At 43.2% G+C, this 139,329-nt stretch overlaps 1 protein-coding gene across 2 annotated transcripts; it reads left to right on the top strand.

Annotated features, from left to right (window-relative positions):
- The first annotated feature begins 66,863 nt into the window (after positions 1 to 66,863).
- On the top strand, positions 66,864 to 127,426 carry LOC126427226 (poly [ADP-ribose] polymerase tankyrase-1-like). Of its 2 annotated transcripts, XM_050089464.1 has the most exons (4): positions 66,866 to 67,011; positions 68,831 to 68,929; positions 108,331 to 108,904; positions 126,778 to 127,426. In XM_050089464.1, the coding sequence occupies exons 2-4, from the start codon at positions 68,863 to 68,865 to the stop codon at positions 127,319 to 127,321; spliced, it is 1,185 nt and encodes a 394-aa protein (XP_049945421.1). In that variant the 5' UTR covers positions 66,866 to 67,011; positions 68,831 to 68,862; the 3' UTR covers positions 127,322 to 127,426. The 2 variants fall into 2 exon arrangements, with proteins under 2 accessions (XP_049945422.1, XP_049945421.1); XM_050089465.1 differs by lacking the exon at positions 68,831 to 68,929 and having other exon boundaries at positions 66,864 to 67,011.
- The last annotated feature ends 11,903 nt before the right edge of the window (positions 127,427 to 139,329 follow it).

Below are 139,329 nucleotides of genomic sequence, written 5' to 3'. Positions count from 1 at the left end.
TAAATGTATGTATGTGTGTATGAATGTATGTTCTATGTCTCCTAAACTGCTGGACTGTTTCCAATCAAACTCGGTATGCATATCGTACTGTCTGGAAAGAATCACTGTGGGGTAAGAACGACCCACTTATCAAGCGGGTGGGGGTGAGGGTGAAACAGCAGTGTATCCCATGATGCGAGAATACCCATACTTTAGTCATCCGGTGTCTGTGAATGAGAGCATTTTGATTTGCAACGAACTTCACACACAATTCTCGCTGGTGACCCCTTTACAAAATTGTGAAAGGAAGAAAGTTTGTCACTTATTAAGTTTTCGCCGTTCGTGCGTAAAACTGCCTCGTGAAGCATGATGTTTGAATTTATTACTTCTAACTGTATTCATTTCACATTCTGCAGGCAGTATTCATTTACCCCACTAAATGTACCAGAAAAATACATCATCGCACAAAACTTAGTGCAGGAGATACAGCATCATAAACACTGAATGGATGAAAAACTACTGTATCATGCTAGACATTTTAATTTATTACTTCATTGCAGTCAAGTCAATTGCAACACATTTTGCAGACAGTATTCACATATGCCATTGGATGTACCTACAAAAATGTTTCATTGTATGGCACACTTAAGGAGACGCAGCGTCGTAAACATGAGCGTGAGGAAGTGTCGCATCGTGCATGACATTTTAACGTATTATTTATTTACTACTAAATCTATTCACAATACATTGCAGACAGTAGTCACATATATTACTGGATGTACCTGGACAGTTGGTCGTTGTACATAACATAGATTAGGGGATGTGATGTCATAAATATTAATCTGCTTGAAAATAAAACTTCCAGGGTGAAATTTGCTAGACATACAGGTGTAATACAAGGTGTGTTGGGAAAGTAGTGATGCTGAGTTCTCAGAATTCTATACAACAATTCAAGCAAATAACACAAGTAGTTTTATTTCAATAAAGCAGATTGACAATACTTAGTGTTGCAAGCGATGGGCGACAGGCAATATAATCAGTCCTGTGCTATATGCACTGTTGAGGCAAGTTTGTGGATCACTACTAATTGGTCTCGTAGCACTGTCTGCTAGGCCGTGCTAATACCCTGCGATTACTTTCCAGTAATGTCTGTATACTGAGCGGATCTCAGCAGCAGAGGCTGGCAGGAGCGGCACTCTTATTCATTTCGGCTTGAGGGCGCGCCTGTTGTGGTGAGGTCCTATTCGTGCACCATTGGCAGACGTCATTTCGCTGCCTTCTCTGGTCTTGCATTCTTAGTCTTTGTTCCGGCACTTGTGATTACACCAGAACATTTTTATCCACTGAAGTTTTTATATTTGTTTATTTTTTTTTTTTTTTGGTAATATTGTCCCTTGTGCAAGTGGTTCCCTTTGACAGCTACACACCCACTGAGTCGTCGTACGTAGTCAGTGCTGCTTAAAGGCTTCAACTGGTTGGCATTTAACATGTCAGTAACACTCTTTTGAATGCTCTTCAGAGTCCCAAAATGTCCTTTAGGGCTTTTTCAATTTAATAAGGACTCCGATCAGGTAAATAGGGGATGTGTAGCAACTGGAATGCTCTTTGAGGTCAAAAGTGGCAGTCTAATATGGGATGTTGTTACGGAGCACCCACTTGTCTGAAATTGTCACTCAATTCACCCTCTTCCTGAAACTTCAGAGGATATACTTGTAAAACACTTGATTGTCAATTTGTTCTGGAGGAACAAATTCTTTATGTACAATATCCCAACCGTCAAAAGAAGCAAATCCGCTTTGTTTTCATCTTTGATTTGCTCGTATGAGCTACTTTTGGTCAAGATGTCTCTGTGTGCTACTCCTCACCCTGTCGCTTTCTCAGAACCGTACTCGCAAATCCAGAATTCGTCACCTGTGATCGCACGACTGATCCATTCTTGGTCTTTGGAAATCCTTTCAAGAATGAGTGTGCACACATTTTTTCGACTGTCTTTCTGCTCGGTCACGAGGTTCTTCGTCACCGTGTTGGCACAAACATTTCGTATGTGCAAATCTTTGGTCAAAATTCCTTATTGTTAAATGTCGGTGTGATCTCACAATAGCGTGCACATCCTCAGTGTTTTCATCTGGTTTTGAAGTGGAAGGTCTTCCTGAGTGAGGTTCATCTTCAATGTGTTCTCGACCTTCTAAAAATGATTTGTGCCAGCGAAAAACTTCTGCTCTTATTCTCCGTAGTGCATAGGTCCACTTAATTCTGCTATTCCATTTTTGTAACACACAACAAAAACAAAACTTCACTGATAGCGCTTTCAAAAATCACTTGATGACTATATGGAGCTGAAATTGGGACAGAGTATTTGGAAGGGGATAAACACACTGGTCTGCACAAGCAGAGCAACACAGCATTGCCAGATCAATATTTTCAGCCTCATTACTTTTCTCACATCTCGTGTATGCGTGAAGTGTGTTCCATAATGTGAATGCAAACAAAGCCGTGGGTAAAGAGCTGATCCTAAACAGCTGGAATGATTTTGATCAAATTTATTACATACGTTATTTACAATCTGGAAAGATACTGTGAGGTTAAGAACCGCCAGTCTTGTACTGGTGTCAGTGTGATAATGTGGAGAGAGAAGGAAGGACAGGGAGATGGACTAACAGAAGCCTGCCATACATAAAAATCCAGGCAATTTTCAGCTAGTTCCAACAAATGATACACTTACACTATAGAAGGAGTCACGAGTGACGGTAGTAGAGTTTAGGCTTGTTCTGCACTTACATCACGCATATGTTGACAGTCAACGAGCACTCAGAAGTGTTCCGAGTGCTCTGGTCTGAATGCCGTTGCTAATGCGTGCATTAAATGTGATAGTAGCGAGTTGTTTAGTGATTTTATATTTCATTTGTTGCGAGTCATCATTGCTGATGGTGGTGATAAGTGATAAATCCTGCATAAACAAGTGAGAGACATAATTTGTAGGATATACACTTCCTTCAACTGGAAAGCATCCACATTCACTTACCGTAACTGTCGCTCGGAATCGTCAACAGTGCCATTCTCGTCAGTGCGTCGAGATCTCGACACGCACGAAGCGCCATCATTCGTGGATTGGACAATACAGATCTAAACAAACTCAGTATACTGCAGAGTATTCTGAGATATGTCTCATAATAGCAACAAGTACAAGTAAAGGTATATAAACATGAGGAATTTATACAGGTCTGAAATTAAAAATTGCTAACAGCAAAGCAAATGAATGTATTTTAAACTCTGCAAGTATATGCAGAGCAGTCTGGAATCCCATTACAAGATCTGAATAATTGCAGTCATGAAAATATAATACAAGTTGACTAATGATCTCGACGAATATTTGGTAAATTGCACTTATCTGTATACACTCCTCAATAATTGTGCATTGGGTGCAGAAATCTACTTAAGCAACAGCCAAGAAATGTTAATTTCCTTGCTCACAAATCACTTTATATTAATAAGCCTATAAATGAACATAACAAGTGCAAGCCAGACTATTTACTGTAATTATAAGGTGTCCAACATCTGAGATGAAAATGACACTGCTTTTACAGTGTTACACACACACACACACACACACACACACACACACACTTACTTTTCCCATATTTCTCAAGTTTACAGTTCACTGTCAGTGCACAAAAAGTGACAAAATGCTATAGGCCCCTCCCTGTTGTATTCAAAACAGAAAACTACATGCATAATATATATACTTCAGCAGTAACAAGATCTCAAGTGAACAACTGTTTCATTTTACGTCTTATCTGTCAGTTATAGTGCTAGTTCCAACAGGTGTCTGGAGGAAGAATCCAGATGGTGCATGTGGTGAAACGAGCACCAAGGTCATGACGTCGTGTTGTAGAGCATGCTCTGCAACAGGATACTTTGTGTTGACTGTATACACCTTTTGCCTGTGCCCATTCATCCTGACCATAACTGGAAGGTAGTCATGCCGATGTAAAAGGTCGAATAGCATTTACATAACAGCACGTATATGACGTGGCATTTCGGAGGTGGCTCTCCCTTTGATAGCAATGTTTTCATAGCTACAGGACTGGAATAGGTGGTGGTAAGAGGGTGCATAGGGCAAGTCTTGCAGTGGGGATGGTCACAGCGGTAGGAGCCATAGGTTAGGGAGATGGGTGCAGAAGGAGCCTAGGGTCTGACAAGGATGTTGCGGAGATTGGGAGGGTGACGACAAGCTATTGTAGGTGTGATGGGCAAAATCTCAGACAGAACTGATCTCACTTCAGGGCATTATTTTAGGAAGCATGGCCTTGTCTAAATAGCTGATTGATACATTCTTGACCAGGATAATGCTGGGTGACAAGTGGTATGCTCCAAAGTTGTTTTTTGCAGGAATCACCAGTTCCAGGATAGGATGTGATTGCTTGGGAAATCTGCTTTTGAACTAGGCTATTGGGATACTTACATCCAGTGAAGGCTGAAGTGAGAGTGGTGGTGCACTGGTGTAAAGAGTCTGCATCTCAACGAATATGTTTGCCTCAAATGCCAAGTCGGTATGGGAGGGAATGTTTGATATGGAATGCATCCTTTCCATCTCAAAATTAACACGTTCACTGTGGCTGACACTTATAAGCGCTTCTGCGGTCAACAAGCCAGTGCAAGTAACGCTTATAAGTGGCACGTTCGCTAGCTGAGTACTCAGTTTAGTTTGTTAGGCTGTGCACTCCTGTTAGTACGTGCAACAAACCAAATGTCACATAATGTTTTCCTGCCTGCAGTTGTGTTTTTTCATCTTTAGTCGTCTGTGTTGTGCATTGTTTGCAATGGCAGCAAATCGACCGACACAGGGCCTTCTAACCCGAAAATGTTGTTGCATTGATTGCTCAGAACATGAGGTTTCTGTACAGTATGTGGACTTATTTGTGGTTTGCTATAAAAACACCACCTCTACACCTTGCAAACTTATTTGTTATACAGGATTGGGTTTCCATAGCACCACATTGCAGATGAGTCCTCTCTCTTTTTTCTGCATTTGATAAATCTTTTGGTGTTTTCAGACTAATTCTTTCTCAATTGAGTGGATTTATTGCTTGTTTGAATTGCATTGTCTTTCCAGTTTGCAATAAAATCAATAAATCATAGGTGTTGTTACAATTGTTGCAATAAATGCATATGACACTTATAAGCATCAGACAGCATGCAGATTTATCACATGGTCATCATGCAGCTAAACCGTACTTGTATTTCTATATCTAGCACCGCCTCTTGCACAGACGTTATATTCACTGTCAATATTATGTATGTGCACAACACGAACTTACAGGTTTCGCAGGGGTACGATTTCAGCTCACGTGCGCTTACAAGTGTCCGCCTAGAGCTTTAGTGGCCTGCACTGGTGTCCGCAATGAACATGTTAAGTACTGTTGTTTGTTAATAGGTTAGATTTGGACGGAAGTGTGTTGCTAACCTTTGGGTAGGATGAGATCAACATGAAGGAAAGTCCCATGCGATCCGGAATAGGACCGTATGAAATTTAATTGGGAGAAGGTATTTAGAGATTCCAGGAATTTTAACAGGTCAGAGTACATATGACAAAGATGTCATCAATGTATCTGAACCAAACCAGGGGCTGAAGACTTATGGATCCCAGGAAAGCCTCCTGCAAGTGACCCATGAAAAAGGTCAGCATAGCAAGGAGCCATCCTGGTTCCCATGACCATAGCCCTGATCTGTTTGTATGTCTGTCCGTCAAAGGTGAAGTAATGGTTGGTAAGTATAAAGTTGATTGAGGTGAGCAAGAAGGATATCATAGGCTTGGAATCATTGGAATCAGGTGGGCATTGACAGGTAATGTTCATCAGCAGAGAGATCATGTATGTGGGGGATGTCGGTATACAGGGAGACGGCATCAGTAATAACAAGCAAGGTGTGTGATGAGAGTGTGACAAGCATGGATTTCAGACAATCTAGGAAAGGGTGGGTATCCTCAATATATGAGGGAAGTCTCTGTACTATGAATTGGAGGTGTTCATCATCTAAGGCAGATATATGTTCGGTGGGTGCTTTGAAGCCAGCAACTGTAGGATGGCCAGAGTGATTGGGTTTGTGGATCTTGGGAAGAAGGTATAAGATGGGGCTGCATGTTTTGGGTGGGGTGAGAAGTTCTATGGATTGAGGTATAAGTTAATGTGATGAGCCTGAGGCTCTTAGGAGGGACTGCAGGGTCACTTGGAGGGGGCTGTCCCGTCATCCATAAGCCTTTAACCCCTCGTTTGGTTCAGATTCATTGATGACATCTTTGCCATATGGACTCATGGTGATGTTGACCTGTTAAAATTCCTGGAACACCTTCTCCCAATTAAATTTAACATGGTCATGTTCTAAATCCCATGCCACTTTCCTCAATGTTGATCTCATTCTCATCGAAGGCCAGCTACGCACCGTGTACATCTAACCTACTAAGAAACAACAGTGCTTACATTTTGATAGTTACCATCCTTTCCTTGTCAAACATTTGCTCCCATACCGACTTGGCATTCGAGGCAAACATATTTGTTGAGATGCAGACTCTGTACACCAGTACACCACCACTCTCACTTCAGCCTTCACTGGACATAATTGTCCCAATAGCCTAGTTCAAAAGCAGATTTCCTGGGTCATCACTTCCAATCGTGGTACTGCTGATCCCTCAAAAAAACAACTTCGGGGCATACCGCTCGTCACCCAGTATTTTCTTAGTCTTTAATGTATCAATCAGCTACTTTGACAAGGCCGTGACTTCCTAAAATAATGCCCTGAAATGATATCCGTTCTGTCAGAGATTTTGCCCACGACATCTAGAATAGCTTTTTGTTGCCCTCCCAAACTCCGCAACATTCTTTTCAGACACTATGCTCCTTCTGCACTCACCTCCTTACCCTATAGATCCTATCCCTGTGACCATCCCTACTGCAAGACTTGCCCTATGAACCCTCCTACCACCCCCTATTCCAGCCCTGTAAGTAGTGAACCATATGCTATAAAATGGATAGGCACCTGCGAAACCACACGTCATATACCAGCTGTTATGTAAACACTGTTCGATTTTGGTTCCACAAAAAGTTTGGACACAAAGCTAGAAACTGTGTGGTGCTGATCAGTTTTCCTAGTGGGAACCTTAATAAGAATGCAAACATTTGTAGTGTACAGTGCTCTCAATGCTACAGTAGCAGTGTGCAGGTGTTCCAATAGAATGAAGAAAGAAATTAAATGAAATAGAATGAAAGAAAGAAATTCAGAATGCAGTTTTTTGGTCTATTTGGGTTCTGAGCCAATGTCAGCTACTTATCGTATCTGAACGGTGGCAGACAATACACACGTCAATTCGTAGAGTGAATGGGAGATTTTGTTACACTTCTGTCCTAATTTTTCACCTACTTACGGTTTTTTTGTCAGTGCCTCTATCTTAGGAGACTCGCATTCCAGAGGACGACGGTTCAATCCCGTCTCCGGCCATCCTGATGTAGGTTTTCCGTGATTTCCCTAAATTGCTTCAGGCAAATGCCGGGATGGTTCCTTTGAAAGGGCACGGCCGATTTCCTTCCCCATCCTTCCCTCACTCGAGCTTGCGCTCCGTCTCTAATGACCTCGTTGTCGACGGGACGTTAAACACTAATATCCTCCTCCTCCTCTATCTTAGGAGTTGATTTTCTGGAACATTTTGAAGTGATGGCATATCTAGTGAAATGCTGTTTCATCAGTACTAAAGGTGACAACAATTTACCTTTTGCAGATCCTGTACTGGTTTGCAATGAGTGTGTGAGACGCGGTGTGGTCTGTACAAAGATTTCTGTGGTGCATACTTCGAATCCACGAGACTCGTGCTGTCGTGTCCCAAGCGTGGGTTTTGCAAGGGACTGAGCGACACAGTTTGTGAAGGGATTTAGCCGGTTGACCTTAGTGAGAGAGAGAGAGACTTTTCATCTGGCTAAGATGTTGAAATCCCTGGTGTGAAGGTACAAGGCTAGGAAGTGGGTAGAAGTAAATTTTCCCGAATGTTACACCAGTTCTGTTTTATTCAGAATTAGTACAGATTGCACTAACTGCTTAGTGATTGTACCTACACGATGGCCAAGTCTATTACAGAGACTGTGGCTAACTTGCACCGCTCTGCCTGACTGAAGCTCTTCATTACCTTCTGTCCACGCTAGCACCCTACGTCACGAGTCCCGTGCCACTGCCTAAACATTCGGCGACTATCTCCAGATGCCTGCCCACAGCCCGCTCCTCAGCCCGAGTCGGCTGCTGCTATCCACACTGACTACCCCACCCCTCCCTGCCCCAGACTCCTCCTTACACCCATCCAGCTGCCACTCCCATCATGGACTGGTACCACTGAGCATCTCTGCTATTTTGAGAAAAGTTTTTCTTGCATTATTTTATAGACCAGATACTATTTGTATGAAGGCCTCCCTAAACCAAATTAAATAAATAAATAAATATACAAGGGTAAGTCTTATAATCCGCAAAGTAGTTAAAAAATTTTATTATAATCAAATAGGAAACTTCAACTTTCAACATAGTCTCCCTGCGTTTCAACACGCTTGGTCCATTGTTGTACAAGCTTCCTGATGCCCTCATAAAAGAAGGTTCTCAGTTGAGCTGCGAGCCAGGAATGCACCGCTTCTTTCGCTGCTTCGTCCGAGGCAAATTTACGGGTCCTTAATGCCTGTTTGAGTGGACCAAACGAGTGATAGTCTGAAGGGACAATATGGAGACTATATGGAGGATGATCCAGTTCTTCAAATTTGTGGTTCTGGATCGTTTCTGCAGTGTCGGCAGCAGTATGCGGACAGGCATTGTCGTGCAACAACACCATATGACAGCAATCCTCGGCATTTGCTTCGAATTGCAGGCTTTGGCCTGCAGTAAGCATCTCACTGTAATATACACTGTTTATTGTTGTGCCCCTTTCCCCATAATGTTCCAGTACTGGACCTTGTGTGTCCCAAAAAACTGTAAGCATCAGTTTTCCTGTGGACGGTTGGGTCTTGAACTTTTTCTTGCACGGCGAACTTGGATGTTTCCATTCTGTACTCTGCCATTTACTCTCCGGCTCGTAATGATGGATCCATATTTTGTCACCAGTTACGATCCTGTCTAAGAAGTTGTCCCCTTCGTTACCATAGCGATCCAAATTTTTTTTGCAGGTGTCCAAGTGTGTTTGTTTATGCAACTGTGTGAGTTGTTTTGGGACCCATCTGCACAAACTTTATGAAACCCAAGTCTGTTGTGGATGATTTCGTAGGCACAATCGTGACTAATTTGCAGACAGGCTTTGTCAATAGTTAATCGTCTGTCTAAGAGAATCATTTCACGTGAACGCTCAATGGTTTCTTCATTTGTGGCAGTAAATGGTTGTCCGCCTCCTTCATCATGCATAACAATCGATTCGTAGACACTCCGTTACGGCGAAACAGTGTTACCTACTGTACCGAAAGACTTTGATGAATTCCACTCCTGATAAGGCTTCGGAACACAAAAAATGGATCACTGAACATTGCTCTTCTTTGGTGCAAATAGACAACAGAGCAGCCATGATTAAGAGCACGGCAGCGATAATGAAACTAACCTATCAGCTTGAAAATTGCAAAGACATAACAACAAATAAAAAAAAGCATGCGTCATCAACATAAAATAACAACACTACCAAAATAAACAAAAATATAACTAAAACTTCCTGGCAGATTAAAACTGTGTGCCCGACCGAGACTCCCACTCGGGACCTTTGCCTTTCGCAGGCAAGTGCTCTACCATCTGAGCTACCGAAGCACGACTCACGCCCGGTACTCACAGCTTTACTTCTGCCAGTATCTCGTCTCCTACCTTCCAAACTTTACAGACGTTCTCCTGCGAACCTTGCAGAACTAGCTCTCCTGAAAGAAGCGATATAGCGGAGACATGGCTTAGCCACAGCCTGGGGGATGTTTCCAGAATGAGATTTTCACTCTGCAGCGGAGTGTGCGCTGATATGAAACTTCCTGGCAGATTAAAACTGTGTGCCCGACCGAGACTCGAACTCGGGACCTTTGCATTTAGCAGGCAAGTGCTCTACCATCTGAGCTACTAAAGCACGACTCATGCCCGGTACTCACAGCTTTACTTCTGCCAGTATCTCGCCTCCTACCTTCCAGACTTTACAGAAGTTCTCCTGCAAACCTTGCAGAACCAGCACTCCTGAAAGAAAGGATATAGCGGAGACAAGGCTTAGCCACAACCAGGGGGATGTTTCCAGAATGAGATTTTCACTCTGCAGCGGAGTGTGCGCTGATATGAAACTTGCCCGCGAAAGGCAAAGGTCCCGAGTTCGAGTCTCGGTCGGGCACACAGTTTTAATCTGCCAGGAAGTTTTGTATCAGCGCACACGCCGCTGCAGAGTGAAAATCTCATTCTGGAAACATCCCCCAGGCTGTGGCTAAGCCTTGTCTCCGCTTATCCTTTCTTCCAGAGTGCTAGTTCTGCAAGGTTCGCAGGAGAACTTCTGTAAAGTTTGGAAGGTAGGAGGTGAGGTACTGGCAGAAGCAAAGCTGTGAGTACCGGGCGTGAGTCGTGCTTCGGTAGCTCAGAGGGTAGAGCACTTGCCCGCGAAAAGCAAAGGTCCCGAGTTCGAGTCTCGGTCAGGCACACAGTTTTAATCTTCCAGGAAGTTTCATATCAGCGCACGCTCCGCTGCAGAGTGAAAATCTCATTCTGGAAAAAATATAATTAAATTGTGGATAATAATTGACTTACCCTCATATATGCTTTCAGCATAAAATTAAAAACATAAGCCTCTTTAAGTCTCTATTAAGGCTACACTCAACCCGTTCCAGTATTACTATGTGAATTCTTTAAGGAACGCATTACATACCATACCTACATTATGTTTTTACAACAGAGATGTAACATTACCATTATTTTTTTATAGGCCAGGCTTCAAGAAAAACAAACTAAATAATACCAACCAGTTAACTCTTTCGGTAAATATCGACTTGTACCTGAGTAAGACACTTTGGTTTGATAGTCTCCTTAGTAAATGGAAGAAAACAGTTGTGCACACATTCACGATATCTACACTGCTCACTGCTGCATGCAACAATGATGGAGGTAAAAAAAGATACTGGTATCATTTTATTCATTCAATATTAGTTTTCTTTCTTGTGGGAAACCTCTTTTTTTTTTACACTCTACACTGTGGTCAGAATTAGCACTGCACCCATAAACGACGCAAGCTGGCACTTTGATCAAACAACTTTCATGATTGGAAACATTCAAAGAACATGAAGGTAATTTTTTGGGGCAGGTAAGATGGCAGATGTGAGCTTCAAGTTTTTGGAATTGTGACAACTGTCCTTCCTGCAGAGATTTCTTTTTGTTTTTATTTAATCGAATTTTTATGTTGTTCATGAATTGCAACACGTTCCTAAGCTTTCACACTAATCAGAGCCATATAAGCACGGTCTTTTCCGACTGTACTTCTGACCAAAAAAGTGATTCTCACAGCTGGAGTCCAAAATTTTTGTTAATCATGTCTTTTATGTTCTTGTCGAGGTATTTCCTTAGCAGTTTCATTCCCTAAAAAATATTTATTTATATTTAGTTGAGATGTGGAATACCAATATCATGAATTTATGTTTAAAAATTTTTTTAATGTAACAAACTATTTTCTTAATATATTAGAGGGAAACATTCCACGTGGGAAAAATATATCTAAAAACAAAGATGATGTGACTTACCAAACAAAAGCGCTGGCAGGTCGATAGACACACAAACAAACACAAACATACACACAAAATTCAAGCTTTCGCAACAAACTGTTGCCTCATCAGGAAAGAGGGAAAGACGAAAGGATGTGGGTTTTAAGGGAGAGGGTAAGGAGTCATTCCAGTCCCGGGAGCGGAAAGACTTACCTTAGGGGGAAAAAAGGACGGGTATACACTCGCACACACACACATAGCCATCCACACATATACAGACACAAGCAGACATATTTAAAGACAAAGAGTTTGTCTTTAAATATGTCTGCTTGTGTCTGTATATGTGTGGATGGATATGTGTGTGTGTGTGTGTGCGAGTGTATACCCGTCCTTTTTTCCCCCCTAAGGTAAGTCTTTCCGCTCCCGGGACTGGAATGACTCCTTACCCTCTCCCTTAAAACCCACTTCCTTTCGTCTTTCCCTCTCCTTCCCTCTTTCCTGATGAGGCAACAGTCTGTTGTGAAAGCTTGAATTTTGTGTGTATGTTTGTGTTTGTTTGTGTGTCTATCGACCTGCCAGCGCTTTCGTTTGGTAAGTCACATCATCTTTGTTTTTAGATATATAAACTATTTTCTTAAAAATTTTCATCCCCTATTGTACTTCCTTAGGGGCTGAATTTTCAGAAACACTGAAATACATATTTCCTTTATTTCTAACTGAGATGTCAAATATCAGTTCTCATAGATGTACCCTTAAAAATCCTTAAGTAATTATATATTTAAAAAAAAAAAAATCACTCATTATTTTACCCCTTCGTTGTTGAATTTCCAAAAATGCTAAAACACATTTTTTTTTTTTTTTTCTGACTGAGAAACCGAATACCACTATAGAGGGTCAAATGATCAAGGCAATTAAGCTAGTTGAAGATAGGAGTTTTACACAAATGAAGTTAGTTAACATGTGAAGAAATGTTTGGAGCCAGAAGTCGTATGTGTGTTACATTCTGCTGTACAGCTGATTGGTATATTACCGTGATGCAAGTGGATCAACAGAGTGTCGAGTTAAGCAACACGAGGAAGAACACTGAGTCACCAACCAGTGAAGGATGTGACAAGAAGCAGCCGTCCACACACAAGAGTGTCAACATTGAGGGCGACCGAACGACACCAGAATATTCTACCGACCTACTGGTGCTGGAGAATTGCAAAATTCTGCAGCAGAAAGCTGTATTTAAGGACCGGCAGCCAGCTCGTCATCATCGACCTTTGTGAGGCGTCGGAGTGACACGGAGCTCGAGTCACTCGGCGCTGCCACCAGTTCGTAGTCGTCACTGTCATCGCAGTCATAAAAGTCACTATTGTAATGCAGTGCCACAGTGACGCTGTAGTCATCAGTATCACTATTCTTGGACGCCGTCACCAGGCAGCAACCTGTTGTGTGAGTCATCGCTTAAGGTATTGAGGTGTCTTGTCAGAGGGGCGTTCTGAACACAATTTCGACACAAAGCAGCTCAATAGGCTGTGGAGTGGAAGGCGTAGGCTAGCAATAGAACAGTGCATCACCTTTGACTAGACACTCATTTATTGAACACACAAGTCAGGTATTACCCAAAAGGAACAATCAGTACAAATTACAAAATAATATTCTTTTCCTTGAAGTCACTCAAACATTTAAACAGGCAAATAGCAATCATTTAACTGAAAGCCTTTTAAGAAAGCAAGACTAGAAAATTTGAATGACGAGTTTAAATCATATTTAAATAGGCTTTGACCGAGCACATATTTTAAAACGAAATACTTCCTTTAAGGAACCAGCGATCAAAATTAATTACATAATCCTCAACAACCATATTACATCCAAGACATTTAAGATTAAACAGTAATATATAACATCAGAGAGCTGCAGTCCCAAGTTTTAAGCAGCACGTTTCAGATGGACTGCACTGCACCAGTACAGTACAAGTCTCTCAGAGGATCTCCCCACACAGGAAGTTACTGCCGCAATTGACAAAATATCAACATCATTCCATGTACAGACCTAAAACAAACTAAAAGCTCTCTTAAGTTTGGTACAGTTAATTCCCTTTCAACATAACATACATCACAAGTCTAGCCCTAGGACGGCACCGACACCCCGCAATTTAGCACGCGAAAAACTACAGCGATGCACTCGTCACGTATTCTTACAAAATCCGAGAACAGAGAGCCGGCTCCCCAATAGCGGAACATTTAACCATGCGCAGCATGCGGGTTTGCGGGATGCTGATCTCGCCCTTAACCTCAACACCAGTTCAAATACTAGTCAGCCTACAATCTTGAACCACCATACACATTCCTTCAGTTACTGCATAGAAAGCCAATGTGATAGGCAAACAGACCAGCATATGATTAAAGCTTAAGCAATTTCCTTACTAGAGAACTCTTCTGAATAGTAGCCGTAATTTTTTTTTAATGTGAGCACACCCACAATCAAAAGACAAACAACGCCAATCATAAGGACAGTAGCACATAAGCATGTAGCAATGGTAACTTCTGCTTGGATTGGCTACAAATCAGCGTGTGATTTAACACACCAGACAACAGTCTTTACAACATAACCATCAATACAGTAGCAAATTACTCACACGTGTACTCCCCCACAATTTTGAGTCGCAAAGCCATAGACAAAACGTGGAGAACGTATCGCTTAGACCAACATAATGGTGCTCCCTCAGTTACCCCAAATAACTGACTCCTTAGTTGCACAGCAAAGAACCAGACCTAATGAAACCACCACAGTTTTCGCCTTTAAATTGTCACAGTACAAGTGAGACTCAATCACAAATGTAATTTTACATCACCAGTTCCCGTACAGTCAATACGAGCGCCTGATTTTCACCCGTTTATAACGGCAGGCAGCAACATCGTACAGAAAAGAGCGTAGACACGAGCTCTCACCAATTCTCTTCTCCGAAAGCAGCCACCGCAACTCTCGGGAACCACTGGGACATCCAATGCAAAAATCGTTACTCCTTCACACAAATTACAGGACACCCACTTCCCGCTGCTCGCTACGGCGCCTTCCGTTCGGAGCCAACTCGTATATCTCCGTGCGATAGGTCCGGTACCACACTCGCTGCGTCAACCCGACAACCGTCTTCCACCACGTCCCGGAGCACACACCCCCCACAGGACCTCGCCTCGTTACTCCTCGCGTAGGCCCCAGAGGGCGCCGCTTACCGCCCTGACCGTGACAGGAAAGATAAACCGCCAGAGTGGCGCTATCGATATGAGCAGCCACGGCTCAGGTACGTCAGGGTAACACACTGTCACCACTGTCTTGCAATGCTGCCTCCACAAACACTGTGACCGAGGGGCGGAGCCGGGGACACTGGGCTGCCGATGCTAAAGAACCACTCGCCAGGATCGGTCGCTGAGACGGGGCACTGACCTGTCCCACTGTGTCACCACCTCACACCTCCAGCTGCGATCGCAACAGAGGCCCGCGCGGTTCTGTCTGCCACGGTACGACTCGGTGAGGCCGTAGTGCCACTGCCGAGGCAACAGATTCCAGTCATGCCAGAGCATCTACAGTCGCAGCAGTGGGCACATGTGTGAGCATCCACCGGCCACCATTGACGTTGTCAAGAATATTACGAGAGGAAGCAGACCTCACCCAGAAATCCGACGTATTGCAGTTGATCGATGAATGTTGTTATTCTGCCATCAGGAGCCATCTGTGCACACATCCCCACCGTCCTCTTCCTCGTATCCAGCAAAGAACCCACGTTCAAATCTGGAGATGGGCAGTGGATTCTGTGCCTTCTTACATTTACATCTACATCTACATCCATACTCCGCAAGCCACCTGACGGTGTGTGGCGGAGGGTACCTTGAGTACCTCTATCGGTTCTTCTTTCTATTCCAGTCTCGTATTGTTTGTGGAAAGAAGGATTGTCGGTATGCCTCTGTGTGGGCTCTAATCTCTCTGATTTTATCCTCACGGTCTCTTTGCGAGTAATACATAGGAGGGAGCAATATACTGCTTCATTGTTCGGTGAAGGTATGTTCTCGAAACTTCAACAAAAGCCTATACCGAGCTACTGAGCGTCTCTCCTGCAGAGTCTTCTACTGGAGTTTATCTATTATCTCCGTAATGCTTTCGCGATTACTAAATGCTCCTGTAACGAAGCGCGCTGCTCTCCGTTGGATCTTCTCTATCTCTTCTATCAATCCTATCTGGTACGGATCCCACACTGCTGAGCAGTATTCGAGCAGTGGGCGAACAAACATACTGTAACCTTCCTCTGTTTTCGGATTGCATTTCCTTAGGATTCTTCCAATGAATCTCAGTCTGGCATCTGCTTTACAGACGATCAACTTTATATGATCATTCCATTTTAAATCACTCCTTATGCGTACTCCCAGATAATTTATGGAATTAACTGCTTCCAAATGCTGACCTGCTATATTGTAGCTAAATGATAAGGGATCTATCTTTCTATGTATTCGCAGCACATTACACTTGTGTACATTGAGATTCAATTGCCATTCCCTGCACCATGCGTCAATTCGCTGCAGATCCTCCTGCATTCAGTACAATTTTCCACTGTTAAAACCTCTCAATATACCACAGCATCATCCGCAAAAAGCCTCAGTGAACCAATGTCATCCACAAGGTCATTTATGTATACTGTGAATAGCAACGGTCCTACGACACCCCCCTGCGGCACACCTGAAATCACTCTTACTTCGGAAGACTTCTCTCCATTGAGAATGACATGCTGCGTTCTGTTATCTAGGAACTCTTCAATCCAATCACACTATTGGTCTGATAGTCCATATGCTCTTACTTTGTTCATTAGACGACTGTGGGGAACTGTATCGAACGCCTTGCGGGAGTCAAGAAACACGGCATCTACCTGAGAACCCGTGTCTATGGCTCTCTGAGTCTCGTGGGCGAAAAGCGCGAGCTGGGTTTCAGATGATCGTCTTTTTCGAAACCCATGCTGATTCCTACAGAGTAGATTTCTAGTTTCCAGAAAAGTCATTACACTCGAACATAATACGTGTTCCAAAATTCTACAACTGATCGACGTTAGAGATATAGGTCTATAGTTCTGCACATCTGTTCGACATCCCTTCTTGAAAACGGGGATGACCTTTGCCCTTTTCCAATCCTTTGGAATGCTACGCTCTTCTAGAGACCTACGGTACACCGCTGCAAGAAGGGGGCAAGTTCCTTTGCGTACTCTGTGTAAAATCGAACTGGTATCCCATCAGGTCCAGCGGCCTTTCCTCTTTTGAGCGATTTTAATTGTTTCTCTATCCCTCTGTCGTCTATTTCTATATCTACCATTTTGTCATATGTGCGACAATCTAGAGAAGGAACTACAGTGCAGTCTTTCTCTGTGAAACAGCTTTCGAAAAAGACATTTAGTATTTTGGCCTTTAGTCTGTCATCCTCTGTTTCAGTACCATTTTGGTCACAGAGTGTCTGGACATCTTGTTTTGATCCACCTACTGCTTTGACATAAGACCAAAATTTCTTAGGATTTTCTGCCAAGTCAGTACATAGAACTTTACTTTTGAATTCATTGAACACATCTCGCATGGCCCTCCTCACATTACATTTCGCTTTGTGTAATTTTTGTTTGTCTGAAAGGCGTTGGCTATGTTTATGTTTGCTGTGAAGTTCCCTTTGCTTCCGCAGCAGTTTTATAACTCGTTTGTTGTACCACGGTGGCTCTTTTCCATCACTTATGTTCTTGCTTGGCACATACTCATCTAACGCATATTGTACGATGGTTTTGAACTTTGTCCACTGATCCTCAACACTATCTGTACTTGAGACAAAACTTTTGTGTTGAGCCGTCAGGTACTCTGAAATCTGCTTTTTGTCACTTTTGCTAAACAGAAAAATCTTCCTACCGTTTTTTAATATTTTTATTTATGGCTATCAGGGAGACTGCTGAGGCATCACGGAGGATGGACCTTGTGGAGTTTGGAGTCAGCAGTATGGAGCACTCACTATGACAGTGGGCCACACAGGAAAGGAAGCAATTGCTGATTTCAGTTATTTTGGTTTCGAGACTGTCAGGTTGTCCCTTTTCCTGTCTTTTGCCTGGATTATTTTTGTATTGTTTGGGTATACTTTTCTCTCAATTAAATTGTACTCGTGGCAGAGGAGCTTTCAGTAACTGAAGTTATTGAACAACTTAGGGATCAAGTAGGTAAATTACAGATAGAAGTAAATGGGCTCGAAACAGCAGAGAGGGAACAGTCACATCCCAACCCGTCCACCCTGGATGGCACTGCTGCAGGATTGGTTACCCCGTTTTCAGGGAAAGAGGGGGAAGGTGTTTTTGTCTGTTTTGACAATTTGGCTACAGCCACCAAATTGAGGGGATGGAATGAGGAGCATTTATTATTGTTGCTAGATTGGAGTGAATCTCAGTTAGGCTAAAACATCTGAGGATTTTCAGGAAGGGTTAATAAAGAGATAACAGAAGAAGAGCATGGAAAGATATTGGTGGGAACAACTTACTAGTGTTTTTCATAAGCGGGATGAATAAATTGAAAGTTTTACTGACCATATTTGTGAAATCAATTTAGGTGCCTATGAGCTCACGGATGATGATATGGTTAACAAAGTAATTTTGAGGGGAGCAGAACAGAGGGCTCTTGGCCCATTAAAAGTGGAAATGTCAAGAAAGGTTCACATGATATTTCCTAAGTATCCGAGTGAAGCAGTGGATAATGCATTACCATCAGAGGAAACTGACTCATTATTTAGGTCACTGAACATTGGACAGTGTTTAGTACATACATAAATTGTTTTCTTACATGGACAAAAGGGTCACTTACAGCAAGACTGCAGACATTAACATTGTAAGCAATGTGGACATTCATATTGGTAGTGCCGTATCAAAGGAAGTTTCAAATTCAGGGTAGATCTTACGGGCAGTAGTTAAACAGCCGAGGGGGCAGGTTGTCCACTGTGCCGTGCTCCTTGTGAGAGTTAGAACATGTAAGAAAGCAGTTGCAGACATTTTTCTGACCGGTTATGTGGGGGTTAAATTATGTAAAATGTCGTTGGATACTGGTTCTCAGCTATCGGTTGCTAGTAAGTGAGTATCTGGAGAAAATAGGTTAAGTGCACTACACTGAATGTTAAGTGGCATAGATGGAGGGCGTGGGAATTCACTTGGTACTGGAGTGTTGAAGTTCAAAGTGGGCGACATTAACTTCCAAATGGATGCATAAGTTCTTCCTGTTTTAGCAGTAGGTACGACATTATTCTCGGACAATTTCCTGATAGCACATCGTGCCGTAATTGACCTGGTATGGCATATGGTAAAACTGAATGGAAGTTTGTTTCAGCTAGGCTCTGCAGTAGGAATACCTTCACGGTTGCAAGGTCTGCCCTGTGGCCGTGGGTAGCCGATTCGGCTGCGTACAGTGTGCCTTAAAGTCAGATCGTAGGATCACATACGGAAAGGTAAAGGGAAGGCAGTCTGGGCTGATATTGGTGAACTCGTGTGTCATTGAACCATTGGCAGGTAATGAAGAACTAGATGCAGTTAGCTGTTTAATACGACGTAGCGTGTCCTGTGTTTGAGAGGTAGATGGAATGAGCTTAGAGTGTATCAGTATTGATATTTTTGACCCTGAGAAAGTAAAAGTTGTCACAGGCCACCTTGTTTGTGAATTTAGACGTGTTAGATGAAAATGAAATAGACTACGATTTTGCGGCAAACGATGCCGGAAGGATCTGTTGACTGGTCAGTGCTGAGGGGTAAGGTAGCACACCTGGAAGCACAGGACAGAGCATTAGTGGAAAAACCATTGAGTGAGCACATGGAATTATCTAATCTGTTGGGTCCATCACCTGCAACACCACTTGTTCAGCATCGGATTCCTTCTGGAAATGAAGCAACCATCTGCAAATGACTGTATTGTGTACCGGGGCATTTACAGCGGATTACGGAAGACTTTATAGGTCAGCACTTAGAGATGGCGTCGTAGAACCTGATTGTAGTTCCCGGTCTGCTGCCATTGTAATTGTAAGCAAAAAATCACCATATGGTGGCAAAACTTATAGTTTCCGTCACGATTATCAGTTACTCGACTAGAAAATGTTGTCAGATGTGTATCCTACACCTAATATAATAGAGACATTGCACAACTTGGGTCAGTGTTGGTACTCCACAATATTGGATTTGTGTAATGGTGAAGCCAGAGGGCCAATTGAAAACCGCATTTTCAATGCCAACTGGACATTTTCACTTTTGCCACATGCCCTTTGGACTCATAACATGCTGGCAACTTTTCAGGGTTTGCTGGATAGTGTGTTGCACGGATTAAAACCAAAACAGTGCATGGCATACCAGGATGACATAACCATGTATTCAAAGGATATTCCAGAACGTTTAAGAGTGCATGCATGAAGTGCATCATCTGTGTGCAGCACGGTTAATGTTGAATTTAGAGAAATGTCATTTTGTATTGCAAGAAGTTTGGTATTTGTGTCACATTATACAGCAGGGTGTAATTTGTACTAATCCAAAGCTACTTGAGGCTGTTCAGAATTTTCCAACACCCACCAAGGTAAACGTTATAACTTCCAAGTTGAACAAATATATTTCAAGGACGGCACAATACATCTAAGTCACAGATCAAGTAAGACGTGCGTACACTTTAACAGTCAAATCAGAACTGAGTCCGAGTCTAGCGGCCGCTGGCTGGCTGGCCGCTTAGGTGGCGCTGCTGCTGCACGGCTGGCAGACAGCGCCGCATGTAGAGGACGCGCGTAACTGCGTGGCAGCACTTTGAAAGATCGCCGAGTCACAGTACTTTTCCCCCCTGTGAATTTATTGCACAGGTCTCGATGGAGGTGGCCTGTAGATTGCTAACGTCCATAGGTGTTGTTTGACTGGCCGTAAAGTCTCGAAGAGGAGGCTTCCCGTACGGATGGAAGTGTCGCCGACGATAACGGGTCGAGATGACAGGAGACGTGGGGGTCGCATCTGCTGGGACTCCGTGCACCAGTCTGCCCGTTGCGGCAAGTCTGGTTGTTATAACAGGAGACACGGGCGACGTGTCCGCATCCGTAGCAGAAGGAGGCGAGTAGAGTTGTTCTCACAGATGGTGGTCATCTGGTTCTTGCACGGGCACGTCTCCTGTTGGCATCAGTTCTTGTGCGGGCACCGAGATGAAGGTGAGAGGACTGTGTTGTGAGTAATGAGAGAGTCCAGGATCCCGAGCGTCAGGTAGAGTCGAAGGTGGTGTAGTGGCATCCGGAACAGGTGTTGCCGGCACACGAGGCCGAAGCTGGTCCGAATGACGCACTGCACCACCCGTGTCTGTCTGGATTTCGTGCAAGCGTCGGCCGAGGTGTCGTAAGATGTGGCCAGACTCCATTTTGGCTGCCTGCCGTATCCCCGTACCCACACGAGGTCGCCGGCGGTGAACCGGCCCGGCGAAGGCACCCGTGGCCGTGAGGTGGAAGGCTGCAGATGATGAAGTAGCGTGCGGGGCTGTCGGCCGTGTAAGAGCTCGGCCGGGCTGTGGTCGCCTGTGGGGGTGAAACGGTAAGAAGCCGGAAATTGGAGAAGCGCATCAGCAGCAGCAGAACAAGTCAGGAGTTTCCTCATCTTAGCCTTAAATGTGCAGACCAGATGTTCAGCCTCACCATTTGACTGTGGATGGAACGGAGGGGCCGTGACGTGCATGACGCTGTGACAGGCACAAAAATCTGCAAAATTGAAAGAGGCAAATTGCGGTCCATTATCAGTAACAAGAGTAGAGGGAAGGCCTTCCAAAGAGAAAATGCGAGCGATAGCATTTGAGGTTGCCACGGTGGTAGGCGACGTGCAACGACAATGAAAGGAAAGTTAGAGTAGGCGTCAATAACGAGAAGCCAATAAGTACCTAAAAAAGGTCCCGCAAAGTCACCATGAATACGCTCCCAGGTCTTCTCAGGCGAAGGCCACGGTGACAAAGATGACTCTGGGGTGGCAGCCTGTGATGCACAAGGGCCGCAGGCAGCAACCGTGTGTGCGATTTCAGAGTCGATGCTGGCCAGTACACGTGACGGCGCGCCAGAGATTTTGTGCGAGAGACAGCCCAGTGCCCTCGGTGAAGGAGGCGCGAGACCGAAGCACGCAAAGACGCAGGTACCACAACACGCGGCGAAGCATTTTCGGTGGAAAGGAGGATAACACCATCCCTAGCCATGAGGCGGTAATGCAAAGTGTAGTAGTTCTGCAACGGATCAGTAGTCTTAGCAGACGGACGATCTGAACAACCCTTCTGAACACAGCGTAAAACCCGGGAGAGGGTAGGATCAGAACCCATAGCAGCCCCCAGCCGGTCCCCGGTGATGGGGAACCCGTCCGCAACCCGCTGCTTGGCAACATCCAGATGGAAACACAAAAGTTCGTCCCTATCGAATGCCAGATCAGGACCCATGAGAAGGCGAGACAGTGCATCAGCATTCGCACATTGAGCCGTCGGTTGGAAATGAATCTCATAATTGAAACGAGACAAGTAAAGAGCCCAACGCTGGAGGCAGTGTGCAGCCTTGTCGGGAAGTGGCGTTGATGGATGAAACAAGGAAACAAGTAGTTTGTGATCCGTAACTAGATGAAATTTGGATCCATAGAGAAAAACACCAAACTCATGAAGAGCAGAAATAATGGCCAAAGCTTCTTTCTCAATTTGAGAATACTTTCGGTGGGCATCCGTGAGCGTTTTGGAGGCATAAGCAATGGGTTGTTCAGAAACGTCAGAAAAACGGTGCGCAAGGACTGCACCGACCCCGTATTGAGAGGCGTCCGTGGCAAGAACGAGATGTTGGCCAAGTCGATAAGTAGCCAGGCACGGGGCCTATTTCAGCATAGTCTTCAATCTCTGGGAAGCTTCATTGCATGACGCGGACCAGTGAAAAGGCACTTTTTTATGCATCAGGTGATGGAACGGCTGAGCCAGCGAAGCAGCAGACGGTAAAAACCTGTGATAGTATGCTATTTTCCCCAAGAGGGCCTGCAGTTCCTTAACAGATGTAGGGCGAGGAAGGGCATCGATCGCAGCGACAGTTTGCTGAATCGGACGAATACCATCCTGAGAGAGTTGAAACCCCAAGTACGTGATAGATGCCTGAAAAACTTTTCATTTCTGAAGATTACACTTAAGACCGGCAGTCTGTAAGACATGAAAAAGTGTGCGGAGATTCTGAAGATGCTCTGCAGTGGTGGAGGCAGTGAAAACAATGTCGTCCATGTAATTTATACACCCAGGGACAGGGAGCAATAATTGTTCCAAGAATCGCTGAAGGAGAGCAGGGGCGCTGGCAACCCCGAATGGCAATCATTTGTATTGATAGAGGCCGAAAGGCGTGTTAAGGACCAGAAACTGCCGGGAAGCAGCGTTGAGAGGAAGTTGATGGTAAGCTTCTGACAGGTCAAATTTAGAAAAATACTGGCCTCCAGCAAGTTTAGTGAACAATTCTTCAGATCGAGGCATAGGGTAAGTGTCGATGAGGCATTGAGCATTTACAGTAGCTTTGAAATTGCCACAGAGACGAATATCACCATTGGGCTTAGCAACGACAATGACAGGACAGGATCGCTCACTGGAAGTGACAGGAAGCAAGACCCCTGAAGCAGTGAGACGATCCAGCTTCCATTTGACCCGATCACAAAAGGCCCCAGGAATGGGCCGAGCCCGAAAAAATTTAGGCCGAGCAGTGGGTTTGAGCGTGATATGAGCTTCAAAGTCGTTTGCACGGTCTAACCCAGGAGAAAAAAGGGACAAAAATGTCGTTGACAAGGAATCCAATTGAGCATAAGGAATAGAATCAGAGACGATATTGACGGAGTCATCTATTGAGAACTCAAAAACGCGAAAGGCATCGAAACCAAAAAGATTCTCCGCGTTACTATGGTCGACCAAAAATATGGGAACAGTGCGAACGACAGATTTGTAAGATACCTCAGCATCAAATTGTCCCAAGAGAGAAATCTTCTGTTTATTGTAAGTCCGTAATTGCCTAGCGACAGGTGACAGGATTGGAGAACCCCATGCCTCTATTTGCACTCCAGTGGCACGAGAAATTTCAAAAGACTGAGCGATGGATATGACTTCATCTAGAGTCGGATTTGCCAACTGAAGGGCACGTTGCTAAACTTCTTTGTCGGGCGCCGACCGGATAATAGCATCCCGTACCATGGAATCGGCATAGGATTCTTTGTGACCTTCAGTAACAAATTGACACTTTTGACTGAGGCCGTGAAGTTCAGCAGCCCAAGCGTGATAGGATTGATTCGGTTGTTTTTGACAACAATAAAAGGCAACAAGAGAGGCTACCACATGCGTTTGCTTTTGAAAGTAGACAGACAGAACTGAGCACATTTCAGCAAAGGACAAAGACAAAGATGCAGGATCTTTCAAAGGAGCCAATTGCGGCAACAACTGATACATTTGAGGTGAAATCCATAAAAGGAACAGAGACTTACATGTTTGGTCATCCGCGACATGAAATGCCAAGAAGTGCTGTCGAAGACGTTTTTCGTAATCAGACCAGTGTTCCGCCGTCTCGTCGTAAGGAGGGAGAGACAACGACGAGAGACGCCCCGCATTTGATGCCGCAACGAAATCACGAATGGCATTTGTGAGAAGTGTTTGCTGTTCTATGAGACCTTGCAGTAGTTGCTCTAAAGTAGCCACGGAAACCTGTGGGTCAACGATGAAAGAGAAAAATTCACTACCTCGTCGCCAATTGTTATAACTTCAAGTTGAACAAATATATTTCAAGGACGACACAATACATGTAAGTCACAGATCTAGTAAACAAGGTAAGATGTGTGTACACTTTAACAGTCAAATCAGAACTGAGTCCGAGTATAGCAGCCGCTGGCTGGCTGACCGCTTAGGTGGCGCTGCTGCTGCAGGGCTGGCAGACAGCACCGCATGTATAGGACGTGTGTAACTGCGCAGTGGTACTTTGAAAGATTGGCGAGTCACAACAGTAAAGGAATTGCAATCTTATTCGGAACACACAAATTTTTACTGTAGGTATGTTTCAAAATTTGCAGAAATTGTAAGACCTCTCACGTAATAGCTACAGAAAGGTGTGTAGTTCCATTGGACAGCTGAGTGTGAGGCAGGGTTCCAGAAGTTTAAAGATCTGTTGACATCTAGTCCCATTTTGTTCTATCAAGATTTTGAATAACTGTTTATACTTTCAGTGATTTAAGCAATTTTGTGCTAGGGGTTATTTTGAGTCAGGAAGATGATGGACAGGTGCACCCAACTGCATGCATTTCATGGCAGCACAATAATGGTGACTGAAACTATTCCACTACAGAAAAAGAAATGCTTGCAGTGATTTTTGGTATTGGGTACTTTCATTATTACCTGTACGGTAGACGATTTAGAGTGGTGACTGATCGTGCAGCGCTTGAATGGCTTTTAGGATGTAAAGATCCAATGAGTAGATTGAAGAGATGGATTGTGCGGTTAAGTGAGTTTGATTACAAAGTAGTACATCAGCTGGGAATGTTGCACAGTAATGCAGATGGACTCAGCTGTAATGTAAGCACTGTGGAATGCACAGACATTGACGTAAGTGAATGGAGGGCAGGACAAAGTGCTGACCCAGACTGTCAGATGTTTGCTAAACGAAGCAGTTCTGCACGGAGGAGAGATTATTGCATCAAACAACACAAAATGTGCCACAGTTACTGTTACTGCAGAGCTCACATAACTAAGTATTGAGCCAAGTACATGATTTGATTTTAGAGGGACATATGGGTTGAAGAGCAATGGAGAGGATGGTAGTTCAGAATTATTGGTAGATCACACGTAGGCAGGATGTGGACCGTTACGTGAAAAATTGTGTTCCGTGTGCTCAAAGAGCGGAACTTACCGGAAAATTAAACTACAGATGTTACTGGAAGCTAATAAAGCCTTCCAAATGGTAGGACTGGACATCCAAGGACTCCTAGCACAAACACAAGCAGGGAATCATTACATATTAACCATAATTGACTATTTTTCCAATTACATTTCCACGGTAGCTTTACCAGACCAGCAATTCATGGCAGTAGCTGAGGCACTAGTCATCCAGTGGATACTTTGGTTTGGAATGCCTGAAAGCCTGATCATGGATCAGGGTGCAAATTTTATATCAGAATTAATGCAGCAGCTGTGCAGGCTGTTGTGCATTAAGACGTTATGGATGAGCTGTCTGCATTCTCAAGCTAACGGTTGAACACAACAAGTCCACAGGACAACTGCAAAAATGTTGCGTTATTACATAAATTCCCAGCATAAAAATTGAGATGTTCTATTGGCCTATGTCTTCGCTGCATACAACTCGAAAGTTCACCAGATCACAGGGTTATTCTTCTTCTTCTTGCGATACGGCCTCTGTACGACCACGGGTAGCCCCTTCGTGGACTGTATTTTCCTCTTCTTCTCCCAGAACCTCTTCATTCTTTCTCTTCTCCTCTCCCGCCCTTCTTCCGAGATCTTCAGTTTCCGTTTCTCCTGTCGGCTCCACTGGTGACACTCTAATCTTTTCCTGTATTCTTCTCTGTCATCGATCTCCGGCATATTTGTCGGTGTATATTTGTTCCTCCAATTTTCCTTTCCTTCAACCTTGATCCCCAATTCCAACCAGTCCTTCCGAAGTTCAACAACCTACTTGGTTCCTGTCTTTCCCCTTGTCCTCCCTATTGTTTCCCACACTCTCTTCGTCATTCTCTCCGTACTCATCCTAACTACATGCCCAGCAAACCTTGCCCTTTTCAGTCTGACTTCCTCGGATATTGTTCTCATGTTCCGGTACAATTCTTCCCTAGGTCTTCTCATCCACCCCTCTCCACCTCTTTTGGGACCTAGTATTTCTCTCAGTATTTTCCTCTCTCTTTCTCTAGTTGCTCTGCCCCATTTCTTCCTAGTGTCATCGTCTCGGCAGCATATAATACTGCATTCCTCACCGTTGCCTCGTAGTGGCTTATCTTTGCCTCTGGGGATATATTCTTTTTATTGTATACCTCTCTCGTCATGCAGAAGGCTGACCTCATCTTCTTTATCCTCTCTCTTATTCCCTCCTTGCTCCTGTTCCTTCCTGTTATAAATTTCCCAGGTATTCAAATTTGTCCACCATTTGCACAGTGCCTTCTGGCGTTTCCCAGTCTGCAGTGGTGTTTAATGTCTTTGCCTTGTTATAGGCGATCCTCAGTCCCACCTTTCTGGCTACCTTACTTAAGTTGTCGAGTTGTGTCTTTGCGTCTTCTTCCATCTCACTTACTATTGCTATGTCATCTGCAAAGGCTAGGCAGCCCACTTGAGCCCTGTTGTCCTTTTTGTCCCCCACATGGGTCTTTGATATTACCATTTCCTCGTTTATTGCTCTCCACTGCCTTATCACTTCGTCCAGTGCTATATTGAACAACAATGGTGACAATCCATCTCCCTGTTTAACACCAGTCTTGATCTGAAATTCTTCTGACAGTGCTCCTCTGAATCTCACCCTTGCTTTTATGTTTGTCAGAATTTCTTTTATCCCCATAAGAAGTAATTTTTGGGTGCAAGATGTTGTTGCCCTTTGAGTTTTGCATGGCTCCACCACAAGAAAACACCTAGTCAGGGAAAGATTTTACTAGGAGAGTGAAACTTATGTGGAGGCAAGTACAAAAAATGAATATGAAGGTTTTAGTGAAACAGGAAAATATGCATGATGTGAAAGTAGTGTTAGCTAAGTACCACTTGGGTCAATGTGTTATGTTAGCATATCCTTACGTGCCAAAGGGGAAAATGAAGAAGTTTGTGTCAGGTATAATGGACCTTACCGGGTAATAGAGATGACGTCACCGGTTAAACTTAAATTGCAGCGCCCCATCCACGAAATGGGCCGTTTAAGGGGGTTATGGACAATTTGCCTTGTGTGACCCCAGTTTCTGTAGAAGGGGTGGGGGGAAGATGATGGACAAGAAGGAGAAAAAGGAAAAAGCAAAGCAAAGAAAACAGGATAATATGGCAAATCATCAGTGTACGCTAAGACCTAGAGAATTTTCTTTCCCCACAGGACGCACGTTCCCACCGGGGGACAGGAGAAGATGGTAGCAGCATCTGTGAGCATGTTCATTCCATAGAGGAGAGCTGGAGCAGAGTCTTGTTGTATTGTTGCACTAGGGGTGTGTGACCGAAGCAGTTAAGGTACGTCTGTACTGGTAGGTGTTGCATTTTCCAGGCAGACGCAGATTATTATATTGGATCACCAGTGGACATTAAGGATAAACTGCAACATTTGTTCACTCAGGAATGACATGTGGAGACTGGAAGAAAAGTTTGGGAAATTGTACAGCATAATGAGTCATCAGTCGGGGTATAACGGTACACATGGAGAGTATCGTCTGTTGCAATCAGAGTTTTTAAAGCTACAGGTGCAACTACAACTGGCTATGGAGTTGATCCCATGGCCTAGACAGAAAAGGAGGATGGCTGGACACATGTTGTAGGATCTGAAAGACAGTCCCAATTAATAAAATATTCCGTGCTATTATTGTGTGGTCGAAGGGATTTAAAACCCGACGTTCCATCCACATCTGTGGAGGACGTTTTCGAGTGGGATCGTAACTTGTTGAACATCTGATTGACACCTACGCTCGCTACCAACTACAGCAAAATTCCACTTCTGTGTGATCCTGCTCAGGGGCTTGATGTCACATGTTTTGAATACGTGACCGCAATTGTCCGTTGTCGACTGCCGTCGTCTGCTCTTAATATCGCGCCGTGGTGGAAGACTGGTACACATCTTCAGCACAGGAATCCAAATTTCATTCAGTTTCGTGCCCTCTTCCTTTCTATTGAAATTCCTGGGGTGTTTCACAATCTCTGTGGCCTCTTTGTATAGCCTTTCATGGTATCCGCATGTGGCTGCCAGAACTTGAGTCCCATCAAAATGAATGTGGTGGTCTGCAGACTGTAAAGCATGTTTCTCAGCAGCTGATCTGACAATCTCCCCTCTTCTGCAATTGCCCTTATGCACTTCGAGTCTTTTTTTGACAGTTCTTTTTGTAGTACCCACATACACCTCCCCACCACCACCATCATCATCATCATGCCCTATGCCTTTCATCAGTCTGGAGCATAGCCCCCTTATAAAATTCCTCCATGATCCCCTATTCACTGCTAACATTGGTGCCTCTTCTGATGTTAAACCTATTACTTCAAAATCATTCTTAACCGAATCCAGGTACCTTCTCCTTGGTCTGCCCCGACTCCTCCTACCCTCTACTGCTGAACCCATGAGTCTCTTGGGTAACCTTGCTTCTCCCATGCGTGTAACGTGACCCCACCATCTAAGCCTGTTTGCCCTGACTGCTACATCTATAGAGTTCATTCCCAGTTTTTCTTTGATTTCCTCATTGTGGACACCCTCCTGCCATTGTTCCCATCTACTAGTACCTGCAATCATCCTAGCTACTTTCATATCCGTAACCTCAACCTTATTGATAAGGTAACCTGAATCCACCCAGCTTTCGCTCCCATACAACAAAGTTGGTCGAAAGATTGAACGGTGCACAGATAACTTGGTCTCGGTACTGACTTCCTTCTTGCAGAAGAGAGTAGATTGTAGCTGAGCGCTCACTGCAGTAGCTTTGCTACACCTCGCTTCCAGTTCTTTCACTATGTTGCCACCCTGTGAAAATATGCATCCTAAGTACTTGAAACCGTCCACCTGTTGTAACTTTGTTCCTCCTATTTGGCACTCAATCCGTTTATATTTCTTTCCCACTGACATTGCTTTCATTTTGGAGATGCTAATCTTCATACCATAGTCCATACATTTCTGATCTAGCTCTGAAATATTACTTTGCAAACTTTCAATTGAATCTGCCATCACAACTAAGCCATCTGCTGTGATGACCTCCCCACAACTATATGAAATCACATACATTCCAACTTTTTCTAGTGGTTGGCAAGCATCTTTGGCCGATTTTATGTGATCATGTATCTTCTGTGTGGGTGTGTAAATTACCGTGATGTTCCACTTTTTCAAGATTTTTCATATGAGGTCAGTCACCTCCTTAATAAATGGCAGGAAAACTTTTGATTTCACCGGCACTTGAGCATCACTGTGATTTCTACGCAGTGGTGTTAATGCTCTTTTCACCTCATTAAATGAATAACCATTCTTGAGCTATGCATTGCTGAGATGTTTTAATTCTGAATCGAGCAGATCTGGTTCACAGCCTTGCTCCATAAGCCAACGTTTTTATGATGCCACACATTTGTTGTGGGTAGTGGTTCAAATTCCAATGTAGGTAACAGTCTGTGTTCGTGGGTTTTTGGTAAACAGTGTTGCCTAAGCTACCATCTTCTTTCCTGAAAACTGGCACATCAAGAAAATTTAATCTTCCTCCTACCTCCTTCTCCGTGGTAAACAGAATCTTCGGATTGATCCGTTCAGATGTATGTGGGAACGATTCAGTTCCTGCCTGTCATGGAACCACAAAACAAACGTACCATCCATGTAACGAAAACAAATATTCGGTTTCTTGTTTGCAGTTTTCCATGCCTGCTCCTCAAATTTTTCCATAAAGAAGTTCACTATAATTAGACTTAAGGGATCCCACAGTGATGCTATCCATCTACTCATAGAACTCTTTGTTCCATTTGAGATATTCGGTTGTAAGGCAATATTTAAACAGTTCTGAAACATCGGGAGGAAAAATCTGATTCATTCATTCATTCATTTCTGTGTCCGGTCAGCATTTCTGGAGGGTAACAACTCTGATGGCCTTGTTGTTTCCCTTAATCAGGTCTTGTGTTGTGCCACGTTGTTCAAGTTGAGGACAAATTAGCAGGTGGGCCAGGTCTTACGTTCTTGCGCACTTGCAGGATGTATCTCTATCAGCTGGAAGAACGCCCCATTTTCGCATGTCGGTCTTGCAAAGAGAACACCCACCCTGAGACAATTGAGCGATCTGCAAATAGGGCAGGGCAAGTCATTTCCTGGAGCTAGCTATTCCTTTACAGGGATATCAGGTGGTTGCTTGCTCTTCCACCTGGTGATGCAGTTAGACTCTGGTGTTCCCTCTAGCGGTCGAGTCCTGGCAATGGAGCTCTTTCTCGACTTCAGTCGACCGACTACAGCCTGATGATAGTGCAGTGGATGTCGGGGATCATAAGTTTGCTTAGCCCTCTCTACATCAGCAGCCACAGCCCTTCTAATAGTGGGGGGAGCTGTTCCATCAATCGGGTAGATTTTATCGACTGGAGGTGGCTCCGTAGGTCCGTGACAAGATTCGGACGGTCTCATTGATTGCAATATCAACCTGTTTGGTATGAGTGGATGCACTCCACATAGGTGAAGCATACTCTGCTGCGGACACACACAAAGCAAGAGCCGAAATTCTCAGGACGGGATGACTTGCTCCCCAGGTGGTGGATGTGAGCTTTCTCAAGCTGGCAATGGCAATGTTTCTTGAAGGACAGAGTTTGGTCGAGGGTAACTGGTGTTGAACAATCATCCAGTTGTTTGCCTTGCCATGTAACGTCCAGCTGTAGCAACACTTCATTGATCTGAACCGATACCACATTAAAACTAACTAATATGTCCTTCAGCTGTACCACTATGCCATTTAATTTACTGATAAATTCTTCATACACGAATCCGATTGGCCCTCATATGGTCATAATAATGCTGTCAAGAACTTGGCAATCGCATAGATGGGCAAACCAATAGCACTCACTATAGGCCTTAGAGGAACATGTTCTTCGTGCACCTTTGGCAATCCATAAGGCCTTGGTGCTAGTACAATTGAATTGAACAGACTTTTCTGAAAGATCTGTTCGATAGAGGACTTCTTTATCAACCCCGTCACAGTTCTAGGAACTTTTTCATTGGGATCTTTACTTAGATTCCTATATGTTTGTGGATCTTATAAGTCTTTACTCTTACTATAATAGTTGGTCACATTCAAAACAACCATTGCATTTCCCCTGTCATCAGGGAGAATGATAACACTATCATCCTCATTCAGGCCCTTTGAGGCATTCCTCTCACCCGCAGTTAAATTGCTTTTTCGAGGCTTTGTACGAGGCATTACTCTCACAGCTTTTATACTGATTTCTTCATCCATAAACTTGTCTACACTATGAATGCCTGCTTCTACACTAATTGTGACAATTCCGGTCGTGGAAGCTTACATTTTACAATCTTAAAGACAGTGTTTGTTAGAACCGATGCAGATGACATAGCTAACGTCTATAATGCACTCACAACAGGAAGTTGGGAAGGGGGCATAAAGCAGTGAGGAAGCAGTGACTTTCCACAGCACCCAGCTTGACAGTCTGGAAAGTATTGTGCTGAACAACACTCACCAGCTTTGTGATTTGACTGCTATGTTAATGACACATATTAGGTTATCTGCCAACACCAATAATCGAGACTTGCGTTTATTGGTAATCAGTTGGACAATATTGATGCACTGTTAATGATTGTCACATGACTGCACAATCTTGCTGACAGCTTGATAGATGCTTGTATTGAAACTGTGGAGTTGCAGGAAGCACTGTTGCACGCTACACGTGGGCAACTTACACCAGTTTCGTCCATCGGAACGGTTGTTGATGTGTTTGAAAAAAATCCAGAATGTTGATCCAGTGCTTAGGGACTTGTTAAACTGGTGAAGGAGGAGTACTTGACTGTGTGCTATCGCTTAGCTACCGTTATGAGCTAGCAGAGAGGGACTCACCTTGAAGATGGCATACAAATATCACTAACTTATAAACACTGCCATTTGGAGTGCTATGTGGTACACACATACCCAGTAGCATAGGAAGCTTTGCAGAAGTACGTCAGACTAAAGGTGCAGGAGATCTTAGTGATGGCACGTGATAGACACAGCCACGCGTTAATGTCTACAGAAGGATTGTTAAGCTGTCGCATCAGACAAGTTAACACCTGCCATTCAAAGTTAGTGCATACAGTGCCGAAGTCTTGCAAGTTCGCATTGTTTAATTCTGAGAAGGGGGTTGTGGAACGCCCTAAGGAAGTATTGTCAGAGGAGGGGAAATGTTTCCAGTGGGTAGGACAGCACTGGTTATATTCGGTGGCTGAGCCGACAGTCTTTTCTACATGTTGCGAGCAGGGCAAGTTAGGTGGCACAAAAAATATGTTGGTTCAGCATGGTCAAGGATTAAGATCAATGGAAATCACTGTGAATACCTGGACCCACTTCCTGCTTACCAGCTATGATAATGGGAATCATAGTTGTCAGTATGATCCATTCCTTAATTTATGTATCTGACCTACCTTCCTAGCTTTTGTCCCCCCCCCCCCTCCCCCCCAAAATACTTTTTGTTTCTTAACAGTACCATTGATGGAGATCTGCTCACCGCTCTGGATCAGATGAATGATCACCACCCAACATGGTTGTGTTAGCATGGAAGATCTCTTAGAACATGTGAAAAGCTACAGAAGTAAGCAGCAGCAATTGCTAGTCATTGGTTCATCATCAGCCACTTGTGTATTCCTTGTAGTGATTGGAGATACACATTTCTTGTTCAAGAGACGAGTTACTCGAATTCCACCCGACCTTCAGCCTATGGGTTTAAAATGATCAGAACGGCATCCCGATGACAAGACAATGTAAGGAGTGAAGAGTCTTGAAGGCAGAGACCAAGCGTGCTCAGGATCATAATGAACAGTGATGAATAAGAGAGAGAACTGTGGTGTAATGAGTAGTGACAAGCTACAATGTATAGTTCCAAAGGAAGTGAACTGGTAGAGGTTTTAGAACCATGTAGAGTTGAGTATAAACAGATGTAGAGGCACAATGTGGGTACACATTCTTTCTGTAGAAGGAGGGAATGTAGAGGGTCAAACGATTAGAGCAATTAAGTTAGTTAAAGGTAAGGGTTTTACAGTAATAAAGTGAGTTAAAATGTGAAGGAATACTGGGAGCCAGAAGTCGTATGTGTGTTACATCCTGTTGTGTAACTCAGCGGTTTGGTAATGCGACTGAAGTGGGTTGGTGGAGGCCGAGTTGAGCAATACGAAGGAGAACACTGTATCACTGACCAGTGGAGGATGTGACAAGAAGCAACTCGCCACATGCCAGGGTGTCAACATGAAGGACGGTAATTGGGTCAGTTACACTAGCAGAACAACACCAGAATATTTCGCCGACCTACTGGGAAGGAAGAACCGCAAACATCAGAGGCAGAAAGCCATATTTAAGGATCGGCAGCTAGCTCATCATCATTGATCATCTTGAGCTGTTGGGGTGATTCAGAGCCCGTGTCAGTCAGCTCCACCACCAGTTCAGTGTTGTCAACTGCCATTGCAGTCCTTGTGACGCTTTTAAGGCGGGCCGCAAGATGAGACGCAGGCCCGTGAGGTGACGCAGGGGGGCTCACACCAAATTCCTCACGACAGCGTGAGTCACGGCGACAATCATCGCAAGTTGGATCGCAGTTTTAATATGCAGTTTGCTGAGGAACTTTGGCTCTGGCAGAGATGGCGGCTACGTCTGCTATGTTAATAGATATAAGTTCAGAATCGGATTCCGATTCTGAGTTTGAGTTCAAAACGGTGTGTTACATCGCTTTGATGAAACTGGCTACGGGTTCTCACGCCGAAGAAGGTACGAGGAGGACCATATGGCGTGAGTCAGAAGGGGCAGAGTAGCTGGTGAGGAAAGCCCTTGCTGTCGCCAGGGCTACTGTATATATAGCGAGAAGTGGGCAAATTTCATTATTATCAATTAACAGAAACCATATTTTCGTAGCAGAAACAGAATCCTATTAGTCATCAGGACTATCCAACAACAAATCAAATTTAAACAGTGCTCATAGAACTTTGTGTCATTCTATATACTCGGACGACAGTTTCGATTCTATATTGATATCAAAGACGTGGTTAAATCCATCTATTCCGTTATCACTGGTAGATATGGAGGGCTACACGCTAGTAAGGAATGATATTGTAAGGAACCTAGGCATCTTTTTCGATAAACATTTAACCAGGTCAGAGCACATCACGAAAATTTGCTACAGAGTTTTAATAATGTCAACGTAGAATGTTAACAACGAATTACAATGCAACTTTCCATTTTGTACATCCATTTCCTTGGGCACTTCCTCCCACTTCTCAGCTTTCGGCTTCGTTTTCAAGTAATCTTCGTGGCTTGTATCATACAGAACTCTGGTAACACGTACGGCTTCAACTAGCTTTTCCTCCATTTCGAACTACCAACAGCCAGAACCACCGTGAGCCTCGCAGTAAACTGCGTACAGGAGACTGCACCACGCAGGGTCACCGAGCACAGGAACCGCGTCACGTCATGCTGCGCTCTAACGTGCGCAGGACCATTCAGTTGTGCGGTTCCCAAAAACTCACCGTGAGTCACCCTGCGTCACCTCACGGACCTGCGTCTCATCTTGCGGCCAGGCTAATGCAGTTCATTGCCTAGCAGGAGGCAGAGAGATGCCACCACTGTACTCATCACAGTCACTATCATTGGACGTCATCAGCAGGCAGACACCTATAATGAGAGTCATCGACTGGGGTGTGTCGTAGTAACGCACTGTCGTCACTGTCCTGGGACGCCGCCTCCACAAACACCGTGACCGGGGGCAGAGCTGGGGACCCCGGCTCACCGATGCCAGACAGCCGCCACTGGGGACGGTCGCTGAGACGGGACACCGACCTGTTCCGGTGCTGCCGCCGCCTCACCCCCCAGCTGCTATCACGACGCGGCCCGTGGCGCGTGGTTCCGACCACCACGATATGACCTGGCAAGGCTGTAGTGCCGCTGCTGAAACAGAGTTATGCCAGCGTAGCTATAGTCACAGCAGCAGGTGCACATGTGAGCATCTGCTGGCCACTTTTGGCGCCACTGATAAGGGAACCTCCCCATCGCACCCCCTCAGATTTAGTTATAAGTTGGCACAGTGGATAGGCCTTGAAAAACTGAACACAGATCAATTGAGAAAACAGGAAGAAGTTGTGTGGAACTGCGAAAAAATAAGCAAAATATACAAACTGAGTAGTCCATGTGCCACATAGGCAACATCAAGGAGAACGTGAGCGCAGGAGTGCCGTGGTCCCGTCGTAGCGTGAGCAGCTGCAGGACGAGAGGTCCTTGGTTCAAGTCTTCCCTCGACTGAAAATTTTACTTTCTCTATTTTTGCATAGTTATTATCTGTCCATTCGTTCATTGACGTCTCTGTTCACTGTTATAAGTTTAGTGTCTGTGTTTTGCGACCACATTGCAAAACCGTGCGATTAGTAGACGAAAGGACGTGCCTCTCCAATCGGAACCGAAAACATTTGATCGCAAGGTCATAGGTCAACCGATTCCTCCACAGGAAAACACATCTGATATATTATATACAACACTGGTGACGGCATGTGAGTCACAATACAGGAATATGTTGTCGACCCACCTAACTTGTACACTTGGCGAATGGGTAAAAAGATTCTTCTACCTTGCCCGATTTAGGTTTTCTTGTGGATGTGATAATCACTCCCAAAAAAGTGATGAAAACATAAGTGTTTGTCACATAAACTGAAAATAAAAAATTAAACTTTTCACTCAATGGAAGATTTGAACCTAGGACCTTTCGTTCCACAGCTGCTCACGTTACCACGAGACCACGGCGCTCCTGCATTCCCAATGTCCTAGATGTTGCCTGTCTTCCCATGAACTACTCAGTTTGTATATTTTGCTCATTTTTTCACAGTTCCACACAACTTCTTCCTGTTTTCTCAGTTGATCTGTGTTCAGTTTTTCAAGGCCTATCCACTGTGCCAACTTATAACTAAATCTGAGGGGGGTGCGATGGGGAGGTTCCCTTGTGAGAATATGCGAGTGGAAGCAGACCTCACCCAGAGGACCAACAACTCATGTATTGCAGTTGGTCAATGAATGTTGTTATTCTGTCTTAAGGAGCCATCTGCGGTCCCCACGCCCCCCCCCCCCCCTCTCCCCCATCCTCTTCCTCGTGCCACATTCAAATCTGGTAATGGGCAGTGGAACCCGTGCCTGTTTACATCAGTTTTCGTAGTTCTAGCTTCAAAATTTCCTTAATAGTGACATACGAGGGGGGACCCAAAAGATACCAGATTGTTGTCAAAAAAAACTTATTGATGAACCTTTTTACAAAATTACTTCAGTCACCTTCAAAATACTCTCCATTACATGCGATGCACTTGTCGAGTCTCTTTTCCCACTGTTGGAAGCACGTTTGGCACTCTTCAGGTTTGTTGTTGTCCAGTGCCCTTTGTGAAGCTGTTTTTACCGCCTCCACATCGTCATAACGCTCCCCTTTTAGTGTTTTTTTCATTCATGGAAATAGGAAAAAGTCGCACGGGGCTAGGTCCGGCGAATGCGGAGCGTGGGGAATGACAGACCACATCTGAGATGCTAAATAGTGGGTCTTTCGCAAGGCCGTGTGTGCTGGAGCGTTGTCGTGATGCAGAAACCAGTCACCTGATCGCCAAAGTTCCGGCCGTTTCCTCCTCACATCCTCTTGCAGACGCCTTAAAATAACCAAGTAAAAGTGCCGGTTAACAGTCTGGCCAGGGGGTATGAATTCCTGATGCACAATTCCACGAACATAAAAAAAGACAATGATCATCGTCATCACATTTGACCTCACTTGCCTCGCTTTATTTGGTCTGAGAGAGTTGGGAGTCCTCCACTGCCTTGACGCTTACTTGGTTTCTGGGTCATACACGTAACACCAACTCTCATCTCCTGTAATGACTTTGTTCAAGAAGTTTGGATCATGTGCAATCTCTGTTTTCAAGTCCTGACACACATTCATATAGATGGTTTTCTGCTCCTGTGTCAGAAGGCGCGGAACAAATTTAGCAGCAACACGTCTCGTGTGCAAATCCTCACTCAAAATCTGCTGGCACGAGCTCCAACTTTATTCCTGTCTCTGCTGAAATTTGGTCGATCGTTTGGCGACGATCCGCGTTGATCTTTTGGCAGACCTTTTTAATGTTCTCCTCATTTCTTGATGTTGAAGGGCGTCCAAAACAAGCTCGGTCATCGACACACATCTCTCCACGTTTAAAGCACCCAAACCACTCGAAAACCTGTGTGCAGCTCATAGCGTCCTCATGGCAAGCTTTCTGAGGTATTTGGTGTGTCTCCGTTGCAGTTTTTTTTAAGCAGGAAACAAAATTTCACACACATTATTTGTTCTTTTAAAGTTGTCATAACGACTTCGCAGAGGTAATGCGCCAACAGTCAGAGAAACACAATACCACACTTGCGCGTCCAGCTCTACACTGATGCTGTCTGCACAGCTGTTTCATGAAGGTCTCTAATAACACCATCTAGCGTGAGAACCCTGCGCTACGTCTACGAGTGGCAGCGCCCTCGGAGTCCGGTTTCTTTTGGGTCCCCCCTCGTATTTCCAAAAGACCTTTCATCCCCAGTTTCACCCTCTTAGGGGAAGTTCGGACAATTTCTTCAAAATGATGCCTACGGTATAATATCCACACCCTCTCCAAACTTCAAGTTTCTATCCTTAGCAGTTTGGGCTGGGTGATGAGTCAGTGAATCAGTCCAACCCTATTTCAGCCCCTTAGGGGTTGAATATCCAATTTATTCATCTCTAACCAAAAAGTCAAACAACACTCTTCAAAGATTTAGCTTTAAAAATGCTTTCGCAATGAAATATCTTCATAAGACATTTCACACACTATTTCACACCCTATTTCACCCCTTAGGTGTTGAATTTCCAAAAACAGTGACATGCTTATGTTTCATTTCTAACAGAGAAGCCAAATACAAATTTTCATAGATGTAGCTTCAAAAATGCTTGCCCAATGAAATATTTCCCTAAAAGCTTTCATCCCCCGTTTCAACCCCATAAGGGTTGAATTTCCAAAAACAGTGCAACCCATTTTTTTTTTAATTTCTAACTGAGAAGCCAAATTTAAATTGTCATAGATTTAGCTTTAAAATTCTTTCTTAATAAGATATTTTCATAAAAAATCTCATCCCTTATTTCACCCCCTTAGGTGTTCAGTTTCCAAAAACCCTGAAACACATTTTTTTTTTTATTATTTATAACTGGGAAGTCAAATACCTTTGTTTCTTAGATGTAGCTTTAAAAATACTTCAGTAGTTTTTCAATAAAAGCTATCACTCACTATTTCACCTCCACAAGGCTAAATTTTCAAAAATGCTGAAACCTGGATTTCTTCATTTCTGACGGAGAAACCAAATACGTTTTCATAGGCCTGACTCCAAAACTGCCATAATAGTGACATTTTTCAAAAAAACCCTTCATCCTGTATTTCACACACTTGGGATTGGAATTTCAAAAAATCCCTTCTTGAACAATGCCTACAGTATAAGAACAACACCGTTTCCACACTTCAAGATTCTATCCTTAGCGGTTTGGCCAGGGTGATGATGAGACAGTCAGTCATCCTCTATTTCACCATATTAGAGTTTGAATTTCTAAAAACAGTGATGTGTATGTTTTATTTCTAACAGAGAAGCCAAATACAAATTTTCATAGATTTACATTAAAAAAATGCTTGAACAATGAAATATTTTTGTAAAAACGTTCATCCCTTCTTTCACCTCTATATGGGCTGAATTTCCAAAAACAGTGAAACACTTATTTTTTTATTTCTGACTAAGAAGCCAAATTTTAATGTTCATAGTTATAGCTTTAAAAAATGCTTTCATAATGAAATATTTTCATAAAAATATCATCCTCTATTTCACCCCTTAGGGGCGCAATTTCCAAAAATACTGAAACACAATTTTTTTAAATTTGTAACCAAGAAGTTTAATACCAGTGGTCATAGATGTAGCTTTAAAAATACATTAGTAGTTCTTTAATACTATATTTTGAAGAAAAGCTTTTGCCCACTATTTCATTCACATAGGGTTAAATTTCTAAAAAATACTGATACATGTATTTCTTTACTTCTGACTGAGAAACCAAATAACTAGGTCTAGTTTCAAAAGAGCCTTAACAGCGACATTTTTGAAAAAGCCCCTCATCCTCTATTTCGCCCCCTTAGTGTTGGAATTTTGAAAAAACCTTTCTTAAACGATGTCTACAGTACAAGCTCAGTCAGTCAGTCAGGACGTAGTCTTTTTATGAGGTGTGATTGGAAAGTTTTATGAATGGGCTTGTAATTGTACAATGGTTGTACTTACATGGTACTGTGATGCATCTCCTTCAAAATAGTCCCCTTCTGACTGAACACACTGACTCCAACAGTGTTTCCACTTTTGGAAACCCTCCTGGAAATTTTTTCCAGAAGAGTGTTAAGGACACACTCTGTATTTACCTGGATGCCTTCAATCGAGTCAAATCGCTTCACTTTCAGTGAAAATTTCAGGGGCCAAATCAGGAGAATATGGCAGTTGTGGAAGCACGGGAATTTTGAATTTGGTCAAAAATTCAACAATGGAGAAGGCTCGATGAGCTGGAGCATTGTCACGGTGTAGCACCCAACTCCTGTCTTTCCACAATGCAGGCCTTTTCCTCTGCACCTTTTTGTGCAAATGCTCAAGGACACATTTATAGTATTCCTGGTTAATTGTCTGTCCTCCAGGGGTAAATTCATGATGCACAATACCAGTAGAACCGAAAAAAAAAAAAAATCAGCAACATTGTCTTCACCTTCGACCAACCTTGCTGTGCTTCTTTTGGTCGTGGTGAACCTGGAGTCTTCCACTGTGAAGAATGCACTTTGGTTTCAGGATCATATCCATATACCCGCAGTACGTCAAGAAATCTGGGTCATTTTCAGTCCAATTAATCAGTTCTTGGCACACTTCAAGTCAGTATTCTCTCTTGTCACTTGCAACACTTTTGGAATGAATTTTGCAGACACTTAACACATGTTCAAATCTACAGTTAAAATTGACTGAACTGCATAGAAACTTAAATTAAGTTCATCAGCTATCTCGCTAATTGTAAGTCTACTATCAGAATGCACTAAGTCGCGATATTTCACATTTTAATTCGGTTTGAGATGGAGGACAGCCGGACTGTGCTTCATCTTCAAATGATTCATGGCCAGTTTTAAATCTGTTGAACAGGACAAAAACATTTAACTGGCTCATACAACTATCTCCAAAAGCTGCTTTTAATAGTCCGTAAGTCTCAGAAGCTGATTTCCTGGTTTTAAAACAAAATTTCACACACACTCATTGCTCCGTTTTTACGTCCATTTTCACACAGACTGAATTCAGCAACAAGCCCTAACAGACCCACATTCAACCAGCTGCCACAACAAACTGAATAAAGGAAATGCAGTTTCCTGTCAGAAGTTGTTCAAGGACAAGGCAATGACTCACTCCCCACCCTCCGTGTACCTGCCCGCCAAACCAGTAAGCAGTAATGGCTCCATTCTTAAAACTTTCCGATCACACCTCACATATATAGAGGAGATTGGTATGTTCATTGCAAGTTTGAAAGCTATTGGTGTCTTTATTTTCTTTGAAAGTGTGAACCTGCCAACTTTTGGAAGAAATGAGCTCACAATAAGACTTGTAAATAGTGAATTTGGCAGTCAGAGTAGCAACATCATGGTGGATCAATCAGATAAATGCAGTTATGTGGTGACTAACAAATAAATCTACCCAACAGATACAATTTGATTTCAATCAGCTTTGTATGTGTTGTAGTGTAGAACAAAGTGAGAGAAACCTATTTTTTTTATACATGCCCATATAGCCCTTTGAAAACAGTTGAGATTAATGTTTCTGAATGAATGCCCTCTAAATGGTAACAGATATAATAAAAAACTTCAAATAACAGTTCTGTGGTTTTTAATGTATGCTCTAATGGTTCACTCAGGTTTGGCAAAAAAGTTATTTTTTTTTCTTAACGTGTGTCCCCCCCCCCCCCCCCCGCCCCCCCCCCCACTTCCCCTACTACTTTGATTTTCATTTTGACATGTGACTAACAGCAAAACATACAGTGCCGTTGAAAGCAAATTCAATCTTACATGATGAAATGGTATTCCAAAGATGCATTTGTCAGAAATAGTTAGAAATATCTCTATACCACTGTATGTGTGCCAGATATGTGTTGGTTTCAATGCCAGTTGTCCTGTTGGGTTATTTAATAAGTCTTTCACAAATAAATATACACTATACATATATATTCTCTTTTAATTTTATGAAATACAAAATATCTTGTGTTGTATTTACGTTTCCTTTTTACATTTGGTGTTTTTTTTCAGATTCTAACCTTTTCACAGTTAGTCATGTTATATTTGAAATTGTTTGCACATTATTTTGGAACATAATGGAAATTTTTACAATAATGAGAAAGATGCAGAATTGTTTGGGATAAAAAAAAATGCTGAATGCACTTTCACCTTGTCTTTATGAAAGCACCATTTCTGTTTATTTCATAGTCTCTTTCTTTCATTACCTTCTGTACTATACTCAACTAGTTATTTCTGTGTAGGGGTCCATCGAGCTATGTTACTTGGGAGGGACACACAATGCAAAAGTTACTTTTGCCCTTACGTTTCTCACACCTGTGTATTATGTATGTATGTATGTATGTATGTATGTATGGGCCTGTGAATGCTTCTGGGGCATTTTTGTTGTTTACTATGGTATGAAACTAATGTCTGTTATACAATCCATAGTATGTACAGCATGATCGCCATTGTGAGATCCTGAAGAGTATGCAGAACCGTGTTCCTATTGCCATATCCATTCTGACAACAACTTGTCGCTGTTACTGACCCACTGCTGTTATCAACCTGCTGTAATTGTCAACCTACTGTAGTTATCAAACTGAAGATATTGAACTGCACTGTAAATCAGATGCAAGAGATTTGCCGGAAGTCGTCCTGTAGTCGGTTTTTGAAAAGGGAGGTTCACCCGACAACCTGTGGGTGAATGTCAGGGTGAAGCAGTGTAAATGTTTGTCCCTCTCATTCCACCAAAAACCAGCTCTAAAAAAAACTGGCGTTCTCCAAGAAAAACAGCTTGTATCAAAATTTGTATTAAATTAAAATGGTACACCTATATGTATTGTATAACTCAAGCCATTATGAACACTAAAGTTATTTAATACTATGAAATATTAATGTGTTTTTTTTTAAAGATAACTGGAGATTATTTTATGTTGGAATTGCTCCTGGTATCAAACTATAGATGATTAGACTTGTTAGAAGCATTGGCAATGTTCAAACTATCATGTTTCATGTTTTAATAATGTAATTGATAGAAGCAAGGCAATGTCTCATGTAGAAATAAAGTAATAATTGGATTTATTAAAAATTGAAATGGAAAAATGTTGATACTTTCAGGCAGAGTGTATGTTTCATCAGTTTTCTTGTTAAAATTATATATTGTAATTTAATTGTTGTATATACAATTATTGGTACAATAAATGTGATAAGTCTTCTCAATTTTTGTTGTGTGATAAAGAAGCTTTCAAGCTATTAATCAACTACTCTATTTGTGCTAAATAAACATTATGCACCTCCTTACTACGTTCAGATAAAAAGGAATAATCATTTGACTCTTCAAGCTTCAAGGAATAATCATAATACAGGTAAAAATCAGAAGTTGTGCCTTAGTGAAAGCTGATTTGAGTATTGTAGTAAACATGGGGAATAATGTTCCACTGATAACATGTATCTACTGAAAACATTTGCAACAAAGAATAATCCATTTATAGAAGTGAATGGTGCTTGTCAGTCTCCATAAGCTTGTAGCATATTGAAATATAAATCTAATGATGCCATCAAGTCCTAATAAAGTATTAGAGATGCCTTATGACTCTTGCTAAAAGTACTATGTTTCACTGCAGAACTAGTTATGAAAAATGGACATATACACTTGAAAAACTCAACTACAGTTCTCACTATTGTTTAGTACACAGTATGTTTTACATGTTCCCATAGTAGAAGGTTAGAAGTGAGTTCTGGGAAACAGGTGTGTGGAACTAGAATCTATTTCTGTTTGCCAATTGAAAGCAATACAGTATTTGAACTGGGCGCTGTGAATGAACAAATATCTTGCATGAAGTATCTACAAGTATGGTTACATAGTAATTTAGGATCGGGAAAACATGAACTATTTAATAAAAGGATGAGTGGTGGTGGTAAGTTCCTATGGGCCAAACTGCTGAGGTGATCGGTTGCTAGGCTTACACACTACTTACACTAACTTACGCTAAGGACAACACACACACACCCATGCCCGAGGGGGGACTGGAACCTCCAACCAAGGGAGCCACGCGAACCATGGCAAGGTGCCCTAGACTGCGTGGCTAAAAGGATGAGTAAATGCTGTTACATATAAAGAATGTTTCAGAACTGCTGATACATTTAAACAGTGTAAGTGTTGGTACACAAAGCATATTGCTATTTGACAAACTGAGTACTGAAAATATTGTGTCTTAAAAAGACTATTACGCCAGACAGTGATTGTATTTGGTACTGTGTCATAGGAGAATGAGGCTGTCATAGAAGTGTTCTGATGTGCAGGAAAATTTGGTCATCATAATGGTTTTTCGTGGTAATAAATACAGAAAAAAGCAAAGTTTCTTGGAAATTGTATAGTATACATCATTTGCACAATTCCTATAAATCAGCTTACAGTCATTCTATGAGACTTTGATCATAAATAGTCCGAGGGCTTAACAGATAATGCAGGTAGGCACCACCACAATGCAGTCATATCTATGGAGCACTTTGGGGTATTTCAGTCAGATATATCGCTTCCTATTTGGAAAAATATCAAGAGCTCAGATGGGAACCCAGTTCTAAGCAATGAAGGGAAAGCAGAAAGGTGGAAGGAGTATATAGGTGGGAGGAGTATATAGAGGGTCTATACAAGGGCGATGTACTTAAGGGCAATGTTATAGAAATGAAAGAGGAGGTAGATGAAGATGAAATGGGAGATATGATACTGCGTGAAGAGTTTGATAGAGCACTGAAAGACGTCAGTCAAAACAAGGTCCCAGGAGTAGACAACATTCCATTAGAACTACTGACAGCCTTGGGAGAGCCAGTCCTGACAAAACTCTTCCATCTGGTGAGTAAAATGTATCAGACAGGCGAAATACCCTCAGACTTCAAGAAGAATATAATAATTCCAATCCCAAAGAAAGCAGGCGTTGACAAACGTGAAAATTACCAAACTATCAGTTTAATAAGTCACGGCTGCAAAATACTAACGTGAATTCTTTACAGACGAATGGAAAAACTGGTAGAAGCCGACCTCGGGGAAAATCAATTTGGATTCCGTAGAAATATGGGAACACGTGAGGCAATACTGACCCTACAGCTAATTTTGCAAGCTAGATTAAGAAAAGGCAAACCTACGTTTCTAGCATTTGTAGACTTACAGAAAGCTTTTGACAATGTTGACTGGAATACTCTCTTTCAAATTCTGAAGATGGCAGGGGTAAAATACAGGGAGCGAAAGGCTATTTACAATTTGTACAGAAACCAGATGGCAGTTATAAGAGTCGAGGGACACGAAAGGGAACCAGTGGTTGGGAAGGGAGTGAGACAGGGTTGTAGCCTCTTCCAAATGTTGTTCAATCTGTATATTGAGCAAGCAGTAAAGGAAACAAAAGAAAAATTTGGAGTAGGTATTAAAATCCATGGACAAGAAATAAAAACTTTGAGGTTCGCCAATGACATTGTAACTCTGTCAGAAACAGCAAAGGACTTGGAAGAGCAGTTGAACTGAATAGACAGTGTCTTGAAAGGAGGGTATAAGATGAACATCAACAAAAGCAAAACAAGGATAATGGAATGTAGTCGAATTAAGTCGGGTGATGCTGAGGGAATTAAATTAGGAAATGAGACACTTAAAATAGTAAAGGAGTTTTGCTATTTGGGGAGCAAAATAACTGATGATGGTCGAAGTAGAGAGGATATAAAATGTAGACTGGCAATGGCAAGGAAAGCGTTTCTGAAGAAGAGAAATTTGTTAACATCGAGTATAGATTTAAGTGTCAGGAAGTCGTTTCTGAAAGTATATGTGTGGAGAGTAGCCACGTATGGAAGTGAAACATGGACGATAAATAGTTTAGACAAGAAGAGAATAGAAGCTTTCGAAATGTGGAACCACAGAAGAATGCTGAAGATTAGACGGGTAGATCACATAAGTAATGAGGAGGTAATGAACAGGATTGGGGAGAAGAGGAGTTTGTGGCACAACTTGATTAGAAGAAGGGACAGGTTGGTAGGACATGTTCTGAGGCATCAAGGGATCACCAATTTAGTATTGGAGGGCAGCGTGGAGGGTAAAAATTGTAGAGGGAGACCAAGAGATGAATACACTAAGCAGATTCAGAAGGATGTAGGTTGCAGTAGGTACTGGGAGATGAAGCAGCTTGCACAAGATAGAGTAGCATGGAGAGCTGCATCAAACCAGTCTCAGGACTGAAGACCACAACAACAACAATTTGGAAAAACAGTCAGTGGGGTAAGACACCCTTAGGAATGCAGTTGTGAAAGGAACAATATATAAGCACATCTCTGGAAATCCAAAGAAATTTCTGGCACATATCCTAACATACTGTTAGGATATGATGGGTACAACTCCATACAATCTTGTAGAAGGAACTGGTTACACAAGACATTATCCCATGCCTTATTCTCCTGAAAAAATCATTCATCTTCCTAAAACTCTCTCTCTGTCTCTCTCTCTCTCTCTCTCTCTCTCTCTGTGTGTGTGTGTGTGTGTGTGTGTGTGTGTGTGTGTGTGTGTGTGTGTGTGTTATTTGGCTATGTGAAAGGCTAAAAAGGTGCAAAATATGCACAAGACACTGTTTTCGTGGTTGGAAGGGAGGATGGTTGTGGGGGAGTGGGGGGGGGGGGGGGGGGGAGGTGGAGAAAGTATAGGCGCGCGTGGACGGACAGACAGACAGACACACACACACACACACACACACACACACACACACACACACACACACACACACACACAATTACATATAGGTTTATTCCTGTGATCTGTTTCCTCAGTGTATTTATAATTTATAGAATTCTTGGGTGTCCGGCCGGCCATATCGTAATTCCTCTACGATATTTCAGCAAACAGACAGATGGCAATGTGTCTGTTTGCCGAAATATCATGGAGGAATTACAATGTGACCTGGCCAGACACCCAAAAACTCCATAAATTGGAAATACACTGGGAAAGCTTCAGATTGCATATCAAGTACCTTTATGGGGACGAAACACTTCAACAGATAAAGATGCTGGACACATTATGGAACAAGAAGGAGTGGCTTGCTCCACTCAAGTTGATTTCCAACTTAGAGGTCTAGATGGCACTGTGATACCACCTTTCACCAAGACATCTCACCACATAAGGGATGCAGCGGCCTTTTGCACCACAAGATGAACCAGCTCGGTGCTGGTGAGAGAGAGAGAGAATCCTCTATACTCGCAGTTGTCTGGCCCCCACCTTGAAGAAGCTGTAGGAGACTACCTCAAGGTAGCTGCAGTTCTTTCTTCCATATGTACATCTACATCTACATCTACATTTATACTCCGCAAGCCACCCAACGGTGTGTGGCGGAGGGCACTTTACGTGCCACTGTCATTACCTCCCTTTCCTGTTCCAGTCGCGTATGGTTCGCGGGAAGAACGACTGTCTGAAAGCCTCCGTGCGCGCTCTAATGTCTCTAATTTTACATTCGTGATCTCCTCGGGAGGTATAAGTAGGGGGAAGCAATATATTCGATACCTCATCCAGAAATGCACCCTCTCGAAACCTGGCGAGCAAGCTACACCGCGATGCAGAGCGCCTCTCTTGCAGAGTCTGCCACTTGAGTTTATTAAACATCTCCGTAACGCTATCACGGTTACCAAATAACCCTGTGACGAAACGTGCCGCTCTTCTTTGGATCTTCTCTATCTCCTCCGTCAACCCGACCTGGTACGGACCCCACACTGATGAGCAGTACTCAAGTATAGGTCGAACGAGTGTTTTGTAAACCACCTCCTCTGTTGATGGACGACATTTTCTAAGGGCTCTCCCAATGAATCTGAACCTGGCACCTGCCTTACCAACAATTAATTTTATATGATCATTCCACTTCAAATCATTCCGCACGCATACTCCCAGATATTTTACAGAAGTAACTGCTACCAGTGTTTGTTCCGCTATCATATAATCATATAATAAAGGATCCTTCTTTCTATCATGGGTAGACGCTGTCACACGGGCACGGGTGGACAGCATATGAAGAAATGCCACCACTAAACAGATGTCGAAGTTCGGATGTCTTCCAGCGTGACAGAAAAGCGTGCAAGAACCACCTAAGCTTACTGTTACTGTCCTTACGAGAAGAACCGTCGACGACGCAGCAACGTCAGTGCACAAAGGAGGACTCAACTTCACACTGTCTCGGACACCACTACCACTCGTAGACATCGTGGGCGGTGTAGTGCAGGCCACCTGTGCTCTATTGGCTAATGAGGCTGAGGAAATGTGTTGTGTGCTCATGAGGGCCACACCACTGAGGGATAACCTCTCAAAGAGTGGCTATCCGTGAGCTACGTAACAATCCTGCCTGCCTGCTGACAAAGGAAACTGGTATGGCTCCTGTTCTCAGAACAGAAACAGAAAATGTATAAACTTCTCGACGGTGCAACATACAGGAAGATACGAGGAGGCCTGACAAGTCACCCCAGAAAAGAACCACAGAACTTCTTCGCAGTACCTTTGCTGCGAAAATTGTCAAAAAGTTTCGACCGTGAGCTGCTGCACTGCCATGACTATATGGGCTGCCAAAGGTTCTCAAAGAGAATACCCAATAATTAGTAACACAGAGCAGCAACATATGCACTGTCCCAACGCCTTACTGTTCTTCTGAGTGAATCTGGGGGAAAATGCAAATTTCACATTCACAATTCCACTCACTTTGTGAAACATCTGCAAGAACTTTGCCTCCGTGATTGTGACCTGTTGGTGAGTTTCGACGTAGTGTCCCTCTTTGCCAGGGTACCATTGAAGGGCTCCACGGATCTGATAAGCGAGAAATTCGACACCAACCTGACAAGGCTCTTTGATTTTGTACCCACTTCAACGTATTTCCTGTTCAGTAGAAACTGCTACGGACAGACAGATGGTGTTGCGACGGGATGTCCCCTGCCGTCAGTTGTCGTGAATTTGTTGATGAAGAACTGCAAGGAGAAGGCTCTGGAAAAAGCTGACCTAAATCCCGACTCATTTCTATCACTACACGGATACCGCGTTTGCCATTGGGTCACAGCTTTAGTGAATTTCTCCATCTCGACTCACTGTGTCCGAACGTACAGTTTATAATGGAGGTGTAACAGGGCAGTGCCCTTCCATTTCTTGATGTCCCATTAAAACAGAAACTGGATGGCAACCTGGGACACAGTGTGTACAGGAAGCCTACACACAGATCTGTATCTGCACTCTTCCAACAGCCACGACAACTCCCAATGTGATGGCATTTTATGCACACTCGTTCACAGGACACAATTGACCAAGAGTGCCTTCCAGCTGAGCTGAAGCACCTTGAGATGACATTCGGGAGAAATGGGTACAGCAATAAGATGATAAGACGTGCATTCAGAGAGACTGTTCCAAGGCAACAGCAGGATGAAGAAAAAGAAAAGTGCAAATCAGTGGCGCACATACTATTCGTCGGGAATTCTTCCAGAAAAATCGGCAGGATCATAAAGCGACACATTGTAAAATGTGTATTTTGACCTCCTGCAAAATCCTTGACTCTACTAGGCATAGCCAAAGACGATCTAGGCCTCTGCAAACCAGATGTTTACCAAATTCCCTGCCAGTGCGGCAAAACATACGATAGGGAAACCGTTTGCACAGTAGAAGAGAGGTGCCACAAAAGTAAACGCCATACTGAACGACGCGAGACCACCAAATCAGCCGTGGCTCGTCATAGTATAAATACTGGCCGCACTATGGATTACGGAAACACCAAAATACTTAGGCAATCCTCCTCCTGGAATTGCTTAATTAAAGAGACCATCAAAATAAAACTGCAAGATGGTCTAATTAATAAAGATAGTAGCCTACAACGGAGTCAGACTTGGAACCTTGCCCTGGACTTGGAAAGGAAGAAGTGTTCCTGGACGGTGGTGTCTGCAAACGGTGGCGGTAGCACGGACGCTATAGGCCAGAGCGCCAACCGAGGCGCCGCTTCTCCCACCACTGCCACTGTCCACCGCAGAGTGAAGTGGCGGAGGGGGTGGTGGACAGCGTAAGCGTGATGCCAAAGAGGAGCAGCACAACATTCATCAGGGACCACCCGAAGATGATAACGTGTCTGTTTCCTGAAATACTGTGGAGGTATTACGACGTCACCCTGCCAGACACCCAAGAATTCTATAAATTAGTTTTATTCCTGTAGTGCATAAGGTGGCACAACGTAATATACCAACATGCCATTGCTCAGTCCTCTGCATAGAGAGAATCACTTCCTCACTTCAGCTATCTCATGGTTTTACAATGAATGTTCTGTAAATACATTCCTTAGTGGTCTATATCATAACTGAATTGTGTCCATTTGTTCACCTATATACTTCTGTAGCTTCCACATGGAAAGCTCACTCCCGAGAACAAAATACAGGGCTATTACAAATGATTGAAGCGATTTCATAATTTCACTGTAGCTCCATTCATTGACATATGGTCACGACACACTACAGGTACGTAGAAAAACTCATAAAGTTTTGTTTGGCTGAAGCCGCACTTCAGTTTTCTGCCGCCAGAGCGCTCGAGAGTGCAGTGAGACAAAATGGCGACAGGAGCCGAGAAAGCGTATGTCGTGCTTGAAATGCACTCACATCAGTCAGTCATAACAGTGCAACGACACTTCAGGACAAAGTTCAACAAAGATCCACCAACTGCTAACTCCATTCGGTGACGTATGCGCAGTTTAAAGCTTCTGGATGCCTCTGTAAGGGGAAATCAACGGGTCGGCCTGCAGTGAGCGAAGAAATGCTTGAAGCGTGCGGCCAAGTTTCACGCATAGTGATGTGAAAGATTCAGTGTTTAAACCTCCTCTACCAAGAAACGTGCCAGAACTGCGAGCTCGCATCAACAATGCTTTCGAACTCATCGATGGGGACATGCTGCGCCGAGTGTGGGAGGAATTTGATTACCGGCTTGATGTCTGCTGAATCACAAAAGGGGCACATATCGAACATTTGTGAATGCCTAAAAAAACTTTTTGAGTTTTTGTATGTGTGTGCAAAGCATTGTGAAAATATCTCAAATAATAAAGTTATTGTAGAGCTGTGAAATTGCTTCAATCATTTGTAATAACCCTGTACTTACTCTCGTCATACTTTGAACTAGAGTGCTGCAGCGCTCAGTGTTAGACCGGTCACGGCTCGCCTGTTGATGGGGGGGACCGAGCCACTCGTGTCCGGCCTCACACGACTCGGCTCTGTGACGTACTCGTCCCACGTCTGTTGTCCGGATTCTGGACACGCAGATAACCGAGCATGACCGGTCACCACTGGCATCTCACCTCACCTCGCCCCTGCTTGCTGCACTGTACTGTACAAATCCAACGACTCTCTCTCTCTCTCTCTCTCTCTCTCTCTCTCTCTCTCTCTCTCTCTCTCACACACACACTCACACACACACACACACACACACACACACACACACAATGTATTTATCTCTGTCTCTCTCTCTTTTAATACAAAAGTAACGTTTCCATGAATGGGTACGTGACACAACTAAATTCATAATGCACTTGGAAAGCAAATGATATTTCAATACAATCGTGGCTAGAAGACAAGTCTCATTTCCAAACAGAAGATTTATTTTTCGTTTCATTAATAGGAAATATTAAATAAGTGCTGTCCCCGTAATCTAGAAGCCAACCATAATCTAGAAGACAACCGTCTTCATAAAGAAAGCATGCAAAGAACATTAAACATTTACAGACGTAACTTGTCATACTTTTCACTTGTTTGTAACAGAAACAATATTATAGTTATTGTTGATCAGCAGTAAATCACTAATGCATTCCAGATTTAATTTGTCTGCGGTGATTTGTTAGTAACATGCCGGCTTTACCTCAGAAGTTATGTCCCATAGTGCTCAGAGCCATTTGAACCATGCCGGCTTTACTAAAGCATCTTTCAGTAGATGCGCTTGCTGCTGGGATACATAAAATACGTCTTGCAACTGCAGCCAGGCCTAGCAGATCTTTTTAATGTTTACTCCACCACTTAAACATGTCACCATCATCTCCATGGTGCATTAAAATGTAGATATCTACTTCATCTCCTGCGCATGATCTGTTGTTCCTCCATTCCTTGAAACAATCTCTCTTTCTGGGTGGTGATGACACAGTACTTGAAGGATCTACGATAATAAACAAAAAGGACAAGAAATACAGAACTGATGTGGAAATCATCGAAACGTTCTCGTAAAAGCGAAGTGTTTTACGTCAATGAAATGTTATACGAATTATAACATTCCCATTTGTCTATAATACACTATCCACTAACCGTGCAAAAATGATTATGTTAATGATTGCATGTTGTACCTGCATAAGTAGCACATATTTGTCACACATTGCTAAGAATTTCCTGCTTTTCATTTATTTCAAGCATATTAAGATCAAGGAAAGACGGTCAAGGAAACGTAGTAATTTTATGTTTGGAAGTGATCACAATCTTCTCACAAACGAAATTCAAGGCTCGATTTTTAATCTTTTGTACCTCCTGTTAAAAAATACATATATGTTAGCACACATCAATTACGCTGGTTAATTATAACTCTATCGCATATCATAATGAAACAGTGCTTTTATTTGTAGTAATTACTCACCTGACAGTCAGTGTCATTGACACTGCAAATTTGTTGCAGTTTGTGAAAATAAAGACGAACTAATTGGGATGTCAGTTCTTTTTCGCCTTCTAATTCATCTGTGGCCTCTTTAAATGGACTCAGAAAATGTGCAATTTTCCCTGCAAGCTCATTATCATATACTTGCAATCTGTAAGCGGAGTCCTTTTCAAATTGGTTCAAATGGCTCTGAGCACTATGGGACTTAACATATGAGGTCATCAGTCCCCTAGAACATAGAACTACTTAAACCTAACTAACCTAAGGACATACGCATCCAAGCCAGAGGCAGGACGAACCTGCGACCGTAGCAGTCGCGCGGTTCCAGACTGAAGCGCCTAGAACCGCTCGGCCACGCTGGCCGGCCAGAGTCCTTTTCCTTTAGCAAAGCAGCAACTTTGTTATACTGAGTGTGTAAGGATTCCAGCATAGTGTACAAGATGTTCCAGTGTGTAGAGACCTCTTGTTTCAACGATGATTTCAAAGACGAGCAGAGGCCACTTTTCTTAATGTACCTTACAATTCATTTTGCAGTATTTATTGTTATTGCGATGTTCGGGGCATGATTTAACAAAAAGTTATCTTCATCAAAAGTATGGCTAAGCGCTGTGATTATACAATGAGCAGCATAGCACTAGGACCCTTTCGTGATGCCGGCCACCGTGGCCTAGTGGTTCTAGGCGCTTCAGTACGGAACCGCGTGACTGCTACGGTCGCAGGTTCGAATCCTGCCTCGGCCATGGATGTGTGTGATGTCCTTAGGTTAGTTAGGTTTGAGTAGTTCTAAGTTCTAGGGGACTGATGACCTCAGATGTTAAGCCCATAGTGCTCAGAGCCATTTTGAACCCTTTCATGATTTTCCAAAGCCTTTATTACATTGGCACCCTGGTCGGAGACAAAAACAAAACTGTGCAACATGTCCGGCGAAATGTCCCAAATCAGCCATCCTCTCTTCAATTTCTTTCATAATATTTACTCCCGTCTTCTTAACGTCCGGGAATTTTGTTGTAAATAAAACATTGTTGACAAGAGACCAATCTGTGTTAATGTAATGTGTTGTAAGCGTCAAATAGTGCACCTGATTATGCGAATCAGTCCACATATCAACAGTTGCAGGACATGTTTTATTAATAACTCCCACAATAACATAAGGCATTATGTTATTTCGTATTGCATCAGCTTGTTCTTTGACATGTCTGCTTATAGTAGAGGAATGCGGCATGACATCTGCCACGTTAAATTCTCCATAATGGCACCTATGTTTATTAATTCTTGGCCTAGTTCTCTGAAACCTTCACCGGAAACAGCATTAAAAGGTTTCATATCTTTAGCACACATTGCAACTCACTTTGCTGTAATACTATTTTTTATTACTGCCCGTATCCCTGAAGGAGCTTTATCTTTGTGAGATTACTTGCAACTGTGTTTCTTTAAATGATTGGTTCCTGGCTGGAAACGCAATAATGTGGAGCAGTTTATGCATGATACCCAGTAGATGCTCTGTTTTCGTCTACAACCAAGAGAAATGTGCTCCATTCTTGGCTTTTTAGACCTTACCGTTTTTTCAATGTGTAAACATTGGTTTCAATCTTATGTCTTACTGCACTGGATTCCTCGCACCGCTTAAATACAGAGAGAGACACACACCGCAAATGAGAAGCCCGTACTGGCTGCAGACTCACCCGGATAATGACACATGTAATGTGGTTGAAGTTACGTGCTACGTATTCGGTCACGCCTTCTATGCTTGGTCACAAGACCTGGTGAGGGCAGCCTATCCAGTTAGGGTGTGCTCGCCCCATCTCGTTCTTTGTGCTCGCTTACTCAGTCATGCAGGACTCTACTTTGAACCTCTGGAGACACATTCCCCGTTCTCATGTGTAGTCCTTCTTGTACATGTTTGTCTATATTGATTTGACATGCAGTGAGAGCATCTATACTATCATCGTGGGTAGTTCCACTTACTTTGCCGTTGCCAACCCACACAATTTCACATTTATTTTGTGAACAGTAACATATAATGGCCTGTCTGATTGTAGAATAGACTAAGAAGTGTAGTACGTAAAAGATACATTTTCACAGGCTTTTTTAAGGTAAAATAATTTTTTGAAACTGGACATTATTCTGGCACATCTGTCCATTCAGACTATTCACTGTTGACATTTTTCATGTGCAGTACGTGCATTACTCATCAGTCTGGTATTTGCATCACTAGGGGTTTCAATTAGCCTACACTGCTAGAAACTTTGAACAACACACTTGTCTGTAATAATTTTCCGGTGTAAGGAACAAACTTAAAAAACCTTCCCAAACATTTGTAAAGTGAAGGAAACTGTAATTTGGACACAAAAATTTATAACCTACTTGCTTTTTCTTATGGTAGATAATGCCTGATAATCTGAGGATCGAGTTCTCTGCCAACAATGTTTAGAGCAAATTATGACTTCATGTTTAGGTGAGACAGCATTACAATATTTCTTTTGCAATAAGAGCTACATAATGAGGACAAATTATGTCTGCATAAATTGGCGATAGTTAATGTTCCCGCAACACAGACATATTGTTGTTGTTGTTGTGGTCTTCAGTCCTGAGACTAGTTTGATGCAGCTCTCCATGCTACTCCATCCTGTGCAAGCTGCTTCATCTCCCACTACCTACTGCAACCTACATCCTTCTGAATCTGGTTAGTGTGTTCATCTCTTGGTCTCCCTCTACGATTTTTACGCTCCATGCTGCCCTCCAGTACTAAATTAGTGACCCCTTGATGCCTCAGAACATGTCCTACCAACCGATCCCTTCTTCCGGTCAAGTTGTGCCACAAGCTCCTCTTTTCCCCAATTCTGTTCAATACCTCCTCATTAGTTATGTGATCTACCCACCTAATCTTCAGCATTCTTCTGTAGCACCACATTTCGAAAGCTTCTATTCTCTTCTTGTCCAAACTATTTATCGTCCATGTTTCACTTCCATATAAGGTTACACTCCATACAAATACTTTCAGAAACGACTTCCTAACACTTAAATCTATACTCGATGTTAACAAATTTCTCTTCTTCAGAAACGCTTTCCTTGCCATTGCCAGTCTACATTTTACATCCTCTCTACTTCGACCATCATCAGTTATTTTGCTCCCCAAATAGCAAAACTCCTTTACTACTTTAACCCTCTCATTTCCTAATCTAATTCCCTCAGCATCACCCGACTTAATTCGACTACATTCCATTATCCTCGTTTTGCTTTTGTTGATGTTCATCTTAGATCCTCCTTTCAAGGCACTATCCATTCCATTCAATTGCTCTTCCAAGTCCTTTACTGTCTCTGACAGAATTACAATGTCATCGGCGAACCTCAAAGTTTTTATTTCTTGTCCATGGATTTTAATACCTACTCCAAATTTTTCTTTTGTTTGCTTCCTCAATATACAGATTGAATAACGTCGGGGAGAGGCTACAACCCTGTCTCACTCCTTTCCCAACCACTGCTTGCCTTTTATGCCCCTCGACTCCTATGACTGCCATCTGGTTTCTGTACAAATTGTAAATAGCCTTTTGCTTATTTTACCCCTGCCACCTTCAGAATTTGAAAGAGAGTATTCCAGTCAACATTGTCCAAAGCTTTCTCTAAGTCTACAAATGCTAGAAACGTAGGTTTGCCATTCCTTAATCTTTCTTCTAAGATAAGTCATAGGTTCAGTATTGCCTCACATGTTCCAATATTTCTACGGAATCCAAACTGATCTTCCCTGAGGTCGGCTTCAACTAGTTTTTCCATTTGTCTGTAAAGAATTCGTGTTAGTATTTTGCATCTGTGACTTATTAAACTGATTGTTCGGTAATTTTCACATCTGTCAGCACCTGCTTTCTTTCGGATTGGAATTATTATATTCTTCTTGAAGTCTGAGGGTATTGCGCCTGTCTCATACATCTTGCTCACCAGATAGTAGAGTTCTGCTAGGGCTGGCTCTCCCAAGGCCGTCAGTAGTTCTAATGGAATGTTATCTACTCCTGGGGCCTTGTTTCGACTCAGGTCTTTCAGTGCTCTGTCAAACTCTTCACGCAGTATCGTATCTCCCATTTCATCTACATCTACACCCTCTTACATTTCCATAATATTGTCCTCAAGTACATCGCCCTTGTATTGACCCTCTATATACTCCTTCCACCTTTCTGCTTTCCCTTCTTTGCTTAGAACTGGGTTTCCATCTGAGCTCTTGACATTCATACAAGTGGTTCTCTTTTCTCCCAAGGTCTGTATAATTTTCCTGTAGGCAGTATTTATCTAACCCCTAGTGAGATAAGCCTCTACATCCTTATATTTGCCCTCTAGCCATCCCTGCTTAGCCATTTTGCACTTCCTTTTGAGCTCATTTTTCAGACATTTGTATTCCTTTTCGCCTGCTTCATTTACTGCATTTTTATATTTTCTCCTTTCATCAGTTAAATTTAATATTTCTTCTGTTACCCAAGCATTTATACTAGCCATCGTCTTTTTACCTACTTGATCCTCTGCTGCCTTCACTATTTCATCTCTCAAAGCCACCCATTCTTCTTCTACTGTATTTCTTTCCCCCATTCCTGTCAATTGTTCCATTGTGCTCTCCCTGAAACTCTGTACAGCCTCTGGTTTAGTCAGTTTATCCAGGTCCCATCTCCTTAAATTCTCACCTTTTTGCAGTTTCTTCAGTTTTAATCTACAGTTCATAACCAATAGATTGTGGTCAGAGTCCATATCTGCCCCTGGAAATGTTTTACAATTTAAAACCTGGTTCCTAAATCTCTGTCTTACCATTACATAATCTATCTGAAACCTGTCAGTATCTCCAGGCTTCTCCCATGTATACAATCTTCTTTTATGATTCTTGAACCAAGTGTTAGCTATGATTAAGTTGTGCTCTGTGCAAAATTCTACCAGGCGGCTTCCTCTTTCATTTCTTAGCCCCAATCCTTATTCAGCTACTACGTTTCCTTCTCTCCCTTTTCCCACTACCGAATTCCAGTCACCCATGACTATTAAATTTTCATCTCCCTTCACTATTTGAATAATTTCTTTTATTTCATCATATATTTCTTCAATTTCTTCGTCATCTGCAGAGCTAGTTGGCATATAAACTTGTACTACTGTAGTAGACGTGGGCTTTGTGTCTATCTTGGCCACAATAATGCGTTCACTATCCTGTTTGTAGTAGCTTACCCGCAGTCCTGTTTTGTTAATCATTATTAAACTGACTCCTGCATTACCCCTATTTGATTTTGTATTTATAACCCTGTATTCGCCTGACCAAAAGCCTTGTTCCTCCTGCCAGCGAACTTCACTAATTCCTACTACATCTAAGTTTAACCTATCCATTTCCCTTTTTAAATTTTCTAAACTACCTGCTCGATTAAGGGATCTGACATTCCACGCTCTGATCCGTAGAACGCCAGTTTTCTTTCTCCTGATAACGACGTCCTCCTGAGTAGTCTCCGCCTGGAGATACAAATGGGGGACTATTTTACCTCCGGAATATTTTACCAAAGAGGATGCCATCATCATTTAACTATACAGACATATTACAACACATGAATTAAAAGCAAAACCCTACACATAAAACCTTTCATTTAAGTATCTGGGTACTTTCTGATGGTATCAACCATATATAATGGCAAAGTAATGATAGCCTATGATTACACGAAATCTTGCTGCCGTGTGATACATATGAATCTTCATCAGGTTTGATTCCATGGAGATTTTTGTCTGATACATGAATCTGCTATCAAGTGGTGCATCACTTTCAACAGAAAATACTGTCACCTCAAGTATTTGAAAGCAGTCATCATTTCTGTGTCTACTCTATCCGCACCTGCCACCAACACACCCTTATTCTTCCATCCACATATGATGGTTCTTAGTTTCTAGTCTGTTACCTAAATGTGCAACCAACTACAAAATATGAGTACCTGACAACAAAAACAAAAACTGAAGACAGAGAATTACTCATCTGTATATAATTTGACATTTGATTAATACAGTCATTGCTTAGTGGCTGCTGCCTTCACTTAGTTACAACTGCAGGACTGGATTAGGCCTAAAGCAGGAAATCTTACTAATCTAAATTCTTACTTTCCTCAACTATTATCTCTCACAGACACTTCTTGTTTTGCATACTACAGCCAAGGCTAGAAGTTCTGTTGTTGATCAGAGTTATAAAACAAGGGCAATACACAAGAATGAAATGCATCTGGGTTTACCAATGATAGAAACTGCTACAGAAAAGTGCCACAACTTTAGCAAGGAAACACAAAACTACATAAGTAACTCTGTGTTGCTCAAAGTGCTACATCAGGTATTGCTACATAAGGAGTTACCATTTGTCTGCATTTGTGAAAACATATCCACATTTTCAACATTTCATGTAGTGTCCACATTCATTTTTACACTTTCTGCTAATGTCCATATTTTTTCAGTTTTGGGAACTAAGATTGTTTGATTTTTGTTTTCAGCACATCTCATCAACAATTTATATGCATTTTACTTCAGTTATTGAATTACATCATCGTGGACTTAAGTGCAAGATTCTATCAAATCTATGATAAAAATATTGAAACTGATGATGAAAAGTGTTTTGATCAGTTTTCAGATTTAAAAACAGGCATTACCATTTATGAAGGAAAATCTGAACCAAACCAGAAGAAATGGTGCAAGTACATTAATTGTGTAGTAGCGAAGCACAGTTTAGATAATTAATCAAAATTACACACTTTTTCATTGAAGTGCCAGCCCATAATGCTTGTGTTGAAGGACTGTTCTCCTTACAGGTGCAGTGGACAAAGGAGAGAAATAGAGTGACATTTTAATCTGTAAAATGGATTTCAGTGGTAAAATTTAGTTTGTGTAAAATAGATTGCAATGGTAAAATTTTATTTGCGCTCACAAAAGGGGGTCAATGGAGGCATCCGATCCCACCAGTCTGCTTAGAGCTGTGACATAAGGGCATTGTGGTGTGTGACGTCATTATAGTGCAGAGTTTAGTTTAAGAGTCTGTTGTGTTCATAGATGTCATCTTGTTGTGGTTGATGGTGTCCTCTGGTGGTGGTGGTGGTGGTGGTGTGTGTGTGTGTGTGTGTGTGTGTGTGTGTGTGTGTGTGTGTGTTGTATTAGATTCATTTGATCTTTGGTATTGGCAGAGTGGAGTTTTTGCGAGTGTCTGTGACTGAAGAATTGACATTGGTTTCAGTGAGTTATCATCCATTTTTTTTTCAATGTGATTTCGTTGTTGATAGAAGTTATTAGTTTGCGGTTTGTGGTGTAGTAAGAAGTGCCTTCTTTTGTTAGGTATGGATATGATTATGAAATACAATAGCACGAGGTTTCTTGCGGATATGGGTGAGGGCATGATGTCTTTGATCAAGTTTCTCCAGATGTTCAGACTGTTAGCAGAGGTTGTGAAATGTAGCACATTCAGGAAAAACATGAGGTTGGCGTCTCGGACCAGGGACTGTTATATGTGGCGCTGTCCAGAGGATAACTTTTGGCACTCCATCAGACATGGAAACTGGTTCAAGAAATCTAGGTTGGCCGTGAGAGAGATTGTTTTGATGACTTACTATTATTGTTATCGGTCTTCTATCAGTTTTTGCACACATGAGGCTACAGTGAGTGAGAGGATGGTTTTAGATTGGTTTTCTTTTTGTAGGTAAGTGTGTTCGGAGTATGTGAAGTACAGGGGTAAGTTGGGCGGTCCGGGGTTGGTGGTTGAGATATATGAATCTCAATATCGGAAGAGAAAGTATGGGAGGGGTAAGTCTCCAGCAGGTTTATCGATGTGGGGGGCTGTTATTTCGGGAGCTGGGTTTGTGGATTGTGTTTTCAGGTTTTGGAAGGGCCTATTAGGAGTGAATTGGTGGGGTTAATTGAAGAGTATATAGAGGAGGGGAGTACTGTAGTGACAGATACTTTTTCGTCATAGAGGGGGTTGGGGAAGAGGGGTTATGGTAATTTAGTTGTAAACCATAGTTAAACGTTCAAAAATTATGAAACTGGGGCGTGTACCAATACAATTGAGGTGTTTTGGGGGACAGTTAAACAAATCAGTCATAGGGAGGGGGAAGAGGTGTTCTTCTAACCTGTATTCTCATTTAGATTAGTATTGCTGGCTGAAGAGTTGATCTGAGAAGTATTGTTGTATTGTTTTTTTTTCTTTTTTTTTTTAAAAAAAGGTGGTTAGTAAGATGTACAGGCCAAGGATGGTTAGTTGAGGGCATTTTGTATGTGGGGGAGAGGGGGGGTTGTAAGTAATGGTTGTGGATTTATGTGGGTTGGGGGTGGCGACTTGTTTTATGATTATGTTGCAGAGGATCTGTTTTTTTTTTTTTTTTTGCAGTTTTTTTTGAGCTGCAATGTGTGATTGAGTTTCCTTTATTTTGTGGGTTTTATTTGTTGGCGGATTTTTGGTTTTGGGGAGGGGTGTTGAAGTTTGGGGGGGGGGGGGGGTTGGGGTTGGGAGGCTGTGGATGGTTTGGGAGTTTTTTTGTTGTGTTTTCTTTGGTTTTGTGTGTGTGTGCTTGATTGGGGTGGCTAACCTAGTGTGAAGTGCGGAATTTGTTTGTGGTAAGTAGTCATTTTTTTGGTTATATTGTTCATGAGTTGTGATGTTTTGTGGGGTTTTTATGTATTGTGGCTTTGGTTTTATTTATCACAGTTGTAGGTGTTTGTTTTTTGGTATTGTCAGCTGTGGTTGACATGTAGGTTCAGGGAAATGTCCGACTCCAATTTGTGTTGTCGAAATGTGTTTTGGTATCGTCAGCTGTGGCTGACCTATATAGGTTCAGAGAAGTGTCCAATTCCAATATGTGTCTTCGTAACTGTATGTGTTTTGTTATCGTCAACTGTGGTTGACCTATATATGGGTCAAGGCAAGTGTCCGATTCCAATTTTTGTTGTTTTAGGTGTTGGTCTTGTGGTATCGATAGTTGCGGCGCGATTCTAATTTTTGTAGTTGTAGGTTTTTATTTTGTGGGATCAACATTTGCAGTTGAACTATGTAGATGAAGGGAAGTGACCGATTCTTGTGGATTTTGTGGGTTTAGCGAAATGTGAGAATCTTGTGTTTTTTTTCGATGTCATTTTGTGTAGTTTGGGATCGTGGTGTCCTTTTTTATATGTTTATAGTTAGCTTGTCCCCACACTAAAACCCCCAATTTCCCACTAATTTGATTATATTTTTGGGGGGAGATGTTATTGTCGTATTTATATGTTTTTTGTGTTCACGTAGTGACGTCACAAGTGACATATTGGAGACAAAGCAGTAGATAGTCACTATCCACTTATCACAAAAAGATGCACCCCTAACAACAGAAAAAAAACCTCAGCACTCTAACAAGTGGTACACTCTAGAGCTCAAGCAAATAAGGACACTGCTACTTATACTAAAAAATAACAGTGATAAAAATGAGGAAGCCAGGAAACACTATGTGACCCTTAAGAAGTTGTACAAATATGAAATAAAATCAGCTAAATGTAAAGTAAATGATGAATATATTGCAGGCTCAAAAAATGCCTGTCAAGCAGCTTGGAATATAATAAAAAGTTAAATCAAGATGAGCAAACAGGAAGCCACAGTGCCTATAGATTGCAACATCCTTAACAAATATTTTATAAATTGTGCCAGCTCTCATTATTCTTCTTCTTCTTTTGGTAAAAATAATTCTGATAATATTTCAGCTGCTGTAACCCTTCTTAAACAACAAGCACCAGCAACCAAGAAATTCTCTTGGTCAAAAATCACCTCCTGCCACATTATTAAATCAATAAAGAAACTTAAAAACTCAAAAATAGAGGACTATTACGGGCTTAGTAACAGTATTGTTAAACACATAGCCACTGCAATCTTAATGCCACTAACATATCTGATGAATCACATACTTGAAGAAGGACTATTCCCTGAATGTCTGAAAATGTCAGTTATGCTCCCAATCTATAAGAAAGTTGACAGAAAAATGCCAAACAATTATAGACCCATATCAATAGTTCCCATTGTATCAATAGTAATAGAAAACTGCATACATATCCAAATTAACAATTATTTTGAAAGTAATAAATTATTGAGTAAGAACCAGTTTGTCTTTCGATCTGAACTATCGACAACTAAAGCAGTTGAATGCCTCCTTAGTAATATATATGAAAACAGGAAACTCACTTGTGCTACACTGTTAGATTTAAAAAAGGCCTCAGTCACACATGAAATAATGATAAAAAACTAGAACATTATGGTATTGTAGATAAACCATTACAATTTTTTCAATCGTACTTAAGCAATAGGGTACATTTAGTAAAAATAAACTATCAAAAGGCAACACCCATGAAAGTAAAGAGAGGAATTCCACAAGGCTCAGTGCTTGGCCCTTTCCTGTTCATTGTTTACATCAATGACTTCTCAAATTGTATGCCATGCAACAATGTACTGCATGCTGATGATATGACACTAATAACAGATGGAGAAAATAAGCAAGATGTCATAGAATACAACAAAGTAGTAACTGAAATGAGCAGTGACTGGTGCAGAGCCAACCTTTTATCAATAAACAAACTGAAAACTGAAGAAATTTACTTCACCCTGAAAGCAACTGAACAGAATACAAAAAATGTCAAGTTACTAGGTTTACATATAGATCAAAAACTTACATGGGTCAGACACACAAATTATCTATGTGGCAAACTTGCTCGAACTCTCTATTACATAAGCTGAGACACGTTATTAGTAAAAATCTGCTAATCTCCACATACTTAGCTTTTTTCCATTCACAACTGCAATACGGGGTACTTCTTTGGGGTAACTCAGTGGGTTAAAGTACCATCTTCAAGTGGCAGAAGAAAGCAGTCAGGTGCATTTTAGGACTAGCACCAACACAAAGTTGCTAAAATCATTTTAAAGAACTAAAGATAATGACACTACCCAGTACATACATTTATAATTGTTTAATATATGCTAAAGAGAACGTAAAGAACTTTAATTTAAGATCTGAAGTGCATGTTCATGATACTCGAAATAATAGTAACATAGACCTAACATACACAAGGCTGACATTAACACAAAAGAGCCATAAACACCTTAGCTAGAAATTTTATAACAAACTCCCAAAGGCTGTGAATGAACTACCGATGAATAACTTTAAGCGAACAATATAAGTGTGTCACAAATGTACACCATATTACTCACTTGATGAGTTTCTAAACAGTGACACAAAAGAGATATGTTACATGAAACAAAAAACTGCCATATGAATTATACCTATATGTTTGTGACAGTAATGTACCAACACAGACCTTTTACATGGATACATAAGATGTACCATAAATATATGTCAATACTATTGTATATTTAACTGTTATGATTTATTATTATTATTATTACTATTGTGAATGAATAATTGTTGCATTATCAATATTACTTTAGCACGCATATCTGCTTGCCCTGCACAGGCATAATTATGTACAATAATAATTATTGTAATTAAAAAAAATGTATTGAACATGCTGACGATGCCAATTGTAAGGAAAACATACTGAAAGGCAAATAAAGATTCTATTCTATTCTAATGAGAATGGTCGTTTCCTCTGGATTGAATAATGTTTCATTTGGCAGTCCTAAAGGGATTAGTCCAGATCTCGATTGGCACATCACCGTCACTGTTTTTCAGCAATCATACTTTATTATTTTGAAAAAAGGAAAATTTGAAACTAATATCGATTACCTGAGTTATGTATGTTATTCTAGAACAGTTATATATGATATGACGCCAGCAATCTTCGCCTTAGTCTACCCTCTTATCGAGGTCCAGACTGCAACTGTCCTAATAACATGATGTTCAATCCCATTGTAGCTCTCCTCATTATGGGGTTTCAGGACATAGTAGCCCTATCAAAATTGCAAAAAATATTCAGGTGTTGCAGACGTCATGTCTCCAATAACAATGCACGTTGCTACTGGGCAAATGTTGGCTGATCATGTATTTGTTTTGAGATTTGTAAAACAACTTAGGTAATGAATAGGTGGCACGTATGTTCAAGTAATGATAATTTAATAAACATGCTTTGACTTATTTTCTCTTTATTTTTTTCAATATGTGCTTTTCCTAGTTTTTTCCTTCTTTGTATCTTGTCGTCCTGTGGTTGGAAAATACATTAGTATTACTAAATACCTGCTATTTCTAGCACATTTCACCATCAGTTCTAATTAACCAAGTATCAGTACACGATTTTTTATCATTACCTTTTTGATGACTTCCACAATACAAAATCAAATTAGGCCTACATACACAAAATTTCATGGTGAATCTTGGTTTTGCTGGGGTATGAATACTGATTTCCCTTTTCACTGGTGCACAATGTTTACGCTGCCACAGTCTTCATACAGAATCAATGAATTCCACATTAGAATATAAATGAACACGAAATATTAAATGAAATATGGCCGTCCTATTGCCCTCACTCCCACCCTTAAGTACCTTGGCGTCACCCTCGACCGTCGTCTCTCCTGGACTCCCCATCTCCGGACAATCCAAGCCAAGGCACACTCCCGGCTCCGTCTCCTCAAGCTCCTTTCTGGCCGTATGTGGGGTCTGGACCCCTCCACCATACTCCACACCTATAAATACCTCATCTGCCCTATCCTTTGTTATGCCCATCCGGCCTGGATCTCCGGCCCCCCTACCTTTTATAAATCCCTACAAATCCTTGAACGCCATGCTCTCCGCCTCGCCTATCGCATCCGCTTCCCCTCCCCCACGCGGATCCTGTACGATCTCATCCCCTTCCCCCACCACCTCCTTTTCCTTGAAAGGATACGGATCCTGTACACCTCCCACAAACTCGATCCTCCTCACCTGCTTGTCTCACCCATCCTCTCCCACCCCCGCCCGCTGCCGCGCCTGTGTTCCCACGTCCCACCCGGTCTCCATCTCTCCACCCTCCTTACCCTCTCCCAAGGTGGCTTCCGCCAGCTCCCCCTCCCTGATGGTGTCCTCCTCCCCTCCATCTACCCCTCCTATCAACTTTGATCCTCCACCCCCCCCCCCCCCCAACTTCCTGTGTCCTTTCCTTTAGGCACCCTCCCTCCCTTCTCTTCCCTTCCCTTCTCTTTCCTTTTCCTCCGTCCCATCCCTCCTCCCCTCTTCCCCCGGGCTTCTCCTCCCCCTATCTCTCCTGCCCATGGCATCTGCTCTCCCCTCTCTCACCCCCACCCCCCTCCTCCTCTCTTGGCAGGTCACCGGACTCGTACACGGTTAGTGAACATTCGCACGCCGGAGATCAACGCCCGTGTTCTGTGTGTGCCGTCGTTTTGTGCGTAAGTGGTTCAGTGTTATTCGTTTTGTGCACCTACGTTCACGTGTGACAATTTTCGTCTCTGTCTGTGTCCAAGTGTCTGAACAATTTTATCTTGGACTCTACGCCCGTGAACGGCACCTTGTATTTTAAAAAGTGTTTGTCTCCGTTTATATGTCCGCCATCTTTTTTCTAATAGTCTTCATTTGTATCTTCGTGTTTCTCTGCGGCCAAAGAGCGGCATGGTATGCTGCTGCAGGCCTGCCTGTAAACAGGTTTCAAAATAACAATAAAGAAAAAAAAAATTAAATGAAAGGTGAAACAACTTTGTGAGGGTAAAAGGAGACAACGTACATCGTTTCGCGGTTTGCCGAATTGATACGAATTATGATTTATTGATCATTGCAACTCCCAGCAATTTCGTGGCAAATATTTCTTTCCATTCTTGATCATTTACTGACACAAGGCTGTTTGTGTTTTGCCAATGCCAGCGGTTAATTTCCTTTCGATTCGCGCCGAACGGTTTCATTGGTTGATGGTAATTTTGTTCTCATTGGTTCTCTGCATTGTCGAGAGTGCAATGGAATGTATTTTTGATCGAGAAAGTAAGCGTGCATCTCCAGATGCGTGGGAAGTGGTGATTTGTGGGACGATGACGAATTGTGTTTATTAATATCAATGGCGGCATTAGACCTCTGTGCTGAGATAACTTGTACTGGATTTGGAATACCACAGGATTCTTTTCATGCCTTTCATTAAAGGAAACATGCATTTCATGCCTACACCTTTTATCAGAATTATCAAAATTACCTAATAAAAAGTGTGTACGATATGAAATGCAATACTCATGTTTTCCGAGGCGCTAAAAACAACAGCATTATTACATCTTTTGAAACAATTATAACAGCTCTTAATTTGACATTCTGTAATGTTAATATTGTGATTGTAATATTAATCAGTTTTTACCAGTGAGTTATTTCTGTTTAAATAATTTTGTAACATACCGGGAACTTTGATTTGTAATGGTTGGCAACGGTCCTCTGGCGGGCTGACACAAAGGGTTAGCCGATACGCTATTCCGTTTTGTAAATTTGCTTGCGGGTGTTGCTCATTAGTTTCTAGTCTTTTGACGCTGTGTTTGTTACTTGGCTTCAGTATTAAAAGGTATATGTTATATTATTTTGGTTGTGTTTAGTTAGGATGATATGTAATTTATTTTAATTCCCTTATTTTATTAAAGGCGTAGTAGTAGCAGCGTCGCTGAGTTCTAAGCTTTCAATGATTGTAAAGATCTGTAGTCATGTGACACGTTTGTATCGTTAAAAACCATGAAAAACGAGTAGTACTACCTCAGTAGCGAATTATTATCTTGTAAAATGAGTCCATAGCTTTTATATTTCTTTTAAATGTCGTTCCTTGTAGCTTTTACTATTTTTATTTCATTACACAGTTACTACTCTTAGGCGCCCTTGTCGTTTTGATGCATAACATTTTATTTTTTGTCGTCTTAGAAATAAGTTGCAAATAATATTCTTGTGTAACTGTATTACGTCTGATGGTAACATAAATTTCAATATTATTTTTTACCCGCTTTTATGTCGTAATGTAACATCAAATCTTATGGGGGGAAAAAAAGCGTGGAATGTTGTACGTACTTATTCGTAGGAAGCATTCTACAAATTTTGCATTGCATGGCGATTTCTTCGCCAGCATTTTTTAAACTTTTTATGTACCTTAAAATGGGACTACATAAATGCAGTTTTGGAATATTTTTGCACCTGCAGCGAACTTTTATCTCCCCACCCCCACCCATCGCTAGGTCCAGTTTTCTTGTGAAAGCTTAAACACTCTTCACAACGTTCAGCTCTTGTTTAGGGTTCTACGTGCATTTTCAAAAATGTAGTTATGTTACTCCATTATGTGGTATCGATTGTACTAAATCGTATGCCCTATGCAGTTAGCATAGCAGAGAGTTATGCAATACTCTCACCCTGTCATTAACGTTCCTTCAGATTAAGTTGCAAGACCAATTTCTGATAAAAATACATGTTTTCAATCAGTTTTATGATTTTCAAGAATATTTTGACCATTTCTAACTTTATCGTTGTCACCATAAAAGGTCACCAAAAAGAATAATAGAAACGCCACCAAAATATAGAGCAGCTTTTATCATACAGTAAGAACAAAAATGCTGAAAAAAACTTTGTGGGAATAACTTTGCCCTTGTATTTTTATCTTTCCTTTAAGAATGTCAGTCATTGACCACAGGTTACGTTAGATCTGTTGCAACTAAAGTCACTTTGAATAAAGACTTACAACCAAACAAGAAATAATTAGTGGACATCTCAGATAAGTTTCACTTCATGTGAGTCATAAATTTCCCTCGTAGAAATTTTAGTTGGAGCAAGTTTGCAAATTATCTGTGATACTTTATACCAAATTTTGTCAACTGGATTGGGCCAGTTTGAGAACTTGCCACATTTTTGTCATACATGAATCTTGATGCCTTCATCAATCAGTATGACAGGCTCTGGATGTGTGATTCCGTGTAATCAACAAAAATGTTTTCTATGACAAGTGCAGTGGCTTTGGAATGGAAGTTGGCAGCTGGGGCATACTAAGCCAATTAATTTTCTTTGTTCTCTTGACTGTCAGTCATAGCACAAAGCTCACGTACCATAGGCAAATTATCAATATACCGTTGTATAGGCAAACAATGTTTGCTCTCTGTATATCACACAGAAGCCACAATTTTCCAAAGTCACTGTCATCCCTAGTTCATTTTCTCTTCCTTCCCCATTGGTTCTTCTGATTTTGTTTTGATATAATGGTGAAAGTGAGGATTTCATGGGGAAAACCATAGAGTATAATCCCTTGGCCTTGAACATTTACATTTTTGCCCCTCTTTTTAGATCAGTCCTTGCTTGTTCTAGATTTTCCATGGATGAATCAGATTTGTGTTTATTGGGATTCTCTTTTTCAGCTTCCAACATACTACTGCTTTGTTTCTGTACGATGTGTGGGCCACATGGACATATTCCAAAAGATCTGAAACTGGATTCTCCGCTCCCCCCAGATAACGGTAACTGGTTGACTAGTTTTAGGAAGACAATTTTCGACACTGTTGGACATTGTTTCCCAATTTTTGCCTGCTGTCAGTTAGTCAATAACTCTCCCCATGAGCCTTATACTGACTGAAACATAGCCGTATCTAAGATCTAAGCGAAATATCTTGAGTTGGGAGGGAGACATACAAATTGGATGTTTTCCTTACTTTGTGTAAAGACCTTGTAGCTGAAACGGGAACTTTAATTGTTCCCTATCAACACTTACATCATCTGATCAGACAGCTGCTAGTTTCATTATGTTTTTAATCAACCTCTGATTGAGCTTCTGCTTGTGTCACTTCAGAAAGGAGTAAGCCCAGTATTTTCTTGGTACGCTCCATTGAGGACTCGTGTACTTTTCCTACTGAAATGGCAGTGCTTCTCAGATCCACCAAAGTGGGAGGAAACCCCATAAGTAAGAATGCCACAACCTGCACAACTGTATTTTTTCCTTTTCTGAGGTGAAACTCATCCGTCTATAACTTTTCATTGCGTCTGTGTTGATGCTGTTTTTCATTTCAAGAATTAAGTTGCTCAGTGGAATATCATACCAATAAATAAATAAAAGGAGTAAATTTAGTTTTTATTTCTGTTTTTTCCTGAAATTACCAGTACGAGAAATCCACCTACAGATATTACAATACATAATTAATTATGTACTAAGTGCAGGTCTGTCTTTCAAAAAGCCTTGCAGAAACTGATTTACTTACTGGTACCCAATGGACCATACATTCCATTTTTCAATGTGGTGTGGGCTTAATCATTAGACTTTACTTCCAGTCACTTTGTTATGACAGCCAGATTTGTTACTTTCACATTTGTTGGCTCGCCGACTCGAAACCAAATTGTCACCCTCCAACCACCACGACCAAGATTTAAGGAGGAGGGTAGAAGTGCAGTTTGTAACTTCAGCCCTGATTTTCTTTCTCTTGCTTTGATCTAGAGCATTTTGTGGGTTTCTGTTGTATTGATAGCCTTTGACCCCAGTTTACGAATATACTGCCAAGGCATTGTTTCTGGAATGAAAACAGTCTTCTGCAATCTAACCATTTGACTAAACAGGTGTGCTAAACTGTCACCACCAAGCTTCATATTAACATTTCAGTGAATTACTAAAGTAACACATGCAGGTAGAAAGACAAATGTTGTTGCATATTAAACAGATATATACTGTTGCCATTATTCACACTTACCTTTGATTTGGGCATAATCACAATCAAGTTGGTGGCATCAGTAGGTTTTTAGAACTTAACAACTTACTACTAAAACAATCTTGTACATAACCTCCTGTTGTGCGAATTAAGAAAAAGAATAGGTTATTGGCCAGTATAATAACCAACCCAAACAAACTTAACCTACACAATGAAACCGACACCCCCCCCCCCCCCTCGTTAAATTTGAACTAAGTTATGAAATGCTAAGTGTATAAAAATGTACTGATGTAAGTTCATTTTATGGAAATGTTTTGTGAACTTAAAAGTGGAAAAGTTCGCCAAATAAAACTCTCAGCAGATGTAAAGAGTATTAAATTTAACATATGTCAGGTTGTGGTGAAGCCGATGTGGGAGGCACTTGGCCTTAGATGTACTTCTGCTGATTGAGTTTACAAACAACTTTGAATAGTGCCTGGCCCAGCTGCATTCACTACTGCCATGTGAATGCTCTTCAGGAGTTGAAGAAAGCACAACTGAAAACTTCCACTGCCGTTTTAAATGTCATGGTACGATCTGCTGGGTGGGACACAAAGCTCAATGGTTTCAGTATGGAAACTTGTTGTTGGAAATGGGAAAACAATTTGGCTATAATGGAAAAAAAGAGTAAGTGTTCAATGAGCACCACCCCAACTCTGGTAAAATGGATGACATAAAGGAGGACAGTATACTGTTCAACTACTTCTGCGGTATACTTTTGCTCATGTCATGTTTCATTTTTTACGCTTCATTGATTGCACTCATGGATGCTGCAGAGATTTGAAAAGAAGTTATAGATATGTTTTAAGTACAACACAGTAAAATGACACATTATATTACTTTATTATACTAATTGTAGTTGTAAATTGATTTAAAACATTAAATTAGAGAGTTTCTGAGGAGATAATCAAGAGTAGAAGCAGCTGCCCATCAAATCGGCTGTAAACCCCCCCCCCTCTCTCTCTCTCTCTCTCTCTCTCTCTCTCTCTCTCTCTCTCTCTCTCTCTCTCTCTCTCTCTCGCCCCCCCCCCATGCGTGTTTGTTTAAAGGGATTTGTGCATAGCACAGTTATGCATTGTGAAAACACTATTCCTGTAATTTGAATTTATCAATAAAATTATTCCATAACACAAGAGTGAGTGGAAATATGCAAAGTAAATTACTCCATCTGTTATTGCTAGCAGTGGTTGGTGTCTACAGGCTTCCTTTCACATCTACAATTGGCAGTTTTTGGCATTTGTGTTATTTCCTTTGCTGCACTATTTACAATTGACTTTCTTAACTATTTTTCATTCATCACTGCCTGCAAAATGCCAAATGCAGATGTGAAAGGAAGCCTGTCGACACACTGTTAGCAAGAAGGGAAGGAGCACATTATGTAAAAGAAACACTAGTACCACAGAAGACGCTTTGTAAATAAAATCGAAATGTGGCTGATGTAATTCTTTTTAAGATTCCAGTCAGATAACCTATGACAACAGATTGTCAGCTGCTGCAGAAGATGGCCACACAAACAAACATATTAAATTACTTCATTTTTTAGGGTTCCAGGCCTCAATCTGTAAAAACAGAAACCATATACTATCACTTTGTTATCTATCCCTGCCTGCCTGTCCAACCGTTAAGAATCATTTTTCTCAGGAACAAGTAGACATATAAAAGTTCAAATTTGTCACCTGCCGATGTCTGATCCCTTGGTTGTGTAAGACTTTTATGCTACTTAGCCACTGCAGTGAAAAGACATGACCGTTTATACCACATATTTTGATAATCGAAAGCTCTCATCAAAACCTGTATGTTACTTCCCATTGACCTAGAATTATGAAATTTGTCCAAAAGCAAGCTTTCACAGTGCAAGTCAAGGGAAAAATTGTAGATTTGTAATTATATCGCATGAAAAAATTTCTTGTCATTTCGTATCAGACTTTTAACTTGAAACAAAAATATTCTCAAAAGTCTTGGATTCCCTTACCTTGACAGTATCAGTGTCGATAATAGGCAAAAATCATCAATCACTGATTCCTGGAATGGATAATCTGTCTATATACGTAATTAAGTTTGTATGGAACTCTCATTGCTGGAGTCCTACTCGCACCTGGCCAGTTTTTTAAGCCACCTATAGCTGGTAACTATACACTGCAAACGTAGCTAAAGCAATGTCTTTCAGTAATTGTAGGCAATGGATTTTACAGCTGAGGCGTAACTTACTGCGTAATTTCCTTATTTGAGAAGCTTACTTTTTGTAGCTTAGGGAGTTCTGTGAGAACTGAACTGGATGTACTGAGTCTTGTCAGAATTATATGACAATCTATTTGCATTTAACTGTTTGTTCTTCTTGAATAAGTCATTAGCTGCCTTTTCGGAACAGGGGCTGGTACTATATTTTTATTTTGTTACATAAATTAAGTGATAGATATGGGTTTCCAGAACAGTTTAGGTAGATAGTAAATTCCCAATTTCATGTAAGAGATATTGAGTAGTGTTAGAGTTGTGTAGAGATAATTTTACATTGTTGAAAAAAGTACATTCAACTTGAGACATGGAAAGCAATGTGTTTATCTCCATGTTTGGGGTGTTACTTTAAAACTTTGTGCTGAAAGTGAGGTTTATAACTACATAATTTAATGGTATGTCATGAATTTCATTGTTAATTTACTGTGTAGGAGATGTGGGCATAGACTTCTAGAAACTACTTTGTTGCGGTGACTGCTCTTTGCTATTTTGTAATGTTCTCTACACTTCCTGATAATTTACACTTTGTGCTGCCTGCAGTAAATGTTTCCGTTCTTAACGTCCTCTTCATTGTCTTTCCTCTTTCTTAAAATGTATTGTTTACCTAAATAAAAAGGTTGCCCAATTTTAATTTCTGAATGTTAAAGCCGTTTTCAGTGTCTACTGTAGCTGTCGTACAGCTGAAATTTATTCTTCATGTATTCCATTACATTATGGGTAAGTGGTCATTTTCAAATGCCTGCAAAAACAATACCAACAAAGTTAAAATAAAAAGCTTTGTGTTGTTACATTCTGCGTGTTAAAATTCTATAATCCTTGCTGTTGCAACTGTGTCGCACTCAAACAAATTAGTGCTATGTGGAACACAAATAGTTATGTGAAATAAATGCTGAAGTGGAAGTTCAACTTATCCAGTAAATTAAGTACTCTGTCCTGCAAAACATAGTTTTTAATTTTAAACAAGCAAATGTCTTATAGCACCAAAAGTATATACCAACGAAGATATGATAAATGAATGAGTGTGAAATCCGTAACGCCATCTAGAAAGTTGGAGTAAACACTTCGGCAAACTAATGTAGATGCTCAGTTGAGCATGTTTTGCTCAACTTGGAGTTTAGAATTATTTCATTACATTGACCTAAAGAAAAGTTTCCTAAGTTTGTATCGTATCACTTCCTTGTCTTCTAGAATTTTCTTCTGGGGGAGTGTATCTCAAGTGTGTAGTGTTTATTCAACAGAAGCCAGCAGTCAGAAAATTGTGTAAACTAGATAATCTTTAAGGAATGTGAATGGTCATTCAATTATAAATACATTTATTTCCTTGCAGTTTTTCTTGTTCTCAATAAAAATGAGTTTAAGGTGAAAAGTGACTTCCTCAAACACTAATGTGCAGACATAATTTCAGGTTGACTTTGTGTACTTCTGTGGAGTTGTAGGCAGAGTTCCACACACCAGTGCTAAGATAATCAACAAAATCTCATCCAAAATAAAGCAAAAACATGAAACCTCAAGCAACAAGAAAATTAAACACACAGCTCACTAGTCATAATGCTAAATAAATGTGTTGTCTAGATTCAAGCATTAAAAATATCAGCCTTGTAACTACTGTGTCCCAGAATGAGATTTTCACTCTGCAGCAGTGTGTGTACTGATATGAAACTTCCTGGAAGATTAAAACTGTGTGCCAGACCGAGACTCGAACCCGGGACCTTTGCCTTTTGGAAGGTAGGAGACGAGATACTGGCAGAAGTAAAGCTGTGAGGATGGGGCATGAGTCGTGCTTGGGTAGCTCAGTTGGTAGAGCACTTGCCTGCGAAAGGCAAAGGTCCTGAGTTCGAGTCTCAGTCCGGCACACAAGACTGTGTCCCACTTCAGTGATTGACAGAATGTAAATGTAGATTCTTAAGCCTTCATAAATTCTCCAACTCTCAACCAGCTACCTTTAAACCCAACATAGGTCATCGGCTATACTGCAGAGTAGTCTGTCACACCAACTCATATTCCAAAAAATATATACACTCTGTGTGCATGTGCTTGTTTATGTACTCTTCCCTTCCCGTTTGTGCACGTGTGTCACACACCACACTATGGGGCGAAGCCATCAGCAGGTATCGGTAGGTTCAGTTGACGTAATCGGCAAATAATAAAATAAACATATTGTACCTTAGGTGCTGAAAGTACGAAGAATACTACTCTATTCTGCTCTAAATAGATACCATTTGTAATGCCACAGATTTTCTTGGTATGATTAATACACTGCTGTGTGGTGTTTAGCATTGTCAATTCCATTTGTCCGCACTGTGTGAGGCAGCAAGCACACATACCCCATCTCTCAACACCTGAAGATGACTAATGGTTTGGTCATTGAAATACTGTGCAGATAAATGCAATTAACTAAACTGAACACTTGAAACCATGTTATCAGTACAAGTCATGTAAAAGTTGGTCTGAATTACTACAAAAGTTTGGTCAGTACAGTTGTGTTCCTGTACAATAGGCTTAACGTGTCATTTCCTTAAGGGCAACCTCCAAATAAATATGCATGAATTTTAAACGGTGAAAGAGGGCAAAGTGCTTTAGACTTCTAAATGGTGGTGGTGGTGGTGGTGGTGGTGGTTGTTATTATTTCTGTTAGGGGATCAGAAAGTAACATACAGTAATTTTTTTTCTCCCCTGGTATTGCTGCTGGAATGTTGAAATTGCACTATGGTATAGTTTGAAGTTTGTGCTACAGATGGTATTTTGTTTGTTTGCAGCTATAGTGAGAGAAGCCTGAACTATGAAACAATCTTGTCGAGCATGCTACTGTCGCCAACTTGTGATGGACAGTGAAGTGTAGTTCGATGTTTATGGGCCAAAGGGTATAAGCTGACTGAAATTCACAGATACATATGTGGCTTATACGGGGATGACTGTAGGGATGGTAGCAATGTCTGCATGTGTTGTGCCTGCTTCCAAGAAGGCCTTATGAACCTTGGTGATTCACCACACTCCTGGTGGCTGGTAACAGCTGCAATCCTGTAGAATGCTGCAGCTGTTGCAGCAGTTTTGAATGGCTGGCATGTGTGTAACTGTAAACCTTACCGCAATAGTTCAACATTTCCTGTGGTGCAGTGTATGATATTGTTCATGATACATTGAAACTGTGCTCGCTGGGTGCCCAAGAATTGACAGACAACCGCAAGGGCCAATGAATGATAACTAACTTGGATCACCTCACATGTTACAGTGCAGAAGGGCTCGACTTTCTGAAACACATCGTCACTGGTGCTGAGTTGTGGGCATACCACTGCACGCCCGATACAAAGCAAGCCTCTGTGATGTGTACGAGACAACTGAGTGAGTTAGTCTGCTAGGCAAGTGCTTGTGTGTGTGTTCTGGGATAAGCATGGTGGACTTTGCCGAAGTTGGGAACACTGTGAATGCTGCAGCCTACATTAAAACTCTGGTTAAGTTGCTTCATGCCATGCTGATTGTTTCTAATTTCTTCGTGAAAATGCTGCTTCTTCTATTAGTGAGAAAATTTCCAAATTTGGATGGAACTGTTCCAGCAACCACCATAGTTAGGACCTTACACTTTTTGGACTTTCATCTGTTTGGTCCCATGAGGAAATGCCTGGCTCGCCAACAGGGATTTTTTTTTGTGTGTGTGTGGGGGGGGGGGGGGGGTTGATCTAAAATATCTTGTTGTTGTTTTTGTTGTCTTCAATCCTGAGACTCGTTTGATGCAGCTCTCCATGCTCCTCTATCCTGTGCAAGCTTCATCTCCCAGTACCTACTGCAGCCTACATCCTTCTGAATCTGCTTGGTGTATTCATCTCTTCGTCTCCCTCTAAGATTTTTACCTTCCACACTGCCCTCCAATACTAAATTGGTGATCCCTTGATGCCTCAGAACATGTCCTACCAACTGATCCCTTCTTCTAGTCAAGTTGTGCCACAAGCTCCTCTTCTCCCCAATTCCATTCAATACCTCCTCATTAGTTATGTGGTCTACCCATTTAATCTTCAGCATTCCTCTGTAGCACCACATTTTGAAAGCTTCTATTTTCTTCTTGTCTAAACTATTTATCGTCCATGTTTCACTTCCATACATGGCTAAACTCCATACAAATACTTTCAGAAACAACTTCCTGACACTTATATCTATACTCGATGTTAACAAATTTTTCTTCTTCAGAAACGCTTTCCTTGGCATTGCCAGTCTAAATTTTGTATCCTCTGTACTTCGACCATCATCAGTTTATTTTCCTCCCCAAATAGCAAAACTCCTTTACTACTTGAAGCGTTTCATTTCCTAATCAAATTCCCTCAGCATCACCCAACTTAATTCGACTACATTCCATTATCCTCGTTTTGCCTTTGTTGATGTCCATCTTATACCCTGCTTTCAAGGCACTATCCATTCCGTTCAACTGCTCTTCCAAGTCCTTTGCTGTCTCTGACAGAATTACAATGTCATCGGCGAACCTCAAAATTTTTATTTCTTCTCCATGGATTTTAATACCTACTCCAAACTTTTCTTTTGTTTCCTTTATTGTTTGCTCAATATACAGATTGAATAACATTGGGGAGAGGCTACCAACCTTTCTCACTCCCTTCCCAACCACTGCTTCCCTTTCATGCCCCTCGACTCGTATAACTGCCATCTGGTTTCTGTACAGATTGTAAATAGCCTTTCGCTCCCTGTATTTTACCCCTGCCACCTTCAGAATTTGAAAGAGAGTATTCCAGTCAACATTGTCAAAAGCTTTCTCTAAGTCTACAAATGTTAGAAATGTAGGTTTGCCTTTGCTTAATTTATCTTCTAAGATAAGTCGTAGGGTCAGTATTGCCTCACGTGTTCCAACATTTCTACGGAATCCAAAATGATCTTCCCCGAGGTCGGCTTCTATCAGCTTTTCCATTCGTCTGTAAAGAATTCGCGTTAGTATTTTGCAGCTGTGACTTATTAAACTGATAGTTCGGTAATTTTCACATCTGTCAACACCTGCTTTCTTTGGGATTGGAATTATTATATTCTTCTTGAAGTCTGAGGGTATTTCGCCTGTCTCGTACATCTTTCTGACCAGATGGTAGAGTTTTGACAGGACTGGCTCTCCCAAGGCTGTCAGTAGTTCTAATGGAATGTTGTCTTCTACGGGGGCCTTGTTTCGACTCAGGTCTTTCAGTGCTCTGTCAAACTCTTCACGCAGTATCGAATCTCCCATTTCATCTTCATCTACATCCTCTTCCATTTCCATAATATTGCCCTCAAGTACATCGCCCTTGTATAGACCCCTCTATATACTCCTTTCACCTTTCTGCTTTCCTTTCTTTGCTTAGAACTGGGTTTCCATCTGAGCTCTTGATATTCATACAAGTGGTTCTCTTTTCTCCAAAGGTCTCTCTAATTTTCCTGTAGGCAGTATCGATCTTACCCCTAGCGAGATTAGCCTCTAAATCGTCACATTTGTCCTCTAACCATCCCTGCTTAGCCATTTTGCACTTCCTGTCGATCTCATTTTTTGAGACGTTTGTATTCCTTTTTGCCTGCTTCATTTACTGCTTTTTTATATTTTGTCCTTTCATCAATTAAATTCAATATTTCTTCTGTTACCCAAGCATTTCTATTAGCCCTCGTCTTTTTACGTACTTGATCCTCTGCTGCCTTCACTACTACATCTCTCAAAGCCACCCATTCTTCTTCTACTGTATTACCCTCAGGTGACTCAGCATTCATTTGCTGGGTACCGGCTTGGCGAACCCGGTGTCCCCGAGCTGTGGACTGGTGTGCGCCGCCAGTCTGCTGATACCGTAAGCTCTGGGCATGCTTCAGTGACCACCGTTTGGCGCAACGGTGGAACGTTGTGTGTCGCAGGGACCGGGATCTTGGCTTGATTGCCTGGATCGCAAGGATGGTATATACCTCTATAAAAAACACCTTCAATCTTAAGGTGTGCTGCGCGCCGATAAGATGCATGGCTGTTGAGGTGGAACAGTCGCTAGCGGGCAACCTCTGGGGAACTGCCGCACCTCAGTTGTACAAAGCTTATCCAGGCATGCGGTGCTCTGTCTGGATGGACATAAGTTTCCCTAGCTGCTCGTGGGACGACCATGGATACCGCGAATTCTTCCTCTTTTCCTCCTCCTAATTTTTCGCTGGCCAGTGGGATGGGTGGACCGCTTGTAGGCACTACCACCCAATCCAACAAGAGGCTAGGTTAGCCAGTCCTCCTGACTCAGGTGTCAGCAAACGTACAGCAGTTCAGAGTAACAGAGCACATACTGACAACCAGAATGTGTTTTTAATAATAAAAAGGAAAGAGAGTTCCTTTGAAAAGGTTTCTCCATTCTATATCCAAAAGGGTCTAGAAGGAATAGCTGGAACTTTAAAAGCAGTGAAGCGTTTACGGAATGGGACACTGCTTGTTGAAACATCAACTGCTCAGCAAGCAGTTAACCTTCAAACAGCTAAAAGCTTGGGGAATACACAATCGATACAGAGCTTCACAGCACCCTAAACTCCAGTAAGGGTGTTGTTACCTGTAGGGATGTCGTTGATATTCCTGTAGAAGAATTAAAGAGTGAGTGGGCTCGACCTTCAGAACATCATGAAAAGGGTGGATGGAACCTGGTGAAATCTGACTCCTTCATTCTTACTTTCAATACCCCCGAACTCCCAGAACACGTCAAGGCAGGATTTCTTCGACTAAAAGTCCGGTCGTATGCCCCAAACCCAATGCGCTGTTTTAAGTGCCAGCATTTTGGGCATACAACTCTAGGGTGTAAAGGAGAAGCGATGTGTGGCAACTGCAGTAAGGCTGCCCATGACGGAATTGACTGTTCGTCGCCTGTCAGGTGTATAAACTGTTCTGAAAGCCACCCTGTTTGGAGTAGGGACTGTAGAATCTTTCTAGAGGAAAGCAAAATACAAGAAATCAAAACAACTAAGCGTATCCCCTACAGTGAAGCCAAAAAGATCTTAAAGGCCATGCAGCCTCCCACATTCATTACGTCTTTTGCTTCCATTGTTCAGAAGCCGCCTCCAAAAGTCGATGCGTCTACGCAGACAGAGATTGTTAGTGTTGGCACGAACACCTGCACGTGTCGGTGCACTTGCAAGGCAGCAAGTGTATCAGAGCCTCTAGCCCCTCCTCGAACAGCAGAGAAAGGTACAGTAGCTAACATTGAAGAGCCCCAGGCATCTCCGATTGCTGAGGCTCTTCCAAAGCCCAGCCTGGTCATAAACACCCCTGCTCCAGTTCTAGCAAAGCCCCCTAAACAAAGGAAAGCACACGTCAAACAGCACCAACAGATTAAATCGGCTGGTAAACCCACGGATCATGTTAATGTGGTCCCACTAGATGCTTCATCAGACTCTTCCCCAGAGCTGGTAGAGTCTGAGAATATGGGGCAATCATCTCGCCCCAAGACTGAGCCTCCACCCGCTGCAGTCTCCCTACCTCGGCGGAAAGAGAGGCAGAAAATACAACCATCGTGATGGCTCCCATATTGCAATGGAACCTGCAAGGGTTCAGGACACATGTGGAGGAACTACGTCTATTGATTCGGGATAGACCTATGTGTGTGTGTGTGTGTGTGTGTGTGTGTGTGTGTGTGTGTGTGTGTGTGTGTGTCTGTCTGCAAGAGACAAATTTCAGTGAAACATACACCCCTGAGCTACGTGGTTATGTCCTCCACAAAAAGGACGATCTGAGTGGACAGAGAGCTCGAGGAGTAGTAGGTATCTTCGTCAACACCGACTACCAATCCTCGCCTCTCTCCCTCGCGACGAATTTACAGGCAGTTGCAATATTAGTACATGTGCGTCGTATGCTAACAGTATGTTCCCTTTACCTGCCCCCACATGATATGCTCGACGAAGAGGCTCTCAGTGATCTTCTTACACAGCTCCCCCACCCCTTCATCCTCTGTGGTGATTTAATGCACACAATATGCTTTGGGGCTCTGTGAGTACTTGCCCCAGGGGTAGAGCAATAGAGAGGCTTCTTCTGTCTTCCAGTGCCTATTTGCTAAATACAGGTAAAAGCACGCATTTTTGCATTGCAACTGGGTCGTTCTCTGCCATTGATCTATTGCTTTGCTCTCCAGCCATCGCCCACACTGCTGCATGGGAAGTGGTTGATGACTTACACGGCAGCGATCACTTCCCCTTCTGGATTCACCTGCCACATGCAGTGGAATCGGAAAGGAAACCGCCTCGATGGGTGCTCGGTAGAGCCATCTGGGCACTGTATAGTCAACTGGCCCAGTTTGAACATCGGGTCAGTGTCCAGGAATGGGTGGATCATATTACTGAAGTGATCCACCACGCCAGTGAAGTGTCCATCCCACAGTCCACGGGACAACCGAAGCGGCAGCCTGTCCCTCGGTGGACCGACGAATGCCACTCTGCAGTCAGGGCTAGGCGTGCAGCTCTGCGTAGGTTCAAATGCCGGCCAACTGTAGAGAACCTTGCAGCCTTTTGGGTGGCGAGGGCAAAGTGTCGTTGGATTATACGAGAGAGCAAGAAGAGGTCGTGGCAGCAGTTCCTGAACACCATTAATCGTTCTACACGAAGTTCCATTGTATGGGAGACCATCAGGAGGATTTCTGGGAGAGGTGGAAGGTGCCCTATGGCTGCTATAATGTGGAATGGTACTCTCCAAACGAACCCAAAAACATATTGCCCAGTCTATGGCGGCTCATTTTGCAGCTATTACTGCAACTGCCAGTCAGAATCCAGCTTTCCAGCCCCACAGAGTGGCTGCTGAGAGGAGCAGTTTTGACTTCCGCTCACCCAATACAGAAGAGTACAACTGCCCATTTTCCATGTGGGAACTGGATCCTGCATTGTGAGAGGCTCATGATACAATCCCCTGGTCAGGATAGAATCCATTATAGCGTGCTGCGGCACCTCACGGGGAGAAATAAAGAAATCCTCCTCAGACTTTTTAATCTTATTTGGATGTCCGGTCACTTCCTCGATTCGTGACGTGAAGCAATTTTAATTCCTCTTTTAAAATCTGGGAAAGACCGCATGTGCCCGGGTAGTTACAGTAGTGTTGCCCTCACTAGCTGCGTGGGAAAGACCTTGGAGCGGATGGTCAACTGCCGCCTTGTCTGGATGTTAGAATCCAGACGATAACCTGGCCCTCCTGGAGGCGGCTATACAACAGGCTTTCCTGCGCCAGCATCACCTCTTGGGAATATTTTTTGACATTGAAAAGGCATACGACACTACTTGGAGGCATCTTATTATCAGGCAGCTCCACGAATGAGGTTTTCGTGGATGTCTTCCCAATTTTATTCGGTCCTTCCTGTCGCCACGTTATTTTCGGTACAGAGTTGGAGACGTACTGTCAAGTCGCTTTGAACAAGAGAACGGTGTCCCTCAAGGTAGTGTTTTAAATGTGACAGTCTTTGCTATTGCTATTAATAGTATTGCGTCTGTTGTGAAAAGTCCTGTGCAGTGTTCCTTGTTTGTGGACGATTTCTCTGTATTTTGCTCTTCTTCAAGCCTTGCAACGACGACTCGTCAGTTGCAAGTCACTCTGCGACGTTTGGATGAATGGGCACAGAAGAATGGTTTTAAGTTTTCAACTGATAAGTTGGTGTGTTCTTTTTAACCGTTCTCGTTCCATTTTTGACTTGCCTGAGTTGAGGATGAGGGACACCGTTCTGAATTTTAAAGACACGGTGAAGTTTCTGGGCCTCACTTTTGATTCTAAGGTTACGTGGCTGCCACACATCAAGGAACTGAAAAAACGGTCTCTTAAGGTGCTGTCTATTTTAAAATGTCTTAGTCACCACACATGGGGAGCAGACAGGACTTGTCTGCTCCGGTTTTACAGAATCTTCGTGCGGTCCCAGCTTGATTATGGATGCACGGTGTATGGGTCTGCAAGACCCACTTATTTGAAGCTGCTGGATGTGGTGCACCATGAGGGGATTCGGTTGGCCACGGGGGCGTTCAGAACGAGCCCCATACCGAGCCTCTGTGCAGAGGCAGGTGAACCGCCACTTCACCTCCGGCTGCGTCTACTAATGGTGCACCAGGCCTATCAAACATTATCCACACCATACACACCTGCATACCACACTGTTGCTCGGCCTCCACTGGAAAGGCTTTTTCGCAACCGCCAACAAGCAACAAGGCCCTATGGGATTCGTGCAAAGGATTGCATTTTAGAGATGGGTGTGGCCGGTTTTAATGTTTCACGTCGAGGTTGGAGCAGATATCCACCTTGGCTCCTTCAGAGGCCCAGACTGATTTTAGATTTGGCAAATTTTAAGAAAGACAGTACATCAGATTTTACTTTCAAATCTTTGTTTTTTACCATTTTAGATAGGCATCATGATTTTACAGTATTCTACACTGATGGATCCCAACAGGGGGATTTTCTTGGCTGCTCAGCAGTGTTCCCTGAACGTGTACCCCCCTGCGGGTTCGGGGGTTAGAATAGGCCAGCGGTATTCCTGCCTGTCGCAAGAGGCGACTAAAAGGAGTCTCAAATGTTTCGGCCTTATGTGGTGGTCCCCTCTCGGGTTTGACCTCCATCTTTCTAAATTGTTCCGAAGAGCGAGCCAATTGGGGAAGGGCGCCTTACATGGTGCACTGTATCTGTCGTGCATTGAGACCTTTAGCCGGCTTTCTCTTAGTTGCAATGGTCCAGCTCGTTTTCCATCTCTTGGGTGAGGATATGTCCATGGGTGCGATTTCCACGCTGCACTGTGCAGTGTTGCCTTTCGCTGCGACAACGACCTCATACATTTTTGCATCTAAGATCCAGCACGGTAGCCAGTCCGTTGTGGTGGGGCTGCCATGTACCCTGTTGGTTATAGCCCCCTAACAACACAGGGATCGCTCTACTGATGCCTGCGCCGTTTACTCCCCATGTATGCCAAGGAGTAGATGCCCATCTCCCTGGGGCATCAGGACTCCCGGCAATGGCCATCCTGCCAGGTGGCTCTTGCTGTGGCTGGGTGGCGCCCATGGGGAGGGCCCTTGGTCGGAGTAGGTGGCATCAGGGTGGATGACACGCAATGAAGCGTGGCACATCATCTCTTGCTGGTGGCCAGCCACCAGCAGTCTCTAAGCGTTAGAGGGCTCATTTTAAAGGTACCGTTTATGACCCCAAATCGTTCCCATCCCTGGCCACACCGTGGGAGGAACGAAAGGCAGTGAATGACAGTGACAAGTATTCGCCCCGGTATCTCGTCTGTACCAGAGCTGATGGGGAATCCTTTGTATCCGTGAAGCCTCAGTTCTTTGTAGAGCATTTAGAGGACAAGTTTGGGGAGGTGGAGGGCTTGTCCAAAATGCGCTCTGGGTCAGTTTTGATAAAAACGGCATCCTCCGCCCAGTCACGCAGGTTAATTGCTTGTGACAAGTTGGGGGATGTTAACGTTACCATCACACAACATAAGAGTTTAAATATGGTCCAGGGTGTTATTTTCCACAGGGACCTACTTTTGCAGTCTGATGACGAGCTGCGCGCCAACTTAGAACGTAGAGGTGTTCATTTTGTCCGGTGCGTTCATCGGGGTCCGAGGAACAATCAGGTTGCTACCGGTGCCTTCATCTTGGCCTTAGTGGGTGATACATTACCGGAGAAGGTCAAGGTGATGGTCTATCATTGTGACGTCAAGTCCTATATCCCTCCTCCGATGTGGTGCTTTAAGTGCTGGAAGTTCGGCCATATGTCTTCCCGCTGCACTTCCAGCCTCACATGTCGAGATTGCGGACGCCTGTCTCATCCCGATACTCCGTGTGCTCTGCCTCCCATCTGTGTCAACTGTGGAGAACCTCATTCACCTTGCTCGCCAGACTGCAGGATCTTACAGAAAGAACGCAAAATCATGGAATATAAGACCCTGGACCGACTGACTTACACTGAGGCTAAGCGGAAATTTGAACGGCTACATCCCGTGCACATGATGGCATCTTATGCCTCAACTGTCACTCCTGCTCAAGCTCCTTTAGCTGCAACACACACAGTCAGCTCTGTCAGAGGACCTCACCTGCCCCCTTGACGATGGGGGCCCCTTCTCTCGCTGTTGCTCCCACACCATCTACCTCGGGAGCAGCACCTACTAAACCACCGGGGACACCAGTCTCCACTTGTAAGCCGGAAAAGCGTAAGTCTTCTTCGGCTTCTCTCGCTCGGAAGGGATCCCTCGGGTCACTCCCTTCCCAGGTTCCTACCAGCGGCACAGCAGACACCAACCAGTGGCTGAAGAAGCCACAGGTCACTGGTCGTCGAGCTTCGCGATCATCTTCGGTCCCGGAGACTGACTCCAATAAGCCCTCTCAACGACGAAAACCAAAGGTACAGCAAGAGAAAACGACACTGAAGACCCGTAAGACCAAGGCACCTGCGGTGGCACCTACTCCACCGCTACCTACAAGCTCTGCGTCTGAGGATGCGGTGGAGATTCTTGTGTCCGCTGAGGACCTCGATCTCGCTGGTCCCTCAGACGCAATGGATAGCACTTGCACGGGTGCTCCATCGGAGGCAGCAGGTGACCCAGAGGCGTAATCTGCTTTCCCAGTCCCGTCACGCCTTTCTCAGCCATGGACAATACCATCCTCCAGTGGAACTGCAGCGGTTTCTTCCACCATCTAGCTGAGCTCCGACAACTTATCAGCCTTCACCCTTTCTTCTGCATTGCTCTTCAGGAAACTTGGTTTCCAGCAATGCAAACCCCCGCCCTCCGTGGCTATCGGGGTTATTATAAGAACCGGGCAGCTTATGAAATGGTGTCTGGTGGCATCTGCATATGTCCTTAAATCTCTTCACAGCGAGTCGATCCCTCTACAAACAGCTTTAGAGGCTGTCGCTGTTCGGGTGTGGATGCGACAGGCTGTTACCGTCTGCGGTCTTTACCTTCCACCGGATGGTGATGTCGCGCAGCATGTCCTGGCTGCGCTGACAGCCCAATTGCCGCCACCTTTCTTATTACTGGGCGACTTCAACGCCCATAACCCTCTGTGGGGTGGGTCAGTGGCGACAGGTCGAGGCGCCACCATTGAGCATTTATTGGCACAGCTCGATCTTTCGCTGTTAAATGATGGTTACTTCACACAATTCAGTGTGCTGCATGGCACGTACTCCACCATTGACCTTTCGATCTGCAGCCCTAGCCTCTTACCATCTGTCCGATGGAGAGTGCATGACGACCTGTGTGGTAGTGACCACTTTCCGATCTTTCTGTCACTGCCACAGTGTCAGTCTTCTGGGCGCCTTTGCAGGTGGGCAATGAATAAGGCTGACTGGGACTTGTCTTCCTCCATTGCCGCTCTTGAGCCTCTCTCTAATGACGACATTGATGCGGTGGTTCAATTGGTCACCACCGGCATTGTTACTGCCGCCGAATCTTCCATTCCCAGTTCTTCTGGGTCCCCTCGGTGGCGGACTGTGCCTTGGTGGTCACCTGAGATCGCTGAAGTGATTAAAGATCGCCGGCGGGCGCTCCAGCGTCACAAGAGACATCCCTGCATTGAACACCTCATTACCTTCAAACGTCTGCGTGCGCGGGCCTGCCGCCTTATCCGCCAAAGCAAGCAGGAGTGCTGGGAGCGGTATGTGTCCACCATTGGCCTTCATGTCTCTCCATCGCAGGTCTGGGCCAAGACCCGACGCCTCTATGGCTATTGGACCCCTGTCAGCGTCCCTGCGCTCTCACTGAATGGAGCAGTTTGTGCAGACTCCGACAAAATTGCCAACCGCTTGGCAGAGCATTTTGCTCTGAGTTCCGCTTCTTCCAATTACTCCCTGGCCTTTCGCTCCATTAAAGAGCGGATGGAACGTCGGAGCCTTTCTTTTCGCACCCACCATTCTGAATCTTACAATGCTCCATTCAGCGAGTGGGAATTTCACAGTGCCCTTACCGCTTGCCCTGATACCGCTCCTGGGCCAGATCAGCATCCACTGTCAGATGCTGAGACACCTTTCAGTGGACTGCAAGCGACGCCTCCTTGACCTTTACAACCGTCTCTGGGTCGAGGGTGAGTTTCCGTCACAATGGCGGGAAAGCATTGTCATCCCCGTTTTGAAACCGGGCAAGAGCCCTTTGGAGGCGGGCAGCTACCGCCCCATAAGCCTCACCAACGTTCTTTGCAAGCTTCTCAAACGGATGGTGAGCCGACGCTTGAATTGGGTACTGGAGTCTCGGGGCCTTCTGGCTCCATGTCAGGGTGGTTTCCGTAAAGGTGGCTCCACCACCGACAATCTGGTGAGTCTGGAGTCGGCCATCTGTACTGCCTTTGCCCGCCGTCAGCACCTGGTCGCTGTCTTTTTCGACATGCGGAAGGCGTACGATACGACATGGCGTCATCACATACTTTCTACGCTTCATGGATGGGGTCTTCGGGGCCCTCTGCCGATCTTTATCCGAAATTTTCTGTCATATCGTACCTTCTGCGTGCAAGTCGCGGCCTCCCAAAGTTCCTCCCGAGTCCAGGAGAACGGGGTACCACAGGGATCTGTCATCAGTGTCTGCCTGTTTTTAATCGCAATAAATGGGCTCGCTGCAGCGGTGGGAAATTCTGTCTCCACTTCCCTGTATGCTGACGACTTCTGTCTTTACTACCGCTCTACTGGCATTGCAGCTGTTGAACGTCAGCTACAGGGCACTATCTGCAAGGCGCAGTCTTGGGCTGTAGCACATGGTTTTCAGTTTTTGGCTGCCAAGACCCGCGTTACGCATTTCTGCTGGCGCCGAACAGTCCATCCTGAGCCGCGGCTTTATCTTGCTGACGAACTCCTTGCTGTGGTGGAGACCCACAGGTTTTTGGGTGTAGTTTTTGATGCCCGGCTGACTTGGCTGCCTCATATTTGGCAGCTTAAACAGGCATGTTGGCGGCATCTAAATGCTCTGAGATGCTTGAGCCACACCCGCTGGGGCGCCAACCGATCTACCCTGTTACGGCTCTACCAGGCGTTAATCCAGTCTCGTCTGGATTATGGGAGCCTGGCTTATGGCTCAGCATCCCCATCTGCGCTGCGAGTACTGGACCCAATCCTACACAGCGGAATATGCCTTGCCACTAGTGCTTTCTGGACCAGCCCAGTGGACAGCGTACTTGCGGAGGCAGGTGTCCCTCCATTGCAGTTCAGGCGCCAAAATTTACTGGCCGCTTATGCTGCCCATGTTTTTAGCTTGCCCGGGCATCCAAACTATCGTCTCCTGTTCCCGTGATCGGTCGTCCATCTGCCAGAACGTCGGCCCCGGCCGGGTTGTACGATCGCGGTCCGCGTCAAAGACCTTCTCTCCGGGCTTAGGGTTTTCACTGTTCCACCTCCTTTTCGGGCCACTTTGCGTACACCCCCATGGTGTGTTCCTCGCCCTTGCCTTCGGCTCGACTTGGCACAGGGCCCGAAGGACTCAGTCCCTCCAGACGCCTTCCGTCGCAGCTTTTATTCCATCCTGGCCACGTATCAGGGCTCTGATGTTGTTTACACTGACGGTTCGATGGTTGCTGGTCGTGTCAGTTATGCGCTAACTCTAGGGGACCATTCCGAACAACGTTTCTTGCCGGCTGGCTGCAGCGTTTACACTGCTGAGCTGGTCGCCATCTTTCGAGCCCTAGAGTATATCTGCTCCTGCTCAGGTGAGTCCTTCGTGATCTGTAGCGATTCCCTGAGCGGTTTACAAGCTCTCAACCGGTATTTCCCTCGTTCTCGTCTGGTGATGGCTATCCAGGAGTCCCTGCATACTCTTGCCCGTTGCGGCCGCTCTGTGGTCTTTGTGTAGACTCCCAGTCATGTCGGTATCCCGGGCAATGAACATGTTGACCGCCTGGCGAAAGAGGCCACCAGGCAACCGTCTCTGGATGTTGGCCTCCCAGAGACTGATTTGCGAGCGGTCCTCCGCCGAAAAGTTTTTGTGCTTTGGGACGCTGAATGGCGCGATCGGATCACGCCCAGTAAACTCCGTGCCATCAAGGAGACGACGACTGTGTGGCGGTCATCCATGCGAGCCAACCGCAGGGACTCAGGCGTCCTATGTCGGCTCCGCATTGGCCACTCCCAGCTGACACACAGTTATTTACTGCGTCGGGAGGACCCCCCTCTGTGTCACTGCGGGGCGGCTTTGAAAGTGGCCCACATTTTGTTGGCCTGCCACCGTTTAGCTGTGGTCAGGCGGACATTTGCGCTGCCTGATCCGTTCCCTGCCCTTTTAACTGATGACCCTGCTATGGCTGGCTTAGTTTTACGTTTTATTCGGGCAGGGGGTTTTTATCATTTGATATGAGTGTTTGTTTTATTTTATTCTTTTGTGTCGTTTCTGGCCTTTGGCCTACGGTTTTAAACTGAGTTTTTAATGTGTTCTCGGTGGTTGGTTTTTCCTTTTTTATTCTATGGTCGGCCAACCACTGCCACACTCCGTGTGATTTTAATTTGTTATGTCTGTTCTTTGTCTGAGTTTTTCTTGTCCTGTGTTGTCTGTTGTCTCTATTATCCGATTTTTTACCCTGTGTGGTAGTTTTCAAGTTTTGGAACAAGGGACCGATGACCGTTGCAGTCTGGTCCCGTTAATCCCACAAACCAACCAACCAACCTGAACGTGTCCTCAGGATTCGCCTTCCCCAGGAATACACTGTTTTTTCCGCAGAACTTCACGCGATCCTGAAGGCATTGGAGCAGATACGGTGTACTCAGGGCAAACACTTCCTAATTTGCTCTGACTCACTGAGCGCATTGCAGTCACTGCAGAATCTGTACCCAGCGGAGAAGTTGGAACAGCTGATTTACGACCAACTGTACATCCTCCAATGACAGGGCAACCAAGTGTCCTTCTGCTGGGTGCCAGGGCATGTGGGCATACGGGGAAATGAGCGAGCTGATAGAGCTGCCAAGGACGCCTGCAGATTACCGGAGGTGACACAATGTTCTATTCCTTTGCAAGGTGTCGTTTCTATGCTGCGGCGGAAGTATATGCAATTGTGGGAGGAGGAATGGCTGGCGGTGAGGGAAAATAAGCTGCGGTTGGTGAAACCCACCATCCAGTCGTGGTCTTCCTCCTGCCGGTCACCTAGGTGGGACGAAGTGACCCTTACACGTATTCGGATAGGGCACTGTCCTCTTACGCATGCCTTCTTACTACGGCAAAAGGAACCCCCGCTGTGTGATGCCTGTGGTGTACGAATCACTGTACACCACATTTTAGTTGAGTGTGCTTTATATCGTTCAGTCAGGGCAGAAGTTAATATTAGTGGGGATCTGCCCTCGATTTTAGCCAATGACGAGGCGAGTGTCAAAAAAGTTTTAAAGTACTGTGATGTTTCTGGGCTTCAGCCTAAAATTTTAGGTTGGAATTTTTAGTGTGTTGCAGAGTGTCTGACCACTCCTTTTTATTCTTGTAAATAGGCCAGTTCCAAACATGTGCTATGTGTTTCATTTTAACTCCTTCCCCTACATTCTCTTGCAGTTCTCCTCTTTATGTGCTGCTTTCCACTTTGCTACTGTTGACGTGCACACTGCCTATGTAGACTGTCACCTTTAATTTTAGTCCTATTTTTGCACTTGCTGCATTTTAGTGACACTCGTCCGTTGTTGTTTCCGTTCGGGCGCTAAAGACTACACTGTTGAGCGCCCATAACACCATATCCATCCATCCATCCATCCATCTACTGTGTTTCTTTCCCCCAATCCTGTGAATTGTTCCCTTATGCTCTCCCTGAAACTCTGTACAACATCTGGTTTAGTCAGTTTATCCTGGTCCCATCTCCTTAAATTCCCACCTTTTTGCAGTTTCTTCAGTTTTAATCTACAGTTCATAACCAATAGATTGTGGTCAAAGTCCACATCTGCCCCTGGAAATGTCTTACAATTCAAAACCTGGTTCCTAAATCTCTGTGTTACCATTATATAATCAATCTGAAACCTGTCAGTATCTCCAGGCTTTATCTTTTAGTATCTCCAGGGTTCTTCCATGTATACAACCTTCTTTCATGATTCTTAAACCAAGTGTTAGCTATGATTAAGTTATGCTCTGCGCAAAATTCTACCAGGCGGCTTCTTTCTTAGTCCAAATCCATATTCACGTACTATGTTTCCTTCTCTCCCTTTTCCTACTCTCGAATTCCAGTCATCCGTGACTATTAAATTTTCGTCTCCCTTCACTACCTGAATAATTTCTTTTATCTCATCATACATTTCATCAATTTCATCATCATCTGCAGAGCTAGTTGGCATATAAACTTGTACTACTGTAGTAGGCGTGGGCTTTGTGTCTATCTTGGCCACAATAATGCATTCACTATGCTGTTTGTAGTAGCTTACTAAAATATCTTAGTCTTTTATTATTGGTTGTGCACAAGCAACCTGCCAAATGAGCAAAACTAGTTGGCAGTAGTTGAGACCTTGCCCTTGTTAGCACTCACTTATAGGTTTGGGGTCTGTAGAGATGAACCATCAGAAGTGAGGAGAGGAGGTTGGTTGGTGGCCGGTATCCTCGTTCTATAACACAAACTGCACACAGTTGATAACTGGGTTCTTTATTCATAAACAGAGCTACTTAAGTTTTCATGTGCTGTGGTACAAGCTCTCTTCTGTATAGTCTGTGCAGCCTCAATGCTGTTGAAGTAGAAGACCACTATGTTCACCATAAGGTTGCTATGTACTGCCTGTCTCTGTGCCAGAGGCTAAGCATGTGGCTGTCTCAGTGACATGTTGGAATGCCATGGTGTAACAGGCTCGAACTAACTCAGGATAAGTGAACTCGCCTTCCTGTCTGCGGTGGCTGGGAGGGTGTTGGCGGCATGTTTCCAGCGAGTCTTGTTGCTGGCCTCTATCGATAAACCTGTAACGTATATGCCACATGGTGTGCTGGCACCAGCATTTGCCAGCACATTTACATTATTTCCCCTGCTGAATCAGTCCAGTAGTATATATGAATATGGTATCTGTTCTTTCGGACACGTTCAAAAGAACAGATACGTCGGTGACCATGCAGCTCGTTATAATTAAATGAATACTCCTAGCTGCATACAAGTGTTTATATAAGTCAATGGGGACAGTTGAAAGCGTGTGCCCCGACCGGGACTCGAACCCGGGATCTCCTGCTTACATGACAGACACACTATCCATCTGAGCCACCGAGGACACTGAGGATAGTGCGACTGCAGGGACTTATCTCTCACACTATATTCATAGTGCCCCTGCCCATTATACTCATTACTCACAGGAATGTGGGTCTCATGGGAAGCGTGCCAGAGATACTACCTACAGGCAACCCCCGGAATAAGAATAGGCCTGAGGTATTCCTGCCTGTCGTAAGAGGTGACTGAAAGTAGTTTCAACCATTTCGGCCTTCAATTTCATGGTCCCCATTGGGGTTAGACCTCAATTTTTCAAAATTCTACAAAAGTACGAGCCTTTTGGGGAAGGATACATGGTGTATCACCGGTCCTCAGTGCACTAAGATCTTGGCACTCATCATCGTAACGGCTCGTAACTGCACCCACTGTTCATCAATTTGGGCCTAAACTCCTGACGGGTTGCACAAGTTACGCCCATAGTGCGGCCCCATCTGCACCTACGATCATGATGGACTTTCCGTGGCACCCGAAATCCAGCACGGTAGCCAGCCCGTTGTGATGGGGTCGTCATGTGCCCTCTAGGTTGTAGCCCCCTGACAACACAGGGATCGTACTGCCGATACCTGAGCTACACCCTCCCCACGTCAGCCAAGGAGTAGATGCCAGTCTCCTTGGGGCATCAGGACTCCCGGCAGCTGTCATCCTGCCAGGTGGCTCTTGCTGAGGCTGGGTGGCACCCGTGGGGAGAGCCCCTGGTTGGAGTGGGTGGTATCAGGGCGGATGTTTCGCAGATGAAACGTCAACATGCATCAGGTCACTCTGCGGCCGCATCTTCCAAGAGGAAAGGTTATGTCTCTGGTTCTGGTACTTCTGCCTTTTCCCCCTTGGCTACTCCCTGGGAGGAAGGACAGGCCCACCGGCTTGGGGCGAAATACTTCCCCCGCTATTTAGTCTGTTCTCGGACCGATGGGGGGGGGGACGTTTGCCACCTCCAAGCCAATGTTCTTTGTACAGCATATCGAGGATATCTTTGGAGAAATCGAGGCTCTTAGTAAAATGCATTCGGGGTCCATTCTCATCAAGACCACCTCCGCTACACAGTCGGCGGTGCTCCAGGCATGCGACCGACTAGGGGACATCTCAGTGTCCATTGTCCCACATCTGGCACTCAATAGGATGGAGGGGATTATTTTCCATCGGGACCTGCTGCTGCATTCTGATGAAGAGCTCCTCAGAGTCAACCTGGAACACCGTGGCGTGCATTTCGTCTGGAGAGTCCAGCGCGGCCCCAAAGACCATCGTGTCGACTCTGGGGCCTTTATCATCACCTTTGAGGGGGATGTTCTCCTGGAGAAGGTGAAGGTGATGTGCTACCGGTGCGACGTGCGACCTTACGTCCTGCCTCTATGCGATGCATTCGATGTTTGCGCTTCGGGCACATGTCGTCACAGTGTGAAGCTGAGCCCCTTTGTGGCGATTGTGGACGTCCTCTTCGTGAGGGACATACATGCACCCCACCACCTCGGTGCGTCAATTGTCCTGGCCTCCACTCACCTAGATCTTTCGACTGCCCTACATATCAGAAGGAGAAGAAGATACAAGAATTGAAAACCTTGGACCTTCTGTCTTATTCTGAGGCCAGGAAGAAAAATGTCCGCCTCCATCCCGTGATTTTGACAATGCCGTTTGCTTCGGTCGTGTCCACTCCTTCTGCAGTATCCTCACCCCTATCCTGTCCCCCCCTCCACCTCCTCACCAATCCGGGGTCCATGCCTCCGCCTCCCAAATCCCTCCCTTCCAAATCCTCCTCTTGGCCCCTGCCCCCTCTGCCCCAGGGGCCACCCTTCCTCCTCCTCCTCCTCCTCCTCCTCCTCCTCCTCCTCCTCCTCCTCCTCCTCCTCCTCCGCCACCTGAGAAGCGATCCTCTTCTCAGGCGTCCATCAGGGAAACATTACGGACCCCGGCTTCAGAGGTCCGGCGTTCCAAAAAGGACCCCGAGCGTGAGGACTTTCTTCGGGTCCAGCCCCCACAGCCCACCATCCCTGTAACTCAACCGCCTTCCAAGAAGGCCTCAAAGAAGACGTCTTTATCCCCCTCTCCACCCCGGCGCGTTTAGTCTGATGCTCCATCCGACAGTCGCTTCTCCCGGCCATCCTCAGTTTCGCCGGGACGCTCTGCTGCCAGGCGCTCAGCTGGCCTGTCGGCGGCGGACGATGCTGCCCCTCCTGTGCAACCCAGGAATGTGGCTGCAGCTGGCGACAACTCGATGGAACAGGATCAGCCTCCCGACAGTTGTAGCGATGTTCCCTCGAAACCTGGCCCTCCGTGGCCGTCGAGATGACCATCTCTTCACCCGTTTCGTTCCCCCTTTCTCTGATTCGCGATGGCTCTGTTACATTGGAACATGAGGTATTCGATCTAATCGGGAGGAATTACAACTGCTCCTCCGCCTGCACTGTCCGCTCGGCATTGGTCTCCATGAAACGAAGTTACACCCAACTGACTGTATTGCTTTTACCCACTATACCTCGGAGCGGTATGACCTAACCCCTGTGGACGGTATTCCAGATCATGGTGGGGTCATGTTGCTTGTTCGGGACGATGTCTATTACCATCCCATTGACCACCCCACTGCAAGCAATAGCTGTCCATATTACTCTTTCTGCCTTTACTTTTTCTGTTTGTACTGTCTACACTCCATCGTCATCCGCCGTTAGTCGGGCTGATATGGTGCCCCTGGTTGCTCAGCTTCCTCTGCCGTTTTTATTGTTTGGCGACTTCAATGCCCATCATCCCCTTTTGGGTTCTCCTGCATCCTGTCAGACAGGCTCCCTCTTGGTGGATGTTTTCAACCATCTCAATCTTGTCTGCCTCAATACTGGTGCCCCGACTTTCCTCTCGGACTCTACTCATACCTATTCTCACTTGGACCTCTCGATCTGTTCTACCACTCTTGCCCGTCGGTTCGAGTGGTATGTCCTTTCTGACACCTATTCGAGCGACCATTTCCCCAGTGTCGTTCGTCTTCTGCACCACACCCCATCACCACGTCCCTCGAGCTGGAACATACCGAAAGCTGACTGGGGACTTTACTCCTCCCTGGCGACCTTTCCGGACCAAGATTCTCAGCTGTGACAGTCAGGTCGAATACCTCACGGCTGTTATCATCAGTGCTATCGAACGTTACATTCCTCGTACTACCTCTTCTTCACGTCACGTTTCCGTCCCCTGGTGGAACGAGGCTTGTAGGGACGCTATCCGTGCTCGACGACGTGCTTTACGCACCTTTCGCCGCCATCCTACGTTGGCGAATTGTATTGGATACAAACGACTCAGAGCGCAATGCCGTAGAGTCATCAAAGACAGCGAAAAAGCTTGTTGGGCCTCTTTCACCAGCTCCTTTAACAGTTTTACTCCCTCTTCTGTCGTCTGGGGTGGCCTGTGCCGGCTGTCGGGCATTAAGGCCCACTCCTCGGTACCTGGCCTGACTTCAGGTAATCAGGTCCTTGTTGATCCTGTGGATGTCTCCAACGCCTTCGGCCGCTTTTTCGCGGAGGTTTCAAGCTCCGCCCATTACCACCCTGTCTTCCTTCCCAGGAAAGAGGCAGAAGAGACTCTGCGACCTTCCTTCCACTCGCTGAATCTGGAAGATTATAATGCCCCCTTTACTATGCGGGAACTCGAACGTGCACTTGCACTGTCCCGGTCCTCTGCTCCGGGGCCAGATTCCATTCACGTTCAGATGCTGACACACCTTTCTCCGGCAGGCAAATGCTTTCTTCTTCGTACCTATAATCGCGTCTGGACCGAAGGTCAGGTCCCCATGCGTTGGCGTGAGGCCGTCGTCGTTCCCATACCCAAACCCAGGAAGGATAGACACCTTCCTTCTAGTTACCGCCCCATTTCTCTTACAAGCTGTGTCTGTAAGGTGATGGAGCGCATGGTTAACACTCGGCTGGTTTGGATTCTTGAATCTCGACGGCTACTTACCAATGTTCAATGCGGCTTTCGTCGACGCCGCTCCGCTGTTGACCACCTTGTGACCTTGTCGATGTTCATCGTGAACAACATTTTGCGGAAGCGCCAAATGGTAGCTGTGTTCTTCGATTTGGGGAAGGCTTAAGATACCTGTTGGAGAGGAGGTATCCTCCGCACTATGCACAGGTGGGGCCTACGTGGTCACCTGCCCGTTTTTATTGATTAATTTTTAACAAATCGAATGTAGGGTACGTGTGGGTTCCGTATTGTCGGACGTCTTCCTCCAGGAGAACGGAGTACTCGGTTTTGAGCGTAGCCCTTTTTACCATAGCGATTAATCCAATTATGGATTGCATTCCACCTAATGTCTCAGGCTTTCTTTTTGTCGATGACTTCGCGATCTACTGCAGTGCCCAGAGAACGTGCCTCCTGGAGCACTGCCTTCAGCGTTGTCTTGACAGCCTATACTCGTGGAGTGTGGCTAATGGCTTCCGGTTCTCTGAAGAGAAGACGGTTTGCATCAACTTTTGGCGATACAAAGCATTCCTTCCACCATCCTTACATCTCGGTCCCATTGTTCTCCCATTCGTGGAGACAATGAAGTTTTTAGGTCTCACACTGGACAGGAAACTTTGTTGGTCTTCGCATGTCTCTTATTTGGCTGCCCGTTGTACACGTTCCCTTAATGTCCTCCGTGTTCTTAGTGGTTCATCTTGGGGAGCGGATCGCACTGTCCTGCTTCGCTTATATCGGTCCATAGTCCGATCAGAGCTGGATTATGGGTGCCTCGTCTACTCAGCCATTCCTCTTACGCCATCTCAACTCCATCCATCATCGGGGGTTACATCTTGCGGCCAGAGCATTCTACACTAGTCCCGTTGGGTCTTTTGCTGAAGCTGCCGATTTACCATTGACCTACCGGTGCGACGTACTGCTTTGTCGGTATGCCTGCTGGCTGTTGTCAGTGCCCGACCATCCCTCTTATCAGTCCTTCTTCACCGATTCTCTCGACCGTCAGTATGGGTTGTATGTGTCTGCCCTGCTGCCCCCTGGAGTCCGCTTTCATCGCCTGCTTCGACAATTGGATTTTGCTCTCCCTACCACCTTCAGAGAGGGTGAGAGCCCGACACCACCTTGGCTCCAGGCTCCGGTTCACATTCATCTTGTCCTCAGCTCGCTCCCGAAGGAAGGTACTCCGGATGCAGTCTATTGCTCACGGTTTGTCGAACTTCGTGCGCGACTAGCCAGTTACACCTTTATTTACACTGATGGCTCCAAAACGGACGGTGTCGGCTGTGCCTTTGTCGTCGGGGACGTCACCTTTAAATACCGGCTCCTCGACCAGTGTTCCAGCTTTACGGCCGAGCTTTTTTCTCTCAATCAGGCCGTTCAGTATGTCCGCCGCCACCGCCATTCTCCGTATGTACTCTGCTCTGATTCACTCGGTGCTCTTCAGAGTCTCGGAGCTCCATATCCGGTCCATCCCTTGGTGCAACGGATCCAGCAATCCCTCCATTCTTTTGCTGATGATGGCTCTCCTGTTAGCTTTATGTGGGTTCCAGGCCACGTAGGAGTGCCTGGGAATGAGGCTGCTGATGCTGCGGCCAAGGCTGCAGTCCTCCTGCTCGGCCAGCCTCTCTTTGTGTCCCATCGTTTGACATTAGTGGGGTTGTTTGTAAGAGTCTTGTCATTGTGGTGGGGTACTTGGTCGTCACTTCAAGAAAATGAGATCCAGGCCATAAAACCGTTCCCAACAGCTCGGACAACCTCCTCCCGACCATCTTGGCGAGAGGAGGTCCTTTTGGCCAGGATGCGGATTGGGCATTGCCGGCTCAGCCACCGCTACCTGCTATCTGGTGACCTCGCCCCGCAGTGCCCTTGTGGTCATCCATTGACAGTGTGCCATGTTTTATTGACGTGTCCCCGTTTTAATCAATCTCGTGTTGTCCTGTCTCTGCCATCTACTTTACAGGAAATTTTAGCTGATGACGCTCGAGCAGCTGCTCGTGTTCTTCATTTTATTACTTTGACGGACTTGTCCACGTCTAACTCTTCTAATTATTTTATCTGCTTCTTTGTAGGGACTTTCTGGTTGCCTCCCCCCCCCCCCTCCCCCCCCTGAGTTTTACCAGATTATACGTGCACTTACATTACATTTGTGACTGGGCGCTAATGACCTCAGTAGTTGAGTGCCCTAACCCCCCCCCCCCCCCCCCCACCACCACCAAAAAAAAAAAAGAAAGAAAGAACCCTACAGGCGCACTAACCTGTGTGTCCTCAGTGGCTCAGATGGATAGAGCGTCTGCCATGTAAGCAGGAGATCCCAGGTTTGAGTCCCGGTTGGGGCACACATTTTTAGCTGTCCCCGTTGGCTTATATCAACGCCTGTATGCAACTAGCGGTATTCATTGCATTGTAATTTCAGTTCAGTAGGTATTTTGACTGGGGTTAGTTGCAGAACACAGCAGGCAGCAACCTTTGTTGTGAAAGATGTTAAAAACTGATCCGCTATACATTTTCACTTTTCTGCTATTACCTCAAATGTGACATGCATATCTTAATGGAAGCATCTGCAGTTCTTCAGTTCAGAGAGATGGTGTGACACTTCATTCTTAGTCTGTCTTTTATTTGATCACAGCAGACACATCTGTCCACCCAGCTGTTGTCCAGTGACAGTGGATTGTCCTAAATTTCCAGCAGGTTTTGCTGAGCATTTTACCCCTTCAAATACAGAAATCAGATTAGCACAAGATACTCCACTTTATTGATGGGCTGTGCCATTCTGTTTTGTTTACACTAGCAGTGCACCACGGTGCTAATATACAGAGATTTCAGGTGTACTAGGACTTATAGGTGCTTAGCTGAAATAAAACAAAAAATGTGACCTTTTTATTAAGATGATTATTAAAGCTTTGACATATGTCTGATGGGAGGGTAATGTCTAATATTTTATTTCAATAATTTAAGCATTAACAGATGCTGGATACCTTCATTTTTGAATCCTTATCTGGGCAGCAGAGTAAATAATATTCCAGATACTAAAAGGTCGCATTATAGTTGACCCTTAGCTCCATTCACATAGCCAGTAAAAAATCGCTGTTGATGAATAAGTTTATAAAACTGAAATAAAATCTTTGGTCCATAACCTGTTTGGACTGTGCATGCACTGAAAGTGATCAGTGCACTCGTATTTCTGATTTCACTAACTGGCAAAAGTAAAGAAACCACTGCTCCAGGTTTATACCATCTCTCGAATTACAGGCAAGGAGAACTGACAGTCACAGATGTTGACTTGAGCAGAAGTTCTCAAAATTGATTATAAATTATTAGAGGTCGCGTTAAGTAATAAAATGCACTGTATTAAACTTTAAAAGTTTAAACCTCTTGTAAATTGTACTTTCACATCACCCACTGTAGCTGTGTTCAATAAAGTAAAATGTCGTGTGACATACTAGTTAACGAAACCTGTGTTCTGCTTACTGCTAGAACCTGCAAACCTGACACAGCCGCTTTCAGCATGACAGCACTGGTGCGCCACTATCTGATTGGGTTAAACATTACAGCATTCATGATAATTTACAGAAACGTGTTGAAATGTGTTAGACAAAAATGCTGTAAACAATTTGTGCCCAAATTCAAAATTAGTGATAGGAAGATAAAGCAAGGCAGCAAAAGTTGCACTAAGTGTACTAGATTGCGGCTAACCTTAATTAAATGCCAACAACTATCAGGCTACAGTTTTCTGGTTGTCTGTTTTCTGTGGTGTTCTGTTCCTGTATGGAGCAAGGGAAAATGTTGTTTGCATGTGAAATACAGGGCAAGAACTGTAGTTACAGAAAGATCCTAACCCGCAGGGACCAGAGGAAAAGTGTAACATCTTGACAATGAAAGAGGTTCATCATGACCATTTCTCAAGTGAACTTTATAAAGAGAACTGCTTGCAAATACGTGGAGCTGAGTACTGCAAGAGGTCATTGCTCACAGCAGCAGGTAAAGCTGCATGTCTTCGATGGACCAAATTACGTAAACTGGCCAGTAAATGGCTGGAGGCAAGTAATGTGGTCACACAAGTAAAGACCGTCCATTTTAATAAATAAATCTGCGTCTTTGTAAGAACTTTCTGGTGCCCCCCCCCCCCCCTCCCCCCGCTTGAGTTTTACCAGATTATATGTGCACTTGCACTTATATTTGTGACTGGGCACTAATGATCTCAGTAGTTGAGCGCCCTTAAAAAAAAAAAAAAAAAAAAAAAAAAAATATATATATATATATATATATATATATATATATATATATATATATATAAAAATAATCCTCTGTGGCTCAGATTTAATAAAGACATTTAACAAGATCGTTGCACAGTGAGATTCATTTGAGTTTCATGTGGTGTCCAGATCTGGCTGTTGCTGCACTGCAACATAAACAGAGCAGTGAGTGGGAATAGCAATGGTGCAACTCGTTTAGTTTTGTGTGAGTTGATCTGGGGCTAAAGAATAAAGTGTTTAGTTCTGAAATGGGGAAAGTGATAAGCAATTTGACTAAAAGACTGCCTGTGATCTCACTGCAGTAGCCCAGAAGCATACTGTGTTTTTGTACCATCAAAATGTTCCATGGGTGGCATAAAAGAATAATTGAAAGTGAGGATAGTACTAATGACCAAATAGTGTGTTTTAGACAAAAGATGATAACAGAATTTCATAGTGTTCAAACCCCGATACGGAGGAATCACGTGAAAGTGAGGACATTGATGAGATGTTGGAAGAACTTGCTGCGAACAGAGAAGGGAAATCGAACTCTGTTGGTGATTCATTGGACATTATCCAGTGGAATGAATTCACTAACGGGCAACAGTAGTTACCATCCACCGAAAAGGTGGGCTTCTGATATATTTGCCATGTGGTATTAGTGCAGATAAGGTGCTTTCGCTATTTTTTTAGATGGGAAAGTGATAAACTTTTTAGTGACAGGCTAATAGATATGCTGAGCAAAAACTGCAGTAGCATGAAATGACCGAACATCGTCTGAGGAAATAACAAACTCTTTCAGACTGATGGTTTGAATTAGTCTAGTAAAGACACCACTTGTTAGGTATCGGTCAGTGAACCCCATTTATAACATTCCATCTCCACATAGGAGGGTGTCCTATAATTGTTTTGAATTGCAGATAGCGAATTTCATAAATAATGGAATGATAGATGAGAGTAGCAGACTTCAAAGAGTTTTACCACTCCTAAACACATTGACAGACAGTTACCAAAGTCTTTCCACCAGGCAAAAATATTGTTGTTTTCTTGGAGAGGACGACTTAGTAGGGTATAAAACTCTACAAACTGTGCTTCACTGAAGGGTATACACAGTCCGAGAAAGTATATTCTGGACAAGATATCAGCAGAAGAAAGCAAGATGTCATAGCCGATAATGTCTGCATTGAACTTGCAGTTAAATTGCTAAATGAAGGACTAACTTTGTTTGCTGACAACAATTACATGAGCTGTGAATTAGCAGTCGGGTGTGTTAAATTCAAATTGCACATCGGTGGAACTGTGTGGTACAACAAAAAATTATGCCATATTTTGAAATGTTGAACCTATTGAATAGAGGCAAAATGATAGCATGTGCAAATAACAGTATTGTGGTGCTAAAATAGAGGATGTTCATTAGGTTAGGACGTTATCAACAAAATCTGCAACTGTTATGACATAAAATTCAGATCCTACACATTGCGGTCATCCTCTGAAATGAAAGTCTTTGCTGATACTGGCATATAATAATGCAAAAACCGGCATCGACAGAATCGATTAGATGTGTCATATGCTACAATATGGGAGTGTATGAAGTGGTATTGAAAATGAGCACTACATTTGCTTTAAGGAGCAAGAATAGTAAATGTTCACATCATGTAACAGAATGCCACAAATACAAAAATAGAAATCAGAAAATTTCAGGAATATCTGTGGAAAATGCCGTGCCTGACAGTAGTACACATAAAACAAGGAATGTGCCCCACCATTTAGAGATTAGTAAGAATCAGGAGGGCAAGCCTATACACGGGATGTGTGTCCTATGTTACAAAAAGAGGCAAACTGACGAATGCCAAGAAGTGAAGATGACTGTAGGGAAAAAACCTATGACCTATTGTTACAATTGTCCAAAATTGTTTTACACACGTTTTAACGAACGCCATGAGACATGGTACGAGGGTAGTTTGAAAAGTTCTCAGAACAGAATAGTAAAAAAATACTTACATCACTGAAACTTTATTTTTCAATGTAGTTTCCCTGTAGAACAATGCACTTGGTCCAACGATGTCTCAGTGCCTCGATCCCATCTCGAAAATGAGTTTCCTCCTGGCCTGAAAAATAGTTGTCAACTCTGGGCATCAGTTCTTCGTTTGAAGTGAATCTTTGTCCACCAAGAAAAGTTTTCAGTTTTGGGAAGAGATGGAAGTCTGATGTAGCCGTATCAGGTGAACATGGTGGGTGTGGCAACAGTTCATACCTTAGTTCATGTAATTTTGCCACGGCGACGGCACGTGTGCGGGCATGCATTGTCTTGATGGAAGATGACTTTCTTCCTTGCTAAACCTGTCCCTTTTTTCGCTTATCTTGTGTTGCAATTTGTCGAGGTTAGCATAGTTTTCTCCAGTAATTGTTTGCCCAGTGGGGAGATATCTACTAACAGAATCCCCTTAGCATCCCAGAACACTGATGCCATGACCTTTCCTGCCGAAGGAACTGTCTTTGCTTTCTTTGGTGGTGGAGGATCAGTGTTTCCATTGTTTTGACTTGTTTTGTCTGTGAGGTATAGTGGTGCACCTAAGTTTCACCTGCGGAAACAAACCGGCGCAAAAAATCTTGTTTGTTTTTTCTTAAATGGGCCAAACATTGTTCCGATATGTCCATTCTCATGTGTTTTTTTATCAGCGTCAAGAGCTGTGGCACCCATCTTGCAAATAATTTTTTTCATTTCTAATTCTTCATTTAAAATGTGATATACCCTTTTAGATGACATTTGGCAAGCGTGAGCAATTTCACGCACTTTCAATTGGCGATCCTCCAGTAGCATTTGCAATGATTTTTGGCTGACCACTGCGTGTATCATCATCTAAGCTCTCCTGACCAAATTTAAATTCATTTGTCCACTTGGCAGCAGTTGAATATGAAGGTGCAGAGTCCCCCAGTGTATTCTGGAAATTGGCATGAATGTCCTTTGCTTTCATACCTATCTTTCCAATTAATATCACATGAACAACTTGTTGCACTAACGCTGACCTCTCATTGTGATTCCGAAAACTTTCCAAACCACCCTCAGTCAATGTAATATATTATCCTAAATATAAATGAAAAAATGGAGATTGTGTGTATATTGTTTGTTGTTTATCCTACAATTGTATTTCAATGCTTATTCCATCAAATTCCTTCGAAAATTCCAGCTGCAAGTCGTATTAATTTGAACAATGAGGATCACCCCTATGTGGGTGACAGGCCTCTCACAGAAGCTTATGCATTATCCAGTTGTGAGTGATGCGGCAACAAATGTGTTAACCTGCAGTGTGCAGAGGGTGTAGTTCAGTCCTGAATTGATTTGTAATGATTTCAGGGTGTTTCTTGTACAGTCACTTGGGCCCACTCGTACGGGTTGCACTGAATGTAAACCAAGATGTCGTTTTCAGCATTCCTAGTCAGTGTTGTGCTGCCCCTTAGACATTCTGATCTTCCAAGACTTCAGCATAAATGTCCACAGGAGTGCAAGCATACAGTCCTTTTTTGACAAAAATTCAGGCACATCATCACACTTCTGCTAGCCCACTAAATCACCCAATCTTTACCTCGTAGAAAAGGTGTGGGACTATTTGAAGCACCGGGTGAAATACAGTCATGGGATGTAATAATAAATGAGTTAATTTATGAACATTGAAATACAGGTTTCATTTTTGGGACAAAGACATTATGTAAGTGCTTCAATTTTTATTTACAGATACGTGTTTGTACCAAAGAGATTCGACTGAAAAGTGACGACTAAATATTTTGGTCAGTTCTGGTTTCTTCCACAGTAATCAGTGTATTAAAAGCATATCAGAATGCTAAATAGTGTTTAAGCAAATTAAGTTGTATCATTGTTCAGTTGTTAACATGGTGCAGTGTCAATAGATTATTTCTGAGGGTCAGCTGTAACAGAAGGAGCAGATTAAAAGCAACACTTTGTGACTCAAGTGATTATTTTATAAAATATGTAGGCTTTGATATTCCTTACTTACAGATATTAATGGACGGTCAGAATAAGAGTGTAAAATGCATGGGCATTTATAAGTTGGGGCAAATGCCCAAAATTCATAAATGCCCAGGCATTTATGCATTTTAAAGTTCAATAAGCAGCACTTATAAATAAGATTTAAGCTGTTATTTTGTATTTGAAATAGTTTTGCAACACTGCCTCTTCAGTGATTGGCTAACCAAGTTGAAAAAGCTGTTTGAGAGTTAGAAGAGAGTTATTAGGGAAAATAAATTGGGACTGTAAATGTGACTTTTTATATCTTTAAGGTCAATTCTTGGGGTAGTACATGGTAGAAAGACGACACTAAAGTTTAAAAGTAATGTTTGAAATAAAGTATAATTTATATGAAGTAGCTAGATAATATTTTTACTGATACTATGCTACTGCAAAAAGTTGTTCTCCATGACTGTAGCTACCTCAAGCACTTTTTCGAAATTCTGAGGGCACTTGAAACGCTTTCGATGTGCTTTTCCATTATGTTGGAATGCGACTGTTTGTATTTCTTAAAACAATATTTACAAGATACTCCTTTCCGCTTTTAATTGAAAAAGCTCCAACGCGGTTCTTCTGTCTTAACCATCTTGCAACTGTCAGATAGCGCATTGTCTGTAGCACTCTAAATTACACAGAAGAAATTTTGTTGCTTGTCACTCAACCACATAGATTTGAATGACTGTCAGATGGTCATGCCAGTGTTGCCAATTACAATTAAGTAACCCACAGAACAGCATTCATTACCTGAAATTACGAGCAGTTACCAGCAACTCAAAATTTCATCTACTACCTTTTTCCAATAATAGCAGTAGCACTAATATTTACTTGCAATAACTGGAATTAGAGTAAAAACAGTTTATCGATAATGAATTTAGTTAGGGATGTGTCACATACTGATTGAAGCCCACAATTCCAAGAACTGCGCACTCTCTAGGAATCGACTAGTATTGGAATTGAACAATTCCAGCGAGTTGGGCATAAATTCTTTGTTATTCTTTTTTATGTTGGTGTTCCCATTTTATCTTCACAGCAAAGTCGCACAAAAATGGAGAAAAAAAAGAGCAGAATAGAAAACTATGGTCTCGGATGTTGCTTCATCTTACAATAAAGCATTCTTTGTTCTTTCACTGAAAACAGTTTACACTTAAGAATATATTTATTATCAAGAAACAGTTGCCAGCTGTTGAATACAGGTTGTATGCACCTTGGGGAAACCGGGAAATCTGAGAAAACCCTGGGAATTTTTTCCTCGGGGAAAAAACAGAATAATTTTTTTAAATTCTGGGAATTTCTCGTTTGTTTTCAGTTAAATTTTTGTAATTTTGACTGATAAGAAATGATACTCTTAACATAGAATTTTATGTTACCCCCACTACTTCAGAATAGTACCAGCAGTAAAACATAAACAAGAGCATAATACCAAAAGTAAACTTCAGTTGCAAAGAAAATACGCCACTCGCAACAGCAAAACACAGTGCACACACAAGCTTCTGCCGACAGCAAAATGTATCGAAGACTTCGCAATACTTCGTAACAACAAACTGCTTTCGATGAGCGTGACATCACAACTGTTTAAATTTCTAACAGGTTGCGGGAGAATATTGTGAATGGTGGTTTGAGAAGTGTTGATTTGAAAATAAATTTCCATTTATGCAAGATGAAATACATTACATGTGAGAAAGTGTGATGAGTTTCTGAAATTGCAGAATGTTTGATCATCATTCAAAACTTAACACTTAGAGGATCAGTCAAGCAGAAAAATTTCAAACTGAGAAGACCAGTCATTTATGCCATTACTTAAAAGTTTACTGGCACATTTGTGTTTGATGTATCTTAAAGGGTAACAAATGCTTAAAAAAGACAGTTTCATAGTTAGCTTTCCATATTTATTTTAGTTCTTTCATAGATTACAAATTACGGAATAACGATGACAAGAAGTATAATTATTCTTTTTGTGGGTGCAAAGTGAATTCTTGGGCAGTTTCACCCGTAATTGGCCTTTATGTGGAAAACTCAAAGTGCTCGACGGAACATATTCAGCCAGGTAACCCACAAAATTTTCGGCACACAGTAATGAAATTCTGCTTATCAGGAGCACTCTGCTGCTGCAATTCAAGCTGTGCTCCTAGTAACCTCCCTACGCATGCCCTTGGAAAAAAAGCAAAAAACTAAGTGTTGCCGCTCATTAAATATCTTTCCAAAAAGTGATTTTTCTCCCCCCTCTGCATTTTGTTTCCCGAAGTGTGGGAAATTCTATGGCAGTGTATAAAACCCTTCACCATTCAAGGGATTGATAAGTTTGACAGCTCTGATGGAGAGCATATTGCCACTTAATTTGGAAAAAAGTACTTTCACCAGAGGAATAGTGTACTTTCATCTGGGAAAAAGTGTATTTATAACTGGGATATCCGGGATTTTTTATTTTCTTCTTCTTCCCCTGTCCACATATAAATCCTGATTCAATAATTTTGTTTCCAATAATATTCAGAGATTTGACTCAGGTAGAGAGTGAGGGGGGGGGCGGGGGGGGGGGCACTGTTAAAAATAAGGAGGATATTATAAATAATATAAATGATAAACAACTGTTAGCAATATGTGCCCTTCCTTGGCACAAGCAAGTTGGAATGCTAGTAAAAAAACAGGCTAATCTTCTTTCCTTTCATTCTTAGTTACAAACAATGCAAGTGTGAACACTCACTAACTATTAATAAAATCGGGAATATCGTCCTGTTCCCCTATTTTAATTGGTAAATTATATATTATAGCAGTAATATATTTTAGCAGTAAAAACTTTAAAAATACACTTCATTTATAAATGACCAGAGTTTGGCATTCAAGACTGCTTCAGGCAAATGCCTATTTATAAATAATGTCCTGCCTGCTGGGTATGACCCATGTCACTAGGTCGGAGTGATAGCCCTTTCTCCTTTTGTTTTGTAGTAGATGAAGGGTTCTCGCCATTGTGCTGCTTATTAAGACCGCGCTCCACGAAGTCTGGATAATATGGGAAGAATTTTAACTAAAGGATCAAAAATTATTGAATATGCATATGGTATGGAGTTTGAAGAATTTACAATTGAAAGATTGTTAACTTGCCATCACACGCATGCACGCAGAGGGAATGCCTTGGACAACTCAGTGCCCTTCCACGAGTTATCTTTAGATTTCAACTTTCGCAGCAAGTGCAGAGTATTAAGTGCCAAGCAATCACAAATGCAGTGGAGCACGAGACATCAACAGAAGTAATTCATCACTCAGTGTGATTCTCTCGGTGCACAACAAGCATTAACATCCAGCAGAGGAAAAAAAAAATGTAACAGAGAAGACTCTGTGTCTTGCAACAATATTACCCATTCTACTGGATACCGAAATGTGTAGGCATATGGGGAAATGAGTGAGTGGGTACCAGAGCTGAGGAGGCTTACAAGGAAACCAGTGTGACACAGAGCCTTGTAAGTCCTGTCCAGGATCTTGTCTCACAGTGGAGTCAAAAAACCGTGGAAGTAGTTGTGCAGCAGTGGCTGGCAGTGAGACATTGTCGAGGCAATGGACTGTCTCTCTTGCCAGTCGCTGGTGGCAGTTGCCTTTAATTGTCTTCGATTTCTACATCGCATATAAACAAATTACTTCATATGCCAGTGGGAGGATTGCACGTGCAGCAGACTGTGGTCCTTACGGCTTACAAGTCACCTCGTGCCATGTTTTCAATTGTGTTTCATATTCTGACAAGATGGTAGAACTGAACTGGGAACCTGCCATCTGTTTTAGTCGATGAGACAAGTGTAACAAAACATACAAAATGGGAATGTGTGGTATCTTGCAGATTATATTGATGAAATCAGCTTGGGTTATCGGCTGTATCGTCGTGTTACAACTTTCCGATGGAGTTCCTATTCTCGTCTTGAGGTAATGATTATGAGTAAGAAACTTACTGAAACTTCGCAACACGTTGTGACATCAACTTGGCTGATAACCTGTGATTTCATCAAAGCATGTGAAATATTGTGAGCTGTCTGGACTAAGTTCACGGACTGAACGTTTTAGTGTCAGTATGACTTGACTCGTCTTGTCTTACCACACTGATCATCCAACAACTCTTTGTAAATTATTTCTTCATTAACCTCATTCCCTATTACAAACAGTTTTTGAGAGCTTTCATACACACCTTTGCAAGTGTGTGCATGCATGAACTTTCATGAAAATATTTTGATATTCTAGTATGGAATTTTTAATCTTTTATACATTTTAACCACTTGTATAGCATAAAATTTGTCATTGTTGCCCCAAAGGTGACTTCTGGTGCCCTTACCTGAAGCAGTAAAGTCTTTTATTGTAAAGTGTTAGTTTTTTCCTGGAAGACTCGTCTTATCCAGAAGCAGCAGTTCTGGTCGTGATATGAAGAATAATTGTGTAAACTAGTTCATACAAGCGATGCAACAGTGAATTGAATGAATCTGTACAGTGAGTGAATAATGCATCACCATGTCATTTCATAGTTAAAGGAGTAAATATGCAAAGGCAAGTATCTATGACCAACACACAAACTACAGTCCTGCTAAACAAGGATGACTGCTGGGAAGTAAAATAAGTATGTAATAGATAGGTTGAGAGGTAAAGAATGCACTTATTTACTGTTTGGTAACATTTTCAAATAAAGTTTCTTTGTGTGTGTGTTTCAGGAGAGGTCGTAATGGCTGTAACAAGCACACAGGACCACAGTATCGCAACTGACCTGCGCACGCTGCTGGAATCGGGTGAGGGTGCGGACGTGAAGCTGGTGGTCGGCGACTCTGAGCTGCTGGCCCACAGTCCCATACTGACAGCGAGGAGTCCAGTTTTTGCTGCCATGTTGCGAAATAACATGAAAGAAGCCCGCAGCCGCCAAATTGAGATAACAGACTTGCAAGAAGATGTGCTAAAACAGCTGCTGTGTTTCATGTACACCGATACAGCTCCGCAGCTAGCGAGCATGCTAGGTGAAATGATAGCTGCCGCCGATAAATACGATCTGCCGTTGCTAAAAGAAAAGTGCGAGGAACAGATAGCGCAGGGCCTGAGTGTCGAGAATGCTGCAGCCGCCGCACTCCTCGCTGTGCTGCACTCCTGTCCGAGGCTCGAGAGTGCAGTCGTGGCCTTCATAGCGACCCACCCCGAGGTGATGACCTCTGCCGGCTGGATAAATGTCTTGCTGGGCAATGCGGAGGCTGCAGCTCAAATATGCAGTCTGGTGGCGGCAGCGGCGCCAAGAACCAGGTATGTGCAGCAGTTTGTTTGCAAGTTAATCACGTCATTGAACACTGTGTTGTCCTCTCAAGCTGGCATCACCCTGGAACTATTGTCGTAGGAACTCTGCACGGTAGGAAGGGGCTACCATTCCACCTGCTGGAGTCCTGCAAGATTTCCGTGAATAGGTTCCACACCGTGTCCTCAATGGTCAGATGTTATCTGTTAGATTTAAAATTGCGACTGAGTGAGAGGGCACTGCTTTTAAGACCTTTATCTGGTCATTTACATTAACAACTCGAACATGTTAGGATACATTATTTAGAATAGTTTCGGTTGATTTTTTGCCCAAGCAGCCCTATTAGTATGTGCTCCACTAAATGATTGCCTTATTTTTCAAAAGTGGCATTTTGTTTAATAAATTATTCTTGAAGTTGTTTTGTTTTTCAAAATGTAGGAATGAGCCCTACTGCATAGTGAACTGGACAATATGATGGTTGTTAAACAAAGATGGTGACTAATTTTCAAACATATTGAAGAGGTTATTACACTGCCACCAGGTACCATCCCTGTCTAATCTCAGCTGTTCTTTGGCAGTAGTGTCTTGAATGTGGTTGTAACTTGAACCCCCCCCTCTAAAGTTTTAAAATGGCAGAAAGTTGACATCTTTATATAATCAAGTTTTGCCTTCTACTGAAGAAGCCTGTTTCAGAAACAAAAGATCTTCACAGGGCTTATGGCGAATCTACAATGTCTGGTGCTGCTTGTGACAAGAAAATATGCTCACTGGATTCTTGGACGAGCTCGTGCTCAAAAGTAGATTGGAGTTGACATTTGCAACTAACGTAAACAATGTGTCCAGGATAAAGGGACGAATGATGGAAACAATGAATTTTGGGTATATAACGACATTATGACTGAACAACACAGTACAGAAGTTCAAACGGGATGCTCTCATCTGAAAAAGCACACACCCAGAAATTGGCCAGTAAGGCCTAAGTGTGACTAAATTTTTCAATACCACAGCATGGTGTACGTTCCAAGATTGAGCAGTAAAACACAGAGTACAAGAATGTCCCTCAACAGCTGACGAAAGATTGTGTCCTAAAGAAAACAAGGGAACTCCATCATGAAAAGTGGAACTGTCACTATGACAATGTGTGGCTTCATGTTAAAGAAGCTGTTACTTTTTTCAGCAGAATTTCCACACGAGGATAACGTTTAATTATGTACCAGGTTTATATTCCTGGTTAAAAAGGTCGGTCAGTGTGACGATAGTCTGTAACTGCACTAGATACCATTTCACGAGTGTTTGCAGCGTTTTCTGAACAATGGACTGTGGAACATTCACCTGTCGTGACACAGCTCGTGTGCTACTTGAAGTTTGCACATTGTGTCCATCATTCTCCACTATAGCAACAATAACTTCAACAATTTGTGTTGCAATTGGCCATCTGCCTCTCCCAGGATCAATTCCCCAATAACCGTGTCATATAAACTTCCAAGTGGTGTTCTTAAATTTGGGTGAGGATCTCTCCATATTCCTGTAATGCATTGATACTCACCAAGAGCAACAATGCTGTTTCTGTTGTTTTGATATAACAGCGTTGTGAGTAAAGCCAAGCCCTGCCCACCTTGTCTAGTCCTACGTTGACTGCCTGAAACTGTAATTCACACTGATGCTTGTTTGGATTGCCATACCAGTGCCAGCAACTAACAGCAAGTCGTACCACTAAGACTACAAGAAACGCAAGTCGTGCAGCGCACAGTCTGAACATCATTCCTATAAAGTTGGGAACCCTTGTATCAGTTTTCCGTCTACACTGGCTCAGGTAGCAAAAGTCCCATTATAACCATCCTGCACATTTTTTTTTCACTACGAAAATGGTGTATTGAAGGCTTTAGGGGTGATTTTGGAGCGATTATCAAGAAATTAAGAAACTGATTTGTGGAAGTCTTCCAAAAGTGGATGAGAAGATGGAACAAGTGCATCACTCTTAATGACAACTCGAAGGGAAATAAAAATTTTTCAGCGTCAATTTGTCTTTGTTGAATGACCTTTGTATGTTGCTTCTTTGGTAAAAAATTTGAAGGTACGAGAGATAAAGCTGTGAAAGTAAAGCCATGTTTCAGCATACAGAAATGGCTGAGACAGGGAGGTGGAGTAGATGCAATATGTAGGGTGGAGGGAGAGTATAATATTACCTTGTCAGTGAGTTACATCTTCCTTTGTTACTTCTGTGCCTACATTTGTAGGAAATTAAACACATTCTTTTGCTTCACTGTTGTTGAACTTGTACCCTAATGCTGCAGTCATCAGCTGGACAGTACTTACGTGTGGATCATTCCACGCCAAGTGGTCTGGAGTATCTTACATGACTGTCATGGATTTTGATAAAATTTCATGTCTACATTTGTGCATTTTTCCCAGTAAACACTGCCTAAGTTTCACAATCACCAATACAATAGTACAGGAGATTGTCGTTTTTTTGACCCCATAGTGCAGTTCTCAACAGTGCACCCTGAGTTTTTGGTAACTTTGAAATCCGGAAAAATTTTATTGAAAGAAAACAAAACTGTCTAGTGCAACTTTTTGTGCTCTTCAGTAAAATAATGAAATATTTCATGAGCAATTTTCATATTGATGATTTGTAGCAAAGTCATCTGAAGTTTAGCTTTTTATGTCTTTAGAAGGAATTGCAGGAAAAACTTAAGACTTTGCTTGTAGTATCTGCCAATACAAAGTCATAGTAGTATTGCTTCCCAATAGTTTACAGATTGTGGGCAAAGTTGATCTCCCCCCACCCTCACCTTTTTTTCTTTTCTTTTCTTTTTTTCCCCCCCTCTGTTTCAATGATTTCTTCATAAATGTGGCAAAATCAGAAGATTGGCTAAAATTATTAATCAGTCATTTGAGGAAGGATATTTCCCGGATGTGTTAAAATATGCTGAAATAAGACCATTGTTCAAGAAAGGCTCACCAGATGACATAGGAAATTACCACCCTATTTTCCTGCTGCCAGTTTTTGCTAAGGTGATAGGATTGTTGTGAAACAGCTTGAAAACTTTCTTATAGAAAATATAGTTAAAATAAATTTGGATGTCAAAAGGGAAAAAAATACAATAAATTCCATCAGGGAATTCAATGAAAAGATAAGCTCTGCTATAGATAAGCGTAAAAAAGGTCACTTTTGTGATTTGGCCAGAGCTTTTGACTTGGTCAATCGCTTACTACTTCTACCCAAGTTAGAGAGATATGCGATTGTGGACAGGGCATTGCAGTGGTTCAAATCTCAATTGTCAGAAAGAAAACAGTTATTCTAAATTCAAACGGAAAAATCATTCTAGGACTGGAAGAGGATCTGTACAGGGGTCCCACAGGGCTCAATTTTAGGGCCTTATCTTTTCTGCTGTACATAAATTATTTACCTTTAAACCTTAATGTTCACTCCGTTTTATTCGCAGATGACACCTCAGTTTTAATTGAAAATGACAATTTAGAATAATTTCAAGGTAGTGTGGAAAAATAAAGGGAAACCTAGAATTATGGTTTCAGCATAATGGATTAAAACTCAATGTCACAAAAACACACTTAGTGCAGTTCAGTGCTAGAACATCAGCATCTCGCATAAAAATAGTGCACAGCAATCAGGAAATGACTGAAGCAAGTTATGTAAAATTTCTAGGTCTACTTAGCAAGCAAACAAACTAAAGAGCCTAGCTTATGCAATGACTGTCTTATCTGGTTCCACTCTTATGGACACCCAAAAGATGGTTTACCACAGCTACTTTCAGACTATAATTTGATACAGAATAATTTTCTGGGGAAACTCGATGAACAGCCAGAGATTACTTTCTCTTCAAAAGAGAATCATAAGAAACGTGTTTAGTCCAAAAAAGAACATAATGTTGCCCATTATTTAAAAAAAATTAAACATACTAACCACTCCTTTTCTGTACATCTATAAAAATTTTTATTTTCATGTATAAAAATCAAAACTCGCTTGATAATTTTCATTTCAACCACTACAGTGCTCACCTCACACACAGAGTTTCAAACTTCCCCCTCACAATTTAAAACTTTACACTAAACACCATTGTACATGAGATTAAAAATTTACAATAAATTAAATAACACAAATCTGTTAAATATGGAGTTTGGCCCACTAAAAAGATTGTTATGTAATACAGTAGTGGAAAAATGTTATTCAATTGAAGAATTCATGCAGGACACTTTGGCATTTTTAAAAGAAAAACAATAAAGATTATGTATTGTATAATAAATTGCTAATATATTGTATAAATTGTATTGCAAGCTTCAAAATGACCGTAAGTGTTATATAGGTTCTTGTTAATTGTTCATGTCTAAAAATTCAGAAATGCCCGCTTAAATATGTTGTTATAACTTTTTTTGTCCGCCCCGGTAGCTGAGTGGTCAGCGCGACACTGTCAATCCACAGGGCCCGGATTAGATTCCTGGCTGGGTCGGAGATTTTCTCCGCTCAGGGACTGGGTGTTGTGTTGTCCTAATCATCATTATTTCACCCCCATCGACGCGCAAGTCGCCGAAGTGGCGTCAAATCGAAAGACTTGCACCAGGCGAACGGTCTACCCGACGGGAGGCCCTCGTCACACGACATTTCATAACTTTTTTTAAGTAATTTGACGTGTCTCCAGTACAAAAATCTTTGATTTATAACTGTATGTTATGAGACAAATAAACTACACACACACACACACACACACACACACACTAAAAAATGGACATCTTTAGCCCTCTCCTTTCTGGAGTCACACATTCCCTTTATGAATACGTGCTTGACCACCACACCATGGGGCCACAGCCTTTGCACCACTACTTTGCTTTCTGTATTGTATGTTCCCCCATCCTCCTTCTCCACCACCACCACCACCACCACCACCACCACCACCACCACTACTGGATGGCCTTCTTGGAGCTCTAATTGTGCATGGATCTGGTTTTGTGTTTTGGACACTCATTTTCTTAACCTTTTGGTCAGCACCGTACATATTCCACTTTTTGTGTCTTACTCTATGCATCATTCTTTTGTGCAACAGCACTATCCCATAACCCAGCAGTGTAGCCACTCCAAACTTGGGGGTGGGGGGGGGGGGGGGTGTTCATAAAGTACCTGCACATTGGTAGCCTCTGACCACACAGGGGTCTCATGTTTGTACCTGATCTGGAAACCACCCCCACCACCTCCATGCAAGCCAAAGAGTATGTGCCTATCATGGCTGGAACAGGGATGCTGGGCAATGGTTTACTGGCTAGGTAACTATTGTTTTGGCCGGGTGTTGACCAAGGGGAGAGTCTGTTCAGATTGGGTGGTACCATGGTGGAAGATACGCACATGAAGCGAATTAAACCACCTACTGGTGGTGGCTGCATGGCCCCATCAGTCTCTTCTGAAGCGAAGACATGTTACATTGTGGAGAGGCATGACCCCAAAATGTTCTCTTGCCTGGTTACGCCATAGGAGGAACATACAGCTCAGTGTTGAGGTGAGAAATACTTCCTGCCTCCCATACTGGGTTTGTTGTGGGATAGATGAGGATTCCTTTTTGACTGCAAAGCCACTGTTCTTCATGAAACACTTAGAGGACAGTTTTGGGGAAGGTGCAGCAATTTCAGACATGAAAAGTGGCACCGTTCTCTCATGGTTTGCTGCTCTCCTGTGACAAGCTGGCTGATATTCCTGTCACTAACCTCCCACCTCCCTCCCCCCATAAAAGTCTGAATATGGTGCGGGTATCATTTTCCACAGAGATCTCTTATTACAGACATATGATAAGTTGTGTGCTAATTTGGAGCAGTGGGGTGTGCATTTTGCCCATCGTATCCAGTGGGGACGAATAGACTCCAGAGTGGATATTGCATCCTTCATTTTGGCCTCTGAAGGTGGCTGTTTGCCTGAGACGGTCAAGGTGATTGTGTGTGGCTGTGATGTCAAGCTGTATATTCCTCCTCGCATGCATTCCTACAAATGCACGAGATTTGGACACGTCTTCACGTTGCAACACCAGCCGTAGCGATTGTGGCTGTCAGTTGAACAGCAATGCTCCTTGTGCCCCTCGTCCCATCTGTGCTGAGCACCATTCCCCTGATCACCTGATTGCACTGTTTTCAAGTGAGAAAAGAAAACCAGGGAATAAAAGACCTTAACCACCCCACATATCAAGAGCCAAAGACATAAGATACACTAACGCTATGATAACATCATCCTGTTTAGTGACTGTGCCATTGCTCTCCATATCTTCTATGTCTGGCCTTTGGTTTGCCTGACTACACCCAGTCCTGGTGGCTGGGGGTCATCCTTCCACTGCTCCCCCTCCCCAACCACCCGCCAGAGAAGCATCTTTCTGCTCCAGCACCTCTCTCCAGGATGGGGTCCTTCAGGACAGTCCCATCCTAGGACTTTGCTGATATGCAAGTGAATGTAGCCAGTGGCTGAAGGAGCCAAAGGAAGGTCGTAGGACTTTGCATTCTTCCTGTCCCAGAAACTGGGGCGGACAAGCACCCCACAGAAGTCTAAATTGTCAAAGGACAAGTAGTAGTCTCCCAAAAGAGGAAGATTTTGGTGGACCCCGTGCCACTAGACTCGACAAATTCCCCCCCCCCCCCCCCCCCCCCCCCCCCCCCCCCCGCCTCACCCCACCCATGTCCCTCGATTGGGAAGAAGTGTGTATTGTCGGAGTGTCTTCGCAACCAGTGGTAGCAGGCAGTACTGAGGCAGGATCTGCCTCCTCGGTCCCTTCCCACTGATAGTTGTATCCTCCAGTGGAACTCTAGCGGTTTTTCTGCCGCTTGGCTGAGCTTACAATGTTTTTCGTGCATTTCCCTGTTTTTTTGCTTCTCTCCAGAAGACTTGTTTTCCAGCAAAGTGGACCCCTACCCTCCTCGGCTGTTTCAAGAATCACACTGAAAGAATGTCAGATGGTGTTTGTGTGTGTGGTATGGACTTGAACTGCAGGAAACACCAACCTCTCAAGATGACTTTAGAGGCTGTGGCTGTTCATGTGAAGACACTGAATTTATGATTTGTAATATGTATGAAGTATTGCTCAGTCGGAATGCTTTCACAGGATCACACATAGACGTATTAAACTATGTTTCTTTGAACATGTGAACTTCGAACACACAGTTCGCTGTTTTTGATGCAGTACAACAAAAGAAAAAAAATGTTCTCCAAAAATTCTTCTTCGTAATGTGAAAGTTCGTCACAAAGTATTGTTCTTCAATGAAATGAAATGAAAATAGATTCTTGAGAGCACGATGTTCAAAGTGCTACCTCACAAGCAGCACGACTTGTCCACAACACAGAACGAAAAGGCTTGGAGCACAGGTCACAGGAGCACATCCGTCCGGGTGGTGAAGGTGACTTCTGATTCGAGGCAGTGACAGTACTTCAGTCTCTGGCTGGTAAAAACTGAATTGCCTCTAGCCAACTGTGTATGGACAGAAATACTCACACTATTGAAGGTTACAATGTACCTATTGGCTATCGAAGCTGCGGCAGATGCAGCAGAGTGTGCATGTCCGGAATGACCCCTGTTGCGATCTTCTGCAGGCTAGTCACCAGGAGGCCCTCTTGGGGCTGAGCCAGATACTGCAGAAACGAGATTGGATGCAGGGGTCGAGTGGATAATAACCCGCTAAGAATAATGGTTTTTGGGTTGGGGGCATTGAAGGTGAAACCGATTGATATGCTGTGTACCTCCCTCCCAATCCTTAAGTGGTAGGTTGGAACTATGACTACTGGCCATGGCAAAGCTGTCTAAAACTTCATCTCTTGAATACTGGTGTTCCCACACACTTCATTGTGGCATATGAGTCTTATTGGGTCATTGAACTTTCTGTTTGCAGCCCAGGTCTCGGTCCATCCATTGAAGAGTGGTAATTTTCTGATCTTCTTGACCCTCCTTTGGTGTCACTTGCCTGGGCCTACACCCAGATGGCATCTCTCCAGAGCTGATTAGGATGCTTTCACTAGTGTCTTCGCTCTTTGCACCTCACCTCACGCAAGTATCAGTGCGGTTGCCCAGAGCACAACTGCAACCATTCCATTGACAGCTGACTCAGTGACTCACTCTTTTTTGCAATCCCCTCAGTGGAAGAAAGTACACTGGTCGTCCAAAAAAAGTCACTGGGGCGTTAAGAGATTGAGGGCTTGCTCTCCGATGCCACAAGTGACGTCCATTAATGGAGCATCTCATTGTCCTTAAACAGCTGTGTGCCCGGGTCACTTATCTCATAAAACAGAAATGAGAATGCTGGCAGTGATATGTTGTGATTGGACCACATACCCCACCTTCGCAAGCTTGGGCGAAGATTTGATGACTATGCACATAGGTACCCTTTGGGTGTATCTGGTTTCTCTGTAAAAAGTGATGTCTAAACTGATCCAGATGAGTTTGCCAGACATTTTGTTTTTTATTATGCTCGAGCATCTGCATCAGAGAATTATCAGCCTGCATTTTGTGTCCTCGAACATTGGGTAGAGCAACTTCCTTTACCATTTATCACGTGGAACCTTATATATGTTCAGTGAGTGGGAATTCCTCAGTGCTCTAGCCCATTGCCCTGACATGACTCTAGGAGCAGACTACACCTGTGGTCAAGTGCTCAAACACTTATCACTGGATTGCCAATATCTCATCCCTGCTATTTTCAATCGTAGCTGGAATGAGGGTGCAGTACTGAAACCGCGTAAACACCTCTTGAGATGTAGAGCTATTGCCCAATTAGTCTTATTAACTTTCCGATTATAGTGAAACAGTGCAACAGAGCAGATTGGAGGTGCACCTTGGGCAGCTCTAAGGATTTTACAGAAACTGCTCAGTAAAAAAAATTGATTCTCACGCATCTAGTAGTGTTATTTGTCAGCTTCATGGTGAACTGCTCATCATTTTGTTAGTCGTCATAGTTATTGTGATATTTCAAAATTAACTTCTGCATGAAAGTAGAATAGTTTCCATTTGCAGCACAGCACTATGGGTGCATGTTAGGTCAGATGTTGCTGCCTGCCAAATGTAGTTAACTTATTAATATATTTTTTAAACTTGGGATCTATAACTCCAACCACTCTTGAGAAAATGGATGCATATAGTACATTTCAACGATAAAGTTAGAATGAAATATTCGTAACACCCTTGTATCTTGTGAAAGGTTTGAGATGTTTAAAAAAGGATTTTGGCAAATGATAGCACACAGAGGCGAGTATGTTGCCATATAGTTATCGTACATAACTTCATTATCTAGCGTTATATAGAAGTAACTACAGTTTTTTTTTTTTTTTTCTGTGGAGTAATGTAATTTTTAAGGGTCACGGTTCCTAGAAACCAGTAGTAGGTTTTGAGACATTGCTGTGACATTCAGTATAAGATTTGTAACCATTGTAAGAACTATGGAGTTAACTACCAAAGTGCTGTTGTGTTGCCTCCAGCAACAACAAATGAATGCCTTCTGAAGATTTTCTAAATACTGTAAATGATTTATAGAACATATAGAACTTTGAAATACAGTCAATGATGTTGACAGGAAACACATTGTCTAAAATGCTCACAAAATTATGGTACAATGTTTACAACACAAAAAATTTTCATTCAGTCATCTTACAAGCAGTTGCAGATCCTCACAAGAAATCATTGTTGGGTGCTGTGGGAAAGAAAGAGAAGGTGGTAGATTTCATTCTTCTAGTGTATTTCACTTGATGCAAGAAGTGGAGCTTAATGCATTGCCAGACTCTCCCCTACCATTTGTGTTCATTGTGTATATTGGAGATGAGGCTTATCCATTGTTGAGGCATTTTATCAAATCTCGCAGTCAATAGGTTTTAGACTCAGGAAAAGAATATTTCAACAAATGTTTTTCCAGACAATGAAAATCAACTGAATATGATTTTGGGATAATGAGTGCTAAGTGGAGCATATTTTGGAAGTCAATACAAAGTTCATTAGAATTTGCTGACAATGTTGTGAAATGTATATGTTCTCCACAATACTGTCATTGACCTAGAAGGACCCCCGACTGACGATGAGTAACATGCAGTAGAAGTTGACTAATCAGTATGAGGCACTTATCAAGCATGACAAAACTTTAACTGAGCTACAAATAAAGCTATTCAAATGAGGTGGTTTTCAAAACTTTTTCATATAATAAAACAAGATTTTCATGTCTTTGTCAGTTACACTACCTAAACTTTATCATTGCCTATTCTTTTAAGACAATAAAAGAAGTAAGATGTTAATGAAATGCATTCTGTACTTTCGGTTTGCTGCCACCTCATCAGATAACTTGTCCAAGATTAATCACTTGCTGTGATACTTGATTCACTGGTTCCATAAAGGATACAGAGTAAAAACAGCTGCTCTGTTTTCTCGAAATGTGACAAAAGAACAGGAGCAAAAGCAAAATGTTGCCAGACTGCAGCCAGAACCACTCGTGAACTTTGATTGCCGTACTCACAAAAAGTCACGTTTGATTCGCTCTGCTTGCAGCACCATTATAATTGTGCACACTGATCGGTACTGGTTTGTTTCACTAGCACTGTTCTAGTCGTGCTGTGTCACTTCATTATAACCACAGCCGAAAGTTCTCTGCACTCGAACTTATGGTCCTGCCAGGGGAGTGACAGTTCTTCTGTGAATTGGTGTATAGCACGCATGGGCCCTGAACTGTTGCATCCCATTCTTCCTTTCTGGACTGCGTGTCCCCCGTCCCCCCTCCCTCCATTCTCACTTCTTCCCCTCTGCCCTCTCCTTCCCCTCTATAGGTGTTCTTACTTATGTTGGTGTGGCTGTCCACCTGGTTTCCTGTATTCCTTGCAGTTTTGTTCCCCTTGCTTTTTCCTCTTCATCCTTCCTTTTTGGCCCCCTTTGGGGTTTGACCTCCATTTCTAAATGTTATCTCTGTCCTGTGAGCCATTTTGAAAACTCCCTCCTTAACATCTACAGTGTGGAACCTCCCCGGTGTAGGCCCCCTCTGCTCCGCTGAGTTGCCAGCACGTGTACCCAGTTTATGTGGTGGGGATCTGCCCCCCCCCCCCCCCCCCCCTTGCCCATGGTACCTGAGCTGTGTTGCCTTCCCACGTATGCTTAGGGTGGTTGCTTGAGCATCAGAATTCCTGGCAATAGCAGCCATGCTAGATGGCCCTTGCTGTGGCTGTGTGTTGCCCATAGGGAGAGTCCCTGATTGGAGGGTGTAACATTATGTGATTGCCTTATCATTTTAAATCCTTCACTAATCGAGCAGTTGCTTGGCAACAGCTACAGTTAGCAATTAATGCTGCGAGAATGTAAAAGGTGAACGACCTGTGACGTAACGTGTTTATTCCGCGAAAAATGGACAGAAGAATTCTTTTTCACATTCTTTCGATGTACGAGATATTCTCGAACAGTTACTTATTTTCTCTTGTCTCTTGTAACTTGTTAGACACGCATGTCTTGCTGCCGTATTATTATTGTTAAAAATAATATTATTTTAGTGTAAAGTTAAAGAGGAATACTAAAAGTGCAATACTGCATAGCAGTAGATTTATTGTGCGATGTGTGTGTGAAAACGTCAAAGGAATTATTTTCATTACGAGAAGAGAAGTGCCAGTCAAAATGGCATCCATGTTAAATCCTTCATTGCAGTGTAAGTTCATCTATTAATTGCCATAAATTCAGAGTTAAATGGAACTGGTGAATGGACTATGTCTCACTCCTGCATGAAGTTATTCAATTTTCTTTATGTTTCTGCCAAATAGAGAGTTCAGTCACGAATTCTTACGTCGAAATCGGATGGAAGTTGCATGCGGCACAATATTTTCTCTGCGCCATATTCTACTGCTAAATGCATGATAAACTACAGTCCCTTGTCTGCACTAGGACAGATGGGGACCCTTTCACTGCCACAGAGCTGTTATTTTTTGTTGTTGAAAATATCAAAGACAAGGTTGGCAAACTGGAGTCTCTTAGTAACATGTGGTCGGATTCACTGTTGATCAAAACTGCTTCTGCCACCCAATCATTTGGCACTTAGTTCTTGCGATCATCTTGGTGACATCCCGGTGCCTATTATTCCTCGCCAGTCTTTGAATGTGGTCCAGGAAGTTATTTTTCATACAGATCTCATCCTTAGAGCGGATGACGACCTCTGGGCCAATCTGGAATGGCAGGGTGTTAATTTTATGTTTAGATAGATCGTAAGTACAATTGTCCCAATACTGACGCCTTTATCCTGGCATTCAAGGGAGATACCTCACAAAGAGAGTCGAGCTTATGTGTAATGTGTGTTGTATAAGTCTTTCGATCATTTATCTTACACTGAGGCTTACCAGAAATGAGTCTTCACACTGTGTGATGACTTCTACCGTTGCCTCTGTTACATCCTTCACCCTTCTCCCTCTTCCTTATCTCAGTCCTCCACGGCTCTCCCCTCCCTTCCCCAGTGGTTCCCATGTCTTCCACTCTGGGTGCCACTCCCCCTCTTAGGCTGGAAAAGTATCCCCCCTTCTTCAGTGCCTGCGGTTATGGGGCTCACTCCCAGGACCCCTCCTCCGAGCTTCTCTCAGGCTGGAAGCCTCCTACCACTACTTGGCCACAGGACACTTAATCTGTACGCCCTGAAGTCGCCTGCTCTTTCTGTTCCAGATCTTGTCAAAGCCTGTTCTCTCTCTCTCTCTCTCTCTCTCTCTCTCTCTCTCTCTCTCTCTCTCTCTCTCTCTCTCTCTCTCTCTCTCTGTGACCTGCCCTCTTCATCCTATGAAAGAGAGAGAGAGAGAGAGAGAGAGAGAGAGAGAGAGAGAGAGGGGGGGGGGGGGGGGGGAGGGGGAGGGGGGGGGGGAAGGTCATGGGACACAGTGCAGACAGCCTTGTAACCTGAGTCTAACCTCTTACATATGGATCACTGCGCTTATTCAATGGAACTGTAATGGGTACTACAGTCACCCCCCAGAGCTGCAATCCCTTATCCCTTATTGCTTGTTACTTGGCAGCTTGTCACTCTCCAGGAACCTCATTTTACTGATGCTCACACACCAACCCTTTGTAGTTTCTGTGCTTTCTCATGGAAGCAGGCAAACCCTGTGAAGGCTTTCTCTGGCATTTATACATTGGTCTGTATGGATATTGTTAGTACGTGGGTCCTACCGTACCACATTGGAAACAGTTGCTGTACAGGTCCACTTGGATCCTTTGGTCGTGGTTTGCAATTTCTATCTCCCTTGTGACAGGTCACCTACATCTGCTGCCCTAACTGCTTTTCTTTAGCAAGTCATTCCTCCCTCCCTATTTGGGGATTTTAATGCCCATCACCCTTCGTGGGGCAGTGCATTATCATCTAGTCGGGGGCTCCTTTTTGACCAATTTCTTGTGGACCATGACCTGTGTCTTCTTAATGATAGTTCCCCCTCCTCATTTTAATGTCACATATGGCACTTTCTCTGCCATTGATCTATAGTGCTCCTTCTTCCTTCCTTGCACTGGTCACCACACAATGACCTCTGTGATAGTGACCACTTCCTGTTGATTCTCATTCCCTTCCCGCCTCCTGATGACCAGGTTGCCCCACTGGACTTCCTTCCATCGTGCTGATGGGTCTCTATATAACTACCAGGCCGTGCAATACTGCATAGCAGTAGATTTATTGTGCGATGTGTGTGTGAAAACGTCAAAGGAATTATTTTCATTACGAGAAGAGAAGTGCCAGTCAAAATGGCATCCATGTTAAATCCTTCATTGCAGTGTAAGTTCACATATTTTTTATCAAGTTCTATTGATGTTGGTGATCTGTATAAGATAATCTGCACAGTTGACATGACATTTCCTGCGTAACAAGCCCCATTTGCCATTGGCCAGTTGCACGGGTGTTTGTGTTGTCCTCATCATTCCATCCAAATTCATGAAAAGTGGCGAGATTGGACTGTGCTCAGATTGGGGAAGTGTACGGGTGCAGATGACCACGCAGATGAGCGCCCCACAAACCAATCGTCATCATTTCCGTGGGGGAGCACGGCCAGTGCCATCGCTATCTGTGATCGTCATCTTGTCTTGCAAGATCTGAAGCTGCGCCCATTCTCTGCTGGTCTTTTCACCTTTAAACTTCCTCGCGCGAAGCCCATTACTTAGTCACACAGAGCAAGCAAGTGCGTTGAATACTTTGTCTCCTCCCTAGGTTCTTCTGTCCCTTTGTTACAGGTATGCGCTGCACTCCGCACTCTCAGAGGTTGTCAACGGCAGTCTTCCATTGTGGACCTTGCCCTTCCAGCACCTCTGTACAGAACGATCAGTTTTGCAGAGCACCCCGCTACTCTTTTTGTGACCCCATCAGTGTCGGTCATCTATCCAGTCACCTTCCTCCGGAAACAGCAGGCTGAATCTACCCGATTATCTTTCACCCCTTGTCAGGTGTAATCCTACAATGAATCTTTTGCTGAGTGGGAACTTCTTCAGGTCCTCTCTTCGCACTCTTGGCCCTGATTGCATCCATAACCGATTACTTCAACACCTCAATCCTCCACGACGACAATATCTCGTTAAGGTGTTAAACTGCATTTGCCTCCAAGGCATTTACCCCCTCCCCCGCCTCCAATGGAGAGGGTCACTGCTGTAAGACTGGCAAGGATATGGTGACATTTGATAGTTACTGGCCAATCAGTGTGACCAATTCACCATGCAATTTACTGGAATGGATGGTGGTTCGTTGGCTCAGTTGGGTCCTTGAGTCTCGGGGACCTTTTATCTCCTTACCAGTGCAGCTTTCAGGGCTGGTCCCTGATGGATCAGCTGCTTTGATCCATTCATGCCTTTTTTAATCGCTGTTGCCATCTTGTCACAGTTTTCTTCAATCTTCATAAAGCCTACAACACAGCTTGGTGCCGGCACATCCTCATTTCTATTTGCCAGTCCCTGTCCCACTGGTCTTGAGTCCATGTTAGCACTATTCTCAACTTTCTGCAGACTCAGGAATAAGGTGTTCCACAGGGCTCCGTAGTGTGTCCTTTTTCTCGTTGGTATTAATGATGGACATCTGGTTCTACCAGACCGTTGGTCACCCCTGGTCTGTGTGTGGGCTAGTCTCACTCGTCGGTGCCTGCGAAGTGACAGCTCCAGGGTGCCATCTGGCAGACTTCCTCGTGGACACTCTCACAGTTTTCAATTATCTCCCCTTAAGTCGAGGGTGGTCTATTTCTGTTGTGTACTACAGTCCATCGTGATCTGGAGCTCTACCTCGGTGCCCAGCACCTGAACATAGCCCACCAGTTCCCTTTCTTCTTTCTGACAGCAATGTTACTTGGTTCCCCTCTGTCAGTCATCTGAAGGGGTTGGGTGTTTTCAATGTCCATAGCTTCCTTGTCCACACCTCTCGGGGCTCAGATAGTTAGACGCTTCTCTGCCTTTACTGGTCATTAGTTCTGTCTCATCTGTGCTATGGTCGTCAAGTTTATGGATTAGCTGCTCCTTCAATGTTTCTCCTCTTCGACCCAGTTCACCATCGTGGCACCCGTTCAGCCAGCAGTGCCTTTCGCGCCTGCCCTGTTAATAGCTTTCTGGTTGACACTGGGATACCTGCCCTTTCGATTCAGTGTTCCCATCTCTGGTTCCTTATGCCATCACTTGCTGGTCTCCAGCTCGCCTACCTTGTTCTATCATTTTCACAGTTTCAGGCTGTCACCAGCCCGCCTTTGGATAGGTTTACTGGTTGGGCTCCACCTTGCTTCTCCCTGCTGTTACTTCTTTCTCCACCTTCTCTCCTGACCACTGTCCCTTGGTTAGTTCCCCGAACTCGAATGGATCTCTTCTGGGGTCCAAAAGCCTTCATCATTCCAATGGTGTTTTCACTGAACATGTGATCTCATGTCTTCAGTTGACATGGAACACCATCTCTTGCTTGCCCCTTGTGGGGCATTTACTGTGGAACTGATGACCATCTGATGCTCTGCTTCATTAAACGAACTTCATTCACCAGAGTTTTGTTATGTTTGGGCTCGGTGAGTGGCATTCAGGCTGTTGCTGAATTTTTTGCACCACCCCTTGGTCGCTGCCATCCATGATGTTCTCACTGATTTTACTGATGCTGCTTGTTAGGTTGATTTCCTTTGGATTCCAGCTAAGTAGGTACCCCTGGTAATGAACATGCTATTCATCAAGCTGGGGAGGGCGGGGGGGGGGGGGGGGGGGGGGGGGGCAGCATTTACCCCTGCCCACCCACCAATCCCGTTCTCTCTGATCCCTCTGGGGATGGATTTTCTGCTTTACATCATATCCCTTTTTGTTAAATCGTGGGCCAACTCTTGGGAGACTACCTCCCTACCCAATAAACTTCTTGCAATCGAGGAGATTTGCACAGTGTGTCGTTCTCCCCTCAGCCTCTCCCCAGCGGAATCTGCTATCCTCTGCTGTCTTCATATTATCCATAGTAGATTAGCCGCTTGTTTTTTTACTACGCAGTGAGTCTGCCCCACTTTGTAGTTGTGGGGCTCCCCTCTAGATGATCCATATTTTGCTGGGCTGCTCCCACATTTTGGCCCTTTGCACTAAATATGCTCCCCTACCTTCCTTGTCTCAGGCGTTAGCAGACGACCCTCATGCTATAACGTCTGTCCTTTGTTTTCTTTGCAAAAGTTGTTTGTCGTCTCACATTTAAGTCCTCGAATTTTTCTCTGGAATTTGAGTTGCTCAGTTAGCATAGGTGTTAGTTATGGAGGCCTTGACCTTACCTTCACACTCACCAGGTTCTCCCCGCCATTTTCCTCACATTTTGTCTGGTCTGTTGTGCAGTTTTGTGTCCTCTTTCTCGTGTCTTTTTTTCCATTTATCATGATAATGGTATAGTGGGGGTGCTATTACCCCACTTCAGGTAGTGTTTCTGCGGTACTCCTGCTCTCCCAGTTTCCACCCAAACCCTTCCTGTTCTTTCCACTTCCTGCTGCCCAAAGTTCCTTTTACCTCCCTGTTTGCATGTTACCCTTCCTCTGGACTGGGACTGTTCTCTTCTGTCTGTGTTGTTCCTCTCATGATTTGTCATCCTACATCATGGAGCCTATGACCTCCCCAGTCAACCAACAATCTGAAGGACATTCCATTGTGGTATTGGCGTGCAAATTCTAGCCTCTGTTGCCATTGAACAACAGTCAGCACGGATGTGTGAATCGGTGCCTGCCGTGGAGGCCCATACACAGCCTTGTTTGCTGAACAGTTGTTGAGGAGACACTGTTGGTAGCATGAACAGTTTACAAACTTCTGCTTTTTTGACTTTGCTGTAACTAATTCTCATTAAAATTGCCATTAAATCTCTTTGTTTAGTTTAAGAGAGTGCTAGAAGCTGTAAAAGATAGTTTCCTTTCCGTAAAATATTGCCAGAGATACTGTGCACAAAGTTGCCGAAAACTCGTCAGTGTACTGTTGACTGGTGCACTATGGGATCAAACAAATAACTATATCGTGGCAGTTATTGCACTGGAGGAAGTAAAACTTTACCAGTGTCCTTTGGGAATGTTCACACACAATTTCGACTAAATCTGTGATGGTCATTGGCCCCGGTATTATTTTTGTGAGTACTGCCTGTAATTTTTGTTTTCTGCCATGTTGTGTTTGACAGAGGTGGTAACAGGATAGTTAACTCTGCCATGTGACTAGAATTTCACATAGAGTTCCTATGTGAGTGTACTGTTCTTTTTGTACTAGGATTGTGAGTAGAATATTAATTATTTTTACCTATTTGCCTGAAAGCTGACCCAAGAATGCCCGTACATTTGTGGCCTTACTGTGCCACCTCAGTTTCCTGTACATTTTCTTACAGTGTTTCTGGTATGACACAGCCAAATGTCAGTTTTGATTATTGCACACCGCGTTATTGTTGATAAAAAGAATTGTGCCGATTACGGTTTACTTTGCAGGGCGTCATCTGTGGAGCAGACACAGGACTTGGCTGAGAAGATGATAGTGGCAGCTAAAGCTGCCAGAGTGGACGAGTTGCAGAGGCTGATGGGAATGGGGGCACCAGTTGACGTGAGGGACAATAATGGGTACACCGTCTTGCATCTGGCAGTGATGAACGCAGGTGCAGAATTGGCTAGACGTGGCAGAGCGAACACCTACGCGCAAGTGGCAGCGTACACCGGTGCGGAAACTGTGAAGTGTCTTCTGGACGGGGGAGCACCTGCCAATGTGAAGGACAAGAGTCTGCAGACACCTCTGCACGCAGCTGCGTATCGGGGTGATGTGAAGATCATGTGGACACTGTTGACGGCATCGGCAAAGGTAGACGTTAAGGATCGTTGGGGAAAGACACCGCTCCACTGGGCTGCTGCCACAGACAATGTAGAAGCAGTGAGGGCACTGCTTCTGGCTGGAGCAAACAAGGATATAAGGGATCACAAAGGTCTTCTACCCATAGACGTAGCAACTGCATTCACTAGAGAACTATTCAGTACTTACTAAACATTACATAAATGTTGTTCTACTTACATACCTCTTAAATATTAAGATGGATATGTAATTAATTTCTGTTGTATCACAGAAAATGAAATAAAGTATTTTTCAGAATTTCTACTCTTAGCTAGTTAAATTTGTTACAGATTGCATTTTGTGTCTCACTCCCCACCCCACCCCTGAATAGAGCAAATTCAATTAAAAGCATTGTAGTATCAATATAGTTAAACATCTAATTCTTTAGGTCCATGTCTTAAACTATTTGAAGCTTACTGCATAAAAGTTTTATCTGGATTCGTCAAACTAATCATCATGAAGGGTTGCCCCTAGATACACAGTTCGTGAATAATTGCACTTTACAGAAACTGATTTTGTATGTACTTTTTGATGCAACTACTCCATGGTAGGCAGTCAAACAGCTGTTAGTGTGCTGTGTTACAATGCTGGAGTCAAGATATATTCTTTTCTGCAATTTTTTGTTACATAACTTGTAAATGAGGTTTTGCACTTTACCAGTGTTAAAAAGTGTATAGTTACCCACATGTTGTGCATTCCTGCTCAAGCCTTACTTCTTGTATTGCTGCAATTATTGCAGTGTAAATGTCCCATTTCATGAGTCTTCTGAATTGCATTTTAAAGATCTTCTGTACATTCAATGTTCCCATTCTCTGGTTAAAGGTGGTCATATTTTGGGATCCACTACCAGTTGCAGGAATATAATTACTGTAAAGATCCCATTACAGTCATTTTCATTTATAAAATAATTGTTTTGGACCCCATTACGATCCCGATCTATTTTGTGCCTCATAAGTTTAGTAGATTTCATTACTCCGGTACTGCACGCTGCGGAATTTGAATCCCCGCCAGACGTCACGGATGCCGAAGACCCCTAGAGGTCTCTGCACTATCGCCCGCTCTGCGGGTCCTGCCGCGTTTTCAGTCACTTCAACCCCGTGACTGTTCTGGTCGCCGTTACAACAATTACCACCATTCTTCTCTAGATTATTAGGTGATTTAAACAGGTAATGATTCAGTACAACATTATTTCCCTTTCAGTTCATTTACGTTAATTGTTACTAAACGCAGGGTGATTGGGTTGCTTGTTACGTATTACCTACATTTACTAATGATGATTGTTTAGCGGCACCACAGTTTCAAGATAGGGAAGTTAGATTTGGTGCAGTATTTTGGAGTGTACAAGTTACAGCCAGGTGCGGGTCGGATTGCAGTAAGTTAAGACTGACCAGCAGTTGCGAAATGGAATGGAGGCCACTGGGGCCATTAAACCACTGAAAAGAGTAAATGCAGCGGTTCGCATGTCGCAAGCTGTAAGCAGAAGGTGCCCACTGGTGCAACCGGGGTGTGGGCATACGTGACCCGGAGTGATGCGTTAGCGAAACAGAGCTGCAAAGCAGAGTATAAATAGGTGTGGTTTTCTAATGAGATTCATCAAAGTGTGGCAGCTCTCCTGGACGGTGGCGCATGTCACACTGTCGGGCTACACGTGGCAACAGATCTGGCGACAGCGTCCCAGTCCGCGGCGCGTCGTCGGTTCGACACTGAGGTCGATGCGAGGTCCGCAGCCGGCCAGGGCGGGCTACTCTTCGGTCCGCTACCACGGACAGTCATCTCGGCTCCAGAGACATGCCGGAGACTTACAAGGCGAGGGCCGCAGGTTCGGGAGCGGTCATTGCCACCGCATTCCCAGCTGTGCCAGCCGAGGAAGAAGCGGCAGCACGGTTGGCCTACTGCTCCCGGTGGAGTCGATGGGGACGGTGGCTGACGAGTCTGCTGCTGGCGCAGCCATCCTGACGTAATTGGAACTCTACAGCTGGCGAACGAGGCCAGCATGACACAGCATTGCGTTGCACAGGTCGCTGGGGCAGTGGCCTCGGCAATGCGGGGCCTGTGGCGCGGACAGAGGTCGACGAAGCTCTGTAGTGGAAAAAACAAATTTTTTGAAAAGCTCGGACGAGTTTTGGTATGGCACCTCCTGGCACCCGTCCACGACAATTGATAAGCTATGTGGATTACTCGTGTAAGTGGTCCAACGAAAATGCAGAAGTGGCAGTAACTTCGTTCTTTGAATGGTAGGCAACAGCTATTATTTACATAGTCTACTGAATAACAGGAAACTTAAGAGTGTCTTACACAGAACTTCACACAATGAATACTGGAACAGGGATGGATTTGTAGGACAGATATTACAAAATGTTAAGCTATACAGTAATTACACCTTCAGTAATATGACAAAGTAATAGGTATACACATTAGTCAGTGATGTAATCTGGATTAACTGTAAGCTATATAATCTAAAAATTGTAAAAATAATGGTTATCTATGTTATTGGCCAGAAGTTTTGGTGCCAGTCTGGGTCATCAAGATAGATTAAATGGATATCCAGTATTTGGCCTAATTTTACCTTCTGAGATGAGATTGGATTTTCTATAAATTTGGAAATTTCACGAAGTATACTTTATGTAATTAACATAAGATACTGTGGTTTTATTTGTGCTTGGAGTATCTTCAAATCACTGGAGGCAAGTTATGGTGAATGAACACCAATTTCTCTGCATTAAATTGTAATAAATAATTTCGCTTGACTTTGTAACCGAGACCAGCACCAGAGAAGTCTTTACCTATACGCACTACTGCATGGCACTGAAAGACAGATTCTGGCAAATGTGGACAAATTTGGGTATTGGGTCACATTAGATGAAACTAAATAAGAAGGCTGCAATTGTGATGGATTCAAACTGTCTAGAAACAGTCAATCCCAATTGCAATCATATTTATTTCTTGACTGTGCCACTATTTTCATTTTCTGCCTTATTAAAGCAGTGCCAGAACGTGTGAATGACAAATGATTCTCTTACTTTGGCTTCTTTCAGTGATAAAGACTGACTTCTACAAATAAGCAAATAACATCATTGCATTTGGACAGTGTGGTTGCTTTACTGCAATGAACAAGGATAAGTAACTCTAAGCAATGAGACAAACTAAAAACTCCAGTGAAAAATACAGACAAATAGTGGATTTTACATCTTACGTGTAGTGATGCAAGAGTTAAATTAATTTGTAGAACTTTAATGCGGGGTGTCATTTATGTGTATGCAAGAATTCATCCAGTGCTGCAAAATTTGTCTGAAAACAAATTTTAAATACTTCCTGTTATCTGCAAAGAGGAAATAAACAGGGAGAATATTATGCAATTAAGACACTCTCAAATGACTTTTTAGCAACATATAACATTTATAAAGAAGATCTAAATCACAATAAATATAATTACAAATCAGTGCCACGATGACAGTAGTAATACGTTGAGTGTAAAAAGCAAACGCAGATCTGAAAGCATTTCAGGCTCACCGAACTTGAGCTAAATGTGAAAAGAGGGAGGGAATCAATGTGGCAACAGAAGAGTTCGCAGAAGTCGCACTCTATAAAATTTAACAGCAACCGACAGCTTGCTGTTCACAACAAATTACTGTGACACAACTTGGGTAGCCAGTGCTCTCAGCAGCCAACACAGTATCCACATGACAAGCAGCCAGTGGCATACTCATTTGATGATCAGGGCAGAGGCAATTTGACCACACACACACACACACACACACACACACACACACACACACACACACACAAAGCAGCAGATGCAATCACTGCTTAAAACAGATTTCTTGTTATACAAGGGGAAGTCAATTGTTATCCGCAATTTAGTTATATTTTTGTTTATTTTGGTAGTACTGTCGTTTTACGTTGATGATACATGCTTTGTTTTTTTTAAAAAAAAAAAAAAAAAAAAAAGCACTCAGTCTTCAGGCCACAAGTGGCCTACTGTGACCATCTGACCGCCGTGTCATCCTCAGTGGAGGATGCGGATAGGAGGGGCGTGTGGTCAGCACACCGCTCTCCCGGTCGTTATGATGGTACTCTTGACCGAAGCCGCTACTATTCGGCCGAGTAGCTCCTCAATTGGCATCACGAGGCTGAGTGCACCCCAAAAAATGGCAACAGCGCATGGCGGCATGGATGGTCACCTATCCGAGTGCCGACCATGCCCGACAGCGCTTAACTTCGGTGATCTCACGGGAACCGGTGTATCCATTGCGGCAAGGCCGTTGCCCACCGTGCTTTGTTTATTTGTTGTTATATCTTTGCAATTTTCAAGCTGCTAGGTTAGTTTCGTTATTGCTGCCCTGCTGTTAATCGTGGCTGCTCCGCTGTATATTTGCACCAAAGAATAGCAACGGAAGGCGTATCGGGGCTGAAATTCACTGAAGACTTTCGGTGCAGTACGGGAACAGTGTAGCTACAAATGGATTGAAAAATTCCGAAATGGTCGCAGAAGTGTTATGCACGATGAAGGAGCCGGACGAATGTTTATTGCCACAAATGAAGAAACCATTGAGTGTTCACATGAAATGAGTCTCTTAGACAGATGATTAACTATTGACAAAGTGGCACATCATCTGAAAATTAGTCATGGTTCTGCCTATGATCCACAACAGACTTGGGTTTCATAAAGTTTGTGCAAGATGGGTCCCAAAACAACTCACACAGTTACATAAACAAAGGCTCTTGGACATCTGCAGAAAACATTTGGATCGCTATGACAACGAAGGGGACAACTTGTTAGACAGGATCATTACTGGTGACGAAACATGGATCCATCATTACGAGCCGGAGAGTAAACGGCAGAGTATGGAATGGAAACATTCAAAGGCAGAGTATGGAATGGAAACATTCAAAGGCAGAGTATGGAATGGAAACATTCAAAGGCAGAGTATGGAATGGAAACATTCAAAGGCAGAGTATGGAATGGAAACATTCAAAGGCAGAGTATGGAATGGAAACATTCAAAGGCAGAGTATGGAATGGAAACATTCAAAGGCAGAGTATGGAATGGAAACATTCAAAGGCAGAGTATGGAATGGAAACATTCAAAGGCAGAGTATGGAATGGAAACATTCAAAGGCAGAGTATGGAATGGAAACATTCAAAGGCAGAGTATGGAATGGAAACATTCAAAGGCAGAGTATGGAATGGAAACATTCAAAGGCAGAGTATGGAATGGAAACATTCAAAGGCAGAGTATGGAATGGAAACATTCAAAGGCAGAGTATGGAATGGAAACATTCAAAGGCAGAGTATGGAATGGAAACATTCAAAGGCAGAGTATGGAATGGAAACATTCAAAGGCAGAGTATGGAATGGAAACATTCAAAGGCAGAGTATGGAATGGAAACATTCAAAGGCAGAGTATGGAATGGAAACATTCAAAGGCAGAGTATGGAATGGAAACATTCAAAGGCAGAGTATGGAATGGAAACATTCAAAGGCAGAGTATGGAATGGAAACATTCAAAGGCAGAGTATGGAATGGAAACATTCAAAGGCAGAGTATGGAATGGAAACATTCAAAGGCAGAGTATGGAATGGAAACATTCAAAGGCAGAGTATGGAATGGAAACATTCAAAGGCAGAGTATGGAATGGAAACATTCAAATTCACTGTGCAAGAAAAAGTTAAAAGACCAAACTACCACAGGAAAACTGATGCTTACGGTTTTTTGGGGCACATAAGGTCCAGTACTGGAACATTATGGGGAAAGGGGCACAACAATAAACAAAGTACCTTACAGTGAGATGCTTACTGCCTGCAGTTTGAAGCAAACGTCGAGGATTGCTGTTGAAAGGTGTTGTGTTGTTGCTCGACAATGCCTATCTGCAAACTGCTGCCCACACTGCTGAAATACTCCAGAAACTCAAATTTGAAGAAATGGATCATTCTCCATATAGTCCCGATCTTGCCCCTTCTGACTATCACTTGTTTGGTCCACTTAGACAGGTATTAAGAGGCAGTCAATTTGCCTCGGACGAAGAAGTGAAAGCAGCGATGCATTCCTGGCTCAACCGAGAAGGTTTTATGAGGGCATCAGGAAGCGTGTACAACGACGGATGAAGTGTGTTGAAACGCAAAGAGACTGTCGAAAAATGAAGTTTTTAAGTTTCCTGTTTGATTACAATAAAATTTTATAACTACTTTGCAAATAATAATTGACTTACCCTTGTATATTCACTATATTATAATCTGATGAGCTCTGTACTTATATGATTTAATATTGTGAATTGGTTACTGAATTACAATTGATTTTGACAGGTCATTAAGTGTTAAGGGCAATATTTAATTATGAAGTTTGTTCATCAAACACAGTTAAATTTAGAAATAAAACTGGTTGAGGGGATTTAATTCTCGATCAAAAGATAAAAGCAGGATAAAACTAATGGTTTTTATTAATTTACAATAACATCTTTTGTGATTTTTACTTCGCTGTTTGTTAGACGATTGACAATGGCGGGAAAAGTATTACTTCAGCAACAAAAGCACAGATGGTTGCACAGCAATCAACAGATTTAATGTTGTAAGCATTTTCATAGTGGGTGAAAGACATAAAAGAGAAATTTTCCCAGGTGACTGTGAGTTTTCCCAAATAGACAACAATTTTTCTAATATGTGGTAATGAAATGAACAGACTAAATACAAGCTGGCAAAAGCAATGTAAAAGATTTTGATGATTATTTATAGTGGAACAGAACAATGACAATGATACTATTAATTCTGTATCTAATGTTGCAGCAAGATACGAATGCATGAAAGAGACAGAAAATACTTTTGGAAGATATTAAAATTAAGAATGTAGAAACTATTACAGTTCTTATAAATGAAAACCACTCACAATGGGAGGAACTACAGGCTATTGTAGTATCCTCTGGTAGTGGTACAACTAATCATAATGAATATTTGATAGATCAGGAACCACTCTTTTCTCTTAATACTGTTAAGTTACCATTATCAGTTACTACTGACATGTTTTTACAATCTGTTCCTTCAGAGAACATAGTAAGTCAGTAGTTACTGCCAGTGATCTCTATACTAACCGGATGGCGAACTTTGGCTGTCGTTTGTTATTGCCACCATATTGCAGTTAGGCAAGTGTCTGGATGTGATATTTTTTAGTTACAAAGGAGGGCAGTCGTTTTCATTCGAAAGTATCTACATTCTTGACGATAATAAAACTAACTACGTTAACATTAAAGCAACGAACTACCAATTTTGTTTTACGCTCATGAACACTATACACTATATTTACGATATTACAGTATACTTAAGTACCTAAAAGAAAAACAATATTTTTCCCACGTGTAAGGAACAGTTTTATTCATATAACGTAATTCACTTATCAGTAGCAACATCATCTTTGGTGTCGGAAAGAAACGTAATGGGGTTTATTTAAATGTGAATTTTGATATCCACAACAATATGCCAATTATTGTCGGGCACTATGAAACAACCAAAATTACGTGTGGCACTGACACGAAAATTGTTCTCTTCTTTTACCGAACTAATTCACATGTACCAACGTGGAATTTGCAATGAAATTGGTTAGTTTAAAGTGCATACTTAACAGAGAACTAACTTAACAGTTCAGTCAATCTGGGTAACTTCGCACCACTTTTTTCCATCTTTTTGAAAGTACTGCACACACAATCTACATCACAAGACACTAAAATTTCACACGTATTGCTAAGGTGTGCCTGGCAATGAGACGCTCTCTTGGAGTAAAATTTAAATTTTAATACTGGTACAAAATTACTCAGTCATTTTGGGTAACTTCAGTCTTTTTGATGAAAATTAATGCTGAATCCCAATGAACGAAGAGTTCTTATTTAGTCCTTGTGCCATCACAAGTGACTGCCCAAATTCTGATGCCTGAATTGCTTAGCATGTCCACAGCAGAATTTATTAACTTTGCCTGCACACCACCATCAAAGTCATTCACTAAAAAATACGCTACAGGACACTTAAATTTACCTTTCATGGACACAAGCATAAAAACTGTAATTTACCGTCTAGTAAGGTCATCCGAAGACCAGTATCAGTTGCAAAGCGATTTAGAAAAGATTGCTGTATGGTGTGGCAGGTGGCAGTTGACGCTAAATAACGAAAAGTGTGAGGTGATCCACTTGAGTTCCAAAAGAAATCCGTTGGAATTCGATTACTCGATAAATAGTACAATTCTCGAGGCTGTCAATTCAACTAAGTACCTGGGTGTTAAAATTACGAACAACTTCAGTTGGAAAGACCACATAAATAATATTGTGGGGAAGGCGAGCCAAAGGTTGCGTTTCATTGGCAGGCCACTTAGAAGATGCAACAAGTCCACTAAAGAGACAGCTTACACTACACTCGTTCGTCCTCTGTTAGAATATTGCTGCGCGTTGTGGGATCCTTACCGGGTGGGATTGACGGAGGACATCGAAAGGGTGCAAAAAAGGGCAGCTCATTTTGTATTATGACGTAATAGGGGGGAGAGTGTGGCAGATATGATATGCGAGTTGGAATGGAAGTCATTAAAGCAAAGGCGTTTTTCGGTGAGGCGAGATCTATTTACGAAATTTCAGTCACCAACTTTCTATTCCGAATGCGAAAATATTTTGTTGAGCCCAACCTACATAGGTAGGAATGATCATCAAAATAAAATAAGAGAAATCAGAGCTCGAACAGAAAGGTTTAGGTGTTGGTTTTTCCCACGCGCTGTTCGGGAGTGGAATGGTTGAGAGATAGTATGATTGTGGTTCGGTGAACCCTCTGCCAAGCACTGAAATGTGAATTGCAGAGTAATCGTGTAGATGTAGATCTCATATAGCTCTATGTGAATGAAGACATATCTCCAAATTTCTTCCCGGCCGTATGGTCATCAAGATTTTAGACTGCAGTAGCGTGCACACACACACACACACACACACACACACACACACACACACACACACACACACACGGTCCATTCACATTAATGGGCCCACTGCCTATGTCCGATGTCACCGTGCAACAATCACTCGCGGACAGCAGGTGGCAGTACCGGCAATGAATGGGCTGCAGAAAACTGCAGCCCCATTGTCATAATACGGAAAGAAAGCATTCAAAAGGTCACGATCGTTGGCTTTCGGGCCAAGGGAAGAAACATTTTGGAACAGCTAAATTTGTAAACTGTCTGCATGCTGCAGCAGTTAAAGTATACCGTGCATGGCAAAATGCTGTCAAGTAAAACCAGTGCCGAGGTAACTACAGTGCACCACGAGCCGTAAATGACGCAGGTGAACGACAGGTGCAAAGATGTGTACGCGCGAACACGTGTGCAACTGTTACGTAATTGACCGCCCAGATCAGCCACAACAGTATCCGCTCAATGACCATTCCGTGAACATTGCTGCATACGAGCCTCCGCGGCAGGTGTCCGGTTCGTGCGCCGGCCGTTGTGGCCGAGCAGTTCTAGGCGCCTCAGTCCAGAACCGCACTGCTGCTTCAGTAGCAGGTTCGAATCCTGCCTCGGGCATGGATGTGTGTGATGTCCTTAGGTTAGTTAGGTTTAAGTAGTTCTAAGTCTAGGTGACTGATGACCTCAGATGTCAAGTCCCATAGTGCTTAGAACCATTTGGACCAGGTTCATGCACCTGTGCTGGCTGCTGGTCATCTGTGACAAAAGGGCTGCTGGTTATCTGTGACAAAAGCTGGAATCTACACCAATACTGCAACCAGATGTCAACTGAGTGGTGACAGGTTACGTTTTGAAATGAATCGTGTTTTATGCTCCAGGTGGCCATTGGCATGCATGGCATGAAATGTCTGAAAGCAAACATTCTGCAACAATTGTCAGAAGTGTCCAGGCCAGAACAGGTAGTGTTATGGTCAGGAGTATGTTTTTGTGGAATTCCCTGGGTGATCTCATCATTCTTGAATGCACAAAGGATCAACACAACCATGCATCTATCCTTGGGAGACCACGTCCATCCCTACATGCAAATTGTTTTCCTTCGGTGTGATGATATCTACCAGTAGGACAATCCGACGTGTCACGCAGCTCGCAGCCTACGTGCGTTGTCCGAAGAGCACCAAAATGAGTTTACTTTATTCCAGAGGCCACCAAACTCCCCAGATTGAAACACAATGGAGAATCTGTGGTACTACCTCGAACAGGCTATTCGCGCCACAGATCCTCCGCCCGACAAATCTGACAATGCTGCCTACTGCATTGGATGCGACACAGCTCCACACTGCCGTTGGTACCTTCCAGGACCTTATTAACTCTCATTTGTGTAGTATACACACAGCTAGACTATAATTATTACAGAACATAACCAATGTAGCGAGTTTCATAATTTAGGGTACTGAAGTATGTACAGGATCTTCAAACTATAGGTTGGCAACTGGGAGAGGATAAAACATTTGGCATAAAAACAACTTAAGAATATATTTCTTTTGAAAGCTTTACAGATAATGATACATTTGTACCATTTAGTCCAGTCAAGGAAGGAAGATTTGGGGAAAAGTTTGTACAGTCACAAATTTTCGTACAGTGGTAAGAGAGCGTGTGATGAACGACATACTAAAAATCCTCATCTGTGGGTTGTGAGCATTGTCGGGAGATGGGCTCTAGAGGTCACTTTTTTGTTTTTTTCTTGAATAGCTTGGAAACAGCAGCTTTTAGTTAACATGTTTCCCAGTATAAAGTTAAACTACATTAAATTTCCTACAAAAAAGCCCTCTTCCGTTCTTCTCTAGGACTACAGTTTCCACATTTCACGGGGCAGAAAATCTTAGATTATTGAAAATAGTATCTTTATGGCATAAAATTAGTTTCAAAGTTACACCAATTCTCTGCTTAGTGCCTTATCACTGGTGACGCAGTGTGCAGATTTGCTAGAGGGTGTTTTTCTTCGACATGTGTTAATGGTACATGGGATACAGATACAAGTTATTTCTAAAAGATAGAATCCATGTATATCTCTGCACGGTGTTTTTCACTGCTAGAGGTGAAACTTGATTCGATGTCATTCTGTACTGCACCTGTAGCATTCTTCCGGCAAAGGCTAAGGCTACATTCCCTACCATTAGTGCTGCTCGATTTTTGGGCTACAGACAGACTACGTCGCAAGTACTTCCTGTCCAATTCCCTTATGGGAGTACACAGAATCACTTCACTAGCTCATGTTCATATGGTGGTTTATTCAGTTTATTAAATGTGCCACAACATCAAGACCATATACCTAATGGCTGGTATGTCCACCTTTGGCACAGATAATAGCAGCAACGTGTCACGGCACGGAAGCAATTACGCCTCGGTAGCTGGCTGGAGGGAGTTGGTACCATATCTGCACAAAAGTCACCTAATTCCCATAAATTCCATGGAATGGGTCGATGAGCTCTGACGCCATATTCAATCACATCCCAGATGTGTTCGATTGTGTTCAGTCGGGAGGCTGGCACATCAATTGGGACTTGCCCCAGTGTTCCTCAAACCACTCCATGACACTCTAGGCATTGTGACACGATTCATTATCTTGCTGGAAAATGCCACTGACATCGGGAAACGTGAGCGTCGTGAAGGGATGCATGTGATCTGCAACCAATGTACGATACTCCTTGGCTGTCACGGTGCCTTGCATAAACTCTGCTGGACCAATGGATGCCCACACGAATGTTTCCCAGAACATAATGGAGCTGCTACCAGCTTGTCTGTTCTGCAGTATAGTTGTCGCTCCCCTGGAAGATGACGAGTTCATGCCCTCACATTAGCACGACGAAGAAGGTATCGGGATTCAGCAGACTGCGGTGTTAAGATTGGCCTTGCATGGGTCGTTGGCAGTGGAGGCCCGTCGTTAGTACTGTTCAGGGCACTGTGTGTTCAGACACAGCTGTACTCTGCCCAGCATTAAAATCCGATGTTAGTTCAGCCACAGTTCACTGCCTATCCTGCTTTAACAGTCTGCCCAGCCTACGATGTTCAAAATCTTTAATGTGGGTGGCCGCCCAACCCCACAACCTTTGAACGTGGTTGCCACGTGTTGAAGACACTCACCACAGCACTCCTCGAACATCCGACAAGTCGGGCAGTTTCCAAAATGTTCGTGCCGAGCCTCCGGGCCATCACAACCTGCCCTCATTCAAACTCCGATAGAC

Source organism: Schistocerca serialis, chromosome 11 (genome assembly GCF_023864345.2).
Source record: "Schistocerca serialis cubense isolate TAMUIC-IGC-003099 chromosome 11, iqSchSeri2.2, whole genome shotgun sequence".
NCBI classification, from domain to species: domain Eukaryota; kingdom Metazoa; phylum Arthropoda; class Insecta; order Orthoptera; family Acrididae; genus Schistocerca; species Schistocerca serialis.
This window is presented reverse-complemented; position numbering and strand designations above follow the sequence as displayed.

Coding starts and splice junctions, on each gene's coding strand:
- LOC126427226 (XM_050089464.1), top strand. CDS start 68,863: ATGTGTGGGCCACATGGACATATTCCAAAAGATCTGAAACTGGATTCT. Junction 68,930..108,330: donor TCCGCTCCCCCCAGATAACG/GTAACTGGTTGA, acceptor TGTGTGTTTCAG/GAGAGGTCGTAATGGCTGTA. Junction 108,905..126,777: donor GCAGCGGCGCCAAGAACCAG/GTATGTGCAGCA, acceptor TTTACTTTGCAG/GGCGTCATCTGTGGAGCAGA.